This window comes from Sciurus carolinensis, chromosome 4 (assembly GCF_902686445.1).
Source record: "Sciurus carolinensis chromosome 4, mSciCar1.2, whole genome shotgun sequence".
Lineage (NCBI taxonomy): Eukaryota > Metazoa > Chordata > Mammalia > Rodentia > Sciuridae > Sciurus > Sciurus carolinensis.
The window spans coordinates 97115387-97259565 of NC_062216.1; the positions used below are offsets into that span (position 1 = coordinate 97115387).

The window sequence follows — 144179 nt, forward strand, 5'->3', positions numbered from 1 at the left end:
ATTTCTTTTACAGCTAATTAGCCTTAAAGCACCAACTGTTAGCATTATCAGGTGTGACTCTGCTCGGCTTAAAATTTTTGCTTGATAGGTGCATTGGTGTCCACCTGTAATCCCAGTGGTTCAGGATGCTGAGGCAAGAGGATCACAAGTTCAAAATCAGCCTTAGCTATTTATTGAGACCCTGAGCAACTTAGCAAAACCCTGTCTCAAAAGAAAAAATAAAAAGAGTTGGGGATGTGGCTCAGTGGTGAAGTGCCCCTGGGTTCAATCCCTAGTACAACAACAACAACAAAAATATGGATGGCAAATAAACATGTGAAAAGATGATTAAAAATATTGTTAGTTGAAGGAGTTAAGGATGATCCACCCCAGAATGTGCTGATTTGGTATATTTAATCTGGTGTCATGACTCAGATCAGTGACATCTTCTACAGGACAGATTTTCTTTTCTTTTCTTTTCTCTCTCTCCCTCCCTCCCTCCCTTCCTTCCTTCCTCCCTTCCTTCCTTCCTTCCTTCCTCCCTTCCTTCCTTCCTTCCTTCCTTCTTTCCTAACATTCTCTCTCTCTCTCTCTCTCTCTCTCTCTCTTGGATGTGGCTGAGGCTGGCCTCAAACTTGAGATCCTCCTTCTTCAGCCTCCTGAGTCACTGGGATTACAGGGTGCACCACCATGCCTGGCCAGGACAGGTATTTAAACTTCACCTTGTTCATCTCTCAGCTTTGGTTGAGGTGACATCTAATTTTGCTTCTGGTATCTTGCCTTTTGCATTGGACTTCTCTGTGTACTCTTTTCTCTGCCAGAAGCTCCTCCATATGTCACGTGTTCTATCTGCCTTATGTCATCTTGTTGTATTTGTTCAGCTTTTTATGCAGTCAGTGACAACATTGGCACCTTGTCTTTTCTGGCTGATGAACTTATACTGTTGGTTTTTTTGTGGCATCTTTTTTAGCAAGGTCACTACGGTGGCAATGAGACCATCTCCACCACTATAGATACTGTTTTACAGTATACACCTGACTCACTTTTCCAATGAGCATACTACGATTTCTGTTCAGAGTCTGTATTCAGAATCTGGAGGGACATAAGTCACTATCTTTGTCTATTATGATCCTTGTTCTTTTTAAATGACATTTATTCTGTTATTATTTTTGGACTTGCTATGTTTCTGAAATAGCGACACATAAACCTCTGCTCCCTGCCACTTTTCAACATCAGGCCTACACTAACTCTTAAAATTCTACAAAAAAGGATTAAGGGTTACTGCTCCAAGTTATATCAATTGGCTGGCATAAAGTTATTAAAGATGTTTCTTCTGAGAGGAAAAGCAGAATATCAAAACTGTATGGGTCATAAAATGATAGTGAATTAGTCTTTTAAAAGATTTTTTTAAAATTTAAATTACAAGGGCTGCGGAGATAGCTCAGTTGGTAGAGTGCTTGCCTTGCAAGCACAAGGCCCTGAGTTCAATCCCCAGCACCACAAAAAAAAAAAAAAAAAAAAAAAAAAAAAAAATTAAATTACAAGACTGAGCAACAAAAAGTTCAACAAATAAGCCACCAGTTGCAGAACTTGGACAGGCATGCTATGCCAAATTCTTGGGAACCATGCAAGGACACCTCCTGGTTCTGGAGTTCCAAATGGAATGTATGAGAGAGATACTTTCATACCATCATTTCTCTTGGACGTCTGTACTGCTGAGGGTATGGGCAGGCTTTATTTGTTTTATAGATGGGAAATGAACCATCATTATCTGTATGACCACACCATTAGGGTGCATCTTGAGAAACTGGGACTGTTTTGACCCAGAGATCCTTAAAAAGAAGGATAGATTAATTTTCTTTCGTAATGTCATGTGGCATCAGTATGAGGTAGGGATAAAGAAAATGCCCCATTAATGGAAGTCTAAACTATAATACTATTTCCCAGTTAGACTCATTTTGCAGAAAGGAAGGAAAATGATCAGAAGTCCTTTATGTACAGTTTTTTTTTTTTCTTTTCTTTTTTAGATATTAAAAAGATTATGTGCTAAGTGTGGCCTTGAAGGCACCCTTCCAGCAATGATGAGTTGATCTTGCTGGCCTAGGGGAACCACCCCCCCCAACAATATACTTCACACTAGGATCTATCAGCCCCTAATTCTCTCACTCCTCCTCTGTGTCCACTGTTATCTGCTGCTCCCACTCCCCTACACCGGTTTGCCTCATCATATGCCTATCTCTGCTGGGTCCAGGTCACACCTATTGCAAGAGACAGATGGAGAGTTTGGACCAATCAGAATACAGGGGACTTTTTCGACGCAAGATCTAAAACAAACAAGATTTGGGAGTTTTCTGATGATCCTGATAAATATATAAAGGAATTTCAACATTTAATCCAGGCTTTTAATCTAACTTGGAGAAATGTAACAGGAATTTTGAGTTAAATTCTAACAAAGAGACACACTGGGTGACAGAAGATGCTAGGGTTTTGGGGAACGAGTCACACATTACTAACACTTTATGTCTGTGAGTCCTGCTGTCCCAACTGAAGACCCTCAGTGGAATTGCAATGATTCAACTGGCAGGTGGCATAGGGATCACATGATCATTTGTCCTATGGCAAGACTTAAAAACAGTAGGTTGAAATTATTAACTATATGAAATTGGTGACTATTGATCAGGGATTAGAGGAAAATCTTATGGCTTTTCTAGAAGGATTGAAGTAAGCCTTAGTAAAATATACACTGTTAGAGCCTATATCTCTTGAAGGGCAATTTATTTTAAAAGATAAATTCATTATCTAATGCACTTCAGATATAAGGAAGAAATTACAAAAATTGTCAGTAGGCCCTGGCACTTCCCTTGATGACCCACTCTGGGTAGCCTCCCAGGTCTTTTATAACTGAGACTGAGAGAAAACTATTCTTCTTCTTCTTCTCCTTCTTCTTCTTCTTCTTCTTCTTTTTTTTTTTTTTTTGTTTATTTATTCATTTTGGGTACTGGAGACTTAACCCAAGGGTGCTTAATCACTGAGCCACATCCCTAGCCCTTTTTATTTTTTATTTTGAGACAGGGTCTTGCTAAATTGCTTAGAACCTTGCTAAGTTGCTAAGGTTGGTCTTGAACTTGTGATCCTTCTGTCTCAGCCTCCAAGTTGCTGGGATTACAAACGTGCACCACCTTGCTCTGCTGAGAGGAAACTTTAAGGGACCAGAGAAGGGCAAAAAACGGGGTTAAGAGACAGGCACATTTATTGGCAGTAGCTCTTAGGGACCACCCTTTTCCTCCCCCATAGGGCCCTCCAGCCCTTGAAGACATCAGTCACCATTGCAGAAAACCAAAACACTGGAAGAAAGATTGCTCAGTTAAGGGCAGGCTTCCAAGGACTCCTTGTGTTAGGTCGGAATTTGAGCGACTATAGGAGAGGGAGCGGAGCAACTGAGACAAAGGGCAGCTTACCAAATGGTGACCAATCAAGTGGACAGGAAAACCCCACTGACCCTTAACTCCACTGGTCACTCAGCAGGATCCCAGCCCATTCCAGCCTATATAGACCCTGGGCAGCCAGGCCATGCGCGGATTTTCTCCGGGTCCCTACCCTGACTGTACCCCTGGGGTCTGGGAATTTCACCTGAGAGCCAAATTCCAATAAAGTTTGCTTTGGCTGCTTTCTGTCTGATTTTATTTTGCAGCTAACTGTGCCCCCGAGCTTACACCTTGTTCTATACTTGGCAAGGAGAGACCACTGGAAAGTTGACTGCCCGAAGAGCCAAGGGGCCTTGGTTCAGACATTCTCCACATGATGGCCCAAGAATGAGAAGGACTTCAGAATCAGCTGGCACCCCAAACAGTCACCATCACTGGACTGACCCGATGGCAACTTTGGAGGTAGGAAATAGGACCATTGGATTCCTCTTGGATACTGGCATCACCTATAGTGTTCTAACTTCATTCCCTGCTGATGTCTGCTTAGTAGTGGGAGTGGATGGAAACCCAAGGTAAGACATTTTACTCCTCTTTGTTGCATTTGAGGAGATAAAATATTCACTCTTTCTTTTTGGTACTGGATAAATGCCCAACTTTACTATTGGGTTGTGATATCATAACCAAGTTAGGAGCTTGTCAAAGTTTTCCACTCAAGGCAACTAGTTCTTTTGATGTTCATAGTTGAACAGTCAGAACAATTGATTAATATTACCTTGTCAGGTATCTCCCTACAAAGGAATGGCTGGATAAAATTACAATCTTTAATTCTAGAACAAAAGGAGGAGAGCAGCCTTGTTTCCTTGTCATTCTCTGGAGGAGACTACCCACTCTCCCTCTTGAGAGTGCTTTTTACTTCAATCTTTACTTTGCTTTCACTTATAATAAAGTTCTTGGCACGGCTTTGGTGTCTGACTCCATTTTTTCATCAGAACACAAGAACCAAGGTTTGGAGCTTCAGTTCCCCACTCTCCTGTGACACACTGATTATCTTAAACTGAGAGCACTTAAGATAATGTCGTTGCAGAAAGGCCTTTCTGAACTGTCATTTCCTATGTATAGCAAGCCACAAAAACTCCTGTGAGGAGAATGAGTCCCTAGAGACTGGCTGTTACTGTGCAATGGGACTATATAAACAAACTTACTAGAGTATCTTTCACTAGCTTTTTATACCATCCCCATATAACCCAGGGATGCTTTGGAGGTGGTTATGAATGAATCAGGGGATACTGGTCTTGGAAATCAGGATCAGGTCCTCTTTCCTCTGGTGTTGAAGATTAAACACCCCAGAAACTCCGAGGCAAGCATTGAAAGAAAGTTTTATTTAAGAGACAGAAGAGAGACCCAGAGCTGGTACCGGTGGGAGGGGCTGTGTCTTGCCCCTTCATAGATCTTTGATTTCCTTTCCTCCTTCCTACTTCCTCTTCCTATCCTGCATAGGTGCCCCAAAGGCAGGAAAAGAGCTGCCCAGGGGGTACTCATTAGCAACTCCTTGTGTTGGGAGGAACGACTTCCCCAGAGGTTTTAGTTGGTGGTGGTGGTAGGGTGCTCTGGAGGTGTTAGCATCCTATTTCCTTTTCTTTGATAATTAGCCCCCATCTTTCCGACCAGATCATTCACTATCTATGCTGACTACCTGTCCTTTACCCCTGTCTCACACAAGGAGTGTGTGGAAGTGAAAAGTTATTATGACTGAGAAAACAAAGGTTTACATCAGTAGCTCCCCTAACCCCTTTTTTCTTTTGTGGTACTAAGGATTGTACCCAGGAGCATTCTGCCTCTGAGCTACGCCTGGCCTTTTTAATTTTTATTTTGAGACAGAGTCTCACTTGAGTTGCTGAGGCTGGCCTTGAATGAGTGATCCTCTTGCCTCAGCAACCCCCTTCTTCCGAATTGCTGGGATCCCAGGTGTGTGCCAACTGCCTAGCTATTAGTAGCTTATTTTGAAAACAAATTTTTTTTGTAATTGTAGAAATTAGATATGGAAAAATGAAAAATCCCAAGATAATGTGGCCTGGGAAAGGAAAGTGAAAAAGAAGGCCATATGCTGACAGCTTTCATCTCCCAAGACAAAGGGTGTCCAGATGCCAACTGCAGACAGGAAATGTTTTATCACCCCTAAAGTGACAGTCCCTAGAGGGCATTAACTCCCTACAAAGATAGATACACGCAGACTCTCAACACAGAGGGTTGAAATCCTAAACCCTCAAACTGACACATTCCCTGACCCCAAACTTCTGAGTGCCTAAGAAAACAGATATGCTCACTAGACCACCCCTCAGAGAATAACCTATATAAGCCCAGTCCTGCTTTTTCTACCAGGAAAGTGGGTCCATGGACGCTATTTCATCCTTGCATCCCCTGTTCCTGTGTGAAACTTTGCTCCCGGTTCCTGAATAAACAGCTGAGATGATTTGTGAGGTTTGATTCCTGCTGTCTTTATATGCTAACAGTAGATGGACAGAATGCCTTTATTTTATTTATTTTATGTGGTACTAAGGATCAAACCCAGTGCCTCACACATGCTAGGTAAGTGCTCTGTCACTGAGCTACAGCCCCAGCCCTTAGTAGCTTATTTTTAAAAAAGCGACTGATAAGTTCATTAGGGCATGTCATAAAAACATCTTAAGGGCTATTGTAAAGAAAATCTAAGTGCTTAGCCTATAAGCAGGAATAAATAGGCCACTCATCTAAGAGACAGATAATAAGGAAGCATCTGGGCTGTTAATTGGAATAATAACGTGTCATTCCCCTGTAGAGGTTCCTAGAGATTCTAGTTAACATAGAAAGCTGGAAACCCATTAAACTGAGGGCAGAAGCAGAACACCCAGGCGACAAATTGATTTTAAACGGGTACCTGCCAGCACATTTCTGAAACTGCAGACTAAGATGCAGAAACATGGTTTGCTTATTTCTTAGTCTTGGACATCTCCGAACCTCCACCTCCCCGCTTCCCCCACTCGGCAACCCCCACAAAAGAGCAAGTTTTAATTTTTGTAAGGTGAGATGGTCAATTTTGGAATACTGAATTAAGTTTGCTGGAGTGCTGAGTCTAGCTGGAAGGTACACGATCCAGAACTTGAGTGATGCAGGCTGCAAATGATTTAGATTGATCATTTATGAAAAATTATTACAACAGGGAGGACATGAATTATGATTTAATCTCAGTTGAATGTTAAGTGTCTTGCAAGTGTCTGTTTTATTCACTACCCGATGTCCAGTTCCTTGAAGTGTGACTTGCACAAGGAGACGCTACATACATTGTTTCAGAATGAATTTTTTAAAAAATCAGATTTCGACAGACATTGCACACAGCCCATTTCCTAAGTGGGGGAAAGGGAGGGTGTCCTATGATTTCTCACTTGGTGCCCCTTTAAGAAAGTGGAGGAAAAACGAAAGCGCTGCTGGGAAGGAGGGCGGGGCCGCGTGGTCCCGGAAGCCTCGGCCCCGCCGCTTGCAGAGCTCCGGCGCCCGCCTCCGCCTCCGCGCGGGATCCCGGCCCCGCGCAGTTGTACTGCGAGGGCAGAGTCGGGAGGGCGGGTGACAGTCATGCGTTCTGCTTTCCTTCCGATCGCGGCGTTAGCAAAAGCTAGGTGAGGAGACCAGGAGGATGCGTCTGCTCCTTTAAGATCTACTCCTGGCCTCCCCTGGAGGACAGTTTCGTGCTTACAAAGCACCTTTTGGAACTTAACTGTTTTCGTCTCATCTTTCCTAACATATAACGTATGTATCAGGAGTTCACCATACAACCACTTCATAACCGAATACTCATTGGTGCTAGAGTGGGAGGGGGAAGCATTGGTCTAGATGACATGGTGTCCAAATAAAAAATAACCTCATATTTGCCCCGCTTTATTTTAAAACCTTGGGAGTATAATATGATTCAAGGGATAACCCAGTACTGCTAAACATAAGTAGTCTGTCTGGTGGATGTCAGGACATCAGGGATCCCCGGGCTCCCCAGGCTTAACGTGGGATAAGACCGCTTTAAAGTCTTTGGCCTGCTCTGTGTTTTGATATTTGAATGAATTGCCGGTTTTTCCGTGGGAGTTTATGCATAAATATCTGGATTATTTTGAGAAATCGGAATATTTTGCAACATTTTCCTGGCAGGAGTCTCCATTTAGCCCCACCCTTCTGATATCTTACAAACATCGTGTGTCACTCACTCAGTTATCACGTGTAGACACTTGTAAGCACTTGAGTTTTTGACCCCTACTCCAAATATTGGGTAGATACAAGACTATGTAAAACATTTATGCCCCGTGCAGGCCTGTAGGCTCAGTGATTTGACAGACTGAGGCAGGAGGATCACAAATTCAAGGCCAGCCTGGAAAACTTAGTGACATCCTGTCTCAAAAGTTTAAACTAAAAAGGGCTGGGGATGTATGTAGTTCAGTGGTAGAGTATCATTGAGTTCAATGCCTAGTACTGCAGAGGTCGGGAAAGTGTGTGTGTTGGGGGAAGGGGTAGGCAGGGGAGGTAGCTCAGGTAGTACCACAATCCCCAGTACCACAAACAACAGATTCTGAACAACTGGGGTGTCTGATTTCTGGTTAAGATGCTATTCCTCATTTCTACTTCTCAAGGTATTTTTCTGTAGGAAAAATCTGCAGTCCAGGCTTAGTAACAGCAAATTTTCAGAGATTTACAGAAAGAGATTTGGGAGTTGATGTCCTTTTAGTAAAATTTAATTTATAAGGTGTTTTTTTTTCCCCCAAGGGGGGGGTATGAATCTTGATTGCATTATTTTATGATATGACAGTCTTCTTTGTGTTTTGTTTTTGAGATAGGGTCTAGCTATGTTATCCAAGGTGGCCTTGAACTTCTGTGCTGAAGGAGTCCTCCTGTCTCAGCCTCCCCAGTAGCTGGGACTACAGGTTTGTGTCAGCACACCTGCTGGTATGATAATCTTTAACTCATTAAGTCCAAAGTTTCCAATTTTTCAGTTGTTTCAATAGTTCAATTAAATTTACATAGTAGGCACATTAAAATAGATTAAAAATCATAATCTAGAGTTTACATATATTAATATTATAATTATATTATTATATAATTACTAATATTATATATTACATACTATATGTTTTTGTAGGTGTTCCACATCCGGGACCATGACACAAAATTGGTTAACAAAATAATGTAGTCAATATGATTTATGCACACCTGCACGTAGTATAATTTGTTAACTCCCACAGCTCTTGGCTAGACTTCAAAAGGGCAAAAACTGTGTTTGTCTTGTTAACTGCTCTGTCCCACCAGTAGAATATAAGCTTCCTGAAGACAGGGGTCTTTGTCTGTTTTGGGCTTACTTTGTTCAATTGCCAATCATGCCTGCTTAAAGATAAGTTGTTTGTTAAGTGAATGAAAGAACTTTAAAGGTCTACTTTATTTTATGTAACAGGCATTTTTTCTGAGCATTCTCCCAAAATGAAATGCTTATATATTTAGTTCTAAATTATTAACACATTTTATAGTGAAAAAGCAACAGAGGATTGGATTTTTCTAAGTTGGTGCACCAAAGCTTTCCTGACGTAAACTTACACTTGTGAATTGTCAGATACAGAGCTTATACTAAAATATTTTATTTTGTAATAGGATCTGGAAATGCTGGCTAGCCTTGGAATTTTCAGTATTATGTTTGCTTTTAGAGATCCAGAGATTCCAGTTGTGATCAAGTTGGGACACAGACCCTTGTTCTTTCCCCATGAGGAGCAGCCTTTATGAACAGCAACACTGACAGAACTATTTTGGAAAAAGTTTCATGGCTTGGAGCCTAGGTTGGAAAGTTCCCAGGAACCATTGGGGTTTCCTTCTGAAGACTATAAGAAGCAGTGGATTCCCCCTGTTACCCTGGGACCACTGTCCCTGGAGAAGAGCAGGAAGCTTTTGGGACCCTAGAATGAAAGCTTTCCTAGAGGAGAACACTGAAGTCACCAGCAGTGGCAGCCTCACCCCTGAAATCCAGTTGCGGCTTTTGACTCCTAGATGCAAGTTCTGGTGGGAAAGAGCTGACCTGTGGCCCCACAGTGATCCTTATTGGGCAATCTACTGGCCAGGAGGCCAAGCCCTGTCTAGGTATTACTCTGTGGAAATGGGAGTCTTCTTTTTTATTTTTATTTTTTCAGTACTGGGGATTGAACCCAGGGGACCTTTACCACTGAACTACATTCCCAGCCCTTTTTATTTTGAGATGTGGTCTTGCTAAGTTGCTGAAGTTGGCCTTGAACTTGCTATCTTCCTATTTCAGTCTCTGGAGTAGCTAGAATTACAGGTGTGGGCCATCCTGCCTGGCTGTGCCTAGATTTGAAAAGGGACTCTTTAAGGCTGTCACAGATTCTTTCTTCTTTAAGTTCCCTCCAACTCTTCATTCTTTTGTCCACATGCAAAAAGGTATAAACCCAAAAGTCATTGAGACCTCCTCAAGCCCCAACCTGTCCATGGTTTGGGGTGCTGTTTGCCTCATTAAACAAAGTAGATCTGGCATGATGGTACCTGCCTGTAATTCCAGTGACTCAGGAGTCTGAGGCAGGAAGACTGCAAATTTGTGGCCAGCTTTAGCAATTTAGGAAGACTCTGTCTCAAAATAAATAAAAAGGACTGGGGATGTAGTTCAGTGACAGATTACCCTTGAGTTCATTCCCCAGTACCCAAGTAAATAAATAGCAAAGTGGAGGGTTTGTCTTGTGGAAAGATGAAATCATTTTCTTCCAAAAAGTTCTTACACAATTGGTTTGACATTTGCCAGGAAGAGGAGGGCAAAGTTCCTTGAGATATCAGTGAGCACTAAAGAAGAGGGAATCCTTGAGCAGCCACTCGTACCTCTTGTTCTATGGGAGAAGAGGGAGGGTGACATTGAGGCTTCCTTGATCTGGGTTTTCAGTGGAGGAGGACTGAGAAGACAGGAATTGTATTCAGAAAATTCAGAGTGGAGTATGGCTACCTTCAGAACTTATCACTGTTAACTCAGCCTGGGTTTTGTGACAGCCGTAGAAGTTGATTCCATAATAATAAAAAAGTTGCCCTTTCCCCAGACAATGCCACCAGAACCCTAAAGTCTTCTTGTTTTTGAGCAGTCCAGTCATGGTTTTGGTTGCTTTGTTGCAAATTTCGCCTTCTTATCCAACTATATCAGGGTATTTCCCTAAATATAGCACCTCCCCAAGAAAAATCATAGGGTCAGCTGTGAAAGATCCAGAAGTCTGATACTCTGCTCAGGTTCATGATGCATAGCTAGGTCAGTGCTCAGTTCCTACATAGAACTTAAAAGACCCCGTCCCCCAGCCCTCCTACTTTAATCCTGTGAATGTCACCCTCCTTCTTGTAGTTGCCCGTTCTTCCCCAGAACAAGAGGTATGAATGACTGCTCGAGGATTCCTTCTTCTTTAGTGACTCACTGACATCTCAGGGGAACTCTGGTATCGAATATGCATTTTTAAGTCCCACCTTCCAACTCTTTGTACTATAAAGGTCTTAGGGCATTTTTGCCCATAGCCACACTGTGCCTTTTTATTAAAAAATGACTGCTGAAACAAAGGCAAGAGCTTAGTTAGCATGTCCAACCTAATCTTGCTCTAGAATTGGTAATAATTTCATCTGGTTATGCCTTGAGGTGAGAGAGGTAAGAAACAAAAGGATAAGGACTTTGTTTTACAGGAATGGTTTGGCCTACATAATCCATGTTGTACATAGTTTTATTTTTTGTTGCTTTTTTTGGGTATTATGGATTGAACCCAGGGGTACTTAACCACTGAGCCACATCCCCAACCCTTGTTATTTTTTATTTTGACATAGGGTCTCACTAAGTTATTTAAGGCCTCACTAAGTTGCTGAAGCCAGCCTTGAACTTGTGATCCTCCTGTGTCAGCCTCCTGAGCCGCCGGGATTACAGGCAGGCATCACTGCACCTGGCTCCCTTTTAATTTTATTTAAAAAATTTGAGCCAGGGTCTTGTTAAGACTGGCATTGAACTTGTGATCTTCCTATCTTAGTCTCACTAGCAGCTGGGATTATAGAAGTGTGCCACCACACCCAGCTAAAAGAGGTTTTTTGTTTTTGTTTTTTTTTTGGGCAGAGGGGAGTGGGGAGTCCAAAGACTAGAAAGCTTTTCAGGTGGTACGAAACAATTCTAACTTTCTGTTGTTATATTACTAAAATAACTTTATTTAGTTACATCATTTTATTTATTCATTTATTTATTTATTTTTGGTACTGGGGATTGAACCCAGTAGTACTTTACCACTGAGCTACACCCTCAGTCCTTTTTATTTTGAGACAGGGTTTTGCTAAATTGCTTAGGGCCTTGCTAAGTTGCTGAGTGTAGCTTCAAACTTTCAGTCTTCCTACCTCACTCTCCTGAGTCAATGGGATTACAGGCATGCCCTAGGACACCCAACTGGTGACATATTTTTTAAATGCTTTTTTTTTTTTTTCCTTCAGGGTATTAGGGATTGAACCCAGGAGTGTTTTACCACTGAATTACATCCCCAACCCTTTTTATTTTGAGACAGTCTCACTAAATTGTTGAGGCTAGCGTCAAACACAATCCTGCTTCAGCCTCCTGAATCACTAAGATTACAGGTGTGTACCATGTGCCTAACCGAACTTGTAAACTTTAAAAAAAGAATTAGTTATTAATACTTAAAACATGAGAGATTTTATGTAAAATTTTACTTTGTTTTGAAAAATAGGAATATCTAGTGCACTAGAACTCAGCGTGGCAACAATTAGCTGAAGATGGGTATCACCTTTCTCATTCGGCACAAACACCCCTCCTTTGCAACAGTCCCTGCTCTTCCTTGTTATGCTAATCCTTGTATCAACTGTCAGTTGATAGTATTTCAGTGTTTCCTCATACATCTTTACTCCTTTGTTAACTACTTAGCCCAGACCAAATTCTTTGGTTGAACTGAACTTTGTGCCTTACCAAAGAGGTCATAGCACAATTCAAATACCAGGTAAAATCTCTCTATGATGCATAATCAAAAGGGGACAGTGAATTTTGGATCTAGTTCTTACTGTAGCAGTATTTTGTCAGTCTTAATTCCTAGTGCTTGTTAGTTCCTGGATCATAGTCAGTAAGCCTTATGTTTTTGGTTTTTAAAGTTGACTTGAAAAGCACGATTGGTTTCACACCTGCTGAATAGAAAGACCAAATGAACTAACTTCTTTTCCCTGCCACTTCTGCTCATTTCTGTAGGTCTACTATTTATCTCAATCTAGCCAGGACAGCTTGCAATTTGGACCAAGTTCTTCTAAGTTCTACTGTTTCTTTGCCCAATCAAACCCAAAGATGTTTTTGTTTTATGATATCTCTAACATTTTCCCATCTCTTCAAGACTCATGTTCTCCTTTTAAATTAAGGTATCTTTTGGATAATCCTGATGTTGTCAGAGGAAGATCTGTATTAGATATTGGAAGCGGATGTGGAGCTACAGCTATTGCTGCCAAGATGAGTGGAGCATCTAGAATCTTGGCCAATGACATAGACCCTAGTAAGGATTTCATACTTAAAAATATCTAAGCTCATCCTTTTCTTTTCTTCCAGAATAAATATGTACAGATGCTTCAACATGATATCTTACTGCCATTTGTATTTTATAATCTGATAGTGTGAGCTTATGTTTGGTGAGACGTTATTGGTGGGAGTCCTCTGAGGCCAGAATTGACAATAAAATTTTCCTAAGAGTATTTGTATTTATGTCTGCCAGATATCCCCAAGGGAAACCAACTGGGAGCACTTATGTTGGTTTCTGGACTAGGAATTTCCTGAAATTATAAGTAGTGTTTATTTGGCCCAAACAAGTGAGGCATGTTTCTTTGGGGGAGGTTTTTATTCCACTAGGACCCAAGCTGAAACAGGTAAATTTTAATTTTATCTGATTTTCTTCTGGTCTACACTTTAACTGAGGAAATAGCCTCTGAGGACCCTTTTCCTATATAGAAGTCTCAGTTATAACTCGCTGCCTTTACTCAAGTCCAGGGTTTATTTCCCTGTCTACAGTAAAACTAAAAACACCCCCCCAAAAAAAGACATCCTAGTTATCGAAATCAGTAAATGTTCCTTGAATTCCAACATTTCCAGGTGTTCTGTATTATTTGTTTTGCTTTCAGGATATCTAGTTATATATTTGGAAATTGCAGTAGATAGCATATTGGCATAAATTTTAGGCTTCTTTACTTAAAAAAAAGCCTTCCACAAAAAGGAAAAAATACTGTTAGAAGATTTTAAAAATTATTTCATTAGTAGGAAATTAAGACAGCCTATTGGCATATGCTAACATACCAATTCATTATGTGCTTTTTGTAAAGTTGCAGGACTAGCTATTACACTGAATTGTGAGTTGAACAAGCTGGATCCTGTTCCCATTTTAACCAGAAACATTTTGAATTTGGAACAAGACAAGTGGGAACTTGTTGTACTTGGAGATATGTTTTATGATGAAGACCTTGCAGACAGTCTTCATCAGTGGTTGAAGAACTGCTTTTGGACCTATGGAACTCGAGTACTGATTGGTGACCCTGGACGGCCCCAGTTCAGTGGACACAACATTCAGCATCAGTTGCACAAAGTGGTAGAATATTCACTTCCAGAGCCTACCAGGCAAGAAAACAATGGACTAACAACAAGCACAGTGTGGGATTTTCGGCCTTGAAGTTATCAAAGTGCTTTCAAATATGAATGTAGGTCTGTTTGGATTTAATCCTGAAAGTTTTGTCTACTGAAGATAACTTTATTTTAAAGAATGCAGTTCCCATTAAATGGAAAATCTTGTTTCCAAAACATGAAGGTTAAAAATGTTGTCAGCCTTTGTCATTAACTAATTCTGCATTTCTATGCATGTCAATTACAGAAATCTCTAACTGTAATTTTCATCTGGTTTTCTGGAATATGATTATAGAAAGTAAACTCAGTGGTGGTAATGTTTAATCCAAATAGTGGGGAAGAATTAAATATCGTAGCACAATCTGTTTCTATAAGATGAGGACCCTTGTGATATACCTTTGAATTAAACAGAATAGGAATATTTATTTGTTTAATTGGTACTGGGGATTGAATCCAGGGGTACTTAACCACTGAGCTATACATCTCCAGTCCTCTGCCCTTTTATTGTTTTGTTTTTTGCCCAAGTTAAAATGTTTGATTTTAATGACTAATAATTAGTATTACCTTCTTATTGTTGAGACAGTTTCACTAAGTTGCCAAGGATGACTGCAAACTTGTGATCCTCTGCCTTTGTTTTCTAAATCCCTGGGGTGAACCCAGCAAGAACACTGTACTTAAAGTCCAGCATAGTTGTATATGCCTATAACCCCAGTGACTGGGAGGCTGAGGCAGGAGGATGGTAAGTTCTAGGTCAGTCTGTGAAACACAGTGAGATTCTGTCTCAAAAATAAAAAACAAAAAGGGCTGGGGATATAGTTAAGTGGTAAGAGTGCTGTTGGGTTCAATCGCCAGTAGTGGGGGAAAAAATGCTACATTTAAAAAAAAAATCCAGCTGTGTGTGATGGCACACATCTGTAATCATAGTGACTCCTGAGGCTGGGGCAGGAGGATACAAGTTCCAGGCCAGCCTGGGCAACTTAGTGAGACCCTGTCTCAAAAATAAAAATAAAAAGGACTGGGAATGCAGCTCAGTGGTAAAATGCCCCTGGGTTCAATCCTCAGCGCCTCCTTCCGTCCCCTTGCAAAAATAAATAAATAAATAAATGAATAAAAAATAAACCTCCAACCTAAAATAATTTTTAAATTAACAAATTCTAGTTATACCTAACAGTGGGATCATTTTGACATATTCATAAATGCATATGACATTTGTCCCATTTAGCCCTCTTTTGATTCAGCTTTGGTTAATATAAATATAAATTACATACTACAATGGCATTGAATATTTGGGAAGAATTAATTTTGCTGATGTGTTCTTTGAAAATCAAAGATTCTATACTGGTTATTGTCCTCAGCAAAATAAGAAAATTATACCCTAGAGCACTGTTGAAAATCAATTTGATTAAGCAAAGAGTAAATTTAAGTTTAAACATCCACAAACCTTATCTGTTATCTGCTCAATGATTTATGAAGGGGCCATCAGGTTTTTGAGGTATTCACATGTTACTTAAAATATTTTTGTCTCCCAAGTACATATCAGTGAACACAGAAATGATTTAAAGAAACAGATTTTTCTGGATTATTCATGTTTAAAGTGATTATTGATACCCCTTTGGTAGATATTAATCTACCAAATTTGTAAATGAATCTTTCCTATTTTTTTTTCCATTCTTTTTCTGCTTTCTCTGGTTTTAATTGAGCATTTTTATAATTCCATTTTTTTCTCTTCCTTTAGGATATTAATCATACTTACTAAAAAAGGTTTTTTTAGTGGTTGCCCCAGAGTTTGCAGTTTACATTTACAACCAATTCAAATCCACTTACAAGTAAACTGTAGTTTCATGGGTAGTACAATTACTTAAACAGAGTATTCCCAGTCTCTCTCTCCTGTCTCTTATACCATTGCTGTCATTCATTTGTCCATAAGCTATAATTGCCAAATTACTATTATTATTATCATTATTATTATTATTATCTGCTATTACTATTTTAAACTATTCTCTGTGAGAGCAGCTACAAATAAGAAAAAAAAATTCTGATTTCATTTATTCTCTAATGTTCTTTCTTTTTTATGTAGACCTACATTTCTGGCTCATATAATTTTCCTTCTTTTAGTAGGACTTATTTTTGGATTGGGGAATGTGGCTCAGTGGTTAAGGATTCCTGGGTTCAATCCCTGGTCCCCCCCAAAAAAAAAAAAAAATGTTTGTACTGGAAGGACTTATTTTCATATTTCTTGCAAGGCAGGAAACAAATTCCCTCTTTTTTTTTTTTTTTTTTCCTAAGAAAGTCTTTATTTCCCATCCCTTTTGAAGGATAATTTCTTTGTATACAGAATATTATTGGTGTGTTTTTCTTTCCACATTTCAGGTACAGATGCTCCTTGACTTATGGTGTTATGTAATGATAAGACCGTCATAAGTTGAAAATGCTGCAAGTCAAAAATACATTTAATACACCTAACCTGTTACAGTTTGGTTCTGGAATATTGCCCAAAGGTTCATGTTTGAAGGTTTGGTCCCCAGCTGGTGGTGCTATTAGAAGGTGGTAGAAACTTTAGAAGTGGGGCATAGTCAGTCCCTAGGGGTGTATCCTTGAAAGCTATGTCCTGTTCCCAGCCCATTCCTCTCTCTGCTTCCTGGCCACTTTAGGGGAGCAAATTGTTCTACTCTCTCTACTTAATGTTTTCCTACACCACAGGCCTAGAAATAATGGAGCCAAGTGACCATGGATTGAAACCTCTGAACCATGAGCCAAAATAAATCAATCTTTCTGACCAGGAATTGAACCCAGGGGTGCTTTACCACTGAGCTATATCCCCAGTCCTTTTTAATTGTTTGAGATAGAATTTCACTAATTTGCTGAGCATTTCACTAAGTTGCTGAGGCCAGCCTTGAATTTGTAATCCTTTTGCCTCAGCCTCCCAAATTGCTGTAATTACAGATGTGCAGCACCATACCAGGCAAATTCCTCTTTCTTTAAGTTGATTTTCTCAGGTATTTTGTTACAACAAAGCTGAGTTAACATACCTACTGAACATCATAGGCTAGCAACACAGTATGCTTTAGATTACCCGTTGTTTACCCCTGTGTTTGGGTGGCTGATGGGAAGCTAAGGCTCAATGCCACTGCCCAGCATCTTGAGAGAGTATACTGTATATCATTAGAATGGGAAAAGAAAAATTCAAATTTGAAGTATATTTCTACTGAATGCATACTGATTTCGTACCAGTGCAAATTTGAAAAAAATTTTAAGTCAAACCAGATTAGGTCAGGGATTGTCTGTATTTTACTCTACTATCTTCTTTGCATGGTTTCTGAAGAGAAGTCCAATAATATGATTTTTTTTTCTTTTTTTTGCGGTACTGGGGACTGAACCCAGGGGCATGCTGCCACTGAACTACTATTTCTTATGTTCCTCCTTTCTGGTATTCTCATTATGTATATTTTATCTTTTGTAATTGTCCCATGGCTCTTGGATATTGTTTTTGTTTCATTCTCTTTCTGCTTTTTAGTTTGGGAACTTTTTTGGGGCATATCTTCAAGCACAGTGTGGCTGGCCTTGGCCTATCTATTCTACTGATGAGCCCATCAAAGGAATTTTTCAATTCTGTTATAGAGTTTTTTATTTCTAACATTTCCTTTCTATCTTTAAACCCAGGGCATTGTGCTTGCAAAGCAAGCACTCTACCAACTGAGCTATCTCCCCAGCCCCCCCATCTGTTCTTATATGTTGTCTTTTCTTTCCATCAGAGCCCCTAACATTCATCATGGTTATTTAAAATTTCCAATCTGATAAATCCAAAATCTCTCTCATGTCTGAATCTGGTTCTGATGCTTGCTTTGTCTCTGTAGACTCCATTTTTTTCTTTTCTTATACCTTGTAATTTTTTGTAAATAGCTGAACAAGTTGCATTGGGTAAAAGAAACAGGTGAACTAAGGCAGTATGGGGTTTTATGATTACCTGGTAGTGAAACCAGAGTTTAAAATGAAATTAGATTCTCCTCTTCTGCTGGTAAGTAGGGTTTGCACAAGATGCAGGCTTCTGTAGCTGAGAAAGCCCATTTTATGGTTATCAGCTAATCACAATGAGGGAAACCTGCTGGCATCAGCTCTGAGGGTCTTGGCTGACAAACCTGAATTCTCCACTACTGAGTGGTGTGTTTAAGCTCTTAATGGCAGGCTATGCCCTCCAGTGGCACAGCAGACCCCAAAAGTTTACCACCAATTTATTCTTTCTGGATTCTTGTCTCACAGATTCAAAGAATGAAATCCATAGATGAGGAAGACTGAGTGTAAAGGAGCAGGATTTATTCAAGTGGGAAGAAAAGAGAGAGCTCTTGCAGGGTAAGATAGGGTTGTTGCTTGAGTATGCTAGTCTAGGGGTTTATATAGCTCATGGGTCAACACTATTGGTTCAGATTTATGCTAATCAGGTCTTGATCATCAATGGTATTGGTTAGTCCTTAAGTAACTTTCCTGCAGTCTGCTCCCACTTCCATTTTCCTACTGCTCATGGGGACTGGCAGGGCCCATACACAGGGTGATAGTTCACAGGCCCTGGCTTGCTGTGCTTCAGGCCCACACTGGTATGATGGGATGCATGCTTGCCACTTATGCTCCAGTGTGCCTGAGCCAGTGCTTCTCCCAGGAGAAAGGCTTAGATTCAGTAGGGTTACTGTGTCCTTGTTTTTGTCTACCTTTGAGTTTTCCTAGAGATTCCTTTTTTTTTTTTTCTTTTGTGATGCTGGGGACAGAAAACCTAGGGCCTCACACATGTCATGTAAGCATTCTGCCACTAAGTCACATGCCCAACAGCAAGGTTCCTTCTTAGGATCTAAGGCTTGCAGTAACATGTGAGATGTGATATATAGAGGTGGATGATACCTTACTCCTACTGATATGGTTGGTGATAAGGTGTGGAAGAAAGGGATGTGTTCTGTAGTTCTATAATTAGTTCTGTCTTTGAGTCACCCTGTGCCCCATGACCTTCACAGGTGCGTCCCAGCTTTTCTTTTTTTTTCTTTTTTTTTTTTTTAATTGTAGACAGACACAATGCCTTTATTTTACTTATTATTATTATTTTTTAATGTGGTGCTGAAGATTGAACCCAGTGCCTCACACGTGCTAGATAAGCGCTCTACCACTGAGCTACAGCCCCAGTCCCCCATCTCAGCTTTTCTTTTTCCCCCTTTGGTGAGACAGAATGTTTGGATGGACTGGAGTTGGGCATTTCCTTTCTCCCATGTGGATGGGTTGAGGGGGTTGGAGTTGGGCACTTGCTTTTTCCCAGGTCAGTTAGACTCTGGTAAAAAGTTCCCTTGAGTTCTGGCTTTTACAAAGGAGAATAGAATGCTTGGGGATTTTTTTTGTTTTGTTTCTTTCTTTTCTTTCCTTCTCTTCTCTTCTCTTCTCTTCTCTTCTCTCCCTTCCTCCTCTTCCCTCCCCTCCCTTCATTTTCCTTCCCTTCATTTCTTTTCTTCCCTTACTTCCCTTCTTTCTTTCTTTCCTTCCTCCCTCCCTTCCCCTCCCCTTCCCCTTCCCCTTCTGCTTCTGCTTTCCTTTTCCCTTTCCTTCCTCATACTGGGGATTGAACCCAGGGGCACTCTACCACTGAGCTGCATCCTCAGCCTTCATTAAAAATTTTAAATTTTAACACAAACAATAATAGATGTTGGCGTGGATGTGGGGAAAAAGGCACACTCATACATTGCTGGCGGAGTTGCAAATTGGTGCAGCCACTCTAGAAAGCAGTATGGAGATTCCTCAGAAAACTTGGAATGGACCCATTTGACCCAGCTATCCCAGTCCTTGGTTTATACCCAAAGGACTTAAAATCAGCATACTACAGTGATGCAGCCACATCAATGTTCATAGCAGCTCAATTCACAATAGCCAGATTGTGGAACCAACCTAGATGCACTTCAATTGATGAATGGATAAAGAAACTGTGGTATAGATACACAGTGGAATATTATTCAGTCATAAAGAATAATAATATTATGTCATTTGCAGATAAATGGATGGAATTGGAGAATATCATGCCAAGTGAAATAGGCCAATTCCCCAAAACCAAAGGCCGAATGTTTTCCCTGATAAGTGGATGATGATATATAATGGGGGTGGGGGTCAGGGGTGAGAGAAGAATGGAGAAACTTCAGATTACATAGAGGGAAATGGGGGGGTATGAAAAATAGTGGAATGAGACAGACATTATTATCCTATGTACATGTATGATTACATGAATGGTATAAATCTACATCGTGCACAACCATAGCAATGAAATGATGTATCCCATTTGTGTACAATGAATCAAAATGCAGTCTGTAAAAAATAAAAATAAATTCTGGAAAAAATATTTTTAAATTTTGAGAAAGGTCTTGCTTAGTTGCCAAGGCTGTTCTCAAAAGTGCAATTCTCCTGCCTTAGCCTTCCAAGTCACTGGGATTACAAGTGTGCGTCATTACACCCAGCTTAAGTTTTAAAATTGTAAAATAATATTGTTAAATACATAAAGTATATGCTAGATAGCATAATCCACAATATAACCCTATAAATCTTATATTCATCATGGCCCTTATTATGTTTTGTTTTTTTCTGTCTTCAAAAGGAATTGAATTAGAAAAGTAAAATAAATGTTTTAATATTTGTAGCATATTCTCTAGAATCATTTCTAAAATAATTATGTAAAACCTTTATAAAATTATTCTTATATACATTTCCAACTTTAATTAATTGTTGAAATCTAAAATGATATCAGGCAGACACAGTGGTGCATGCCTGTAATCCCAGTGGCTTGGGAGACTGAGGCAAGAGGATTGAAAGTTCAAAGCCAGCCTCAGCAAGTTAGCGAGACCCTGTCTCTAAAAAAAACATAAAAGTGGCTTAGTGGTTAAAAACCCTGGGTTCAATCCCCAGTACCAAAAGAAAAAAAAAATGCTATCAAACACAGAAAACTGACAACAATTAAACTATGACATTCCATGGACTATAAGATGCATTATAATGTAACATATGATGGAGTAGGATATGAAGAAATGAATCCACATAACACATAAAATACAGTTTACCTCTTGTTTAAAAAAAAAAAAAAAAAAGAAAGAAAAGAAAAGAAATAAGCTGGTCCACACTGTAATCCCAATGGCTCCAGAGGCTGAGGTAGGAGGATCAGGAGTTAAAAGTGAGCCTCAGCAAAAGTGAGGTGCTAAGCAACTCAGTGAAACCCTGTGTCTAAATAAAATACAAAATAGGGCTGGGGATGTGGCTCAGTGGTCCAGTACCCCTGAGTTCAATCCCTGGTAAATGCCCCCCCCCCCAAAAAAAAAGAAATATATAAATTCTGTGAAGAATTACCAGACCTAATATTCAGCTTTGCTTTTGGCAAATGGTCATTTAAATAGTTGAGGAAAGTAAGAGACAGAGCTAGGAAGGTAATTATACTTTTAGAAATATCTTTATTTAGAATTCTCCTAAAGTTTATATCAGTAAATTTCTCTTACAACAGCTCAAATACCTACATAGGAGAAGAGAAGGAAGTCTTGAGGGAAAACAGATCATTTAAACTTTGTTGTTTAAGAAACAAATCCAGCCCCCCACCCACACAGAGTTCATGCTAGAATACCATTTCAAAGACAATGACTCATCCAACAAATAATAATAACAGAATGTTTAAGTCTAGTTAACTTCAAAGCACAAATGTGTATACTTAGATTTAGCTGATTCTCTGAGAGTTATAGCTTAAATAAGATGACAACAACAACGAAATGTTAAATTAAGTGGAAAGCAAATATCTACAGACCATTTCCTGGGAAAGTAGTTTTGACAAGCTTTCATAGCTTTCGTAAACTTCAATAAGCATCAATACACAGTCCACATTACTTGCTTTAGTTTGTTTGGCCCAACTAATTGATCCAAGACTTCTCGTGAAAGATCTGTAAAAGAAAATAATAATAGTATATTAATTCATATAGTCGAAGATATTTAATGTTTTCTCATGTATAAATTGGGGATGATGATAATTATTATACCTCTTAGGATTATTTAAAGATTAAATAAGATGATATGTAGAGCAGAGTATACAACTGAATAACTCAATAATTAATGTTAACCCTCACTATTTTGAGATGAAGTATACCTATTACTATAACACTTTTAAGACACAGGCATTTGTTTTCTCTGTAGTTTTATTTTAGTTGTACTAACAAGAAAATGAAAGTATAATTACATCATTAATCTGTATTTAAGCTTCTTCAAAATCTTAGCAGGAAATAGACGAAGCATTAAAGTAGTGTGACTGAACAGGGTTTAATGAAGGGAGTATTTACAAAGACGTTAACAGGATTAAAGAAAGCCAGCAGGTATGTTAAGTCACCTTGAAAGCTACAGCATGCCCAAAGGTTAGAGGAGGGAACAGTTATCAGAATGTGACAAGATGACCTGTAATTGAACATTTTCCATATCTGTGTAATACCGTTACAAAGCATGGTTTTTAGTGGACAACTATTATATGAATGTATTATTATTTTAACCAATATCATCCAACATTTGGATGGTTTTCAATTTTTTACAATATATAGCAGTGATTCTGATATAGCTTCTATCTCTTTTGCAGTCAGTTTTGGGTTTTTAGAAAATCTGATTTGAAACAAGTGATAATATTTTATTACTTAAAAAATGAGGGCTGGAGTTGTGGCCAAGTGGTAGAGTGCTTGCCTAGCCTGTATGAGGCACTGGGTTCGATCTTTAGCACCACATAAAAATCAATAAATAAAATAAAGGTATTGTGTGTACCTTACAACTAAAAACATTAAAAAAAAAAGGGGGGCAAACAACCCTAAGATTTCATCTAACTCCAATTAGAATGGCTATTATCAAGAACACAAGCAATAATAAGTGTTGGCATGGATATGGGGGAAAAGGCACACTTATACATTGCTGGCGGAGTTGCAAATTGGTGCAGCCACTCTGGAAAGCAGTGTGGAGATTCCTCAGAAAACTTGGAATGGACCCACCATTTGACTCAGCTATCCCAGTCCTTGGTTTATACCCAAAGGACTTAAAATCAGCATACTACAGTGATGCAGCCACATCAATGTTCATAGTAGCTCAATTCACAATAGCTAGATTGTGGAACCAACCTAGATGCCCTTCAATTGACCAATGGATAAAGAAACTGTGATATATATATATATATATATATATATATATATATATATATATACACACACGCGCAATGGAAAATTACTCAGCCATAAAGAAGAATAAAATTATGGCATTTGCTGGTAAATGGATGAAGTTGGAAAATATCATGCTAAGTAAAATAGGCCAAGACCAAAAAACCAAAGGCCGAATGTTTTCTCTGTTAAGTGCATGGCAATATATAATGAGGGGGGCTGATGGGGGGAAAGAGAAGAATGAAGGAACTTTGGATGGTGTAGAGGAAAAAGGGGTGGGAGGGGGTGGGAATGGAGAAAGAGTAGACTGAAACAGTATTACCCTATATATATGTATGATTACATGAATTGTGTGAATATACATTGTGTACAACCATAGAAATGAAAAGTTGTACCCCATTTATATACAATGAATCAAAATGTGTCTGTAAAAATAAAATATTTTAATAAAGATTAAAAAAGAATATTTACATCAATTGAATATTTAAAAATTGCACTTGGGAGGTTGAGGAAGGAGGATCAAAAATTCAAGGCCAGCCTAAGCAACTAAGACCCTGTCTCAAAATAAAGAAAAGAACTGGGGATGTAACTCAGTGGTAGAGGGATTGCCTAGCCTGTGTGGTTCCCTGGGTTTGATCCCTAGCACTGCACAAAAAGGAAGTTTAAAAATTAAAACTTCCTGGGTTGGGAATATAGCTAAAATAGTAGGGTGCTTGCCTTGCAAGCACAAGGCCCTGGGTTCAATCCCCAGCACCACCAAAAAAAAAAAATAAATAAATAAATAAATAAATAAAATAAAAAAAAATAATAAAAAACCCCCAAACTTCCTAAGTATAAGATTATAGGCTCTTTTTAAAATTTATGTTTTTGAAAAACTTTTTGAGTCAGGGTCTCACTAAGTTGCTGAGGCTGGCATTGAACTTGTTACCTTCCTGACTAGTTCACTTAGTCACTGGAATTATAGGCATGGCAACTATACCTGGCCCATAAGCCTATAGGCTGCAGGAATTAGAATACTTTTCTTCTTCATTGGCTTCTTATTAAAGTTACTGTTGGCACACAATTGACCCAAATATCATACATATGTCACAAATTCCAATAGATATTAAATTAACAAGCCAGGAGCTATATCATCCTTAAAGAAAGGGGAGACTGTAAAATACCATGTCCTTGAAATCCCCCCTTTTGTCCCCCAAATCTAGCAAAAAAAAAAAAAAAAAAAAGAAAAGAAAGTTGACCAAAAAGGAAAAAGGCTATAAGCAACAATAAATATTGACAAGGATGTGAGGAAAAAGGTATACTCTCATATAGTGAGACTGCAAATTGGTACAAACACTATGAAAAGCAGTATGGAGATTCCTCAGAAAACTTGGAGTGGAACCACCATTTGACCCACTATCCCACTCCTAGGTTTAATCTTCCTATTTTAAAGTCAATTGAGGGGAGGGAGTAGCTCAGTGGTAGAGTGCTAGCCTAGCATGCATGAGGTTCTGGGTTTGATCCCCAGCACAGGGGTAGGGTGTTGGGGGGTGGAGGATTCAACTGATTATCAACTTTAATTCTATCTACAACCTTATATAGAGTAATATCCTCAGTTTCTGGGCATTAGAATATGAATCTTTGGGTAAGAAAATTACTCTGTCTGCCACACATACCATAACAATAGAATAAAAGATAAAAGCTATGCAATATCTCAACAGACACAGAAAAACCATTTGATAAAACCCAACATACGCAATAAAAATATTCAGCAAACTCCTCAACCTGAGAAAGGGTATCTATGAAAAATCCATAAGTAAAATCATACTTAATGGTGCTCCAAAGTTCAAGGCAAAAACAGGATATTCATTCACTCTTGCCAGTTCTACTCAACCTTGTACCAGAAGTTCTAGCATGGAAATTAAGCAAGAAAAGGAAATAAAAGGCATTCAGGTTGGAAGGAAGAAGTAAAATTATCCTTATTTATAGATGATTATAATCTTATATACAGAATATTCCAAGGAATTCACTAAAAAATTAGTGGTAAACATGTTACCAAACTTACATATAAATATTTGTCTTCTGATGACATTTGTCACTCTTCTGTAGGAATTTACTATTGTACATAATGGGAAGATATTTTTTTCTTCTGGTAGTAACAAACATACAGTATTTTTTATGTAACTTAAAATGTTTGATGCTAGATGGCAGTATTACACTACATCCTCTTTAAACACCTTCTTCCCATGATTTAGGACTATGAGTTTAAATAGTAGGTACACTCTCCGAGTTTATAATGCTATAGGGAAAAATTGGGGTCCCAAAGTATTTCATGATCCCATAGCAGAATACATGACAGAAATTCAAACTCTGGATGGAAAAAGCCAAAAGATTCCTTAATATGCTACTGATGTTTAATGTCACCTCCTATTTCCTTCCCTTTCCTAGCAACAAGACACTTCACATCAAAAGCTCAGGAAATTTCTTTTGAGAAAAGAATTACAGATTGACGATCAGGTGATTTAGGTTTTACTTCCAGTTCTATCAACTTTTTTCTTTTTTACCTTTAGTTTACTACAGAGTTACATTCCCATTCCCAGTCTTTTTTTTTTTTTTTTTTTTTTAATTTTGAGACAGGGTCTGGCTAAATTGCTGAGGGTCTTGCTAAACTGCCAGTCTGAGAACTTAGTGAGATCTTGTCTCAAAATAAAAAATAAAAAGGGATGTGGGTGTAGCTCAGAAGTGGAACACTTGCTAGGCCCTGGATTCAATCATAGGTATTTGGGGTGGGGAATTGTCCTTTAAGCAAGGAATCAACTTTAAAAGGAACCTGAAATGCAGTGGCGCATTCCAGTAATCCCAGTAATTCGGGAGGCTGAGACAGGAAGATGGCAACTTCTAGGCCAGCCTTAGCAACTTAGGGAGCTATTGAGCAACTGGCCAAAACCCTGTCTCAAAATAAAGTCTGGCATTGTGGCATATGACTGTAATCCCAGCGACTCAGGAGGCTGAAGCAGGAAGATCACAAGTTCAAAGCCAGCCTCAGCACTTTAGGAAGTACCTAAGCAATTTAGCAAGACCCTGTATCAAAATAAAAAAAGTTTTTAAAAGGGCTGAGGATGTGGTTCAATAGTTAAGCACTCCTGGGTTGAATCCCAGTACCTCACCCATACAAAAGGAAACTGAAGCAAGCCATTTCTGTCTTAAAATACTTTTGTTTTGGGTAGTGTATGTTAAATCTGGACATACGAATTTTCCAGGAATCTCAAGTAAAGAATTTAACTGTAAAACAAATCCTCAACTGGCCACATTGGCACATGCCTATAATCCCAGTGACTCAGGAGGCTGAGGTAGGAGGATTATAAATTCAAAGTCAGTCGCAGCAATTTAGTGAAGTCCTAAGCAATTTGGTTAAACACTGTCTCAAAACAAAAAATTTTAAAAAGGGCTGGGTTTTATGTAACTCAGTGACAGAGAGCCCCTGGGATCAACTCCCAGTACCACAAAGATGATTAAAAAATACTAAAAAATAAGGTGAATATATTATACCATTTATTTTCCCTCGGTGATGGTAACCAAAATATGTAATGGTAACAGATTCAGGAACACCGACAGCAAAGGGAGAAAGGGTAGTTTAGAAGCACATTTTTTCCTCATTAGAGAATCTTTTTTTTTTCCAATTTTCTTTTTTTTAAAAAATCACTTGTTTCATTAAAGAACTTTTATTAAGATGGTCACAATGGTGCACACCTGTAATTCCCATGACTCAGAAGGCTGAGACAGGTGAATTGCAAGTTCAAGATCAGCCTCAGCAACTTATCAAGGCCCTAAGCAATTTAGACTCTGCCTCAAAATAAAATATAAAAAAAAAAATGGGGGTGTGATTCACTGGTTAAGTGCCTCTGGGTTCAGTCCCCAGTACCAAAAAAACAAACAAACCAAAACCAAACAAACAAAACAAACAACAAACAAAATTAATAAAACCATTATACATGAACTTTTGCATTACTATCAGATCTCCCAATTTTATGTTTAAACATTATAGACAAGGTCAAGTTGAGATCCACAGAAGCTAAGTGCTTTATTCTAAGTTTTGGAGAAATAGCAGGAGACTGGGGATAATTACTCATTTCACCCATATTATTAAAAACTGTCATACTGGGAAAGTGACATTCCAATATCTTACTTTCCTATTCTGTGATATTTAGGATCAGAAAAATAAAATAATATATAATGAAGGAATTAGCTAGGTCAATCAAAAAAAAATGCTGCTGGGTTTGGTGATGCATGGTGCTGATTAGGAGGCTAAGGAAGGAGGATCATGACTTCAAAGCCAGCCTCAGCAAAAGTGAGGCACTAGGGGCTGGGGTTGTGGTTCAGGGGTAGAGTGCTTGCCTAGCATGTGTGAGGCACTGGGTTCAATTCTCAGCACATGTAAATTAATGAATAAAATAAAGGTCTGCCAACATCTAAAAAAAAAACATTAAAAAAAAAAAAGTGAGGTGCTAAGCAACTCAGTGAGACCCTGCCTCTAAATAAAATATAAAATAGGGCTGGGGGTGTGGTTCAATGGTCGAGTGCCCCTGAGTTCCATCCCTGGTAATCACCTGCCCTTGGCTAAAAAATAAAAGTGCTAAAAACTGGGAAATGCTGTAGTAAACAAGGTTAAACAAGTTTCTTAGCTATTGTTTTTCTTGCAGACTTTGATAAATTAACATTCATTATAATGGCATGTTAAACTTTGCAAACTTTTTGAACACATAACCTTTTTTTGTCATATGCTACACCTGCAAATATCTAGTAGAGTGCCATACCATGCATGTAACTAGTGCATTTGATGAATATCAAGGCACTTGAAGGGAAAAATATGACCACAAGGGGGCAGAAAGACACTATGAGTTTTATTTGGGCAACACTTTGACAGGTTTGCATGCAGAAAGTCCCTTTTGGGAATTCACCATTCCGGAAGAGTAAGGTAAGGGAATTCCAGAAGGTCTGGAGAGAGGGTTAATATGGTATGTTATGCAGCAGCAGCAGAGAGTGTTTAGTTTAGAGCATTCCAAACAGCAACAGTGGCTTGGGGTCTTTTGTAACCTTGGGTTTTATCTTCCCTATAGTTTGTAGATATCGAGTGTACTTTACAGGGTCTACAAAGGAGGCAGATTGTAAATGTCTAAATATATGTTCATTTAGTTATTTTTAAAACAACTGGGTATGTCAAAATTTAAGTTTGATACTGGCACCTTTGTGTTCTATTTTTATTTTTGTGCTGGCAATTTATCCAGGGCCTTGTATGTGCTAGGCAAGTGTTCTACCACTGAGTAATATCTCCAGTCTTTTTTATTTTCATTTTGAGATAAGATCTCACTAAGTTGCCAATGCTGGCCTTGAACTTGAGAATCTACTGCCTCAGTCTTCCTCCTTGCTGGTTTTACAGGTATGTATGATGCGGTGCTGGGGATTGAACCCAGGGCCTTGTGCTTGCAAGGCAAGCACTCTACCAACTGAGCTATATCCTCAGCCCCAATAGTTCCATTTTTAATATTTTGTTATAATATTGGATATAAACTGAGGAGTGGGATAACTGGGTCAAATGTTGGTTCCATTCCAAGTTTTCTGAGGAATCTCCATATTGCTTTCCAAAGTGGTTGCACCAATCTACAGTTCCACCAACAATGTATGAGTATACCTCACTAACACTTATTATTGCTTGTATTCTTGATAATTGTCATTCTGACTGGTGTGAGATGAAATCTTAGAGTTTCAAATTTGAATTTTTCTAATTGCAAGAGCTGATGAACATTTTTACATGTTTGTTGAAGGATTGTATTTCTTCTTCTGTGAAGTGTCTCTTCAGTTATTTGTTTTTTTGTGTTAAGTTTTTTGAGCTCTTTATATATCCTGGAGATTAGAGCTCTATCTGAGATGCACATGGTAAAGATTTCTTCCAATCTGTAGGCTCTCTCTTTACATTATTGATTCCTTTGCTTTTCAGTTTGAATCCATCACATCCATTGATTCTTAATTTTATTTCTTGCTTTAGGAGGGGTACATTTAGTTGTTGACTCTTTAATTCTTCTTTTGAATGCACTCTATGCAATGAATTTTCCTCTTAGTACTGCTTTCATTGTGTCCCAGAGATTTTGATATGTTGTTTCATCGTTCTCATGGACCTCTAAGATTTTTTTATTTCCTCCCTGATGTTTTCTGTTATCCATGTTTCATTCAATAGCATATTATTTAGTCTCCAGGTGTTGGAGTAATTTCTGTTTTTTATTGTCATTGATTTCTAATTTCATTCCATTATGATGATAGAACACAAGGCAGTATCTTTATTTTTTTGCATTTCCTAAGGGCTGCTTTGTGGCATAATATATGGTCTATTTTCAAGAAGGTTCCATGTGTTGCTGAGAAGAAAATGAATTTGCTCATTGATGGATGGAATAGTCTATATGTCTTAAGTCTAGGTTATTGATTGTGTTATTGAGTTCTATGGTTTCTTTGTTTAGTTTTTGTTTGGAAGATCTATCCGGTGGTGACAGCAGTGTGTTAAAGTCACCCAGAATTATTGTGTTGTGGTCTATTTGATTCCTGGAATCGAGGAGGATTTGTTTGATGTACATGGATGCACCGTTGTTTGGGGCATAAATATTTATGATTGTTATGTCTTGCTGATTTATGGTTCCCTTAAGCAGTATGAAATGTCCTTCGTTATCCCTTCTACCTTTGGCTTGATGTTCACTTTATCTGACATGAGGATGGAAACCTCCACTTTTTTACTGAGTCCACGTGTGTGTAGAATGTTTTTTCCATCCTTTCACCTTTAGTCTGTGGATTTTTTTTTCTATGAGTCTCTTGAAAGCAGCATATTGTTAGGTCTTTCTTTTTAATCCAATCTGCAAGTTTGTGTCTTTTTTTTTTTTTATTTTTTTTTGGCGGTACTGGGGATTGAACTCAGGGCCTTGTGCTTGCGAGGCAAGCACTCTACCAGCTGAGCTATCTCCCCAGCCCCCAAGTTTGTGTCTTTTGATTAATGAGTTTACACTATTAACATTCAGGTATATTATTGAGATATAATTTGTATTCCTGGTCATTTGGGCTTATTTTTGGTTTTTAACTTGACTTGATTTTTTCTTTAGGGTAGTTCCTCCCGTTGCTGACCTACGTTGTTGTTTTTCATTTCTTCCTCATGGAATATTTTGCTGACAATGTTCTGTAGTGCAGTCTTTCTAGTTGTGAATTCTTTTAACTTTTGTTTCTCATGGAAGGATTTCATTTCATCTTCAAATCTGAAGCTTAATTTTGCTGGATATAAAATTCTCAGTTGGCATCCATTTTCTTTCAGGGCTTGATATATGTTAATCCAGGACCTCCAGGGTTGAGAAATCAGTTGAAATCTGAACCTGTTTTCCTCCTATATGTAATTTCATTTTTTTCTCTTGCAGACTCTAAAATTCCATCCTTATTCTGTATGTTAGTCATTCTCATTATATTGTGCCTCGGTGTGGGTCTGCTGTAATTTTGTACATTTGGGGTCCTGTAAGGCTCTTGTAGTTGATTTTCCATTTCATTCTTTAGCTTTGGGAAGTTTTCTGATATTATGTCATTGAAAATATTGTGCATTTCTTTGGTTTGTATCTCCACTCCTTCATCTATTCTGATTAAATCTCAAATTTGGTCTTTTCTTGCCATCCCATATTTCTTGGAAGTTCTGTTCATGATATCTTAACATCTTCTCTGTGCAGTTGACTTTATTTTAAAGAGTATATATTTTATCTTCATTGTCTGAGGTTCTGCCTTTCAATTGGTCTAGTCTGTTGGTGATACTTTTCATTGAATTTCATTTTGAATTTCTGTTTCATTCCTTTTTATAATCTGCCTCTTTAATGAAGAAATTTTTCATTTCCTGTATTTTCTCTCTGCTCTCATCCTTTACTTTGAAGATCAATCTATGTATGTATTTTCTAAACTCCTCTGACATTTCTTCTACTGTGTTGTCTATGGAGTCTATTGTTGGAACATCTTGGTTTGTTTGGGGTGCTTTGTTCCATTGTTTTTTCATGTTGTTTATGTGTCTTCTCATTTAGTTGTATGGTTCTGAGGCCAGATTCTACCCTGTAGTCTTATAGTGTCCCTGAAAGCTTCCAGTATCTCACCTTTAAGGGGGAGACCAATATTAACAGCACCCAATGCAAACAATATACCACCTTATGGCTCCTATTACAATGTTTACAGTTTTGTTGCAATAAACAGAAATGGATTGTTCAATTATAGTCTACAATATAAACAGTAAGTTTGCCAAAAGGGTTTGTCATTTCAAATTATGGACAATGAAGGAACAGAAATAGTGTAAGATGTGATGTTTATAAGAGAGGAGAGAAGACAGAGGTAAAAATTTATAGTAAGAGTGAGGGAGGACTTAATAGAGGTTGGTTGTTAGTATGACAGAAGTGAGAAAGAGAATCCAGGGAGAGAGATAGGTGAGAGAAAAATATATAGAGATTTAAAGAAAAAAAAAATAAGAAATACAGAACTATAGATACCTATCCATCACCCAATGCACAAGGTTCACCTCCCGATCATCCGACAACAGTCAGCAAACTGATCGCCAACTGCCAGTGGAGCACCAGCTGCCTGCTGTTGCCTGGAAGTTCACTGTTACAGTACCTGCAGGTTTGAGTATATGTGGCTGCCGCCATTTTGAGACAACAGCCAGGCCCCATAGGACCCCTGGCCGGACTGACTGAGCCCCGTCTCCAGGATCCCTCAGCCCGACTGGTCACTCCCTCCTCTGGGGAACTCACATCAACTGACTGCTCCCTGCTGCCAGGACCCCCAGACTAACTGACTGTGCCATATCACCGGGACCCCAGACTGACTGATTGCACCTGGCCTCCAGGATCCCACAACCACACCAAACACACCGGACCTCCAAGACCTCTGCCGGACCAACTGCATCCCGTCTCCAGGATCTCCTGCTGACCATGTCCACCCGTGAGCTGCAGCTCCCCATTTGCCAACACATTTTGAAGCCAGAGTGGCCATCTTGGATAATCCTGGAAGCCTTAGCTCTGATCTTTGGGTGGGGCAAATCCCATTTTGTGACACCTGCCGGAGGCTTGAAGCTCATTGTTAGGTACCTCTCATGCATCAGGCTACTGAACACTGGGAGGTTTCATTACTATATGACTGTTATACAGTAGATTTTCTTTTTTCTCCTTTTTAAAAAAATTTAAGTTTTTATTTCTTTACTTTTCTTGCTTTATTTTCCTTTTGTTTACCTATTCCCTCAGAGTCTCTTTCTCCCTTTTTTGCATGCTAACATTCGATTTCTTTTGATTACACTCTCACCCTTTCTATTTTCTCGAACTTCTGTATATTCTTTTCTTATCCCATTAACAGCTACATTCTACATCCCACTGCATCCTCTTTGTCCTCCATTTGAAACTGCAGACCTTATTGCAAACCTGTTTGTTTTATCGAAGATAATATTTGAACTCATTTTGTTTATTATGACAATTTTGTTGTTGTCCCCATAGGGACTATTTGGTCTAGGATTGCATACTGTCTCATTTGGGCACTGCTAATATTGATCTCCCCTTAAAGAAAGGGTTTTGGAAACCTGTAGGGCCACTATAAGCTTATAGGGGGAAATCTGCAATACCCCAGATCTGCACTGCTACAGGGGAAGATACATGAACAACACGAAAAAACAAGGGAAGAAAATGATCCAAACAAATCTAGATTCTATAGTAATAGAATCCAATGACAGTATGTTAGAAGAAATGTCAGAAAAGAACTTCAGATTATACAGGATTAAGATGATTCGCGAAGCAAAGGATAAGAGAGCAAATGCAGGCAATGAATGATAATACCAATAAGCTGAAAGAGCACCAGCAGGAAGCAAAAGATCATTTCAACAAAGAGATAGAGATTCTCAAAAAAAACCAAATAGAAATCCTTGAAATGAAGGAAACAATAAACCAAATAAAAAACTCAATGGAAAGCATCACCAACAGACTAGACCACTTGGAAGACAGAACCTCAGACAATGAAGATAAAATATTTAATCTTGAAAATAAAGTTGCCCAAACAGAGAAGATAGTAAGAAATCATGAACAGAAGCCCCAAGAACTATGGGACATCATGAAAAGACCAAATTTAAGAATTATTGGGATTGAGGAAGGCACAGAGATACAAACCAAAGGAATGAACAACCTATTCAATGAAATAATATCAGAAAATTTCCCAAGTCTGAAGAATGAAATGAAAAATCAAATACGAGAGGCTTACAGAACACCAAATGCACAAAATCACAACAGATCCACACCAAGGCACAGTATAATGAAAATGCCTAACATCCAAAACAAAGATAGGATTTTGAAGGCCGTGAGAGAAAAGCATCGGATTACATATAGGGGGAAACCAATATGGATAGCAGCAGACTTCTCAACCCAGACTCTAAAAGCTAGAAGGGCCTGGAACAACATATTTCAAGTTCTGAAAGAAGATGGTTGCCAACCAAGAATCCTATACCCAGCAAAACTAACCTTCAGATTTGAAGATGAAATAAAATCCTTCCATGATAAACAAAAGTTAAAAGAATTTACAAATAGAAAGCCTGCGCTACAGAATGTTCTCAACAAAATATTCCATGAGGAGGAAATGAAAAACAACAATGGAGGTCAGCAAAGGGAGGAACTACCTTAGAGAAAAAGCACTCAAAGGAGAAACCAAGCCAAGTTAAAAACCAAAAATAAGCCCAAATGACTGGGAATACAAAACATATCTCAATAATAACCCTGAACGTTAATGGCCTGAACTCATCAATCACAAGACATAGACTGGCAGAATGGATTAACAAGAAAGACCCAGCAATATGCTGCCTGCAAGAGACTCATCTCATAGAAAAAGACATCCACAGACTAAAGGTGAAAGGATGGGACAAAACCTACCATGCACATGGACTCAGTAAAAAAGCAGGGGTTTCCATCTTTACTTCAGATAATTGGACTTCAAGCCAAAGTTACTCAGAAGGGATAAAGAAGGACATTTCATATTGCTAAAGGGAACCATAAATCAGTAAGACATAACGATAGTAAATATTTATGCCCCAAACATTGGTGCATCCCTGTATATCAAACAAATCCTTCTCAATTTCAGGAATCAAATAGACCACAACACAATAATTCTGGGTGACTTTAATGCACCGCTGTCACCACTAGATAGACCTTCCAAACAAAAACTGACCAACAAAACCATAGAACTCAATAACACAATCAATAACCTAGACTTAATAGACATATATAGAATATTCCATCCATTAACGAGTGGATTCACTTTCTTCTCAGCAGCATATGGAACCTTCTCGAAAATAGACCATATGTTATACCACAAAGCAGCCCTTAGGAAATGCAAAAAAACAGAGATACTGCCTTGTGTTCTATCAGATCATAATGGACTGAGAGTAGAAATCAATGACAAAATAAAAAAGGGAAATTACTCCAACACGTGGAGACTAAATAATATGCTACTGAATGAAACATGGATAACAGAAAACATCAGGGAGGAGATAAAAAAATTCTTAGAGGTCAATGAGAACGACGATACAACATATCAAAATCTCTGGGACACTATGAAAGCGGTACTAAGAGGAAAATTCATTGCATGGAGCGCATTCAGAAAAGCATGAAAAGTCAACAATTAAATGACCTATCATTACAGCTCAAAGTCCTAGAAAAAAAAGAACAGAATAACAGCAAAAGTAGTAGAAGACAGGAAATAATTAAAATCAGAGCTGAAATCAATGAAATTGAAACAAAAGAAACAATTCAACAAATTGACAAAACAAAAAGTTGGTTCTTTGAAACACTAAACAAAATAGACAAACTCTTAGCCACACTAACAAAGAGAAGGAAAGAGAAAACTCAAATTACTAAAATTCGTGATGAAAAAGGAAATATCATGACAGACACCACTGAGATACATAACATAATGAGAAGCTACTTTGAAAATCTATACTCCAACAAAATAGAAAATACTGAAGACACTGACAAATTTCTAGAGACATATGCTCCTCCCAAACTGAACCAGGGGGACATACACAATTTAAACAGATCAATATCAAGCAATGAAATAGAAGGCATCAGAAGCCTACCATCCAAGAAAAGCCCAGGACCAGATGGATTCTCAGCAGGGTGCTACAAGACATTCAAGATGAACTCATTCCTATACTTCTTAAAGTATTCCAGGAAATACAAAAGGAGGGTACCCTACCAAACTCATTCTATGAAGCTAATATCACCCTCATACCCAAACCAGGCAAAGACACATCAAGGAAAGAAAATTTTAGACCAATATCCTTGATGAATATAGATGCAAGATCCTTAACAAAATATTGGCAAACCGTATCCAAAAACATATTAAGAAAATCGTGCACCATGATCATGTGGGGTTCATCCCTGGAATGCAATGATGGTTTAACATCCATAAATCAATAAACGTAATTCATCATGTCAATAGACTTAAGGATAAGAATCATATGGTTATTTCAATTGATGCAGAAAAAGTGTTCGACCAAATACAACATCCCTTCATACTCAAAACACTAGAAAAGATAAGGATAGTAGGAACATACCTGAACATTGTAAAGGCTATTTATGCTAAGCCCATGGCCAACATCATTCTTAATGGAGAAAAAGTGAAAGCATTCCCTTTAAAAACGAGAACAAGGCAGGGATGTCCTCTTTCACCACTTCTATTCAACATTGTCCTTGAAACTCTAGGCAGACCAAAGAAATTAAAGGGACACAAATAGGAAAAGAGGAATTTAAGCTGTCACTATTTGCTGATGACATGATTCTATATTTACAGGATCCAAAAACCTCCTCCAGAAAACTTCTAGACCTCATCAATGAATTCAGCAAAATAGCAGGCTATAAAATTAACACGCATAAATCTAAAGCATTTTTATACACAAGCGACAAAACAGCTGAAAGGGAAATGAGGAAAACAACTCCATTTGCAATAGCCTCAAAAAAAAAAAAAAAAAAAAAATACTTGGGAATCAATCTAACCAAAGAGGTAAAAGATCTCTACAATGAAAACTACAAAACACTGAAGAAAGAAATTGAGGAAGACCTTAGAAAATGGAAAGATCTCCCAAGTTCTTGGATAGGAAGAATTAATATTGTCAAAATGGCCATATTGGGGCTGGAGAGATAGCTCAGCTGGTAGAGTACTTGCCTCCCAAGCACAAGGCACTGAGTTCAATCCCCAGTACCGCAAAAAAAAAAAAAAAAAAAAAAAAAAAAAAGGCCATATTACCAAAAGTGCTATTCAGATTCAATGCAATTCCAATTAAAATCCCAATGACGTACCTTACAGAAATAGAGCAAGCAATCATGAAATTCATCTGGAAGAATAAGAAACCCAGAATAGCTAAAGCAATCCTTAGCAGGAAGAATGAAACAGGGGGTATCGCAATACCAGAACTTCAACTATACTACAAAGCAATAGTAACAAAAACAGCATGGTATTGGCACCAAAATAGACAGGTAGATCAATGGTACAGAGTAGAGGACACGAACACAAACCCAAATAAATACAGTTTTCTAATACTAGACAAAGGGGCCAAAAATATGCAATGGAGAAAAGATAGCTTCTCTTCAACAAATGGTGCTGGGAAAACTGGAAATTCATATGCAGCAGATTGAAACTAAACCCCTATCTCTCACCCTGCACAAAACTAAACTCAAAATGGATCATGGACCTCAGAATCAGACCAGTGACCCTGCATCTTATACAAGAAAAAGTAGGTCCAAATCTTCAACATGTTGGCTTAGGATCAGACTTCCTTAACAGGACTCCCACAGCACAAGAAATAAAAGCAAGAATCAATAACTGGGATAGATTCAAACTAAATAGCTTTCTCTCAGCAAAAGAAACTAACAGCAATGTGAAAAGAGAACCTACAGAGTGGGAGAAAATCTTTGCCACTCATACCTCAGATAGAGCATATATAAAGAACTCAAAAAACTCTACACCAAGAATACAAATAACCCAATCAACAAATGGGCTAAGGATATGAACAGACACTTCACAGAAGAAGATCTACAAGCAATCAACAAACATATGAAAAAATGTTCACCATCTTTAGTAATAAGAGAAATGCAAATCAAAACTACACTAAGATTCCATCTCACCCCAATTAGAATGGCGATTGTCAAGAATACAAGCACAACAGGTGTTGGAGAGGATGTGGGGAAAAAGGTACACTCATACATTGCTGGTGGGGTTACAAATTAGTGCAGCCACTCTGGAAAGCAGTGTGGAGATTCCTTAGAAAACTTGGAATGGATCCACCATTTGACCCAGCTATCCCACTCCTAGGCCTATACCCAAAGGACTTAAATTCAGCATACTACAGAGATACAGCCACATCAATGTTCATAGCTGCTCAATTCACAATAGCCAGATTGTGGAACCAACCTAGATGTCCTTCAATTGATGAATGGATAAAGAAAATGTGGTATATATATACAATGGAATATTACTCAGCTATAAAGAATAATAAAATTATGGCATTTGCAGGCAAATGGATGAAACTGGAGAATATCATGCTAAGTGAGATAAGCCAATCTCAAAAAACCAAAGGACGAATGATCTCACTGATAAGCAGATGATGACACACAATGAGGGGTATGAGGGGCAAGAATGGAGGAAGGAGGGACTGTATAGAGGGAAAAGAGGGGTGGGAGAGTTGGGGGAAAGGAAAAAATAACAGAATGAATCAAACATCATTACCCTATGTAAATGTATGATTACGCAAATGGTATGCTGTTACTCCATGTACAAACAGAAACAACATATATCTTATTTGTTTACAATAAAAATAAATTAAAAAAAAGAATACAGAACTGTAACATACAATTCAGATATCCTACTCCTCAATAAATTGATGCATGAATAATATTTGGATTCAAAGATGGTAGAGGTGTGAGAGAAGGGGGGAAAAGAAATAAAGTCTCAATGGAAAATCAAATGATTGCTTCCGCTGGCTTCAAAAAGTTTCTCAGCTTCCTTTTGCCAACAGGTGGGGTTGTCTGAAGTTTGATGTTAGCTCCAGTTCAGTGTGTGCTGGGTGCTGGTGAGCTGATAGTAAGATGCCCTCACACCCTTTTCCAGTCTTCCCACCTGTCATTGCCGGCCCCTTCCATCCCCGCGCACTTTAGGACTCACTGAGCTGGAGAGAACCCAGTTTCTTCAACCTATGCTTCCCACAGGGAACTGCTCCTAGTCTTCAGCTTTCCACAGGCTTCCCAGACCCAGACTGGCCCACGCAAACCCAGCTGCAATCTGATGGACCTGGGTTTCTGTTTCCCCAGGCCCTGCCTTGCTGCAGTCCCAAGATCTCACTGCTCTTTCGACTTGCAGACAGACCACTAGGGAATATATCTGCATTCCTTTTGTCTAAGTTGCAACCCTGCAAAGAGGCACCTGGATGGCAGTCTCTACCACACTAAGCAGAAAGACCTCAGGTGCCACCAGACCTGTAGGTGCCCCAGTATATCTCCAGGCCCTGGACTGTGTCCCCAGAGCAAGGTTGCTGCATCCCAAGATGGACGTGGTGGCAGTGGCAAACATGCAGGTCCTAGGGGCTGGGGAGATAGCTCAGTTGGTAGAGTGCTTGCCTTGTAAGCACAAGGCCCTGGGTTCGATCCCCAGCACCCAAAAAAAAAAAAAAAAAAAAAAAAAAAAAAAAAAAGAGAAAACATGCAGGTCCTGACTGGTGTCCCAAGATAGTGGTAGCAGTGGCAGTGTGTAATCAAACCTGTGGATACTGTGACAATAGACTTCCAGGCAATGGTGGGCAGCAGATGATCTGATGGTGGTCTGCATATGGTCTTCAGGCTAATAGTGGATGATCGGTGGGCGGACGTTGGGCTGTGGGCGATGGGGAGGTGATATGTGGGCAATGGGCAGGCAGGCAAGAGGCAGGCAAACAGGCAAATGGTGGATGATAGGTGGTGGTCAGTGAGTGATTTGCACTCAAAAGGCAGGCAATATGCTGGCAGAGGGCTGACAAGTGGGGAGTAAATCGCAGGGGATTGGTGGGTAGCAATGACTACTGTGCAGAGAAACAGTATTTTCTCTGCTTGAATCCTGAGTCATGGAGTGACAAGGTTGTAGCCTCCCTCTAGTTCACCTTCTTGGATCTCTCCTGTCTCAAAATTTTAAAAGGGGCTGGAAACAGCTCAGTGGTTGAGTACCCTAGGTTCAATGTCAATCCCTCTCTCTAGTGCTCTCTCTCTCACACACATACACACATAAACGTATTAAAGAAGGAGAGTGTGAAGAGTTCTAAACTGAAGAAAATATTTCTTTGAAGACAGATGTGAATGTAGTATTAGTGTTGAGGGTTCTTTCTCTTCCCTGCAAGTAAAATGAACAGAACTCTAAGGAGATCAGTTGGAGAATGTGAATTGTCCTTGGAGCTTGACAGACACAGTATACTAATATCAGAGCCATAATTAAGAAATATAAAAGGGCAAAAAGCTCTGGTGATAGTCCAGGCAGTTAAACAGGACTGAGGTTGGAATATATCTGCATCTGTTTTGTCTAAAGCACGTGTTTCCTACAGACAGGTGTGGGCAGGCATGGAGTTGCCTTATATTTTGCCTTTGAAAACAACTTGGATGGCTAGGAAACCTCAAAAGAAAGATAGTGAAGGTATACTGCCAGGTGCCCGGAGGCAAAAGAAAACACTAGCTCCTAGTCAGAACAGATACATTTGTTTAAATCAAGAGAACTGCAAATAGGAGATACCTGTAGTAATGAGGGGAGTGGGGCTGGGGAGATAGCTCAGCTGGTAGAGTGCTTGCCTTACAAGCACAAGGCCCTGGGTTCAATCCCCAGTACCACAAAAAAAAAAAAAAAAAAAAAAAAAGTAATGAGGGGAGTGGTAGGAAGTGGGATCTGGTGAACTTTACAAGTGCCCGTAGATCCAGTTCAGTTCTCCCATAGAACCTGGAGTGCTGACCTGAGATCATAGCAGTAATGGCATAGGAAGACTTTTATTCCTTTATCTCCTCTCCTGCCCATCCCAGTCCCATCTTGTACTGACATTGATGGGGCCAGAAACCATGGCTGATAAGGCAGAGAAGAAAGGGGAGAATCATGAGATGGTAAAACTAAGAAACTAGTGACGTCCCCTTTCCTACTACTGTCTTTATATCTACAGCAAACCAGAGCTGGGAAGCAAGAAGGTATAACTTGAACTTATTTGGAGTTCCATATGCAATAGTATTAAAACCTAAGAGTTGGGCTGGGGATATGGCTCAGTTGGTAGAGTGCTTGCCTCACAAGCACTAAGGGTCTGGGTTCAACCCCCAGCACCGTAAAAACAAACAAACAAACAAAAAAACAACCCTGAGACTTTAAAATTATTGAAAAAGAGGGTTTTAGTGATATAAAATGACAAAATATTAACTATAAAACAGTGATAAGAAAACTCAATGGCACTGGTTTGTGATTTCATCTGGCAGGAAGGAAAAATTGGCCCCTTAAGAGCAGGTGTGTGATTAAAATAGCACAAAAGTAAGAATCAACTTATAAGTATCCCTTGCTTGTTCAGTGTATTGATTAATACATACACAGCTCAATGGGTATATTTATATGTTTTTAGTTGGTATTCTGAAAGAGTCCATTGTTAAAGTTGACACTTCACATACTGTGGTCTCATCTATCTTAAAAAAATAGCCTACCTATTGGAATACAATTTTCTGACCTCTTTAATTACCAGAGATCCCCTATTTGCCTTTTCAAAATCCCTACAACAGTGTAATGTACCAAGTCTCAGTTCTATGAGTCTTTCTGGTTCTAAATTATTTCCTTAAAGTGATTCTAAATTTTTTTTTTTTTTTTTTGTGGCACTGGGGATTTGAACCCAGGGCCTTGTGCTTGCAAGGCAAGCACTCAACCAACTGAGCTATATCCCCAGCCCTAAATTTTTAATAAATTAAAATTCTTCACATTATACAAAATTCAAAAGGTACAAAAGGGTATATAGTGGCTGGGGGTGTAGCTCAGCAGTAGAGTGCTTGCCTAGCACAAGTGAGGCACTGGATTCAATCCTTAGCACCTCATAAAAAGAAATAAATAAAATAAAGGTACTGTGTTCATCTGCAACTAAATTTTTTTTAAAAAGGGTATAGAGTGAGGTCCTTTTCCTATTCTTTTCTGTCTATAACTTTCCCTAGAGATAACTACTATTATTATTATTATTATTATTATTATTATTATTATAATCAGCTACTGGGGATTGAACCCAAGGGGGCTTAACCACTGAGCCACATCTCAGTCCTTTTTTATATTTCATTTTAGAGACAGAGTCTCACTGAGTTGCTTAAGGTCTTGCTACATTGCTCAGATTGACTTTTAACTTGAAATCCTCCTGCCTCAGCCTCCCAAGCCACTGGGATAACAGGTGTGCACCACCAAGTCCAACGAGATAATCATTACTGACAGTTCTTATGTGTCTCTTTTGGCTTTTGAAAAATGAGGCTATAGTCTTCACTAAGACTGGCTGTCCAGCCAGGCACAGTGACATACACTTGCAATCCCAGCAGCTTGGAAGGCTGAGGCAGGAGGATTTTAAGTTTGAAGCACCTTAGCAAGACTATTTGAAAATAAAAAAGATAAATAAAATGGCTGGGGATGTGCCTCAGTGGTAAAGCTCCCCTAGGTTATAAAAAAAAAAAAAAGACTGGCTGTCCAAACGTAAGACAATATAATCAGGGTCTGGGATTATGGCTTAGTGGTAGAGTGCTTGCCTAGCATGTGTGAGGCACTGGGTTTCATTCTGAGTCCTGCATAAAATAAATAAATAAAGGCTCATCACCAACTAATAAAAATGTTTTTTAAAAAAGAAAATATGATCAAAGTTATAAAAGAAATTTCCAGGATAGTAACTTGACCTGGGGAAAAATTGTTTCCACTGTAATTAGAGAAATAAGCTAAAAGAACTAGGCATAACTACTGATTTACATGAAGATCCAGGTTATGTTATAGTATGAGACCCACTAGAGGGATAATGTGAAAGGGTTGAGGTACCATGGATTCTGGGGTAGGGTGAAACTTAATCTCATGGCTCTTATATAGGCCAAATGGCCTATGGCTACTTTGTTCTTCAGTGAAGAGCCACATTAGTGTAAGTTCAAATTATACTGAATATCAATGTCTACAACTTGATGAAATAACGCTTAAGAGGTCATTTAGCATATATCACAGATACAGTATTATAAAATTGAAATTTTATGGTCTACATAAAGCATCATATTTAATATCATGACCACAACCATTGCTGCTGTCATCATCCTCATACAGTTGATATTTATTGAGTACTTACCAAACCATCACCACCACCACCACCATCACCATTATCATTATGACTAACATTTATTTATTCTTTCAATGTGTGAGGTACCACATAAAGAGGTATCAGGCAGAGCCAGGCATGGTGGCCCACACCTGTAATTCTAGCTACTTGGAATGCACAGGCAGGAGGATGGCAAGTTTGAGGCCAGCTTTGGCAATTCAGTGAGATCCTGTCTCAAAATAAATAAAAATTTAAAGGGACAGGGATGTAGGCCAGAGAGTGCCCCTGGGCTCAATTCCCAATACTTGGGGGAAAAAAAAAAGAGGTATTAGGTAACCATCACAAGTAATGAAGTAGTGTCATTAAGCCCATTTCATAGATAAGAAAAGTTGGGGTTGTGGATCAGTGGTAGAGTGCTTGCCTGGCACGTGTGAGGCCCTGGTTCAATTCTCAGCACCACATATAAATGAGCAAATAAATGAAACCTTATGTTATAAAAAAAATGAGAAAAATGCATTAAGTATTTTTTTTAAGGTCACACAGTTAATAAAAAATACAGCCAGGATTTAAATATAAGCAGTCTATCAGACTAACCTGTTATTAGGGGGCATCCATGGAAGAGTAATATATGTATCTGAGGACAGTAAGTAAGAACAGCTTTTACAGCCTCATCAGTTAGATTCACGCAATCTGCCATATGAATTTCCTAATTAAAAAAAGAAAAGAAAGTCAAAAGAAAAAAGTAGATTTATACCAATACAAAACAGTTTGGGAAATACTCTGATGCAAAAAGAAGCACATATCTACTTGCAAAAACAAAAACAAAAACTATATAGAAAGGATCATTGTAAGTCTTAAGTAGTTTGGAAAGTAAAGCAGCATTAAAAGTTAAATGTCCAACCATTTTATTAAGCAATCTGGCAATATCTATTAAAACCGAAGATGTGTACACTCCAGAACACAGCAATACCAATTATAAATGTCCAATACAAAGAAACTCTTCTACATATGCATAAGGAAGCAATTTATAAACATGCCCATTGCAATATTATTTACAGTAGTAGAGAAGTGGAGAATTATTTTTAAAATGATTTATTAATATAATAGAATAAGATGAAACAGTTAAAATTAAGATCTAGGTGCAATGTGTACACTTGTAATCACTGCTACTACCGAGGCTGAGGCAGGAGGATTGTAAGTTTGAGGCCACTATGAACAACTTAGTGAAACCCTGTCTCAAAAAGGGGATGTGGTTCGCTGGTAGAATGCCTGCCTTGGATGCGTGAAAGCCCTGGGTTCAATCCCCAGCACTGAAAAGCACAAAACAAAAAAGAGGTAAAGGAGGGGATGAAAAAAGGTCTATGAAATACCTAATTTAAAAGGTGTGGTCTTCTATTGTTTAAAAAATAATTTCTCAGCAGGATCTGCTGGTAAACACCTGTAATACCTGTGACTTAGGAGGTTGAAATAAGAGGATCACAAGTTTGAGGCACGCCTCCACAACTTAGCAAGACCCTATGTCAAGATAAGAAATAAAAGGGGCTAGGTATGTAGCTCAGTGGTAGAGCAACCCTGGGTTCAATCCCTAGTACTACAAAAAAATAAAAATAAAAACAAAAAATTAATAAAATATGGGGATAATATAAAATTCAGTTACCATCATATCTATAGATATTTAAAATTTACCTCTAATTTCTTGGCACATAATCCACTCACAAGTGCAACCACACCATTGTCAGATACCTAAGCAAAGGGAAAAAGAAACAGTCCATAAATGGAGATGATGAAAGTAAAATTTTGTAAAATTTATTAATCATTTAGATAGTTTGCCTCCCATTCAGTAAATGTATCTTTTAGTCATACATACCGCTCACATTTGTTGCTTAAAATAATTAAGGAGAATACACTAAATTACAATTCTTTAATCAACAAAAGCATGAAATGGTCAATAATTTCAAGAATAATCAAATGAATTATGTTTTTCTGATTAGTTATGAAAATACATTGGGCCTAAAATAGCCTTCAAAAGACCCATACCACAACCTTCTCCAGTGACCCTCCACCATAATTAAGTTTTTTGTCAGTAAGATTTTACAAAGAGTGTCAACAGGATTTCTGCAGAGAGCTCAATGTGGTTTAAAGCTTCCTCTTTCTTGTAAATGCCAGGTTTGCAGGCAAAATGTGTGATAGACTCTGTCTCAAGAGAGCTCACTGTACAAAAGTTACTATTTCTGTTTTCTGTGGTAAAAACCTGTGAAACTCTGTCTAGCCTAAGAATATGGGACAAAGAGTAACTGTTATATACCCACCCACTGTCATGTAACCACTCCAATGGGTATAAATCTAAACAAATTTCCAGATCCAGATTTTTAGGCATGAGTCCCTCTGGACCAATGGCTTAAATAACTCTGCTTCCTAAAAATTCCTCAGGTGCTACCCACATCTGTCCTACATCAGGCCAACACATAATCTGTTATGTTTCAAGTCCATATTTCATTTACCTGAGTGGCTGAAAAGTCAATGCTCTGCAAAAATGGGCAGTTTTTCCCCAATGCGTGTAAGGACACATCAGTAATACTTAAGCATCCACCTAGATCAATAATCTTTAGCAGCCGGCAATTGAGTGCAAGAGCAAGGACTCCTTCATCAGTGAGATTGCAGCATCTTTTCAAAATAGCTTCATGGAGATACGAACAAGATGAAGCCACAGCTTTTATTCCTGGGGGACAACATAATTATCAATGAACTATATATATGTGTATACATTGTGAATTTTAAACATTCCCAAAGAAACAATAGTGATAGAATTTCCTCAAGCAAGCACCAGAAGGACAACTTCTACAAGGAGTTAGCAACACAGGCAGCTATGGGAACCCATCCTTATTTAGCAGAATCAGACTAGGTAGAACCATGGGACTCAGATGCCTGGCTTTTAGGAACTGCTGGGAAGCATGTGGCACTGTGTGGGAGTGGTTCCCTGTCTCCTTCTGGAATATTCCCCCTTAAGAGAATGGCTCCCCTAACTCCACCCTATCCTGTCCATCACAGAAGAAACTCCTCCCTGTCCTGGCCCCCTATACCTATTTATTATAAATAAAAGAGAGCTGGACGACTTGTTAAGAGGACAGAGCTGGTATGGCCAGACCCGTCATGCCCCCTCTCATTTAAAGAGTATTGGCTCTTGTTGTGTTTATTTAGTAGATAAATTTTTTGGGTAATAGATAGAAAAACTTCCAACATCATCCTCTAGCAGTTAATCCTTTTCTTATCCACGTGGGATGTGGCAGAGAGGATCCCCACAGTCAGGCTCATGGGAGCCTGTAAGGTAAGATATCAGAGGCTTATTTTATAATGGTTGTTTTGGCCCTTTAGAAATCAAGCCATTACTCCTGACTTTTGTATCTGATCTAATATTCTCATGACTTTTAGGTAAATCTTCCAAGATGTATATTAAGTTTAACTGACTATAGCTTGACAAAGAAGATAGACCCTGATTCCTTCAATCTCCTAAGATGTGGTAAGATCATCTCATTCCAGTAGTCAAAATTTCCCTGCTTTTTACTTCAACATGCCTAAGTAATGCCCCACCAATGTATGTGTTGAGTATAATGATTTACAGTTACCTTTATTCTCTGTATAAATGTTGTTACAGCTCCTTTTATTTGGAATACTTTTTCAGGGCAATTTGAATCAGTACTCCTGGCCTAGGCCACTTATATTTGTCTTAGAATAAACACTTTTCTTATTTCCTTCAAAAGTGAATCCTTATTTTGCATCAATAATATATATGTGCATGTGTGTTGGATATGAATGTTTGGTTAAATACTAGTTGGTGCCTAGGAAAGCTTGCAGTGAGATAAGGACTTCAAAAAAATGTGATAATGAAGGAAATGTAGAGAGGAAGCTGGTCATTTTCCTTATCTCCAGTCATTAGGTGAGAATCTAAGCAAAGTGACCTTGGTTAAAGGAAAGGAATGTAGTCATAAAACACCTAAGCACTCCACCTGACGTGTAACCTATCCTATACATATTCCCCCTGCTCGTAGGTGTAGGGTGGCCCTCATTGTATCCTGGCTTGCTGCTGCCTAGGAGTGTGTGAATAATGAAATGTCCAAAATCTTGCTGTTGAGTCCTCCAGTGATGGTACCATTATTCAAAGCCTTTTTGAAATGTTTCAAGAATTCTCTAGGCTGTAGTATATTCTTCAGAATATATCTGCAATTAATGGCAAGGCTTTTTTGTTCAGAAGTAGATTTGCTTTTAGGAAGCAGCAGACCAAATTTGATAGTTAAATAGTAAATGATTTCTCTTTTGGTTAAAGCAAAAATTTCAAAGTAGTAAAGTGAAATCAAATTTAAATTTCCCAAAAATTTTAGGTAATTATCTTCTTGCTTATCCTTAGGAATCATAGCTATGTTTCCAAAAGCTCGGTCCTGTCCCAGATGCCAATTCAATAATAAGAATGGTTTTGAAAAAAAGGAAAAAGAAGGTTTATTGCTTTGCTAGCAAAGGAGAAACAGGGGACACCTTTACCAAAGGCTGTGATTTTGCCCATCAGCAGTGTAACTGAAAGTTTGGTCCTTGTCCCCCATGCCAATTCAATAATGAGGACATGGTTTTGAGAAAAATGAAAAAGAAGGAAGATTTATTGCTTTGCTAGCAAATGAGAAACACAGGGGACTCCTGTCCCAAAGGCTGTGATTCTGCCCATTAGCACGAACAGGAGTTTTTTAAAGAGGTGATTCAGAGAAAAGATTAGGGAGGAGAAGGTCAGGGAAAAGGTTGGGAAAAAGAAAAAAAATGTACGTTTCAAAGCATCAGGTGAACTCCTGTTACAGCAGGAACAGGGAGCTTTTAAAGAGGTGATTCAAAGGCTACATTCCACCTGTTCTCTGTGTGGAGTTTAATTGACTTGTTGATTTGGGAGATGGTCATTTCTGATATCTGGTACCATCCCCAAAGTTTGGATTACTTTGTTCTTATGGTGGGTGTGTACTCAAGGACAGATAACTCTGCCTAGGATGGGGAAGAAAGGTAATCCTGTTTCCCCTGAGATTAGGGAGGGGAGAGATGGGGGTGGGCAGGAAGAGAGGAAGAGAAAGAAACATGTCCATTTAAAATATAAGTTGCAGTGGCCGAGCAGCAAGGGTTACATTCCAAGCATAAAGTGAACCACTGTTACAGTTATACCTATATATTCTCTCTGGTCCCACTTTTAGAGTTTTTTTTTTTTTTTTCCTCCTTTTTTTCTTTTTGTAGTACAGGGGAATTGAACCCAGGGGCAGTCTACCACTGAGTTACTTTTCCAGCCTTTTTAATTTTTTAAGACAGGGTCTCACTAAGTTGCTGAGTCTGGCCTTGCAATCCTCCTACCTCAGCTTCCTGGGTTGCTGGGATTATAAGTGTGTACCACCAAGTTGGGCTAAATTTGGATTTCTTTTCTACCACTATGTTCCTTCCTTGTCAGCGTGAACCAATTTTATGTTTTACTGAGGGTCAGAAAAACAGAATTCCTTAAATCCAATTATATAGATGTAAATGCACCCTGGAGACTTATACATGATGCTATACCACATAAATAAGAGGAGTACTTTTCAGATCCTGGGATCTTCAGTCACCACAAATATTATAGCACTGTGTCAAGATACCTTTATGGGCAAAATACACACACAAAAAGGGAAGATGTTAAATTTACGAATAGATAATTTTTATTGTTTTCCATAATTTTGGGGGGTATTGGGAATCTAACCCAGGAGCATTTTACCACTGAGCTACATCTCCCACTCCTCTTTTGAGACAAGCTCTCACTAACTTGCTGAGGTTCTTGCTAAATTGCTGAGGCTGGCCTCCAACTTTCAATCTTTCTGTCTTAGCCTCCTGAGTCGCTGGGATTATAGGTGTGCTCCACCGTACTGGGCTTGTTTTCCATATCTTAAGAAAGAATGGTTATTTACTTGTGTCCAGAAAGGAAGTTGTAGTATAATAAGAAACATAATTGGTCTTTGTCTCTAGTTCCCACACAGACTACCTAAAACCTTGAAATTTCCTGCATGATATGAGTGTCTTTTATTAGTCATAATGAGAACTTTTGATTATATTTGGTTTAATGCTAATGAGGTAACAATGTGGGGCCTCTAGATAAGTCTCAGGATGGGGACTGTCTCCAGAAAGACCAAGTGATTAAAAGATAAGAGCTTTCCAATCCAATCACTGACCTTTGAGAAAAGGCGTGGGGCAGGTAAACTCTGTAAGAACTTTTGACTACTTAGGAGGCTGAGGCAGGAGGATCACAAGTTTAAAGCCAGAGCCCCAACAACTTAGTGAGGCCCTAAGCAACTCAGTGAGAACTTGTCTCATATAAATATAAATATAAATATAAAAATAAATATAAATATAAATATAAATATAAATATAAATATAAAAAAGGGCTGGGATGTGGCTTGGTGGTTAAACACCTCTAGGTTCAATCCCTGGTACCAAAAAAAAAAAAAAAAAAAGATGCTCAGAGTCTTGCTAAATTGGTGAGTCTGGCCTTCAACTTGTGATTCTCCTGCTTCAGTCTACCAAGTTGCTGGGATTATAGGTATGTGCCATCACATATACTTTATAAAAGATACAGATGAGAACCACATGCAGAAAAGCATGGGGGAAGGGTCATGGTGTTCCCACCCCTCATAGGGGTGCCACCACCCTCCAGGGACAGTCATATGTTTAGCTATCCAGAATTTCCCTGGGTTTAGTCTACACATTTATTCAGTGATAATAAACATACCTTCTGATGTTATAGAAACTCTGTCTCCTTCTGAGGAATTTATATTTAATTTTTTCAGTTTTCTGCATTTACACAGGTGTAGGAGAGCAGCATCTGAGATATCACAGCTCCGTAGATCTAGAGCTTGGACATCAGGATGTAAAATCTGTAACAAGTACACGATGTTGAGAAATTAACTTTTTTATAAATATAAACATTTATTCTATAGCCAGGGTTTTGATGATCTTGGCAGACAAGTGGTTAATGGAAAATACAGCAAAGAAGGCAGAAATATATACATGTGGAGACAGATATGTAAAGCAGGAAAAAACAGGTCAGTTTCCAGTTAGAGGTACAGACTCAAAGCCTCCAAAGTCCTAATCAGGATGCAAACCACTGTTGAGATTGTCAGAGGAGAGTGGGGAACTGAAGCTCTAAACTTTGGTTCTTGTGTTCCCCACAAAAGAAAATTCAAAGTCAGATACTGAAAGTCAAGCAAGAGAACTTTATTATAAATGAAAGTAAAGTTGATGCAAAATGAGAGTAGGGTGAAAACAGAGTAAAGTGGAGGTGAAGTTAGAGTAGGGTGAAAATAGAGTAAGGCTCAAGTAGAGAGTGGGCTGGCTTTGAGTAGAGAATGGCAAAGGAAACAGCTGTTACCAAATTTATTACTGCTTGATGTTTGCTTTGAAAACTGGGAATACCTTTTGTATTCTTTGCCAATCAGGTTTTCAAGTCCTCCTTCACATCAGGTGGGTGGTGGAGTTTTTGACCCTAGTTGACCCTCTCTGGAACAGTCAAAGTGGCCATCCTACACAGAGGGGCTTCATCTACAAGTACATCCTATGTTAATGTAGGCACTGGGGTCAATGGTTGGTCAGAAATTGCCGTAGTGCACCTGCATTATTAAAGAAACCTCTCTTCTGAGACATATGGTGGTGGAGTTTTTGACCCTAATTAGTCCTCTCTGGAACTATCATGGTGGCCATCCTATTCAGGGGGGCTTCATCTACAAGTCACTCCTATGTTAATGTGGGTACTGGGGCCAGCAACCAGGTCAAAGGCATACTGAGCCTGCACTACTAAAGGAATCTTCCTTCCCAGACATGGACACCTATAGCTTTAATTCAACCTCAATGGACCCAGTTAAGAGTCAGTCCCATTAATCCTTTTCTTTTGATGTATTTCCTCAATTAGCTCCTTTTGCTTATGTTTAATTTCTACAAATTACCTGCCACCATTTGCTTTCTCATCCACTTTGAAAGAAGTTTAAAGAAGGCTCTAAAAGTAATTTGAAGAACACTTCTGACCTTGCCATGCATTCCACTGCTGATTACTAGCTACTACCCAACAGAGATGACTGTTGCATAGACCCCTAGATCTGAGAGGCAAAACCTGAGGGATTACCTTCTTCTGGCAGCTCTGACAGTCATTAATAACTCTCCCTATGTGACTCTTTGCTAGCATGTGTATGTTGAGAGAATCCAAAGTGACTTGCTTTAAATATATGCTGTACATAACTATTTTTATAAATGATAGGATGAATGTTCCTTTGTGTTTTTCTGACTATGATTTTCTGAGATTTACACTAGTAGCAAATTTGTTGTGTCAATGATAAGCAAATTTTTGGACTATTTTTCTTTTTAATCCAGTACTGGGGATTGAACTCAAGTGCACTCCAGCACTGAGCTACATCCCAGCCTGTTTTTATTGAGACAAGATCTCACTACGTTGCCTAGCCTAGACTTGTACTTAAAATTCTTCCTCAGTCCCCAAGTAGCTAAGATTACAGATAGGTACACCAAAGTGCCGGGCATAAATTTTCGGACTTTTGATAGTTGACAACTTGTCCTCCTATAAGAATTTTTTAAACTTATACTGTCATCAGCATAAGTTAAAAGTGACAATTTCCCTACACTATTGCCAGTGCTGGGTATCATTGTTTTTAAATCTCTGCTGAACTGAAAGGCAAACTGTCACTTAATGAGGTTAAATATCCTTTTATGTTGTTGGCAATTTGTATTTTTTCCTTTGAATATTTCCTGATTCTTGTTTTCATTTGATATTTCAATTGGTTTGTAGTATTGTCAACATTTTAAAAATGTAGATTTTCATACATATTGCAAATATTTTTCCAATTTTGACTTAATTTTTCTTTTTATTTTGGTACAGGAAACTTAACCCAGGCATGTTTAACCTCTCAGCCACATCCCAGTCAACTTTTTAAAATTATTTTTATTTTGAGACAGAGTCTTGCTAAGCTGCCTAGGGCCTTGCTAAATTGCTGAGGCTAGCTTTGAACTTGCAGTCCTCCTGCCTCAGCCTCCCAAACTGCTGGGATTACACGTATGTACCACCACTCCTAGCTTAATTTCTTTGGGTCATAAAGAAGCTTACTCTTTCTTTTTTTTTCTTTTTCTTTTTTTTTTTTTTTGGTGTAGTGGGGCAGTTTACCACTGAGATACATCTCCAGTCCTTTTAATTTTTTTTTCTTTTTTTTTTGAGATACAGTCTCACTAAATTGTCCAGGCTGGTCTGGAATTTATGATCCTCCTGTCTCAACCTCCTGAATAGCTGGGATTACAGGCATGCAACACATTGCCCAGATTTCCTCTGAATGCCTAAACTTGGTATTGTGTTTCAAAATGCCTTTTCCATCTATAGACTGTTATTGGAGTCCTAGGCTAGATAGCTGACTCTGGGGATCCAACAAATCTGTTCCAGCCATACACCCCAACACTGAATATATAGGTAATGATGAAATGCATGAAAGGAATTTTAATCAGTAAAGTTACACTAGTGAAAAAACAGGGGAGACCCATGTCCATAGCCCTGTCCAAGAGGGGCTGATAATAATGACTTTGAAATTTTATAGAAAGGGGAATGAAGGCAATGGGAGGCGTGTGTGGCAGGGGGCCCACACAGCTGGAAGGACTGCACATCTACTAAAGCAGGTAATCTTGATTGGGTATGGTCTATTCATAATTATCTCAGGATTGGTCAGGTGGGGACTTTCCCTTAAGAAAGTTGCCATTGCCTGGAGGGTAGCTTCCACTCATTACATGTTTATCAGATCAGAACTTGTTCCTGGAATCCAGGGTGACTGAGTGAAGGAGACAGATGCAAAATGGAGGCATGTCTTTAATCTTGCCCTTAGCCACCCACTGGATGTTTGCAGCAAAAGCGAAGAGTCTTGAAGTTTTTGTTATAGACTACAGAAACATTTAGGAAATATTTCAAAAAAATTCAAACAAAGATGCGTGTAACTTTGCAACATATGTCATATCTCACTTCTGGAATAATTCTACACAGAACGCTTGTAAGCGTGAGGATTAGAGAAAGAGCACCAACGAAAATCGATCTTTGCTTTTTCATTCATTCCCTTTACTCCTTTTTGTTTAGATAAATTTAGGTTTAAATAAATGTTAAAGATTTCAATAAAAGAAAAAATTTATGGGCTGGGGTTTTGGCTCAGTGGTAGAGCACTTGCCTAGCATGCGTGAGGCACTGGGTTTGATTTTCAGCACCACATACAAATAAAATAAAACAACTAGTTTTCTGTAGCATCATAATGAGTCACACATAACATTTTATCCATCAACAATAGGAACGTGGGAATATTATTCTTCCTTCATAGATCCAAGCAGACTGCCACTAAAAAAATTCATGTTCAAATACAGGCTAATAAGAAAACAAAGGTATCTCAGGTTAATGCAGAAGAAACAATGATACACTGAAGCACAATGACAATATAAAGACAGCACTTGTCATGTGGTGGAATGCCATCATCAAAGTTTACTTTCTTCTGATCATAGGCTTTGGGCAAATGTAAAATCAGAGCAATTAGCAGTTCTCTGTAGTCAGTGGTGATGGTGATGGTTGCAAACCCAAATCTTTACAAGTAAGAAGTGTAGAAACTATTAACTAGTATTTTCAGTTTTTGAAACACAAAGAACAAAAATGCAAAAGGTAACACAGGAGGCAGGGCAAAGTGATGCACACCTGTAATCCCAGTGGCTCAGGAGGCTGAGGCAGGAGGATCACAAGTTCAAAGTCAGCCTCAGCAACAGCAAGGTATAGCAACTCAGTGAACCCTGCCTTTAAATAAAGTACAAAATAGGGTTGTGGTTCAGTGGTCAAGTGCCCCCGAGTTCAATCCCGGGTACTCCCCCTACACCTACCTCCCCAAAAAAAGATAACACAGGAGTAATATTAAGGGGAATCATTTACTACAGTATCTAACAAACTTAAAAAATGAGGAGCTCAAGGTGAAGCCCTAATTTGAGGATCTGTTTGGCAGGAGAGATTATCATTTTTTGGTGCCTGGGGCTCTCTGACTTAGAGACTTAGAGCTCATCACTCTAGTCCCTTTCCAGGTCTCCTTCATCAGCTCTACCAGGTAGGTACAGTCTCAGAGCTCCTTTACTCTTGTACTGTTAGGGGTAAAAAGCAAACTACAAATAATAATTATGAAAAATAAAATAGTTGGAAAAAAATAATAGTTTACACGAGATAAACGAACAGGAACAAATCAGCAAGTTAGAAGGAAGTGCAAAGGATAAATAGAAAATATAAAAGTTATTGAGACATGGGAGATTATAGAGGTACTAACATATGGATAATAACAGACTCAAAAGTGAAATTAGAAACGGAGGGGTGGAAACATTTGAAGAAACAATGGAAAAAAATTCTTGGCATTAGAGATGGAAAATATCATTGAAAGAACCAACTGGATTCAAAAAGTTTGATTCTTTTTTTAGAAAAGTATGAATTTTAAAATTTCTTATATGAGGATGTGTTGTATGTATGTGTGTGCATTTTGCTCTTTTTAGAAGGAAACTTTTTTAAAAATTTATTTTTATTGTAAACAAATGGGATACATGTTGTTTCTGTTTGTACATGGAGTAACAGCATACCATTTGTGTAATCATACATTTACATAAGGAAATGGTGTTTGATTCATTCTGTTATTTTTTCCTCCCCCCACCCCTCCCACCTCTCTTTTCCCTCTATACAGTTCGTCCTTTCTCCATTCTTGCACCCCTCCCACACCCCACTATGTGTCATCATCTGCTTATCAGTGAGATCATTCGTCCTTTGGGTTTTTGAGATTGGCTTATCTCACTTAGCATGATATTCTCCAATTTCATCCATTTGCCTGCAAATGCCATAATTTTATTATTCTTTATAGCTGAGTAATATTCCATTGTGTGTATATATATATATATATATATATATATATATATATATATACATATACCATAGTTTCTTTATCCATTGGTCAATTGAAGGGCATCTAGGTTGGTTCCACAATCTGGCTATTGTGAATTGAGCAGCTATGAACATTGATGTGGCTGTATCTCTGTAGTATGCTGATTTTAAGTCCTTTGGGTATAGGCCTAGGAGTGGGATAGCTGGGTCAAATGGTGGATCCATTCCAAGTTTTCTAAGGAAAGTCCACACTGCTTTCCAGAGTGGCTGCACTAATTTGTAACCCCACCAGCAATGTATGAGTGTACCTTTTTCCCTCCATCCTATCCAACATCTATTGTTGCCTTGTATTCTTGACAATCGCCATTCTAATTGGGGTGAGATAGAATCTTGGTGTAGTTTTGATTTGCATTTCTCTTATTACTAAAGGTGGTGAATATTTTTTCATATGTTTGTTGATTGCTTGTAGATCTTCTTCTGTGAAGTGTCTGTTCATATCCTTAGCCCATTTGTTGATTGGGTTATTTGTATTCTTGGTGTAGAGTTTTTTGAGTTCTTTATATATGCTCTATCTGAGGTATGAGTGGCAAAGATTTTCTCCCACTCTGTAGGTTCTCTTTTCACATTGCTGTTAGTTTCTTTTGCTGAGAGAAAGCTATTTAGTTTGAATCTATCCCAGTTATTGATTCTTGCTTTTATTTCTTGTGCTGTGGGAGTCCTGTTAAGGAAGTCTGATCCTAAGCCAACATGTTGAAGATTTGGACCTACTTTTTCTTGTATAAGATGCAGGGTCACTGGTCTGATTCTGAGGTCCACGATCCATTTTGAGATGAGTTTTGTGCAGGGTGAGATAGGGGTTTAGTTTCAATCTGCTGCATATGGATTTCCAGTTTTCCCAGCACCATTTGTTGAAGAGGCTATCTTTTCTTCATTGCATATTTTTGGCACCTTTGTCTAGTATTAGAAAACTGTATTTATTTGGGTTTGTGTCCATGTCCTCTATTCTGTACCATTGATCTACCTGTCTATTTTGGTGCCAATACCATGCTGTTTTTGTTACTATTGCTTTGTAGTATAGCTGAAGTTCTGGTATTGCGATATCCCCTGTTTCATTCTTCCTGCTAAGGATTGCTTTAGCTATTCTGGGTTTCTTATTCTTTCAGATGAATTTCATGATTGCTTGGCTCTATTAAAAGGAAATTTTTTTTTTTTTTTTTTTTTTTTTTGTGGTGCTGGGGATTGAACCCAGGGCCTTGTGCTTGCAAGGCAAGCACTATACCAACTGAGCTATATCCCCAGCCCAGAAGGAAACTTTTAATAGAGCAATTTTGTACAGAATTTTTGCTTTCATAGACCAGTTATTTTATTGGCCTATCATAATTTTTGAACATCACCATCAACAAAAGAACTCACCATTTTTATTTTTTCCTCCTTTCTCTATCTCATACTGGAGATTGAACCCAGGGTCTCTCACATGCTAGGGAAGCATTCCACCACTGAGTTATATCCCTAGCCCACCCTCACTTTTAAATTTAAGACAGGTCACCCTAAACTGCTGAGCTGGCCTTGAATTTGTGATCCTCCTACCTCAGCCTCCTGAGTAGCTGGGATTACAGGCATGCATCACCATATGCAGCTATTATTTTTTAATATCAAGAAATGTGCTAATTTCTTATACCATCTATTCCTGTTTTTGCTATTTTAACACACGTAAGTTAGCTCATATATTGAAAATTTGTGATTAACGGTTGAAAAATACATTCTTTATTCTAAACAGTTGTTAAGAAAAATCACATAGCCAGGTGCAATGGAGTACACCTATAATCCCAGTGACTTGGGAGGCTAAAGTAGGAGGAATGAAAGTTGAAGGCCAGCCTCAGCAACTTAGTGAGGCCCTAAGCAACTTAGCAAGACCTTGTCTCAACAACAAAAAATTATAAGAAAAATCATAACTTGGAAAAAGTTTTATTTTACTAATTTATTTAGTAGTGGGGATTGAACTCAGAAGCACTTTATCACTGAACTATATCCTTTGTCCTTTTTATTTTGAGACAGGGTCTCACTAAATTGCTGAGGGCCTCATTAATTTGCTGAGGTTGGCCTTGAACATGAATCCTTCTGCTGCAGCCTCCTGAGTCACTGGGATGATAGGTGTGTGCCACTGTGCCCAGCTTACACCACCTTTAATATCAAGCAAAAACACTGATAAGCTAACCTAGGTTTATTTGCTAGGGATGTCACAACAAAGTAGCACTAACTGGGTGGCTTAAAACAAAAGAACTTTATTTTCTTCCAGTAGTGAAGGCTAGACATCTGAAAACAAGGTATTGGCAAGGAAGATCTGAGAGCTCTGAGGGAGAGGCTGTTCCATGCTTTTCTCATAGCTTCTCTAAGGCCTAACAATCCTTGCCATTCTTGACTCCCAGGTATATTACTCCAGTTCTGCCTCCATCTTCTTATGGTGTTCTCCCAGTGTCTTGTGGTTACTTTCTTATAAGGATACAAGTCATACTGGATTTGGGGCCCACTGTACTCCAGTATGATCTTAATGTAACTGGAAAGACCCTATTCTGCAAAGACCCTGTTTCAAAATAAGATCATGTTCTGATGTACTGGATGTTATTCCAACTTTTGTGTGTGTGTGGGGGTTTGCTACTGAACCCGTAATACCACCTAATGGTCATCTGACTATCTAGGAAAATGTAACATTGATCAATCTCCTATTTACTGTTAATTGAAGCAAATATTCTAATTATTTTATAATTCTATACAGCAAGATAATAACTTGTAGAAAATTTATAAAAAGGAATCTTCTTCTTCCTAGAGAGAAAGCTCACCAAAGATTTCTGTACAGGGCTGAGGTTGTGGCTCAGTGGTAGAGCACCTGCCTAGCATGTGTGAGGCACTGGGTTCAATTCTCAGCACCACATGAAAATGAATAGATAAAATAAAGGTATTATATCCATCTACAACTAAGAAAAAAAAAAAAAAGATTTCTGTTCAGTCAGGTTTGGTGGCACATGCTTCTAATTCCAGAAACAAGGAAGGCAGAGGCAGGTTGAGTACAAGTTTGAGGCCAGTCTCAGAAACTCAGGGAGATCTTGTCTCAAAATAAAAAGGATTGGGTAAGGCTCCTGGGCCAAATCCCCAGTGCCAAAAAGGGAAACAAAAAAAGATTTCTGTTCAGCCAGGTGTGGTGGTGCAGGCCTCTAATCCCAGGGACAAGGCAAGCAGAGGTAGGAGGATCACAGTCTGAAGTTGGCCTCAGAAATTTAGGGAGACCTTGTCGCTAAATAAGAAAAAGAGAACTGGGGTAAAGTAAGTGAATCTGGGTTCAATCACTAGTACCACCACTAAAAAAAAAAAAAAAAAAAAAAAAAAAAAGGAAAAAAGATTTCTGTTTTCTGTTCAGTAGAAAAGATAGCCTTAGTGGTTGATTTTATTTATCCATAAGACATTTTTCTTTCTTTCAACGTTTTAATTTTTATTTTGAAGGGTGCTGGGGATCAAATCCAGGGTCTTGCACATGCTAGCCAAGTACTCCACCATTGAGCTATACCCTTCAGTCCTAACTTTTTCTAATTTTATATCTAACAGTAAATTTACTTCAGCTTGTGTATGTTTGTTTATGTGTAGATAAGTGGATATCAGTTTCTTGAATACTCTTGAACTAATTTTGCATTTCTATTAGTTCTTTTACAAATAAGGTATTTAAAATGTCATTGGCACATGTTTACTACTTGTGTAAGAATTAGATTTTTAACTTTTTTTGGGGGGCAGGGGGGTACCAGGGATGCTTTACCACTGAGCCACATCCCCAGCCCTTTTTATTTTTTATTTTGGGATAGAGTCTTGCTAAATTGCTTAGGGCCTCACTAAATTGCTGAGGTGGGCTTTAAACTTTCAATCGTCCTGCCTCAGCCTCTGGAGCTGCTAGTTACATACAGGTCTATTCCATTGCACACAGCAATTTTAAATATTTTTGAATTATACTTGACACATGGAAAGAACAGAATAGAAGATCATTTTCATATAACCTGACTTTCATGAAGTTAATGTAAGAAAGTATGAACCTGACAACCATAAAAATGAAAAGCTGTACCCCATTTATGTACAATGAATCAAAATGCAGTCTGTAAAAATAAAAATTTTTTTTAAATGTAAAAAAAAAAGTATGAACCCTCTCCTCTCTTTTGACAAAAGAAAGCAACCTACCTTCCATCACTTCTGATAATAATCTCTCAACATTAGGCCATTTCCCTCCATTAGTCCAACTTTCTGTTCTTGCACTAAGGATCCAGATTCTTTTTTTTTTTTTTTTTTTTTTTTTGCGGTGCTGGGGATTGAACCCAGGGCCTCAGGGCCTCGTGCTTGCAAGGCAAGTACTCTACCAACTGAGCTCTATCCCCAGCCCAGGACCCAGGTTCCTAATACTGACCTAGCTGTGTTCTCGTTTCAAATTCATTTTCCACCCAATACATTTTCAGCTGTGAAATGCTGTAATCCTACAAAACCACTGCAGGTGGTTACTTTTACCTCCCATTTTACAGTTCAGAGAACCAAGGGACCGTATCAGAAAAAGTGGCAAAGCTGGAATATTAATTCAGGTTGGAGGCCCTTGATATACTTACTATCTTATAAAAAAGCCAATGGAAAAAGGCATATTATGTCCAGAAAGTAACCTGGGTTTCAGAGTCAATAGAAATTAGTAGGAAGGAGTGAGGTATCAAGAAAAATGGGACTGGTTTAGAAAAGTGATTTTTAGTTGTTGATCGCCATCTATGAGTAGATTATAAAATCAATTTAGTAGGTTGTGATGCAAATATTTTTAAAAATGAAATAAGATAAAAGTAGAATAAAATAGAAAATACCAAAATGTACTATATACCATATTGTATATATAGGTGTGATTTATGTACTGGAGTTATAATGAAACATGTATTTCTTATTGCAAATCTTGATCATAAATTTTAAACTTTTTGAAATCATAGATTGGTGCTATACAGAGTACTAGCACCATGAAGATAAAGGAATTAACGGAAAGAATAGTGAGGGACATATGGGCATTTCTGTTATATGGAAGGGAAAAAAATCCCAATGCTTTATTATTATTATTCATTTATAGTGGGGATGTAAATCCAGGGATGCTTTGCCACTGAGCTACATCCCCAGCCCTTTTTATTTTTTTTGGTACTAAGGTTTGAACCCAGGGTTGCTTTACTGTTGAGTTATATCCCCAGTCCTTTTAATTTTTTTGAGACAGGATCCCACTAAACTGCCCACATAGGCCTTGAATTTGCAATCCTCCTGCTTTAGCCTATCAAGTAGCTGGGATTATAGGTGTGTGCCACCATGTCCAACTTTATTATATTTTAAAATTATTACTAATCCTACCATATACCATCGCTCCAAGAATCTGAAACCATATTTTAACAGTAAAATATGATTGCTTTACAGTCATGAATACTCTTACCTCACTTATATTTGAATCTGTTATCTGTCCCTGCAAGCTCATTATTTTAATCAGTCTATCTTTTATGCTGGGAGGTAAAGGCTTAAGGTCTGTGATATATCTGGAAATATTCTCCATGAAGCACCAAAGGCATCTGAAATACAAATACAAAATAATAAGTTACACTATGACTGTACTAGTTCCCACACTTGTCAATATTTCTGTTAGTACTTAGCTCTTTCATAAAACTGTGTGTACTTTTGGCAGAGATGGAAGATATTGGGGGTTGAATCTAGGTGCACTTTACCACTGAGCTACATTCCAGTCTTTTTTTTTTTTTTTCTTCTTTTGTTGAGACAAGGTCTTGCTAAATTGCTGAGGCTGGGTCTCAAACTTGAGATCCTCCTGCCTCACGCTCCTGAGCAGCTGGGATTACAGGTGTGCACTGACATACCTGGTTAGCCATTCTCTTCCTAATGAACATTACTATTGTTTCTAGGATATGTTATCATATATTGTCAGATTGTTTTCCAAAAAGTCTATAACATTTCTTTTCTTTTCAGTACTGGGGAGGAACTCAGGGCAAGTGCTCTACCACTGACCACTAAGCTACATCCCTAAGTCATTTTAATTTTGAGACAAGGTTTTGCAAAATTGTCCAGGCTGGCCTCTAACTTTGTGATCCTCCTGCCTCAGTCTTCTGAGTAGCTGGAATCACAGGCATATGTCACTGTACCAAGTCCTCTAGTGAGTTTTATTTGTTAGTATACTTTTTAACTCCAGAATGTGAACTTGGTTCTTAAAAAAAAAAATCTTTATTGATTTCAGCTATTTGATAAAGACTTTTTATCATACCTTCTTTTGCTTCTTTCTTTTCTTTCTAAAACTTGAAGTAAAAGTCACATAATACTCAATTATTTTAAACCATACTATTCAGTGGCATTCTGTTTGTTCATAATGTTGTCCAATCACCATCTCTATCTAGTTCCAAAATATTTTCATCACCCCAAAAGAAAACTCCTGGGCTGGGGATATAGCTCAATTGGCAGAGTGCTTGCCATGCAAGCAAAAGGCCCTGGGTTCAATCCCCAGCAAAAAAAAAAAAAAAAAAAAAAAAAAAAAAAAAAAAAAAAGAAAAGAAAAGAAAAAGAAAACTCTGACCTAGTAAGGAATCAATCCACATTTCTCTTTTCTCCAAGTATCTAACTGTGGGAAGCCATCCTTATCTAGCAGAATCAGAGGTTCCCTGTCTAGTTCCCCTAAGAGAATAGCTCCCCCAACTCTACCCTATCCTGTCCATCACAGAAGAAGTTTCTCCCGGTCTTGGACCCCTTTACCTGTGTGTCTATAAATAAAAGAGAAATGGGCTATTCCATGTTGTTAGAGGCCAGAGCTGGTATTGCCAGACCAATCACAACCCCTCTTATTTAAAAAGAATATTGGCTCTTATGTGTTTATTGAGGAGATATAGCTAACATAATCCTCCAGCAGTTAACCCTTTTCTCATCCACACGGGACGTGGCTGAGAGACCCCCCACACCCAACAACTACCTATTTGCTTTTGGTCAAAAGCTTCTACTCAGCCTAATATGGATTTTTTTTTTTTAGCATAGAGGTTCATCCATATTATACATGTTATCAATATTCCACTCCTTTTTATGACTGAATAATATTCCATTTAATGAATATACCACATATTATTTTTTATCTTTTGGCTATGTAATATTTTATGAATATTCACATAGAAGTATTTGAGTACTCACTTTCCATTGTGTTGGGAATACCTAAGAGTGTGATTCTATGCTTAACTTTTGGAGAAACTACTGAACTGTTTCTCCCTTTACTTCCTTTATCATGTTTCTTTTGTTTTTGTTGTTGTGATTGGGGATTAAACCCAGGTGCACTTCATGACTGAGCTATATCCCCAGTCCTTTCCATGTTTTATTTTGAGACAGGGCTTTGCTAAATTGCTAAGGTTCCCATTAAGTTGATGAGGCTGGTCTTGAACTTGCCATCCTCCTACTCAGTCACCAGAATTGCTGGGATTACAGGCGTGCGTCACCACATCCAACACTCACTCTCTTTCTCTCTCTCTCTCTCTCTCATATATTAATACACACACACACACATATATTAATACACACATATATTAATACACACATACACACACACATATATATATACTTTTTTTTTTTTTTTTTTAATTCCTATGGTACTGGGGGTGGAACCCAAGGGCACTCTACCACTGAGCTACATCACCAGCCTTTTAACTTGCTGAATTAGAGTCTTGCTAAGCTGCGCAGGCTGGGTTCAAACTTATGATCCTCCTGCCTCAGTCTCCTGAGTCTCTGGTATTACAAGTATGTGCCACCACATTTGGTTGGATCCTTTTGTTCTTTGAATACATTCATAACAGCTTCTTTAAAGTAGCAAACAATTTTGAAAGATGAGATAATGCTTGTTATAAAATAGGGTATTCCCCAACCAAGGTCAGTTCTCCTCTTCTGTAATGCACCCCTAACATGTGCAGACATCCATCTGAGTCCTTGGTGTCATTACCCATGCAGAATTCGGGGTAAAAGGAGAACTGAAACAAACATGCTAATAATACTCACAGTGCTTGCTGTTCTGAGTAAAAATTTTTGTTGTCTAACCTAGGAATCTTGTTTCTTCTGCCAGCCTCCATCTAACAAAGTAACACCCTAATCTATTTATTATTTAATATAAAATCAAATCCCAGATCTGACAATTTGACAATGAAAAATGGATGCTGACAGAAACATTGCTTTATTGAAAAGGAAAGGCAGGGATCTTGTCAGCCAGCTTGGGGATTTGAGAAGATGCCCTGAGATTTGGTGTCAAATGCTGTCACCTAGTGTTAGGTAAAGGCAGAAGGAGAAAGGGTACCCTGGTGTTCTACTTGCTAATGAAACAAGCTGCCTTGCTGTTGTGTTGGTTATTGCTCACTCTCCTTCATACAGAAGGAAAAGGGATGTTATTATAATTGGATAGCAAGCCATGTGGCTCCAATTAAAGGCAATATGAGCATGGGTTTTAAAACAATTAAATCCTAATGCTGAAATAAATGATGTCAGTAGTGACGCCCTAGTATCTGACAGACCAAAAACATTAGCAATTCATGTGAATGAGCCACAATGCCTCAAAACAGACAGTGAAAGCAAAGCTTTACCTAATGGTGTAAAGCTAGCTGCTTAAGTACCTGGCTTCTGCCACAACTTGATGTGACCAGTGAGGATCACCAGGATGCTGGTTGTAGGGGTGGTCAAAATTACCAAGACTATGGGTAAAATGCAGCAGTGTTTGCTGAGGTAGTGAGAAAGGGACAGCTGGGTCCATATGCTTGCTTGCTGAGAGATGTCCAGGGGAGAATATGTCTGTATTCAGGCGAAAACCCTGGAGTGGGGGCTGGGGAAAGAAAAGTATCCTTATCACCCTTACCACACTCTGTGACCTAGCTTTCCCCACCACTGCATTTCCCACACTCCAGTTGGGTAAGAGTAGTCTCCTTTTGGCTGCTGCTTTAATTTATAACTTGTGCACACATTAAGTTTCTTGGTTTCTCATCCCTTAGCCGAAAAAGGCACCCAAATTCAACTGATGGGGTCTGGGTAATGTTCTCAGTGGGGAAGAAAAGCTAAAGTGTCTTTGTGAGTAGAGTCCTTTGGCTCTATCAGTGTGTTACCAAAAGCTTGTCCTTGACCTTAATGCCATCCCTATAGTCTGAATTATATTCTTTCTGTTCTTATGGTGGGTGTGTGCTCAAGGACAGAGAGTTCTGCCTAGGTTGGGGAAGAAAGGTAGTCCTATTTCCCGAGGCTGGGAGTAGGAGAAGGAGAAGAGAAAAAAACAAGTTCATTTTAAAATAAGCCTTAGTGGCAGAGCAGCATTCAAAGCATGAAGTGGTCCACTGTTATAAATGTACTGTTGTAGTTTTCATTGATGACTGTGTAACTGGTGTTCATATTAATACTTCCCTGGTCCATGAGTGTCAGAGTGGATTCTCCTGTTCCAGGACTGCCACCTGCACAGAAGTAATATAAGGACCATGGAGCTCACCCTCCAACTTAACTCCCAGTCTTCTGAGAAGTTCAGGAAAAAGGGAAATCACTACTTTAAAGACTTAACAGCTGCACTCAAAGAGGCCCTTTTCAAATACTAGATTACTACCTGTACTAGGGATCAAACCCAGAGGCACTCTTTGAGCCACATCCCCAGTCCTTTTATATTCTACCTTGAGACAGGGACTCACTAAGTTTCCCAGGTTGGCCTTGAACTTGTGATCCTCCTGCCTCAGGCTCCTGAGTCATAGGAATTACAGGTATGTACCACCATGCTGGGATATAATCTTTATTTTTTTAAGATAGCATTAACCTGCTTATAAGCTTCTTTTGTAATTGAATGTCTGTGCATGAGAGCTTGTGGTTATTTAGTATGGTATCTATATCATGGGGTAGATCAACTAGGACTCTGCACCTAACAAGGGAAGAACCCAATAGGTCTTGCTGATCAGTAGCCTCCACAACTGAAAATATTTACTGTACTATTTGAACCTTTACAGAAAAGGTATATTCAAGAAAGCAATTAACCTGGCCTTAGTGGAATCCTGCTTTAATATAAAAAAGTGACTGATTCAGGGACTGCTCTGACACTCCTATCACCTGAAGCAAAGTCACTAGCTCACTGGGGTCCTTGACTCAAAAGGAGTTTCCTCTGTATGTCTGGGTCTAGTTTATTGGTGGTTTGGCTCCACTGAAAGTAGAAGGTATTTATTAGATATCAATCAGTAGTTATCCAGTCTGAATAACAGCTTTGGAAGACAGACTGCAGTATGGGCTAGTTGGGGTAATGAGTAAATAGTGAACTGTTAATCTTGGCTTACACCAGGATAATGATCTCTGGGCCAAATCTGGCCCATTGCCTGCTTTCATAAACAAACTTTTCTTGGGACACAGTCATGTTCATTCATTTACACAATGTCTAAAGCTATTTTCACACTATAATGGCAAAACTGAGTAGCCTCCACAACTGAAAATATTTACTGTACTATTTGGACCTTTATAGATAAAGTTTGCCAATATCTGCCTTAGATTAGACAATATTCCCAAAGTCAACAGACTATATTTTTACTGATTCTTGGACTGTTACCAGTGATTTAATCACCTTGTCTGTCACTTGGAAGAAGACTGGCAGATTAAAGATAACCCTCTTTAGGACTGTGAATTATGGAAACAAATTGCAGCAGACAGGTATACATGATTGATGCAGCTACCAGATAACTCCCTTCCTCTCAAGAGCCATAATTAAGCTTATTGTCAGTAAGATTTTACACAGTGTCAACAGGATTTCACAAGATTTCTGCAGAGAGTTCAATCTGGTTTGAGGCCTTCACTTTGTTGTAAAGGCCAGGTTTCTCTTTCTTGTAAAATCTAGGTCTATAATCAAACTTGTTGCTATGCTAAAGATACTGTTTTCTTGGTAAAAACTTGTGAAACCTATGTCTAGTCTAAAATATGAGACAAAGAGTAACTGTTATATGCCCACCCACTGTCATGTAACCATCCCACTGAGTGTAAATCTAAGAGAATTTCCAGACCTGGGGCCTGGGGGCCACAGATTTTTAGGTATTAGCCCCTCTGGGCCACTGTAGCTTAAATAAACCTGCTTCCTGAAAATTTCTCGGGTGTCTAGCCTCATCTGTCCCGCATCATGATAATTCATACTTTAATGGAAGGACTGAATCATACCGCTAATTAAGTATACACCCCTGCTGCCAGGATCCATCCTCATATTGAACAAAGCATATATCCACCACCATGGCCTGGGAAGAAAGTAAAGATTACATGTATCTGGCATCAAAGATACCACTGCATGCCAGTCTTGTGCCTCCCTTCAAAAGTCAGCCTGTCTTGTAGTGAAACAGGTCAGTCTGCATGTGGTATTATTTCCTCTTGCTCCTGACAATCTAACTATATCAACTTTAATACCTGCACTCCCCACATACACCTTGAGGCTATCACTGATGCTTTTTCTGTTGGCATTTTTTCAAGTTGTTTCATTGTTCCAGTTTTATCAGTCAACTCCATCTACCCTGGCCATAACATAAAATGAATGATGTTTTTGGTTTTCCAGACCATTTGCAGTCTGACAAATGGTATGCCTTTTATTACAACAGTCACGGTATCCAAAGGATATTTCACACTTTTATTGTCCCAGGGTTGCTGGCTCCTACAAGAAGTAAAATGGACTTTGAAGTAAATCAGTTAAACATTCTTCACAGAACTAGTAAAAACAATCCTAAAAATTCATGTGGAAGAAGAAAAGACACTGAATAGTCAAAGCAATCCTGAGCAAAAGGAGCAATGCTGGAGGCATCACAATGCCTGAATTAAAATTATACTACAGAGCCAGAGTAACAAAAACAGCATGGTACTGGCATAAAGTTAAGGAATTGTGGATACCAGGAAACAAAACACTTGATTCTAATTGCTGGGATTCAGAGGATCATTTGTCTAGAACCCTCAGGGATGCTATAGGAAATAGGAATTAAGTTGAGTCTTAGAAGAAAGGTCAGGATTAGGTAACATATCCCTGGTTACACAGTTTTCTATAGTAGACAGGAAATAACAACTAACATAAATAAACATTTAACTATGTGCCAAGCACTGTTCTATGGGCTTTACCAATATTGGCTTTTAATCTTCATATCAATTTAAAAGGATATAATAATAATAATAATAATAATAAGTGTTATCCATTTACAGATGAGAAAACTGAAATCCAGACAGTTTATATCATTTGTTCATGACTATAAAACGAGTAAATGATGTCTGAATAAAACTGAGGTAGTCTGTCTTCAAAGCTTGCACTTTTTGTGTTTGTGGATTGAACCCAGGGGAGCTCTACTACTGAGCTACACACCTACTCCTTTTGACAACTTTTTTCATGGCTTCCCTGGGCTGGCCTTGCACTTGGAATCCTGCCTTTGCCTAGAGGCCCCTGGGATTACAGGAAAAGCCTGTTCTCTTTTCTTTCCTTTTTTTTTTTTTTTTTTTTTTTTTTTTGCATTACTGGGGTTTAAACTCAGGAGCACTTTGCCACCAAGCTACAAGCCTACCCCTTGTTTCTTTATTTTTTTATTCTGAGATCCTGCCTTAGCCTCCCAGGGTCCCTGGGTTTACAGGCCTGCACCTCCAGCCTGGTTCTAAGTTTGCACTCTACCATTACCCTAAATTGCCTTTACTGATGGAAATTAAATCTCAATTTTATTAGAGATAAAATTTATACCAAGAACTAAAGCAAGGTCTTTTTCTCAGGACTCTCTACAGGTGTAAGGCTACACAAGGGAAAACCATCTAATTTCTCTTTTCTGAAACGTGACACAATTGAGGGTTGAGTTTCTGGAATATAATGTAAAATGTCAAATTTTATTGTTTTTACACCACCAGTGAAACTCCACATCATTTACAACTACAAGGATGGGATCCTGCTGGGCATGGTGGCACTCACCTCTAATTCCAGCAACTGGGGAGGCTGAAACAGGAGGACTGGAAGTTTGGGACCAGCCTCAGCAACTTAGCAAGACCCTAAGCAACTTAGGGATACCCTATCTCAAAATAAAAAATAAAATGGGCTGGGGATGTGGCTCAGTGGTTGAACGCCCCTAGGTTAAGTCTCCAGTATCCCCCTCAAAAAATCTTAATTAGAATAAATTATACCCCATGTGTGTATAGTGTCAAAATACACTCTGTCATATACATCTAAAAAGAACAAATTTTAAAAAACACCCACTGTTTTAGAAGGTCTTCAGTACATTAAAGAGACTGTTCTTAGCATTAAGAATTTTTACACGGCAATATAAATAGAGTGAAAGCTCCTGGAGACACAATTGCCATGGTAACCGCAACTTCCAGCACAATTTCCGGTGTAAAGTAATAACAACAATGACTAACAATGGCATCCTCCCGAAGGCTTTACAGGTGCTACATTTATTCAATAAGACTTCATGAGATAGGTACTGGCATTATACTAATTTTGTACATAAGAAACTCGGGCAGGAGAAGGCTCAGTTACTATCCATGGTCACACGGCTGGTGAGGGACAGGGCGGGGAGCTGAACCCAGAAATCCCTGTCGAGGGTCCCTCTTTTTATCGCTTTCTACATACTGCCTCAAGGAGTCAACGCCAATCTCGTCTCGGTAACCGGGTGGGACTGTGCCGAAGGCTCATCAGTGTTTTGTTCTATCAAGGGTTTAGCTCTGGTCGGAGGCAGGCCTCTGCCAGGGACCACGATGGCGCTAAGCGGTCCAGGCTGACCGAGGGGCTGGGACCCTCATCCGGGAGCGTCAGGCAGAGGACCCGGGAGGGAGGACAAGCCGGCTCAGCAGGCTACTCTGCTCAACTGTCCTCAGCGAGGCGACAAACCAGCCATCCGGGAACAGAAAAAACCGGGGCCTCCTCTGAGGACCGGACCCGGAAAGGGGCGGGGAGGGAGAGCGGCGCAGGGCCCGGCCGGATGAAGGAGGTGCCCGCGCTGCGCGAAGGGGAGGCGGGACGGGGTGGACTCACAGATCCAGGAGCTGACTGACCGGCCCCAGGCGAGGCATCGCGGCGGCCCTCAGAAGCCTCTTAGCGGCCTCAGGACCTCCAGAACCCAGCCGGGGCCGTCCGACAACTCTCCCGCCCCGCGGCGCGTAGGTCCTGGTGACGTCACACGGTGCTGGGCGTGGCCACGCTCGGGGCTTCAGAAGCAAAGAGGAGAGCGCCCTGGGGCGGGGCTAGTGAGCGCTGCGCGGGCGGGGCCGGGCGTGATAGCTGGTAGAGAATAGCTAAGCTCCACAGCGCTACTGTGGGTGAAGTCCCTCCACCCCGCGGGCCGCGTTCCCGCAACGCTCTGAGCCGTTGGTCTTGGGTTCCAGCCTTGCGCGCCTCCGGACTTTCAGCCTTGGCCGCGACGCCTTGAGTCAAGAACTCTCTCTGGCAAAGCGAATCCTGAGGTTGCTGCTCTCACTAAAGGGATGCGTTGGATGCTGGGCAATGCCCTTGGTGATGCACTGGGGTGGGGGGGACACACCGCCCCCACCCCGGTCTTGGATGCAGACTCCACTGCCTTCAACATTTTAGAAGATCCGAAAGTGACTTTACTGAGTAAGTCATGCGAAACACGCACTGAGCTATGTGCCTTCCGTGCTTTTATTTCAACAAACCATTCTCATAGTTCCTGTGAGATCGGAATTATTTAGCCTTGTTCTGCAGAGGAGGACACTCCATCAACAAACCCAATAAAAATTTCATCGTGGAGGAGGAGATGACTTTAAATCAGAAAGTATTCAAAAGAAGGGGCATCTTTCTTTAGGTGGAATTCTTTCTGCCTTTCCTTTGTAGAGCACTTGGTAGTTTTTATTGCTTTTTCATTCTTCTTTGTAGATTAATTTGTTGATGTAATGATTTGGATTTGTGGCATCCCCCAAAAGCTCACATGTGAGACAATGCAAGAAAGTTTGGAGGAGAAATGATTGGGCAAAAGCCCTAACCTAATCAGTGAATTAGTCCCTGATGGGATTAATTGAGTGGTAACTGAAGGCAGGTAGGGTGTGGCTGGAGGAAATGATTCATTGAGGGCATGGCTTTGGAGTATGTATTTGTCTGGGAAGTGGAGACTTTCTGTTTCCTGATCACCACGTGAGCTGCTTCCCTCTACCACACTCTTCCACCATGATGTTCTGCCTCATCTGGATCCCTGGGGAATGGAGCCAGCCTTCTATGGACTCTGAAAGTGTGAGCCATCGAATGAACTTTTCCTCTACAATTGTTCTGGTTGTGTCTTTAAGTCAGCAATGAAAAAGCGAACTGAAAGTTGATTACATGTCAAACTCCCCTTTGAAAGCTACTTCAAAGTTGAGATCTTGTGTTGACTTTTCAGGATGCTGCTTATCTACTCAACTTGGATTCATTAAGCACTGCATGATGGCCAGGGATTGCGATGGGCACTGAGGATTCAGTGGTGCACACTTGCTCCAGACAAGTAAAAGGACACAATAATGTTAGGATAGGGTTAGTTCTATGGGAGAACCAGTGGTGTAGGTATAGGTATAGGTGAGAAAGAAGGATGGTCAGTTTTTAAAGCTTTTGCTATAAAGGACCAAATGGTAATATTTTAGGTTTGATGGCCCAATGCTTGGTCACCACTCCTCAACTTATAACTCAAAAGCATCCATACACAGCCCTAATGGACAGGACTGTGTTTCAAAAACTTTAATAGACACTGAAATTTGAATTTCATGTACAGTAATACCCCTTTTCTATGGGGGATATGTTTCAAGACTTGTACTGGGTGTGGATTAGTCAGTGAATAGTACCAAACCATATATGTACTATTCCCCCCCCCATACATACATATATTTGGCAAAGTTTAATGATAATTAGGCACAATAAGACTAACAACCAGATGGCAGTGGTGGCCCACTCCTGTAATCTCTGACTCAGGAGGCTGAGGCAGAAGCATCACCAATTCAAGGCCAGCCTGGGCAACTTAATGAGACCCTGCCTCAAAATTAAAAAAAACAAAAAAATTGTAATGAAAACTATCACATACTCGAAAGTTATGTGAATGTGATCTCTCATACAGAATATTCTACAGTACTTACCCCATTTCTTGTGATGATGAGGTGATACAGAGCTTAGGTGATGAAGTGAGGTGAGTCAAGGAGGTGTTGACAGACCATTGCTGGTTGACAACTTATTCCAGAACTTTGTGTATGTGTGTGGTGGGGCGGGGACCTCAGAGACAAATATGAACACAGGGAAACATATTTTACTAGTAGTTCGAGAAACTCAGATTTGGAGTAGTAGTGACTCATTAAAATAAAAAGAGGACTTTAATAGCTGAGTTATGTCCGCTAACAATTTAAAGCAGATAAGAGGGCGTCGGGTTAGGGCAAGGGGAAGGAGGAAAAGCGCTTATAGTGTTGGGAGAGGTGCGGGAGATGGGGTTGGACCCAGGGCTGAGGCTGGCCCCTCCCACCTCGGGGGGATCACGCCCAGGACCGCAGCGACAGTGGGAGACGTCTCCGTTTCCAGTTACAACGCAGGGATCACCACAAATACAGCCGCTACCGAAGCATTACGGCATTACCTCTCTTATCAGCTTAGCGGCTCCCAAGGAGACTGCATACTTACATAGAAACTAATTGAGACTCTGAAGCCCTTGGGGTTTTTGAAGAGGAAGAGGAGCTGCAGCGCAGGAGTTTAATTTGAGGAAAATTAACTTGGTCAAAGTGGATACGAGAAATCAGTGAAAGCAAGAATCTTCCACAATCTGAAATTGGAAATGTTGGAGGAAAAATTTTACATTTGGATCTTACAGATTAGGAGTACATAAAAGGTGCCGATATTGATACGTTGTGTGTTGCACCAAGACATGTTGATCGAAGTGACTTTTTCACCTCATTTTATGATAAACTGAAATTACAAGAAGTTAAAGTTTTAAGAGCTGTTGAACCATTTGTACCAGTTATCAAATTCTGTTTGATGGGATGGAGATTGATATTTTCATTTGTCTTTTTTTTTTTTTTTTCTTTTTTCTTTGCTGTGCTGGGGATTGAACCCAGGGCCTTATGCTTGCAAGGCAAGCACTCTACCCACTGAGCCATATCCCCAGTCAGAGATTGATATTTTGTTTGCAAGATGAGCACTGCAGACTATTCCAGACGCTTTGGACCTATGGGATGACAGTCTACTTAAAAATTTAGATATCAGATGCATAAGAAGTCTTAATGGTTGCGGAGGAATGGGTGAAATTTTACACCTCGTACCAAACATTGGCAAATTCAGGTTAACTCTGAGAGCTAACAAACTGTGGGCCAAACGCCACAACATCTATTCCAACATATTGGGTTTCTCCTGTAGTGTTTCCTGGGCTATGCTAGTAGCAGAAAGAACTTGCCAGCTTTATCCAAATGCAATAGCATCAACACTTGTACACAAAATTTTCTTGGTATTCTCTAAATGGTATGTGTTCAGATTATATTAAAATAAAATTGATTATAGACACCGACATTTAGTCTTATTTCTGTGACATTTCTGCAGCTGGTTTCAAATTCAAATTTTAGTTTGTGAAATAGTGATTTAGGTAGCCTGTGTGATCACAATGAATGTTATGGCAAACTTGAACTCCATTTCTTTTCCTTAGCTTTGCGACGATAGTAAGTCAGATTCTACTTGTACTTGCATAATCCTACCCTTCAAATAAACTGAATTTTAGCTACAGCTGTTGCTAAAATCCAGTTTATTAATAGGTTGACATAATTGTTACTTTTGGATAAAACGTCTCCATACCACTTCTTTCACTTTTTGAATATTTTAAAATTCATACGCCATTAATTTTTGTGATTTTTTTTTTAAAGTTCCCTCCTTTTAAGATGTCCACATTTGTCAGCCATGGTTTCATTTAAGAAAAGAAAGATTATTGCCTTTTCAGAATAATAGCTTTGGCCCCAAAGGTGAGAGTTGTGAGTTTTAATCAGATATTCCTCAGAGAACTAAATCTTCCCAATTTCTGCCAACTCGTAACCATCCTATATCTGCAAGAGACATAATTGTTTTCCAGTAATTTTATAAAAATCAAAGTTTTGGAGATGATTTATAATTTAGAACCATGCCACACTTTCTAATACACATTCTGCTATTCTAGGATTTGATAACAATTTTAATTACGTATAATAAGGTGTGATAAGATTAAAGAATGTCAGTGTCTTTTAAGGCTACACATATATAAATGTTTTCTAGAAGCTAACCTTGATATTAAGGAAGGGGGCAAATGTTTTCCATTTTTCAATTTCTTTAATAAGGACTGATATGCTAATTTTACTAAAGATTGTGTCTTGGAAACACTGTGTTCACATCACAGACTTTTACTACACTTATTCATGTTATAACTTTTAAGTCATGGGATGGAGAAAATTTGCCTTAATTTTTATAATTATTCATACCCCATTGTATATAACCAGAAGTAACTTTTTCTCATTTTTCTTTGGATGGAACTAGTATGAAGACAGGATTTTTGTCTTTCAGGAGGGTTTATCCTGTTCAATGTTTAGGTGAAAGCATGGAATATCTTGGTGGTGCTTTTTTATTTACATGGTGCTTTGTTAGTTCTTTTAAGAGAGAAGATATTTAACTTCAATTTGAAAAAGCTATCAAATGGTTTAATTTTATAGTTACAGAACTATTTCAAGTAGCCTTACCATCAACAGAAAGGAATGAAAAGTTATCTATACCAAAATGAATGAAGAAGGAGCACATTCACAAATGCTGTATGTTTAACAAAATATGTTTGAATAATATCTAATAGCCTTATCAAGTGCTACAGGGAATAGCCAAATCCAGTGCTATTCAAACAGCCTGAAGAATGCAATCTTAATTTGCCTGAATGGGACCCAAGGGTATTATATTGTTTTCCCCTACAAATTCACACTGTGCAAAAACAAGAAAAAGTCATCTGCATAAACTTCAGGGAGAACTCCTAGCATTTTAAATATGAGTGGTCATGTTCATTTTGCACTTTCTTCTAGAGAACCTCGTCTATAATTGTCCTCTGATAGGAGAAGCATAGTTATGTACCCTGTAAACTATATACATAGTTTTTAATACAAATTTCACTAACATTTTAATTTATTCTGTATAGATATACCTTGTACGCAAAATTGTGTGGGCATTTGTGCTTAAAGAAATAGTAAAAGGATACTAAAAATCCCTGTATTTTTTTTATTTGATCTAAATATTTTGTTAAAATGGGGTTATTGTAGGAAAACTGTTGCTTACTGTTTACATGTGGTAGATAACTTCTAAGCAATATAATTCTAATTACAATAATGTAATTGTAAAATATGTTTTTGATATTTCAGATTATAAAAACAGGTTGGGCTGAAGAAAGCTTCCATTTTGTTTGGGAAGTTATGACATTACTGCTTACACATTGTAAATGTTAATAATGTAAACTTTATTGATAAGAAATTTAGGTTTGAATATGACTCTAGGTTTATGAAATTCTATTTTTCTGAATTAATTTGCTATCTTACTATTATACCAAAAATTTGTGTCGGGGTTTCCAGGACCCCCAGCCTTGGGCATGGTCAAGATGGCGCCTGACGCTGAGCCAAAAGCGGCCAGCTATACAGTAAACAACCAGCGAATTCCAATGATTGGCTAGTTAACGATGTGACTAGAGCATGCCCGCCTCGTGTACCTATCCTATGCTTGCAGCTGTCCTCGTTTACCTCGTGTACTCTCCCCTGATTGGTTGAAGTGTATATAAGCCTGGTGGGTGGGAGAGTGGAGAGGCAGAAGCGGAAGAAGCGGCGGAGGCGGAGGCGGAGGCGGAGGCGGAGGCGGAGGCGGAGGCGGAGGCGGAGGCGGAGGCGGAGGCGGAGGCGGAGGCGGAGGCGGAGGCGGAGGCGGAGGCGGAGGCGGAGGCTGAGCTGGAAGCTGAGAGTGAGCGGAAGCTGGGAGAAGCTGAGAGAAGCTGGGAGTGCGCGGAAGCTAGGAGTAAGGGAAGTGTAGGAGAGGGACTGTACATAATAAACTTCCAAAGCTTCAGACGTTTGTCGTGTCTCTCTCTGCGGGCAGATAAATTTGTTTTTAATAAGTTCTGTTGAATTGCTTAAAGTTATGTATTTTCAAGTTTTCCAAACCTCAAGAAATTTAATTTTAGAGGATGGGAATTTATAGTTTCCTTTGTAGAAATATGCCACTTACCATTATGTAGATTAGCAGTTATTAAATCATCCCAGTATCTTTTAAAATGATATCAACAAGGACATTGTAGTTCTACTGTGTTAACTAGCTTTAAAATCCTTCTAACTTAAGGGTAAATTACAAACTTAAGTTTCCATCTTATTAAAAATTAGTTTTATACCGACATTTCATGAAAAGTGTAATTGCGTGCACATCCCCATTTCTGTTGTTGAATAAAGAAACACCATATATATATATATATATATACAACAAATCGGATAAGAACAATATTTTCCTGTCTTTTGGTAGGGAAAACAGGATGTTCCTGTTTTTGTAGCTTATCTCTGGAGGCAAAGCTTTTAGGATTTCCTGTTAGTCAAGGCCTTTAGCAGGTTCCTATTATTCATGCTTTATCTTGGAATGCAAGATTATTGGAAATGGAAGTCTTTCTGGATGTCATTTTTTTTTTCTCCTCTCTTTGCTTGCTGAGCCTGCTTTACTATAGTTTTCCTCTAGCTCAGAACCTCTTCCATTTTCTACTATTCACATCACATCAGGAAGCCTTTATTAGAACTTGTTGCTCTGGGTAAGTTATGTAAGAACAATGAGATTACTTTTCTTACATCATGGTATTAACTCATAGAATAATATATATGGACGCCTAAAATGTATAATAAATGCAAGCATATAAATGATGAACTATGTCTTCTATGTATGTACTTATGATTCACATAAACAGAATGGTGATAAGCCAGATGAATATCCTAACATGCACAGGCTATTTCCAAATAAGAGAGCCCTTAACTCATCCCTGTGAGAAAATACACATGATCTTTTTACTTAGTTTCTTTTAATATCTCATGTGATGTCATACTCCAAATTGAAAACAATAATGCCCATGCTTGTGGATTCTTAATATTGTTAAAATTTTCCATTGGCTTGAAATGCTTGATTCAATTTATTTCTAGGATATAGACTTGAGTCTTAAATTTTCAGGAGTTTGAGGCATACAATGTATGACTCAGGATCCAAGCAGGAAACAGATGGACAAATGCAAACAGGATAAGCAGAAAGATATTAATAAAGTACCTGTTTACAAAGGTATAAGCAGGGTCTAGCACTGTAGCTCAGTGATAAAGCATTTGCCTAGCATGTGGGATGCCCTGGGTTTGAATCCCAGCACTGGGGAGGGGGGAAAGAGTTGGAAGAGTAAGAGTGAATTAGTACCCGAAGGCCAGCAAGAACAGGAAACCCTTACCTTTTCTTGTCCTGAGAGGGCAAAGAGAGGGAACAGTTACCAAAACGTGAGAGAGCAGCCATAGGTGTAGCCACTTAAAGGGAATTGTGGCCTTTGGGTTGGTGAAGGAACCTGGTCAGCCTGTGCCAACCCAACAGAGAACAGCTGGAAGAATACTCTAACCCCATTCTCTATCCCCGTTTCTATCTCTTGGAGATGCTTCTCATTACTTCAACCCAGCCAGAAGTTAAGATTGAAGGATCCCAGTTTGTTCAATCCCTAGAGGTCAGCTTCTCAGTGCCCAGCATAGAGTTGAGGCAGGAAGTGGAAAATATTCAACTCATAACGGATCTCTGACTTTTTTTTTACTTTAGTGCTGGGGATTGGACCCTGGCCCTTGCACATGCTAAGCATATGCTCTACCACTGAGCTATACCTCTAGGCCCCAAATCACTGATTTTTTAAAAGTAATTAAATATCAGAAACATTTTGAAAATTAGAAAGAATGACAGTATGAGCCAAAATAAAAATTATTTTAAATTTTTAAAAGTGGAAGAGGTGACAATTTTTGTCCATCAGGATGCTGAGAGCTTAAGCCATCATCTTTTCTAGTTAGCTTCACTTGTTAGTTCTATTTTTTTTTCTTTGGAGGTGCTGGGGATTGAACCCAAGGCCTTGTGCATGCGAGGCAAGCACTCTACCAACTGAGCTATATCCCAAGCCCCATATTTTTTATAAGTTATATAATCTCCACTCATAATTATTAGTAATTTGCAATGGAATCCAATGCCCAATATTTCTATCACATAGTTAGACTCAAACCCCATTAATTACATTCATTCAAACAAATATTTAATGCCTACTATGTGCCAGACAGGATCTATGAAGAAACAAATATGTCCTCTAGAAACTTACATTCTAGTATGAGAGCTAGAGGAGCACACAAACAAAACAGTAAGTGGACACAGGACTTTCAAGAATGAGGAAATTGCCAGGCATGGTGGCACATGCCTGTAATCCCAGCTGATGAGGAGGATCACAAGTTCAAAGACAGCCTTAGCAACTTACGAAGCCCTACCCAACTTAGTGAGATTCTGTCTCAAAATAAAAAATAAAATGGGCTGGGGATGTGATTCAGTAGTTAAGTATCTCTGAGTTCAGTTATTGGTACAAAAAAAAAAAAAAAAAAGAATGAGGCGATTGATACTATTTGGGCTGCAATGTGAAAATGGAGCAGACTGTGAGAGATGAATCATAGCTGTTGAGCAGGGCTGAGTCTAGTGGTAGCATCCTCACTAGCAATGCTTCTCTCTAGCCCCTCCTAGAATCTTTTTTTTTTTTTTTTTCGTACTGGGAATTGAACCCAGAGGTACTTTACCACTGAGTCACATTCGCAGCCCTTTGCATTTTTTAAATTTTGAAACAGGGTCTTGCTAAGTTGCTTAGGGCCTCACTAAATTGCTGAGACTGGCTTTGAACTTGCAATCCTCCTGCCTTAGCCTCCAGAGTCTCTGGGATCCCTCTGAGAATCTTTAGTCTGCTCATGAGGTGGAAGGTACCCTCCAGGAATAGAGAAGGATGGTGATGGCGGTGATAAGCAGCATGTGCATCTGTAAGACCTTGGTGCCCAGACTCTGGTGACTTCAATCCTGCATTGCTGTCATAGCAGTGATGGCACTTGGAACACTGTAATCTCAGCTACTGGGGAGACTGAGGCAGGATGGCAAACTCAAAGCCAGTCTGGATAATTTAGTCACGCGGTATCTCAAAATAAACAGGTCTGTGGGTGGGGATGAGAGAGAGAGAGAAAGGGGGGCGGGGAAGAGGGAGGAAGAAGGGGAGAGGGAGGGGGAAAGGAGTGGGAGAGGGAAAGGGAGAGAGGAAGAGGAAAGGAAAAAACATGATTGGGTGTTGAGGATGTAGCTCAGTGGTAGAGCACGTGCCTAGCATGTGTGAGGTTCTAGGTTCAACCCCCAGTAATCAGAGTGTTGGCGGGGAAAGGCAGGTTCTGAAACAGAATCCCTCTGAAATTAAGGACACTTCCTCTGAAAGGAAAGTGAGATGCAGATGAACTCAGAAACCAAGCAAGGAGATTCACGCGTAGAAAGTTTTGTCAGAGTCTCAGAAAAGGTGAGAGAGGACAGGGAAAATCTTACTCTGGGGTATTTTATAGGACTGCTTGCTTAAGCTTGCACGAGCTGTGTGAGCCTTGCGGTGGGCTACTAGGAGAACAAGGAGATATTTCAGTGAGGTTGGTTAACAGATGGTGAGGGGGACGGAGAGCTGTCTGCTAACTTTTGGTTCTTCTGCAAGCACCTATTGAAAGCTCTCAGACACCACTCTGGAGCAGGGAACTCACGCAAGAGATTTTATTAAGCGGACAGGCAGAGTGCCTGCCTGCAGGATGAGAGAAAGAGAGAGAGAGCAAGTGTGAGGAGGAGAGAGAGAGAGAGAGAAAGAATGGAGGTGGAGTCATTCTAAGTAGTGCAATTTCGTGAGCTAACAATCTGGCTTGTAAAATGGTATTGGGAGCGGAGAATAACGGAGGCAGCAAAATGGTAGATCTGATGATAATACCTATCTAGGACAGGAAAGCGAAACTTATTTTATAAAATGGAGGTAAGGATTTAAAATGGCTGTGCAAATGTTAAGCTTTGGACCTAATACTCTCAATCTGAGAATTAAAATTTGTAATTATTTTAACTAATAAATTTCTTCATGCTGCGAATAGAAGCTACCTGCCCTGCCCAAGTTGGGCACACGTTCTCTAACGCTGCCTAACTGAAGCGACATGTGTGTTTCCTGCATTTTGTCCCACTCTGCCCTCTCTTCCCGAAGCTTTCCTCACCATCCTTGAGTTTTCTGAAGATGGTGATTTGTTTTATTTTGTTTTTTGAAGATGGTGATTTGAAACAACAACAAAAAAAATTTCCTTTGTCTTCTTTCAAAGCTTACTTTGAATAAAACCTGTTTTTCTGAGTGTTTGTGGTAGAGACTAGCTTCCTGCCTTGGTGCATAAGGGTTCTAGCAGAGAGGTTGAGAAGGAGCAGTTGGAGGGGAAGGAGGGAAACAGAATGTGGTTTCAGGAAGGTTTGGACAAGAAAGTCTTTGAAAAACAAAGGATGGTCAAATGCTACTAGGGGATTAACTATGATTTGGGCAGAGAACTAATCATTAGCACTGGCAAGATGAAAATGATTGGCAACTATGATAGGAAATGGTTTGTAAAAGAAGCAGGTAAACATCTGATTGAATGAGAAGACCAGAGTCGTCTTTATACTGTATACTGGTAAGTTGGTAAGTTGAACATGCAGTAGCCACTGTTTACCTTATTCACTTTTTTTTTTTTCAGTTTCCCTCAAATAAGATAGGAAGCATGTTATTGACCATCCACTAGTCTTTATGAATAGAAGGATGCACACATTGATGTTAAAAACATGCACCCTTCATTGGGTGCTTAGGTAGCTGGTATACCACCAATATTGAATCCTGCATAGTTCCTCTTTCACAATGAATGCTATTGGTTGTATACAATGTCAAACAAGTCACCTGACAATGTAATTTTACCAGCAGCTTGTTTTGCTTTCTGAACATCTTTCTGATAATTTCACCATTATTTTCTTTACAAAACTATTGATAGAGCTGGGCACAGTGGCTCGGGCCTGTAATCCCAGTGGCTCAGGAGGTTGAGGTTGGAGGATCACAAGTTCAAAGCCAGCCTCAGCAACTTAGCAAGGCCCTAAGTAACTCAGTGAGACCCTGTCTCTAGTAAAATATAAAAAGGGATGGGGATGTGGCTCAGTGGTTAAGAGCCCCTGGGTTCAATCCCTAGTACCAAAAACAAACAAACAAACAAACAAAAAACCAAACTTTTGATAACAAAGAAGAACTACCTATTTTTGTAAATAAGGTATTTGTTTGGGTCTCTATTGACTTTAATTTTATGCTAAAATGTTTTGTTCTAGTAATGAAAATCTTAATCAGTTTACCAGAGGTCAAAGATTTTTATTAGAAATCAAAATGAAAGAAATCAGGAGTGGGAGGTTGGGGAAGGGTATAATCCCAGCAACTTTGGGAGGCTGAGGTAGGAGCAACCCCAGTAGAAGACGAGAAGGCCAGCCTGGGCCACAAAAAGAAATGAAAGTCTTACTAACTTAATGCCCAAACTTGACAAGTTTCTTAGAAGGTAGCACAATGTGAAAAAAAAAAAGAATAGTGGGTTTGCTCATTTTTGGTTACCTACTTTCACACTTCTTTTTATATTTTTCTTTTTACTTGTTTGTACAAAACTATCATTTGCCTATTTATATATATAAAAATAGAGTTCCCAATGTGTGGAAGCTAGAAAGAAAAAATGAAAAAAAGAGGGGAATCTTATGAAATTAGTAGGAAAACCAGTAGAATACAAGAAGGGGACCGAGAGGAGGGAGAAGGGGAGGGAAAGGGGAATACTGGGGAATGAAATGGACCAAATTATGTCATGTGCATGTATGGATATGTAACAATGAAGTCCACTATTATTGTATGATTATAATGTACCACCATAAAATAAAAATGATGGTCTTGTTTGTTTTTTATATTTATGACATTCTGAATCTGAATAATCACATTACTATTTTCATCTTTATATTTTGCTTTAGTGAAACATTTTAAAAGTCCTTCCTAGCATTTTTTGAAAAACTCTGTAGATAGAAAGTTATATGATGTGAAACACATGAAAACATAAGTAGGCATTGTGAATGTAGTTCAAACCAAGAAGAGCTGCACTTGGTAACTGAAAGTTAGTGGAGACACAGTGCCAAAAAGAGTTTTTCTTTCTCTCTCTGTCTTTCTTCCTTTCTTTCTTTTTTTTTTTTTTTTTTTCTTTTTTTTCTTTTTCAGTATTGGGGACTGAAATCAGGGCCTGACAAATGCTGTGCAAGTGCTCTACCACTGAGCTATGTTCCCAGCCCCAGCAGTTTTCCAAGCACCTGAGGTATCTTCAAAAGTGAGATTACCTCTAAGAATATAGCAGGATTTAATATTGGAACATGGACGTGTAGAGTTAGCACTTTTCATTTTTGAGGTGAAATCACACAAAAGTAATAAGCAGAATGAGAAAAAGAAGCTATGAGACAAATTCTTAAATTAAAGAATAAATGGAAACCAGATGTGGTGGCAATCCCAGAGACTTGGGAGGCTGAGGCAGGAGGATCAAAGTTGGAGGCTGGCAATTTAGCAAGACACTGTCTCAACATAAAAAACACAGAGGACTAGAGATGTAGCTCAGTGGTAATCAGCTGGGTTCAACCTTCAATTAAAAAAAAAAAAAAGAGTAAGTAGAGGGGATGAAAATGTGATTTTTTTTTTTTTTTTTTTTTTTTTTTTTTTTTGGTGGTGCTGGGGATTGAACCCAGGGCCTTGTGCTTGTAAGGCAAGCACTCTACCAACTGAGCTATATCCCCAGCCCTGAAAATGTGATTTTTAGAAAGTATTTTATTTAGTGATTGGAGTTGGATTTGGGTCAAGGTTAGTGTTATGCAGCATTTTTTTTTTTTTTTTTTTTCTAGTAATGAGCATTGAACCCGGGGACACTCTACCACTGAGCTACATCCCCAACCCTTTTTACTTTTTATTTTGAGACAAGGTCTTGCTAAGTTGCTGAGGCAGGCCTTGAATTTGTGATCCTCCTACCTCAGCCTCTTAAATGGCTGGAGTTCCAGGCATGTGCCACCATACCCAGCAAAATATACATCTTGAAGGTTAAAAACTTAAGTTTTGCCATAGAACCTAAATTTCTTGTTTCAAAGGCAAGAATGAGATTCTTGGTCTGGTTTCAGGACTTTCCCTGAACCATATGGTTCTAAGAAGCAGAGAAAGTACAGTAACATGTATGGCACAGACAAGTTGTATGAGAGAAGTTTGCATCCATGATGGTAGAGAAGAAGAGAGATATCACATTGGGAACTTCCCTATACCAGCCCATCTCCACTACATGGAAAAGTAGAGTCCAAACTCACTCACTAAATGCTAGGTCATAAGCAAAATTCCCACTGGCTTGTACAGCAGTAGAGAGCCAGCAGTGTTGGCCTGAGGAAGTAGTCCTACACTAACACACTTGTAGAAACTAAACCTCAGAATGGCAAGCACATGGACAAGCTGTGAGTCAAAACCTTATGGAGGGTTGGAGTATTCCTGGTTAATGACAGGAATCAAAACAAACTTTGGGTCTGAGGTTGTGGCTCAGTGGTAGAGCACTTGCCTAGCACACGTGAGGCCCTGGCTTCGATCCTCAACACCACATAAAAATAAATAAAATAAAGGAATTGTGTCCATCTACAACTAAAAAAAAAAAATTAATACAAAAGCTTGTTTGGAGGACAACTAAGTTTCGTCCACAGAATTCCACAGATTACCATCAAACAACAACACACAAACAAGATTACTGAACATATAAGAAGGAAATCATCATAATCATCGTGAGTGAGGGTCAGCAGAACAAACAACAGATTTAGACTTCTCAAAGTTTTTAAGTATAGACACACACTGCGTGAGGATTTTTTTTTTTTTTTTTTTTTTTGGAGTTGTAGATGGACAAAATGCCTTTATTTTATTTATTTTATATTATTTTTTATTTTCTAGGCCAGAAATTACCTAATATTTATTAAATGCTCAATATATGTCAGTCATTATATTAGCTGTCTTATGCAGAGTTTTAAAGAAAGAAAAATTCTGGTATCAGTTATGTAAAACATTCTGTATGGTTTGGCATAAGTTATGTGTGAAAAAGCTTAATATAAACATTACATTGTAACAACGGTTAGCATTTCTACTCAATTTAGCATCACCTCAGAAAAAACATATTTATACTGCATTTGTTACGTTAAGAAATATACATTATTTGCCATTATTAGTGGGCTTAGTTAACTGTCACTGTTATTGAAGGCTTTTTTTTATTAAAATGTTTTTTATTTATACAGACACATTTTGATTCATTGTATACAAATGGGATACAACTTTTCATTTCTATGGTTGTACACAATGTATATTCACACCATTCATGTAATCATACATATATATAGGGTAATACTATCTGTTTCATTCTACTGTTTTTCTATCCCCACCCGCTCCCAACACTTTTTCCTCTACACCATCTAAAGTTCCTTCATTCTTCTCTTCCCCCTACCACCCTGCATTGTTATATATTGTCATGCACTTATCAGAGAAAACATTGGGCCTGTGGTTTGTTGGGCTTGACCTATTTCACTTAGCATGATATTTTCCAACCTCATCCATTTACCAGCAAATGCCATAATTTTACTCTTTATGGATGAGTAATATTCCATTGTGTATATATACCACAGTTTCTTTATCCATTTGCCAATTGAAGGGCATCCAGGTTGGTTCCACAATCTAGCTATTGTGAATTGAGCTGCTATGAACATTGATGTGACTGCATCACTGTAGTATGCAGATTTTAAGTCCTTTGGGTATAAACCGAGGAGTGGGATAGCTGGGTCAAATGGTGGGTCCATTCCAAGCTTTTTGAGGAATCTCCATACTGCTTTCTAGAGTGGCTATACCAATTTGCAAACCACCAGCAATGTACTAATGTACCTTTTCCCCCACATCCATGCCAACACTTATTATGCTTGTGTTCTTGATAATAGCCATTCTAATTGGAGTTAGATGAAATCATAGGGTGGTTTTAATTTGCATTTCTCTAATTACCAGGAATGATGAGCACTTTTTCATATATTTGTTGATCACCTATATATCTTCTTCTGTGAAGTGTCTGTCCATATCTTTAGCCCATTTATTGATTGGGTTCTTTGTATTTTGGGTGTAAAGTTTTTTAAGTTCTTTATAAACTTTGGAGATGAGTGCTCTGTCTGAAGTGTGTGTGGAAAAGATTTTCTCCCACTCTGTAGGCTCTCTTCACATTATTGATTGTTTCCTGTGCTGAGAAAAAAATGTTTAGTTTGAATGTATCCCATGTATTGATTCTTGCTTTTATTTCTTATGCTAATGGGGTCTTATTAAGGAAGTCTGGTCCTAAGCCAACATGATGGAGATTCAGGCCTACTTTTTCTTCTATTTGGTGAAGGGTCTCAGGTCTAATTCCTAGATCCTTGATCCATTTTGAGTTGAGTTTTGTACAGGGTGAGAGATAGGGGTTTAATTTCATTTTACTGCATGTGGATTTCCAGTTTTCCCAGCACCATTTGTTGAAGAGGCTATCTTTTCTCCATTGTAAGTTTTTGTCATCCTTGTCTAGTATGAGGTTACTGTACATATGGGGGTATGTCCCCGTGTCTTCTCTCCTGTAACATTGGTCTACCTGTCTGTTTTGGTGCCAGTACCATGCTGTTTTTGTTACTATTGCTCTATAGTAGAGTTTAAGGTCTGGTAGAGTGATACCTCCTGCATCACTTTTCCTGCTCAGGATTGCTTTATCTATTCTGGGTCTTTTGTTCTTCCAGATGAATTTCATCATTGCCTTTTCTGTTTCTATGAGAAATGTCACAGGGATTTTAATTGGAATTGTGTTAAATCCGTATAGTGCCTTTGGAAGTATGGCCATTTTGATAACATTAATTCTGCCTATCCAAGTACATGGGAGATCTTTCCATCTTCTAAGGTCTTCCTCAATTTCTTTCTTCAATGTTTTGTAGTTTTCACTGTAGAGATCTTTTACCTCTTTGGTTAGATTGATTCCCAAGTTTTTTTTTTTTTTTTTTTTTTTTTTTTTGAGGCTATTGTGAATGGAGTTTTCCTCATTTCCATTTCAGATGTTTCATTGCTTATGTATAAAAATGCTTTAGATTTATACACATTGATTTTATAACTGCTATTTTGCTGAATTCATTGCTGAGGTCTAGAAGTTTTCTGGAGGAGTTTTTTTGGATCCTCTAAATAGAGATTCATGTCATCAGCAAATAGTGACAGATTAAGTTCCTCTTTTCCTATTCGTATTCCGTTAATTTCTTTAGTGTGTTTAATTGCCTTGGCTATTATTTCCAGGACGATGTTGAATAGAAGTGGTGAAAGAGGACATCCCTGTCTTGTTCCTGTTTGTAAAGGGAATGCTTTCAGTTCTTCTTCATTAAGAATGATGCTGGTCATGGGCTTAGCATAAATAGCCTTTACAATGTTCAGGTATGTTCCTACTATCCCTATTTTTTCCAGTGATTTGAGCATGAAGGGGTGTTGTATTTTGTTGAATGTTTTCTCTGTGTCAATTGAAATAACCATATGATTCTTATCCTTAAGTCTACTGACATAATGGATTACATTTATTGATTTAAGGATGTTAAAACATCCTTCCATTCCAGGGATGAACTCCACTTGATCATGGTGCACAATTTTCTTAATATGTTTTTGGATACAGTTTGCCAGTATTTTGTTAAGGATCTTTGCATCTATATTCATCAAGGATATTGGTCTAAAATTTTCTTTCCTTGATGTGTCTTTTCCTGTTTGGGGTATGAGAGTGATATTAGCTTCATAGAATGAGTTTGGTAGGGTTCCCTCCTTTTCTATTTCCTGGAATAATTTGAGAAGTATTGGAATGAGTTCATTTTTGAAGGTCTTGTAGACCTCGGTTGAGAATACATCTGGTCATGGGCTTTTCTTGGATGGTAGACTTTCGATGGCTTCTTCTATTTCATTGCTTGATATTAATCTGTTTAAATTGTGTATGTTCCCCTGGTTCAGTTTGGGAGGAGTGTATGTCTCTAGAAATTTGTCGATGTCTTTGGTATTTTCTATTTTGTTGGTATGTAGATTTTCAATGTACCTTCTCATTATGCTGCGTATTTCAGTGGTGTCTGACATGGAATTTCCTTTTTCATTACGAATTTTAGTAATTTGAGTTTTCTCTCTCCTTCTCTTTGTTAGTGTGGCTAAGGGTTTGTCTATTTTGTTTAGTGTTTCAAAGAACCAACTTTTTGTTTTGTCAATTTTTTGAAGTTTCTTTTGTTTCAATTTCATTGATTTCAGCTCTGATTTTAATTATTTCCTGTCTTCTACTACTTTTGGTGTTGTTCTGTTCTTCTTTTTCTAGGACTTTGAGCTGTAATTTTAGGTCATTTAGTTGTTGACTTTTCATGCTTTTCTGGAATGTGCTCCATGCAATGATTTTCCTCTTAGTACCGCTTTCATAGTGTCCCAGAGATTTACGTTTTATCGTCATTCTCATTGACCTCTAAGAATTTTTTTATTTCCTCCCTGATATTTTCTGTTATCCATGTTTCATTCAATAGCATATTGTTTAGTCTCCAGGTGTTGGAGTAATTTCTATTTTTTATTTTGTCATTGATTTCTAATTTCATTCCATTATGATCTGATAGAACACAAGGCAATATCTCTATTTTTTTGCATTTCCTAAGGACTGCTTTGAGCATAACGTATGGTCTATTTTCGAGAAGGTTCCATGTGTTGCTGAGAAGAAAGTGAATTTGCTTGTTGATGGATGGAATAGTCTATATATGTCTTAAGTCTAGGTTATTAATTATGTTATTGAGTTCTATGGTTTCTTTGTTTAGTTTTTGTTTGGAAGATCTATCCAGTGGTGACAGCAGTGTGTTAAAGTCACCCAGAATTATTATGTTGTGGTCTATTTGATTCCTGGAATTGAGAAGGATTTGTTTGATGTACATGGATGCACTGTTGTTTGGGGCATAAATATTTATGATTGTTATGTCTTGCTGATTTATGGTTCCCTTAAGCAGTATGAAATGTCCTTCTTTATCCCTTCTGAGTAACTTTGACTTGAAGTCCACTTTATCTGAAATAAAGATGGAAACCCCTGCTTTTTTACTGAGTCCATGTGCATGGTAGGTTTTGTCCCATCCTTTCACCTTTAGTCTGTGGATGTCTTTTTCTATGAGATGAGTCTCTTGAAGGCAGCATATTGTTGGGTCTTTCTTGTTAATCAATTCTGCCAGACTATGTCTTTCGATTGATAAGTTTAGGCCATTAACGTTCAGAGTTATTATTGAGATATGATTTGTATTCCCAGTCATTTGGGCTTATTTTGGTTTTTAACTTGGCTTGGTTTCTCCTTTGAATGGATTTTTCTTTAAGGTAGTTCTTCCCTTTGCTGACCTACATTGTTGTTTTTCTTTTCCTCCTCATGGAATATTTTGTTGAGAATATTCTGTAGTGCAGGCTTTCTATTTGTAAATTCTTTTAACTTTTGTTTATCGTGGAAGGATTTTATTTCATCTTCAAATCTGAAGGTTAGTTTTGCTGGGTATAGGATTCTTGGTTGGCAACCATCTTCTTTCAGAGCTTGAAATATGTTGTTCCAGGCCCTTCTAGCTTTTAGAGTCTGGGCTGAGAAATCTGCTGATATCTGTATCGGTTTCCCCCTATGTGTAATTTGATGCTTTTCCCTCACGGCCTTCAAAATCCTATCTTTGTTTTGGATGTTGGGCATTTTATTATAATGTGCCTTGGTGTAGACCTGTTGTGATTTTTGTGCATTTGGTGTTATTTTTGGTTTTTAACTTGGCTTTGTTTCTCCTTTCAATGGAATTTTCTTTAAGGTAGTTCCTTCCTTTGCCTCTTGTATTTGATTTTCCATTTCATTCTTCAGGCTTGGGAAATTTTCTGATATTATTACATTGAATAGGTTGTTCATTCCTTTGGTTTTTATCTCTGTGCCTTCCTCAATTCCAATAATTTTTAAATTTGGTCTTTTCATGATGTCCCATAGTTCTTGGGGCTTCTGTTCATGATTTCTTACTATCTTCTCTGTTTGGTCATTTTTATTTTCAAGATTAAATAAATACTTTGTCTTCAATTTCTGAGGTTCTGTCTTCCATGTGGTCTAGTCTTTTGGTGATGCTTTCCATTGAGTTTTTTATTTTGTTTATTGTTTCCTTCATTTCAAGGATTTCCATTTTTTTTTTTTTTTTGAGAATCTCTATCTCTTTGTTGAAATGATCTTTTGCTTCCTGCAGTTGTTCTTTCAACTCATTCATTGCCTGCATTTGCACTCTTATCTCATCCTTTGCTTCATGAATCACCTTAATCATGTATAATCTGAAGTCCTTTTCTGACATTTCTTCTACCATACTGTCACTGATTCTATTAATATAGAATCTGGGTTTGTTTAGATCATTTTCTTCCCTTGTTTTTTCATGTTGTTCATGTATCTTCCCCTCTAGCAGTGCAGATCTGGGGTATTGCAGATTCCCCCCTATAGGCTTTTAGTGGCACTATAGGTTTCCAAAACCTTTTCTTTAAGGGGAGATCAATATTAGCAGTGCCCAATTCAGACACTATGCAATCCTAGACCAAATAGTCCCTATGAGGACATTAACAGTATTTTCATAATAAACAGAATGAGATCTATTATTATCTTCAGTAAAACAAACAAATTTGCAATAAGGTCTGCAGTTTCTAATGGAGGACAAAGAGGATGCTGAGGGGCGTACGAGGTAGCTGTTAACGGGATAAGAAAAGAATATATAGAAGTTCTAGATAATCAAAAGAAATTGGTTGTTAGCATGCAAAAAGGGACAGACTCTGAGGGAACAGGTAAACGAAAGGAAAAAAGAGCAAGAAATGTAAAGAAATAAAAAGTTAAAATTTTTCAATAAGGAGAAAAAAGAAAATCTACACTATAACAATCATACAGTATTCAAACCTCCCAGTCTTCAGTATGAAAGGATCTGACAATGAGCTTCTACTCTCCAGCAGGCGTCTCAGGATTGGATTTGCCTCACCATGAGATCAGAGCTATGGCTTCCAGGATTATTAAAGATGGCTTTTCTGGCTTCCAAATGTGTTGGCAAATGGGGGGCTGCAACTTGGGATGTGGGCGTGGTCAGCTGTAGGTCCTGGAGGTGGGGTGCGGTTGGTCAGGCAGGAGTCCTGGAGGTGGGGTGTGCTTGGTGTGGTTGCAGGATCCTGGAGGCGCCGTGAATCAGTCAGTCTGGGGTCCTGGTGATAGGTCTCACTCAGTCCTTGACTGACTGGCAAGTAATAGTCAGTCGATGTGAGGGCCCCAGAGGCAGGGAGTGATTAGTCAGGCTGAGGGATCCTGGAGATGGGGCTAAGTCAGTATGGCCAGGTGTCCTACGGGGCCTGTCTGTTGTCTCAAAATGGCGGCAGCCAAACCTACAGGTATTGTGACAGTGAACTTCCAGGCAACAGCAGGCAGTTGGTCCTTCACTGGTGGTCGGTGTTCAGTTTGCTGACCGCTATTCGACGATCAGGAGGTGAACCTCGGGTGGTGGATGATGGATAGGTGAAAGGTTGGCAATGGACAGGCAAGAGGCAGGCAAATGGCAGATGATAGGCGCCTTACAGTAAGCAATCTACACTCAAAATTCGTTGATATGCTGGCTGACTGCAGGTGATTGCAGTAGACAAATGGGGTAAACAGCAGGGGATCGATAAGCAGTAAATCTGCCTCACCAAGAGATGGATATCCTCTGCTTGAAAACCAAGTTAGGGAGTGACAAGGAACGTAGCCTCCCTCTAGTCCGCCATCTTGGATCCCCCCAGGAATTTTTTTAAAAAAAGAGGAAAAAGTCCCAATGATAGGATCAATCTAAGATGATGTGAAATAACCTATAAATATTGTGAGAAACTGTGGATCAGGGCTCAGAATTTTGTAGTGCTAATCTCCTCTGGGCCTGCTGGTGTAAAATAAGGTTTGGTTTCTCCTACTTTCCGAGTGCCAACTTGTCATTTCCACAAGATTATTATGTTTTATTTTTGGTACCAGGAGCTCTTACCACTGAACCATATTCCCAGACCTTTTGCTTATTTTTAATTTATAGACAGTGTCTCCTTCCAGTTGAGGCTGGCCTGAAACTTGATTCTCCTGCCTCAGCCTCCTGAGTCACTGGGATTAGAGGTATGGGACACTGTGCCCTGAAGGGACTCAATTGAACCAAACTGACTCCATCTTAGGGAAGAGCCTCCATCTCAGCCCGGCCCTCAACTCCCCAAAGAACAAACTGTTATAGGAAAAACTGCAAGAACAAAACAGCCCACTCCTAGACCAATCATAGTGCAAGAGGAAAGTCCCTATGAGCTCAGAAGTTCCTGTTCTGAGACCATGCCCACCCCCTGACTTATCCTCCACAAAGTCAGTTATACCCCACATACCCTTACCCAACCCCGAAACACTAAGGCATGAAACCCCCTGCCTATGGTCCCCAACTCCCTGCTTGTCGTTTTTTTTCCTATAAAAAAGGAATCCTTGTAACGGTTGGGGCTGCTCCTCCTCTGCCCGCTGAGTCGCTGCATTGGATGATGGTCTGGAATTGAGTCTGCTAATAAATGGTCCTTTTGCGCTTGCATCAGACTCTGGCTCCCTGGTGGTCTTTGGGGGACTCGTCAACCTGGGCATTTCAGCCCAACTAAAGATTGTAATTTTAAAAGTGAACATTCAACTAGAAACACTCAGGTATGAACAAAAATATTTTGGAAATAATCCAAAGGAACTAAAAATAAAAATATATAATTAGGGGGTAGAGAAGAACTCAGTAGAAGGATTAACTAGTAGATTAAATAACTCACGTGAGAATTTGTTACCAAAGATAGTATAGATGAACAGGTCCAGAATGCCGAGAAGAGAAACAAGAAGATGGAAAGTATAAATTAAAAAATAAGGTTAAATGATGTGGAAGCATATAGTGGACTTAAACAACGTAACTAATAAGATTGAGTTAATTGATACATGTCAAGTTCTGTGATTCTTTAAAAAAAAAAAACAAAAGATAAAACAGTAATGGCAATTTTCTCTAGTAGTAGTGCAATAAAAGTAGAAGGCAATAATGTTTTGGACATGGGCAGAGGCAGGAGACACCAGGGCTATCAGCAGGAAGCAGTGTTTATTAGTGCCAGCACTGGCTCAGTGGATTCTTATCCCAACACCACCTTTCGTGCAAGGGTGGCTTAGCCTTTTATACTTTTATTAGTTTCCTTTTACATACTAGTTCTTTGTCTGCTATATAAGGTACTACGCATTCCTGGTTGGGCTTTCTATTTCTGTACTATAGCAACAATGTTACAACTGAGTTGTGGAAGTCTCACTTTGATACTGGTAGTACCATGTTATCTTTTTCTTTGCTCTGAGAAAATCTCTACCACATAACAAAGAAACAAACTCCTACCCACTTAGAAATAAAAATAAAATATCCCAGGTTAAACAGCTCTTGGGTTCAAAAGAAAAATCCAAATGGAACTTGCAGACTATTGAGAAAAGAAAGACAATGAAAGCATTACATATCAGAACCTATGTGATATTGCTAAAGCAGTGTTCAGAGGAAATATTTAAAATACTTTCATTACAAACTCTGAATGATGAAAAATTTTCTGAAATTCTCTTCAACATTTACTTCTAAGATTATGTCAAATTACAAATAGACAACAAAAGTTATATTAAGAAACAAAGCAAAAAATAAAATACTTTCACAGTATGTCACAGTAGCAAGAGTGTTTGTCACTGGTTGGATCCAAAAAGGTCCCCAGAAGGAAAAAGGGGACCTCAACTTAGTCCTGTCAGGTTCTTTTTTTTTTTTTTTTTTTGCAGTGCTGGGGATTGAACTCAGGGCCTTAGTGCTTGTGAGGCGAGCACTCTACCAACTGGGCTATCTCCCCAGCCCCCTATCAGTTTCTTGACTTACTCCACAGAAAGTAATTTCAGGAGGTGTCAAGAGGCACAAGCAGAGATTTATTCAGGAAAGCAAACAATAGTGCACTATGGCCCTAAAGAGAAGGGGTGTGCCCCTTGAGAGTGAGATGCACTTTGCTGGGCCAGGCTTCTTTAAAGGGTGAACATGAGAAGCACAAGGGGCAGCCTAAGTTCAATGAATGTGATTCTTTCCATGTGGAGCAGAGTGGGTCATGGTGGTCTGCTTCTTTTAATCTTTAGGTTGAAATAACCTAGTTAAAAGACAGTACTTGGACTGTTCCTGTGTCATGGGTTTCTAACAATCTCTCTCTCTCTCGACTTCTTTTAATTAGTCTAAAAATACATTCTATAAACTAACAAGGTATATAAGCATTAATTAACAGGATTTACAGTACTTTAAGATTTATTGAATGTGTTAAGAATTTAGGCCTGGAGGAAATCAGGCCTTAGGAGGGAGACCAGGAAGTGAGGGAGACCAGGAAGGTCTTAGAGTTAATGCTACAGTTCTTTTCTTTCCTGCTTGTCTCCTTTCCAACTATCTTTAATTCTTCTATCCAACCTCATGTTGACCTGGATTTGTTCAGAGTAGCTAGGGATTGTATTACACAATTCCAAAAACCTACTCTATGTATACAACATACATACTATTTAATAAGAAAAAGTCACTAGCCTCAAAATTATAATACAAAAAGTAACGGCACTCCAGGAATCAAAGTGTCTTCCAACTCTTGTTTTTGAAGCAAAAGCCTAAGTTGGGATTTACCCAGACAAAACTTATGTAAGGGAGACTACTGCAATGGGAAGAGATACTAAACATAGCCAGAAACATGTAAGGGAAGAGGTAGGCAAGCAAAACTTTTATGTACAGAGGCCTGAAACAGGTGACTGTGGAAAGAGGAAGGGGCTGAACTGAAATCACAAAGGACAGTCTTGAACTTCACCAACTGTGTCAAATATTGCAATAGGAAGATTGAGGCAGCATATTTGAATTTTTGGTTAGGCACGTTGGGCAGGCATGTTAGGCAGGCAGGGTTTGGGTCTGAGATGGAGCAAGCAAGTTACAGGGCAGAGAGTTTGTTTAACATCCAGAGCCTAGCTACCCTTGTTAGAGCAGACAGAAGTTATGCCAAGTTTGACCACTTCTGTCATTGGGCATCAGTGCCTGCTTGAGTGCTTTTGTTTTTTAAGTAGATCTAGTTTGCACATATTCTGGGATATTGAAAGGAGCAGACTTGGATGTCTGATGAGTAAATGACAAGCCCCTAGTAGACGGCAAGCCAAAAAGACATAAGTGTCACCAGAGCGCTGCACCAAGGAGATAAGACACCATCTGGACCTGAATTGGAAACAAGCCAAGAAGAAGGGTATATAAACAGCTCATTGGCTCAGCCCAGATCTGACGAATCCACGTCAGCCAGGTTCGCGAGCCCCACCGATCATCCATCCATCAAGACTGCCCAGACTCCGCTGCTCTGACAGCTTCACGACCAGCGGAGCCTGCCTGTCCTCGATTCCCAGACCAGCGGCCCGAGGAAGTTCCGAGACCAGCCATGTCTTCTCTCCGACTAAGATACGTCGCATTCGGGGTCGTTGGAACCGACAAGGCAGAGGGGACTTTGGACTATTTGATTGAGGTGTGTTTATTTGCCATATGATTTGATGGATGTGTGATATTAGGAATATTAAAGTTTGTGTTATCCTGAGTGTGTCAAATAAAGCCAACTTGTTTGGAACCAAATTCTAGTCACTCGCCTCTCTGCTGCTCCCGACAATTATGTTTGACACAAATTTATCTTAGAAGCTGATGAAACCTCCAAGCGAGGTTTTATCCACAGATGAACAAATCATAAAGGAGCTGGAAAATTTTGTTAGCTAATATGAATGAAAACGTGTGTGTTGGGACTAATGACACGTTAACTAACTCAGACTGACTCCTTACTCCCTGGCGAGTGAGCAAGATCACGGCCTCAAAGGTGGTTTCAAAAGTTAATGATGATAAATCAGACCACCGTCAGGGATTGGTTAACAACAGAACGTGATCAGCTGGTGTCAGGGACCAAGAAGTTCTCATTCTGAGAACATTCTGACCTTTACAATAAGCAGCAGCGCCCCTCCACCCTCCTGGCTGATAATTCTGACAGTATGGCGCCTATGGTGCCGTCCCTGCTTCTCTTCCGGGACTTCACCTTCCCGCCGTTGCGAACCTCACCTTCCCGCCGGCGCGAACTTGCAACCTATCAGGAGCCCAATAGAAGAACACAGCCAACCAGGCTGCACCTCGTCATACCCCTCATTCCCTGAGCATATAAATACCCCTGTGTGAACAATAAAAATTTGCAGCTTGATCAGAATTCCTGTCTTGCTGCCTCTCCCTGCGTCTCTTGTCCCTTCATTCCTTCTCTCTTAGGTTTGCCGTTCCGCGTTGATGTCCCGCGGGTCGGGACAGTTGGCGCCCAACGTGGTTGGCTCGAGCCTTTGTTTGAGAAGCGAACGCTGCCCTCTGGGGAAGACTTGGCCAAGCAGGATTCGAGATCTCCTCGGTGGACGCGACCGGGAGTCAGATCCAGGAGGAAATTGAGGCCAGCGCAAGGTGAGTGACGCACCATGGGACAAGCAGTTTCGTCACATGATTTGTTTCTGACGGGTCTCGAGGAGGCCCTCAAGACTCGGGGAGCGCGTGTTAAGAAAAAGGATTTAAGATCATTCTTTTCATACATAGAGGATTTGTGTCCTTGGTTTCCCCTCGAGGGGTCAATTGATGGTAAAAGGTGGCTCAGAGTAGGAGACTGCCTCAAAGATTATTATGAGACTTTTGGTCCTCAAAAGGTGCCTGTCACTGCCTTTTCTTATTGGAATTTAATTAATGAGATTCTTAAAAGCTCACCCTTTGACAGTGGTACTTTAAAACTTGTAAAGATTGGGGAGCAGGCAATGCAATCCACCTCTCGCCCCCCATCGGCATGCCCTTTGGTTAGTATTCAAATGCCCCCTACTCAGCCTTCTCAGGACCCTGGGACCCTCCCAGACCCCGGGAACCTCCCAGACCCCACCTTACCAAAAAAGTCCCCTAAAAGTCCCCCTAAGATTTATCCGGTTTTAAATCCCTATGATGAGTTGACCCCAGAGGATGAGGCTACCCTGGAGGAGGCAGCGGCTCGATACCATTCTCCAGACCTGCCACCTCTTAAAAATCCACTTCCCACTTATACACCCCCTGCCTTTCGTGCTCCGGCCCCTCAGGGACCTACTGCCCCCCCAGACATTTTTTCCCCACTTCCCTTGCCTAATCTAACCCCTTTACGCGAGTCTCTCCAACATAGGCGGGAACAAATCCAACTTTTAAAAGAACTAAAAGCCCTTGATGCCGAGCTTCGCTCACTGGCCTTGGGCACGGAGTTAACACAAACTGGCCCAAGACCCCTCAATACTCGTAAGGTGAAGCCACGTGGTCAGCCTGTTCTTGCCTTTCCAGTCACTCGCAGTCAAGCAGATCAGCCCGCACAAACTGAAGCAGAGAATTTAAAAGGAAGTCAGGAAGAGGAATCAGGGGAGGAACAAGAGGTAGAACCAGAGAGGGAACAAGAGGAGGACCAGGAATCAGGGGATGAGGAGGAGCCCACCTCTGGACAGAGTGGAGCCCTTGGTTCTTATAAAAGGCTGAGCCTCCGCTTTCTTGAAAGACTTAAAAAGGCTTGTACACAGTATGGCCCCACTGCACCTTATACACTGGCCTTGCTAGAGAACCATAGTACACAGTGGCTCACCCCTAATGATTGGAAATTTTTGGCCCGAGCCACCCTCAGTGCGGGTGACTTCCTGTTGTGGAACGCAGACTTTAGGGAATACTGTCGGGAAACTGCCCAAAAAAATTCAACCAAGGCTTCCTCTAAATCCTGGACCTATGTTAAACTAGTGGGTAATGCGCCATTTGATACTAACCCTAAACAGGCACGCTTTCCTACTGGGCTCCTAGCACAGGTTCAAACTGCTGGTTTGCATGCTTGGAGACGGCTCCCTCAAAAGGGCTCGGCCACCACCTCCCTAGCAAAAATTCGTCAGGGTCCTGACGAGCCTTACAGTGACTTTGTTGCCCAGCTTAATCTAACTGCGGAGCGCTTACTTGGACCAAGTGAAAGTGAGAGCTCCTTTGTAAAATATCTTGCCTTTGAAAATGCCAACCCAATATGTCAAGATGTTCTTCGGCCCCACAAAGATAAAGGGGACCTTTCTGACTTCATTAGGCTGTGTGCCGGGGTAGGAACAGCCCATGCCATGGGTCTCGCCATTGGTGCCGCCTTCACCAAGGCCCTTCACCACCCTGGCCCACGTACTTGCTTTACTTGCAAACAACCTGGCCATTTTGCGCGAGACTGCCCAACAGGGAGACTGGGTCAAGGACCCATATCTCCTCAAACAGGGACTAAACCACCTCCGCTCACCCTTTGCCCTAAATGTGGTAAAGGTCGCCACTGGGCCAAGGAGTGTAGATCGAAGACCAATGCCCTTGGACAGCCTATTCCCTCTAACTTCTCGGGAAACTCCTCTCGGGGCCAGCCCCTGGCCCCGACCACCCCCAGAGCAAACCCAGGGGCAATAAGGTTTGTTCCCTCTCAGACTCCCAACCCAATCCAGGCCCCCTGTCCTTCTCCACAATCACCTCCCTCCAATGCGCTACCCCAGGCAGCGCAGGATTGGACCTCTGTGCCTCCACCGATACAATATTAGACTCTATGCAAGGACCTCAAATAATACCCACTGGGGTTGTAGGCCCCCCTCCACCTCATATGTGTGCTCTTATTCTTGGGAGAGCTCCTACCACCTTACAAGGTGTTCAGGTCTTCCCTGGCATCATTGATGATGATTACACTGGAGAAATTAAAATACTGGCCACAGCTGTTAACGGAGTAGCTGCCATCCCTGCAGGAACAAAAATTGTACAATTAATACTCCTTCCCCTCAATTCAGGAAATTCACCAGGAAACACAGCCTCTTTAGGTTCCTCTGATGTGTATTGGGTCCAACCTATCTCCCACAAAAGACCCACTCTTACCTTATTTATTGAAGGAAAGAAATTCCAAGGGATCCTAGATACTGGTGCGGACGCCACAGTTATTTCTCAAAAATATTGGCCATCAGAATGGCCCCTCACCTCATCACTAACTGACCTTAAAGGAATAGGGCAGTCAAGAAACCCCTTAGTTAGCTCCAGGGTGCTTAATTGGACTGACACAAAAGATAACACAGGGAATAAAGGAACCGTTACCCCCTTCGTTGTTCCTGATCTCCCTGTCAACCTTTGGGGACGAGACATTCTAAGCCAAATGAAAGTTATTCTTGCTAGTCCTGACTCTTTAGTCACTCATCAAATGCTTCGTATGGGCTTTATCCCTGGTACAGGCCTTGGAAGGCTAGGACAAGGACAGGTTGAGCCTGTACAGCCCATACAAAAAACAGACAAATTTGGACTTGGGTATGTGGATTTTTAGTGTCGGTCCCTGACCCTCCTGTACCCCATGCAGACAAAATTATTTGGGAAACTCAAACTCCTGTGTGGGTGGATCAGTGGCCCCTTACCCAAGAAAAATTAGAGGCTGCCTCCATGTTAGTACAGGAACAGTTGACAGCCGGCCATGTGGAACCCTCAACCTCACCCTGGAACACTCCTATTTTTGTTATTAAGAAGAAATCAGGCAAATGGCGCCTTTTACAGGATTTGCGCGCTATCAATAAGGTTATGCGCCCGATGGGGGCATTACAGCCAGGCATCCCTACACCGGTAGCTATTCCTAGGGACTATTATAAAATGGTCATCGACTTAAAAGATTGCTTTTTTACTATTCCTTTACATCCTGATGACAGACCCTATTTTGCTTTCAGCCTCCCCCGCATCAATTTTCAGGGCCCTATGCAAAGATTTCAATGGAAGGTCCTTCCCCAGGGTATGGCTAACAGCCCTAGTCTTTGCCAAAAATATGTTGCTCAAGCAGTAGACCCTGTGAGAGAGCGGTGGCCACAAGTTTATATATTACATTATATGGATGATTTGTTAATTGCTGCACCTAATACCTATGATCTTAACAATTGTTATTTGGATCTCTATAAAGTCCTTACTGCCTTGGGACTTCAGATAGCCCCTGATAAGGTTCAAACACAGGACCCCTACACCTACTTGGGCCTCAAACTTCAAACTAATCAAATTCAAATCCCTAATATACAATTGCGTGTGGACCATCTCCACACTCTTTACAATTTCCAAAAATTACTAGGGGATATCCAATGGCTAAGACCATATTTAAAACTACCCACCTATGTGCTTTTGCCTCTTAATGATATTTTAAGGGGAGATTCTGACCCTTCTTCTCCTCGAGAGCTTACTCCCGAGGCACGGCAAGCATTAATTCAAGTCACAGAAGCCATCGCTCAACAATTTGTTACACAAATATCTTATAACCTTCCTTTGGTTTTGGTTATATTACACACCCCTCATACACCCACGGGACTATTCTGGCAGCGGGATCCACATTTTAAAAATAAGGGTTGCCCCTTGCTCTGGGTTCATCTGCCCGCCACATCCTCTAAAGTTATTGCTGTCTATCCTGCTCAGGTAGCTTCTATCATTATTAAAGGTCGCTTGCTTTCTCGACAACATTTTGGCAAAGACCCTGATAACATTCTGATTCCATACACTAAGGATCAAACCCAATTTTTGCTACAGACGAGGGATGAATGGGGTATTGCTCTATCAGGCTTTTTGGGAATAATCGATAACCACCTTCCCAATGACCCCCTTTTGCATTTTGCTCAGTTACATCCATTTATTTTTCCTCGGGTTACTCGGAAGGCTCCTATTCCACAAGCCCTTACTGTTTTTACAGATGGCTCCAGCAATGGCCGTGCAGCCTTTGTTGTTGATAATCAGCCTACCACCTTTGACACTGCTTATCCATCAGCACAGCTTGTAGAATTGTTTGCTATAACACAAGTCTTTATGACATTTTTTGATAAACCTATTAATATTTATACAGACAGTGCTTACATTGCTCATTCTGTGCCCCTATTGGAGATTTCACCCGCCATTAAGGCTTCCTCCAACGCAGCCTTTTTGTTTAACCAGCTTCAACAACTAATTCAGGCTAGAAAACATCCATTTTTCTTAGGACACATTAGAGCACATTCTGATCTTCCCGGTCCCCTATCACGGGGTAATGCTCAGGTTGATGCAGCCACTCGGTCCCTTTTCCCAGTTCTTATTGGATCCATCCAAGAGGCCACAGATTTACACAAACTTCACCACTTAAATTCTCAGAGCCTTCGGTTACTCTGTAAAATTACCAGGCAACAAGCAAGGGAAATTGTAAAAGCGTGTCCTGCTTGCGTTGTCTCCCTTCCTATTCAACATCTGGGTGTTAACCCTCGAGGATTACTGCCCAATCAGATTTGGCAGATGGATGTTACTCACTTTCCTGAATTTGGGAAAACAAAGTACATACATGTTTCCATAGATACCTTTAGTGGCTTTATTTTTGCATCACCGCATTTCGGAGAAGCTACCAAGGATGTCATTTCTCATCTTGTTTCAGCCTTTTCCATAATGGGAAAGCCAGCACATATTAAGACAGATAATGGCCCTGCATATACCAGTACCAAGTTCAAACAGTTTTGTGCCACTCTTTAAATCTCTCATACTACTGGAATTCCATATAACCCTCAAGGTCAAGGCATTGTGGAACGTGCACACCTCACCTTAAAAACCTGGCTTACCCACCTTAAGGCCTCTTCCCTTGCATTTACCACTCCCAGGGATCGCCTTAATCATGCATTATTTGCTCTTAACTTTCTTACCCTAGACAATGAAGGACATTCGACCGCAGACAGACATTGGCATCCCTCTTCTAATTCTGCTCGCCCATCTGTTATGTGGCGCGATCCTTTAACAAATAAATGGAAAGGCCCAGATCCCGTCCTCATTTGGGGACGAGGCTCAGCTTGTATTTTAGATCAAGAACAAGCAGCCCCAAGATGGTTACCAGACGCCTGGTCAAACAGGTCAATGATTTACCACAACCCAGGGACGGAAACCTTCCCCCTGAGGATGAATCTTCCTCTCTTATAGATGCAGCCGACAATCTATGCGAAAAATCCCCTGAATGACAGACCCTGTGACTGCACACCATTGCTTCTCTGGATAATGGCTGCCTGTTCACTGCTCTCCCACAGCCATGCAGGACTTGAGGACCCTGCTAAGGTCCCCTCCTTTGCTTGCTGCTTATTGTATCTATAGGTCCTTTGATATTCAACAAGATCATGGCTTTTCTTAAAGCTCAAATTGAGGCTATACAGGCGAAACCTATTCAGGTTCATTACCATCGACTGGAGATGATGGATCGTGATGGTGATCTTAAAAGACCATCACCCCTGTGAGCTGAACTGGACAGCCAATGACGGGTAAGATTCGTAAGAGCTCATACCAACCTAAGACAGGAAATGAGGGCTAGAGCCTCATTATCCAATGACGGGTAAGGATGTTGCTCTCTCACGGACAACCTAAGACAGGCGCAGTTCCCGAGGGATTGTCACTCCAGCCCTATACCTGTTCAGGCAAGCTGTGCCCCCGTCTCGCCACATAACCTCTATCACCCCCTTAAAATATGGCTATCGAAAAATGGTCAATAATTTTATATAAGAAAGGGGGAAATGTCAGGGACCAAGAAGTTCTCATTCTGAGAACATTCTGACCTTTACAATAAGCAGCAGCGCCCCTCCCCCTTCCTGGCTGATAATTCTGACAGTATGGCGCCTATGGTGCTGTCCCTGCTTCTCTTCTGGGACTTCACCTTCCCGCCGTTGCGAACCTCACCTTCCCGCCGGCGCGAACTTGCAGCCTATCAGGAGCCCAATAGAAGAACACAGCCAACCAGGCTGCACCTCGTCATACCCCTCATTCCCTGAGCATATAAATACCCCTGTGTGAACAATAAAAATTTGCAGCTTGATCAGAATTCCTGTCTTGCTGCCTCTCCCTGCGTCTCTTGTCCCTTCATTCCTTCTCTCTTAGGTTTGCCGTTCCGCGTTGATGTCCCGTGGGTCGGGACAAGCTGGTGCTTGCCATATAGTCCTATGGGACTCTCACCTGCGTGAACCCCCCATGCCTTGCTGACCTTTTAGCTGATTGGTTCCCGCCTAGCCTCCACCCTACATAAAAGCTGTGTGACTTCCTCAATAAACGAGATTCCTGCTGTGCCTTGTGCGCTGACAGACCTTCTGGCTCTGGCGTGGTTCCTTTGCCACCTACATTCATCATCCTTCTCGGCCCCGTATTCTCCTCAGGCGGGCCCTGAGGAGGAACATCAGACCTTGTTGCCCGACAGGGAGCAACACATGTGGAATGAGCATCTAAATAATGTTAAAGATCAGAAAAATAAATTTAAGAAAATAGAGATAGACATTAAAAAGATAAAAATAGAAATGACATAATTAGAAAACAACAAATGGTAGCATTTGACAAATAATCCAAAAGTTGGTTACATGAAAAAAACAAGAAAGATAAGCTTTTAGCTGAATTAAGGGAAACTTTTTTGGGGGTGGGTAGTGTGGATTGAACCAAGGGGAACTTAACTACTGAACCACATCCCAACCCATTTCATTTTTTATTTTGAGATAGAGTCTTGCTAAATAGCTTAGGACCACACTAACTTGCTGAGGTTGGCCTCGAACTTGGGATCCTCCTGTCTCAGACTCCTGAGCCACAGGGATTACAGGCATGTGCCATCATACCCTGTGCAAGGGAGACTTTTCACAAAAAAGTAAAAATATAATTGAAGCAATAATTCAGAAATTCTAATTGTGACGGGTTGACATATTTGACTCCATGGAAATGGAGTCAAGCTATACGGGCAATGACTAAACAGACTCCATTTTACCTTGACACTCCATGTTACGTAGAAAGTGCTTTTCCCATGGGAATGCCCCACCTCTGTATCCATCAACAGTTACTTAGCATGACTTTTTTGGAAATACAAAGTGATGAAAAGACAATTTTTTTTTTTTTTTTTTTTTTTTTTTTGGTACTGGGGATCAAACTCAGGGCCTTGTGCTTACGAGGCAAGCACTCTACCAACTGAGCTATCTCCCCAGCCTGACAATTTTTGTATAATGAAAAATTGTTCTCTTTTTGATTCGTAGCTTCCTAAACAATGTACCATGTTAACAATGATGTCAACAGTGATGGTTTAGATGTTAGTAATCATTCTTTAGTTTGTACCTAAATAAGTTCATTATGACCCACTTCCCCCTCTGCTAATGATTTCAGATCCTGTGATGTTAGTTTGTAAATTTGAATCATAGCAACAGACACTTATGATTGGTGTATTGATTTATGGTATAAAAACTCCTGCAACCCTATGATTGGGGCTGTTCTCCCAGTAGCCATTTTGGGGGCATTGTGTGAGACAGTCAGCCGGCTGGCTTAATAAAGACTCTCAAATTTGGACTTCTTAGTGGTGATCCGTCTGTTCTTAAGTTGCACTCCATGACATTTGTAGGCCCCAGGGAGATCCTCTCTGCCTGCTGGATAATCACTGCTCATCACTGATCTGGAAACTCCTGTGGAGAGAAGAGGCCACATCATTGCTCCTAGGGGAGGCCCTCTGAGAGACATTCCTCAGTCCCAGGCTGCATGGTCTGTGGAGTCCCACCCCAGGACTGAATTAAATTCTCTAAGAGTCACCTGTTTCTGTGCTCCCAGGGGACCAATAAATCTGTTTCCAGCAGATCTGTATCTGAGGACTCTGAGGAAGACTGGATGCAGCATTACTTCCCGAGTCCAGGACTGGCAAGACATTGCCCAGACCCTCAGGTCAGGAATCAGGAGTGGCCACTTGTCTTTGTCTTTGGCTTCTTACCTGTTCTGTGTTTGTTCATCTTTTTCTGTTTTTTTGTTGTCCTTCAGTGTGAACACGGGTCAATCTCCCTTGTTTGTCATGTACCCCCTTTAATGCATATTGACCAATTTCCAGGAATTCCAGAGAAGGGCTGCTAACATCGGGACCTGCTGTGACATCTTTTCTTTCTCTAAATTCTGTGAGAGAGAATGGACAACTTTTGAGGTTGGATGGCCCCCTCAGGGAACCACCAAATTATCTTTGGGCAGTCTGGATATCCTGATCAAATGTTTTATATTCAAATTTGGGGAAAAATGGTTAAAAAGGTTTTTAACCATGTTCACTAAAGCTTACATTAAAATGTAAACTGCTGCCAACAGGAACTCCCAACTATTGGAGTTGTTCCACCAAAATGCCAGGCTAAAATTTTGATGGCTACTATCCAAGAGACCAGAAAAACCGATTTAGAAAAAGATCCCAATGTAGCTATCAGTGGGCAAACTCGGGTCCAGTGAGGGGCAAAGGGGGATTGAAAAATAAAGATTGACAAGTACAGATCTTGAAGATAAGGCTGGGATCACGTGGAGCCTGCCCTCTGATGGAGATGCAGGTCTGAAGAATTATGCCAGAAATCTTTATTTATGTCTTGTTATCAGTTTAAAGACTATGCAAGCATTAGTCTTTGTATTCAGGAAAGTTACAGAAACTAGGACATCTATGTAGCTTTTCCACAGTAGCAATCCATGGTTGCAAAGTGTAATGTTAGGAGCTTTGTGTAGCTCTCGAGAAAATCCATTGTTAAAAGTTGCTGTAAGGCAGCCAAGAACCGAAGAAGCAGAGTTGGTGAAACATTGTGGTTGTCTAGCGTAAGAATTCCTTCCTCCTTCCCGGGAGCTGTGTGCCTGAGATCAAAGTTAGAATGGATAGGGCTCTTGCACAGAGCCTCCTCATGCAGGGCATTGCTATAGCAGCTAGGCATCCTGTGCCCTTGCACATAAACATTCCCAGGTACCAGGCATGCCACAGCCATGAGGGCATTAAAGACCCCAGTCTCAGTCACTGCTCTCCCATCCTTCATCACCACTCCCAACACCCCAAACTCAGGGGGCTCTCCCGGGAGACTAATGGAAGCAGGCTTCCTTGCTATCTCTGTGAGAAACTCCTTCAGGGAGGAATAAGGCATAACATTTGTCTATATTCTCTTAATTCTTTTCATCTCTAATGAGTTGGACCACATCAGGATGGAGGCCAATAAAACTTTTAAAATTCCATTGTTTAAGTTCATCATTTTGATCTGGTGCACCTAAGTTAATTTTTTATCAGACCTATTTTATCCAACTATAAAGTCTTTCTAATGCTCTGTTTCATTCAGAGACCAATGTACAAGGGTTAACTCTCAATCTAGTGGGTTTTTAAAAATAAGCTACAAGGCCTTTGTCTGTCTGTTTTATGTATCTGTACACCAGTGTATTGTCATGCCTACAAATGTTTGGTACCAAAATTGACACATGAGTTCATAAATTAAGATTTTTTAAAAAATGGGTCCAAATGACTTTGATTCACACAATTTAAAAGGTTTTTAAATTAGATAAACAAAAGTATGGCTTTTAAATTACTAACAGACTTTTGTTCCTACGTGGTCAAAAATAATAAAATATTAATTTTATAAAATGTCTAATATCCATTTTTCTAGATTTTTCATCTACAGAGCAGCAATGACTAATCCTGCCCAATACACTTCTCTGATATCTTGGTTTTTTAAAAATAACTAAATTAAATTTGACTTATATGGGATTAATCATGGATGTGTTTATTAGAGACATCTGATTGATTTAAAAAGTTAATATTCTAACTGTCAAATATAACATCAAGTACTCTTAGCTCCTTAAATTCCATAGGGTAACATACTTAAAACATTATTGGTGTTTTCATAAATTGGTAAATTTAAAAGAGGCTTTAAAATTACTGTGTCATCACTGAAAACAAGGTCACTAAAAGTCTCAACAGGTATAATTCTATATAAAGGGTTTGAAAGTTTCAGCTACATTTCAAATAAAGTTCTATAAATAGCAAAGTATTTCATCTTATTAAAATGAAGTAATTTATCTAAATTCAGAAATTTATGAGTTGTTTCAGAATATAAGTTTTAAAAAAAGGGAATCAACAGATTAAAAAATTATAAGGTTCTAGATATAAAAATATATTTAGTAAAAGAAAAAATATTTCTAGGTTAAAGACAGTATTTATATGATAAAATAAAGCTGTAATACATCTAAGTAAATAGCAAGAGGGTCTAATTAAAAGATTTTAAAAAGTGTAAATTAAGGGTAAAATTTAAAAGGTTTATGTGTATATATAAGTAACACAACAGTTAAAACTACTCAAGGTTTTTTCCTAAGGTCAAATGTTAATGTACTGATATAAAACAAAGTTCAGTCTATATGCTAAAATGACCAATAATTCTTTTTTTTAAAAAAATCTTTATTTATTTATTTTTATATGGTGCTAAGGATCAAACCCAGTACCTCGCACTTGCAAGGCAAGCACTCTACCACTGAGCCACAATCCCAGCCATGACCAATAATTCTTAAAACATTAATTTACTCTTAACATTGTGTCCATTAAGTTTTATTTTATAAAGCAACTAGTCTTAAAAATTAGGTGTTTATACAACTCTGGTTAAACAGCAACTGTTATTTTAGAGTATCATACTATATTACAAAGTCTGAATTTTCTTTGAAAGCTAAACTTGGTTAATACAAAAACATCAATATAATTATGATTCTATTACTCTTCTTTATATATTAAATGTGTTCATATCTTCCTGGTATACAAATCTTTAAAATAAAAGGTTTAAAAGAACATTTTATCAAGCTGGTGTTCTCCAACCTAAAGTTATAATGGTAATTTTAAATGTATCAGAATAACAAATTTTATTGAGGATTTATTTATATCATTTAATGTTCTGTAACTAGACCTGAACCTTATGTTACCTTTACACTGGGATAAAAGTGTAAATGTATTTCTAAAAGATAATGAGAGCCTGATCTGTTTAAAGATTAATAGCATGAAACAGGAAAACACTTTACTACACAAAAGGAAAGTTAAAAACTCTCACAGCTTTCTTTGATTCATGTTTTAGGTGTAATATCATATTGTGTTAACTAACATTCATATAGACTTAGGAAACAATATATGTAAACTTTATAAAATGATATTTTAAAAGAAGACAAAGGTAAGTTTCACAACTATACCACTTTACCTAAGATTTATGAAGAGCCCCACCTTACCTGAGATAAGGCTCTGTCTCCCACCTTGCTGCATGTTACAATGGCTCCAAAATAAGCCAGACTTCAGCTCATTTAAAGTTATATCAAAAAGACTGTTTTTTTGTTGTAAAATTACTGTGATCTCAAACAGGGGATGTAACATTTAGCTCAGTCAAAATTTAAGATAGTTATTACACAACTAAATATGTTTTTACTGTTGTTAATTCCATTTTGTATTTTTCTTGTGAACTCTAAGACTGTTGTCTGATTAATGTTTTGCAGAGGTACTGCTTCAAGAACAAACAATCTGAATTAATTTGAGATAATAAGCCATCATCTATAGGACAGATAATATAGATCCCAATTAAATAAAAGTGGGTAAATAACTGTAAAGTCATAAACATTAAAGTTAAAGCCCAATACTCTTACTGTATGACTGGTGAAACTGACTTGGTGGATGTTTAAGATCAAGCCTTAAAGATTGTGATTAAAATAAAGGGGCCAAGATAATCAATATTTGGCTCTTGCCCTCAGAGTCAGCCTGAACCCAGGGAAAAAAAGAACTTCTCTAAGGAGCTTTGCAACTCTGGGCCACATGACCTCCTGATCAGGGAGATTAATGAGATCACTAGGGGATGAGAAGCCAATCAGTGCACCTGCTGCAGAGGAGGGTCATTGGAAAAGGGAGACATCCCTAATGCTTCCAAAGGAAGCCACCTCATCAAGGAGACCCTACCTAGAGAATAGAACTAAAGGAGCTAAGAAGCTGCTCTCAAGTTCACCATGAGTGACCCCTATGGAAACTCAGCTTACTCTTAACAACAGATAGAAACAAGGTCAATTTGACCAACTTGATCTTAAACACCTAGCAAAAACAGTTAAAACCAAAACACAGTCATTCCTGGACATTAAAAAAAATAATAAAACAATAGTTATTTTAATGTAACTTGACATGTATACTTCTGTTAGTCCCCCAAAATAAGTAAAACTAGAGGTGACAAAAAGATTCTTAGACAAAAATACCTGATAACTATCAAGAGAAACTGCCAGAGTTATAAGTTTTTAGTCAGTTTAAGACCTACAGATCTTCCTAACCTCTGATACAGGTAGACTTAATCAATGTTTGCTAGTATGATTCTCTAGCCCCAAGTAACAAAAATAAAGAGATTTCTACAAAAAAAGAGATCATGCCAGTAAAAAGATATTTTACAAAAATCAGATGACATTAGATAACTACTAAATGTTGTGTTTACATTCCTGATAACTCCGACAATGTTAAAAATTTACAAATAAAGACCTTATCCTCTCCAGCCTTGTTAGACTTCATTAGGCCTTTTTATGGGAACAACCCACACCACCTCCCTCAGCTTGAAGCAACAAAAGTGGTCTTTGCCCTTTTGGCTTACAGTAGTATAGAGTCCCTAAAATTAGAGAGGTAACAATAAAAAATTAAAAGACAGTCAATTTAGATAGATAATTGGATTAAATCACAAAAATAAAGGTCAGTTTGGGTCCAGCAAGTTGGAGGCTAATGACCTCTGAGAGATGAAAATGTTAATGCTTCTAGAGCCCTTCCTCCACCCTTACCAAGATAACCTGCTCCTGTTCCCATCTGTTGTTAAGTCTCTCCAACAGGTTCAACTTACGAAAGAACCAGCCCCAAGAGACACTGATCTCCAACACCCATTTTAGCCAGAAGACTACATTTACATCAAACAGTTCCAGAAAGAAGGACTAACACCCACCTGAAATGGAGGGGACCTTACTCACAACATGGATTCATCACATCTGAGTCAAAACAAAAAATAGATACTCCTAAGAGACCCCAACCACCCTCTAAAGATAAGACTAAAAAAATGTTAATCATGTTTTTTTCTCTTGCTTATTCCTACTCTTCTACTGTAGTACTTGGGACTTCCTCAGGCCTATATGACAACCATCTTGTGGCCCCTGACGGAACACGGTTTACTTGTACTTCAGGATTAACTCCATGCCTGGCCCTTCAACTTTTCAAGATTACCAAATATGCTGAATTCTGTGTTACTGTTCACATCATTCCCCAGGTGTACTATTATGATGGGGAGGGAGGAAGGGAACAAATGGGGCTAATGCATTGATTCACTTGCTGAGTTAGTTTTATAAAACAAAAGAGGATTAAATTTACTGTTTTTAAAATAAGGAAGATTATGTATGACCTTAAGGGAAACCTATTGTTCCAATACTAACCATTCAGGTGTCATTCGTGATAGTTTATCTTTGATTAGGAAAAGGCTCATAAAAAAAGGTGGGGAGGAAAAGCTGAAAACCTGAGGGAAATTCATACCAAAATCTGTTCTCTTGGTCCACCTGGTTACCTACTCTAATAACTGATTATAATTATTATTATTATTATCCTAGTTATGTTGGGGCTTTTAATTGGGGCAAGTATGATAAACTGTTTAACTAAATATGTTAGAGATAGAATCCAATCTGTTAAACTAATAGTGTTATGCACCCACTACAATCACTACTATACTAAAAATAGATCAATGATTTGATTATGTACATAAAACCAATGAGAAAGGTGATGGATTGACATATTTGACTCCATGAAAATGTGACAGACCAAGCTATATGGGCAATAACTAAACAGATTCCATTTTACCTTGAGGCTCCATGTTATGTAGGAAATGCTTCTCCCATGGGAATGCCCAGCCTCTATACCCATCAACAGTTGTTTAGCTTGACTGTTTTGGCAATACAAAATGATGAAATGGCAATTTTTGTATAATGAAAAATTGTTCTCATCATTTTATATAACAGTCAAAAAAGGTAAATACAGTGAAATGAGATGAACATCATACACGTATGATTACACAAATGGTATAACTATACATTGTGTACAGAGAAATGAAAAGTTGTACTCCATTTGTGTACAAGGAATTGAAATGCATTCTGCTGTCATGTATAACTAAATAGAACAAATTTTAAAAAATGGAAACAACCCAAATGTCATCAAGTGAGTGAATAAATAAAATGTGGCATATCCATACATTGGAGTATGATTTAATCATAAAAAGGACAGTACAATAGAAGATTTATGGGAAGGGTTTGCTCTAGGAAATAGTGTTACTAAAGAAGGAGTATGTGGAAAGGCAAACTTAGAAGCACGGCTTACAGAAGCTCATTTTCTGTTACTGGGATGTGTTAACTGAAGCAAAGTGTCACTGATCAATTAAGTAGGGTTAAAACCAGCATCATTTGTTCCCAGGTGATAAAAATATCAGCCTATTCCTAGGTTTGTGGGGATTTTTAAAAATTCCATAAAGGAGTTATGCCTCTCTCTGTCTCTCTCTTTCTCATGAAACTGGGGTTTGAAGATAGCAGGTAAATGCTCTACAACTGACATACATTGCCTGCTAAAGTTAAGTCTCTTTTTGCTTGATCTCTATTTAAGAACTAGAGAGCTGGGGATATAGTTCAGTGGTAGAGTGCTTGCCTGGTATGCCCTAAGGCCCTGGGTTCAATCCCCAGCAATTCTCCACCAACAAAAAATAAAAATAAAAAAGGAAAGGAGTTAAAAAATAAAAACTAGATAACTCTTGCACTGAGAAGAAGTGATTTCATTTGACCCCCTCATAATTTTATGTTATGCTATATAAAAATTTTACATCACACTTAAAATAATAATTTTATATTGCTGCTATAACAAATAACTATAAATTTGAAACACCACCAATTTATTGTCTTTGATGTTGGTATATTAGAAAACTGACACAGTCACTAGGCTAAAATCAAGGGCTTGGGAGGGTTGCAATCCTTCTAGAGGCACTAGAGAGGAATATGTTTCCTTTCTTTTTCATAAATCAAAAATGGGTTTAACTTTAATAATCTACTATTTAATTTCATGGCAACCATTTTAATAGTGCTTAATGTTCTTTTCCCCCATTTTTTGTTCATTAGAGCTTTATAGTTATACACTGTGGTTGGATTCATGCAAAAAAAATTCATTCATGAATGGAATTTGATTTCAGTTCACAATTCCCCCTTTCCCTTCTTGTCCTCCCTCCCCTCCCCAATTCTTCTTCCTCTATTCTACTAGACTTCCTTTTGCTCATCTATTTATTTACATTTGATAGGTTCTCTTTACTTACACATGAAAGTGAAATTCCCTGGGGTGTATTTATATATGCACATAACACAATCTTTTAAGAATTCATTCTGCATTGCCTCACCTTTCCCTCCACGTTACCTTTAAGACTTTATGATCAGATTTTGGCAAAGTAGTGGAAGAAGAATGAAGGAGGAGATGCTTCCTCATACGGTATTCCTTTATAAGTAACTTCTTCCTGTAAAATGCCTTCTTTTCAAAAAAGCAAAACTTGAGAGTGCAAGGCATTTTGAGCCTGGGCTTTGGAGCTCAGATAACATTACTTCATACTCATTATATTGGTAAAACCAGGTCCCAAACTCCAGCTTAGACTCAAGATTGGTAGGAGTATATGCTTCATGCTTCATCTACTGCACCTGGCCTATAAGATCTCGGTCACTTTGTCATTTATTTTCTCCCACACTTTCCTTGCTCTGGCTACACAACTTGCCTCTTCCTTGTTTCCTGTGAAGACCTGGTGTATTCATTCACTCTAGTCAAAGACAATTTTCTTTTGTCTGGACCTTGTTTTAATTCCTTTCTTTCCTTTTTTTTTTTTTTTTTTTTTTTTTTTGGTGGGGGAGCTTTGCTGGGAATTGACCACTGAGCCACATGCCAGTCCTTTTATTTATTTATATTTAGGGACAGGGTCTTGCTGAGTTGCTTAGGACCTCAAAACATTGCTGAGGCTGGCTTTGAACTCACCATTCTCCTACCCAGCCTCCCCAGTGACTGGGATTACAGGCATGGGGCACCATGCCCAGCACCACTTTGCCTCTTGATCTACTTCTTTTACAATACATATCTTACCTTTATCTTTATGACATACTACTACCCTTGCCTTCTCCTTTCCTTTATTTTTCTCTAGCCTCCCCATATGAGTGAAAACATTCAACCTTTGAGTTTTTGGTTTGGCTTATTTCACTTAGCATGATACTCTCCATTTCCATTCACTTACCAGCTGATGCCATAATTTGTTCTTGTTTATGGTTGAGTAGAACTCCATTGTGTATATATGCCACACTTTCTTAGCTCATTCATCTATTGATGAACACCGGGGTTGATTCCATAATTCGACTATTGTGAATTGTGCTACTATAAATATTGAGGTGGTTATATTGCTGTAGTATACTGATTTCAGTTCTTTTAGAGAAATATCCAGGAGTGGGATAGCTGGGGCAATGGGTGGTTCCATTCCTAGTGTTTTGAGGAAACTCCATGCTGCCTTCCAGAGTGGTTGTATTTTTCTGTATTCCCACTAGGAATTACAAGTGTACCTTTGTCCCCACATTCTTACCAGCATTTATTATTGTTTGTATTCTTGATTATTGGCCTTCTGAATGGAGTAAGATAGAAATCTTGGTGGCTAGGGTTGTAGCTCAGTGGTAGAGCACTTGCCTAGCATATGTGAGACACTGGTTTCAATCCTCCATGAAAAAAATAAAATAAAATACATCTACAACTAAAATAGAAAAAAAATAGAAATCTTGGTGGAGTTTTGATTTGTGTTCCCTGGCTGGTAGAGATGTTGAACATTATTTCATATATTTGTTGGTCATTTGTATTTCTTCTTTTGAGAAGTGTCTGTTTAGTTCTTTTGCCCATTTATTGATTGGGTTATTTGGGGTGTGTGTGTGTGTGTGTATGTGTGTGGTGTGTGCGTGTGTCTTAAGTTTTTGAGTTCTTTATGTATTCTGAATGCTAACCCCCTATTGGAGTAGCTGGCAAATATTTTCTCTCATTCTGTAGGCTCTTTATTCATGCTCTTGTTTTCTTTTGCTGTGCACAAACTTTTTATTTTGATGACATCCCTCTTATTGATTCTTGGTTTTAATTCTTGCACTTTAGGTGTATTGTTAAGGAAGTCAGTATCAGCACCAATATGATGGAGTGTTGACCCTATATTGTCTTCTAGCAGTTGCAAGTTTTCCAATTTCTTAGTCTTTGATCCATTTCAATTTGAGTTTGGACAGGGTGAAAAATAGGGATCTAGTTTCATTTTCTACATTTAGTTATCCAGTTTTCTCAGTACCATTTGTTGAAATGGTTGTCTTTTCTCCAAAATATATTTTTGGTATCTTTGTCAAGTATCAGATGGCTGTAGGTATGTGGGATTGTCTCTGTGCCTTCTATTGTGTTCCATTGGTCTGTATGTCTGTTTTGATGCTAATACCATGTTGTTGTTGTTTTTTTTTTTACTACAGTTCTGTAGTATATTTCCAGATCAGGTATTGTGATGTCTTCTGCTTTGTTTTTCCTGTTCAGTATTGCATTTGCTATTCTGTGTCTCTTATACTTCAAATGAATTTAAGAATTTTATTTCTAGTTCTATGAAAAGTATCATTGATATTTTGATGGAGATTGCATGGATCTATAGATTGCTTTTGGTATTATGGCTGTTTGACCATATTAATTCTGCCTATCCAAGAATGTGGGACATTTTTCCATCTTCTAATCTCTTCTTCAATCTCTTTGGTGTCCTATAATTTTCATTATAGAGCTCCTTGGTTAGATTAATTCCCTTTTTTTTTGAGGTTATTGTGATTAGAATGGTTTTCCCGATTTTGTCCTTGGCTGAATCACTGTTGGAGTATAGGAAAGCTATTGATTTATGGGTATTGATCTTGTATCCTGCTACCTTGCTAAACTCATTTATAAACTCTAGAAGTCTCCTGGTGCAGTTTTTTGGTTCTTCTTGATATAAGATCAGGTCATCAGCAAACAGAGATAGTTTGACTTCTTCTTTTCCTATCAGAATCCCTTTGATTTCCATCTCTTGCCTGATTGTTCTGCTAAAGTTTCAAGAACTATATTGAATAGGAGTGGTGAGAGCCTTGTCTTGTTCCTGGCTTTAGTAGAAATTCTTTTAGTTTTTCTCCATTCAGTATGATGTTAGCTTTGGCTTTGTCATAAATACTCTGTAGATGTCTGTTAGGTCCAGACAGAAATAACCTTTATGTTGTTGAGCTATTCTCCTTCCATTCCTATCTTGTGCAGCATTTTAAACATGAATGGGTGCTGGATTTTATTGAAGACCTTTTCTGCAGCTATCGAGATGATCATGTGATTCTTGTCCTTAATTGTTTAAGTGGTGAATTACATTTATTGATTTGCATATGTTAAACCAAACTTGGATCCATGGAATAAAATGCACATGATCATGGTGTAGCATCTTCTTGATGTGTTTCCGAATGCAGTCAGCTAATATTTAATAAGGATCTTGGCATTTATGTTCATCAGGGATATTGTTCTGTAGTTTTCTTTCCTCAATGCATCTTTTATTGATTTTGGCATCAGGGTTATCCTGCCTTCACAAAATGTTTTTGGGAGTGTTCCCTCCCTTTCAATTTCATAAAATAATTTGAGAATTTATTATTTTTTCTTTAATAGTTTGGTAGAACTCAGCTGAGAATCCATTCCATTCCATCCTGGGGTTTTTTGTTTTTTTGGTTTTTTTTTTTTTTACATTTTTTAGTTGTTGACAGACCTTTATTTTATCTATTTATTTATATGCAGTGCTGAGAATCAAACCCAGTGCCTCACACATGCTTCAAACAGTGCCTCACACATGCTAGGCAAGCACTCTACTTCTGAGCTACAACTCAAGCCCCTGCAAGGCTTTTAATTGCTGTTTCAATTTTGTTACTGGATATTGGTCTGTTCAGGTTCTCTATATCTTCTTGGTTTAATTTGGGCAGGTCATATGTGTCTAGAAATTTGTCAATGTCTTCTAGATTTTCCATTGTTTTGGAGTATCAGTTTTCAAAATGGGTTCAGATGATCCTCTTGATTTTGGAAGGGTCCATGGTGATATCTCCTTTTTCATCTCTATTTTTATTGATTTGGGGCTTATCTTTCTTTTAGTTAGTTTGGCTAAGTGTTTATCCATCATATTTATCTCTTTGAAGAACCAATTCTTCATTGCATTGATTCTGTGTATTTTTTTTTATTTTCAATTTCATTAATTTTGATTCTGATCTTAATTTTTTCCTGTCTTCTACTTATTTTGGAATTAGTTTATTCTACTTTTTCTAAGGCCTTGAGGTGAAGCATAAACTTATTTATTTATTTGGGATCTCTCTTTTTTTTTTATTTTTATTTTAATGTTGGCACTCAGTGCTGTAAGTTTTCCTCCTACAACTCATTTCATACTGTCCCAGAGATTTTTGTTTTTAATTACAAAGCTACTTTTAATACTTTGGGTTGTGTCCCACAGAATGAAAACACTGGGAAGGGGTAATCCCTTACCCCCAGAAGAGAGAGGCTACCTGAGGATAAGAAAGCACAAAAGGGACCCACTGCAAACTCAGGGCAAAGGGAATGTCATCGGTGCTGGGACCTGTGAGCACTACAGGAGGAAACGCCAGCATGGTAGGACTAGCTTCAGGCACACAGGCAAAGGACAAGGGAGTTGGACATGAAGCCACAAAGCTACTTGGTTTCTTCCTTCTTGTTTGTGTTTTTCTCCTTCTACTGCATGATCTCCAAGTCCCTCTGCTTGCAGGTGGAAGTCAAAAGCCTATCATCTTGGTGCTTTCCTTTAACTGAGTCACTCTGCTTTTTCATACTATTGTGGCAGGTGAACTCACACTGGTTCCCATGGGTCATGGCAATGGCAGCGACTTGGCCCACCTCTGTTGCATTCCCTTGTTCTGTCTATTGTTCTGTCTCAGAGGTTTTGATATGTTGTATCTTTTCTTGTTCACTTCAAAAAATTTCTTAATTTCTATTCTCATTTATTCTTTGATCCATTCTTCATTTAAGAAAATATTGTTCAACCTCTACATGTTTATGTGGGTTCTATTATTTTTTCTTGTTGTTGAGTTCTAGTTTCATTCCTTTATGATCTGATAGAATGTATGGAATTGTATCTTTTTTTTATTTGCTAAGATTTATCTTTGACTTAGAATATGGTCTATTTCAGAAAAAGTTCTATGAGCTCCTGGAGAAGGTACTCTGGATGTCTGTTAGGTCCATTTGATTTACAGTGTTATTTAAGTTGGAGATACCTTTATTGATTTTATGTTTTGAGGACCTATCTATTAATGATGAGGGTGTGTTGAAACCACCCAGTATCCTTGTGCTGGGTGGGGTCTATTTGGGATTTAATGTGGAGTTTGTTTTCTTTTTTTTTTTTTTTTTTAAATAATTGGGTGTGCTGACAATTGGGGCATACATGTTTACTATTATTATATCTTCTTGCTGGATTGTTCCCTTTACCAGAATGTAGTGCCTTTCTTTGTCTTTTCTGACTAATTCTTATTTGAAACCAGCTTTGTCAGATATGAGAATAGCTACTCCTACTTGTCTTCAGAGTCCATATGCATGGAAGTTTTTCCCTCATCCTTTCAACTTCAGCCCATGCAAGTCTTTACTTATGAAGCTTTTGCAAAAAGAAAATAGTTGTTTTTGTTTTTTGATTCATCATGCTAATCTATGTCTTTTAATTGGGGAGTCAAGACCATTAACATTCAGTGTTAGTATGGATATGTTTTTGTGGTTTCCAGTCATTTTGATTTTTTACTACATTCAATTCTCTCAATTATCATATAGTGGCTTACTCTTCTATTGATCTTTCTCTATTTGAGAGTTTGGGATTTGTTTTTTTAGTTCCTCTGTGTACAGTTTATCTTTGAGTGCTAGCTTAGTGGTAATGAATTCTTTTAGTTTTCTTGGCATGGAAAGTTTTTATTTCCCCCTTGAACTGAGTTTTGCTTGGTATAGTAATCTTGGCTGGCAGTTGTTTTCTTTTAGAGCCAGAAATATCTCATTCTAGGCCCTCCTTGATTTTAAGATCTGAATTGAGAAATCAGAAGTGAGCCTTGTTGGTTTGCCTCTGAATGTGACTTGATGTTTCTCTCTTGCAGCTTTTAGTAGTCTTTCCTTATTTTCTATGTTAGGGGTCTTAATTATAATGTGTCTTGTAAAGTCCTGTAAGCCTCCTGTATGTGGATGTCTACCTCATTTCTCATATGGGAAAGATTTTCTGTAACTATCTAATTGAAAATATTCTTAATGCCTTAGTTTGTAACTCCACATTCTCTTATATCCCAGTGATTCTAGGTTTGATCTTTTGATGTTGTCCCAGAGTTCTTCTATATTCTAATCATGTTACATAGCTTTTTTTTTCTGTTTATTGAATTTTGTGCCTGAGTTCATGTACCCTGTCTTCAATACCTGAAGTTCTGTCTTTAAGGGCTAACATTCTATTTTCTACACAATCTAATCTGTTAGTGATGCTGTCAAGTAAATTTTTAATTTGATTGGTTGTGTCTTTCATATTTAGGAGTTCTGATTGACTTACTTTCTCTATTTCTATTTCTTTATTGATGTGATCTTTCATCTCCTGAATTTGCTCTCTTAATTCATTATTTTGATCTTCCTTTAGTTCATTGAACATTTTAATAATTGGGGTTTTTTGGTTTTTGATTTTTTTTTTTTTTTTTTTTTGTACCAGGGATTGAACCCAGAGATGCTTAAGCAGTGAGCTATATCCCCAGGTATTTTTTATATTTAGAGAAAGGGTCTTGTTAAGTTGCTTAGGTCCTTGCTAAGTTGCTGAGACTGGCTTTAAATTTGCAATGCTCCTGCCTCAGCCTTCCAAGCACGAGATTACAGGCATGAGCCATGGTGCCTGGCAATAATGAGTTTTTTATAATCTTTCTTCAGGATTTTATCCACATCAATATCAGTAGGATCCTTTGTTGAGGGATTGTGATTTTGGAGGGAGAAATTTATTTGCTTGTTTCTTCATGTTTTCAGAGGTCTTAGACTTGCACATCAATTGAGATGGATTCCCCTTCCCCTTTTACACATGTCCTTTTGTGTGCAATTCTATTAACTGTTCTGGGAATTTTATTTTTGATTTGTGAGTAGATGTCAAAGGGTGGGACCTGAGGTCCCTCTCTGATTGCTCCTGCTTGGGTCCTTTTTGTTGGTTTAGGACTTTTCTGTCCCTGCCCCTTCTGAGGATCCACGGATTTGAACCGTGGTCCTTCTTCATGCTAGCTGAGTGCTCTCCAAGAGGAGCTATCTCTTAAGCTTTTGGTTTAGGACTTTTGTCTCCTCATTTCTTTGAGTTGGAATAATGTCAGGGTTCAGATGGGATTAGACTGTGTGCAGAGTGAGATTCACTGTCACTTGATCAAGATGTATTTCTTAGCTGCTTATATCCTACTCTGTGATCTTCAAGTGGTCCAATCTCTTTCCAGGCCCTATTAGAGGGAGGGTGGCCTGGAATGGCACTAATGTTAGCAACAGATGTACAGCCTTAAGATAAATGTCTGGTGTTGACTTTGACATCTGTAACACTAATTGCCACCTATTTAGGAATGGTGGAATTAGCATTTAACCATAGTACCAATAATGAAAAACTGTGAAGGCATTTGATAGCAGGTGTCTACTATTTTGTCCATATATTAATAATCACAATTTGAATGGGGTAGGAATTACATAGTCCATATAATTTCTATTATTTAGTGGGAGTACAGTTCATAAGTAAGAGAAAATAAGGTAGGAAGGCAAGAAAAAATTTGAAGTCTTTGAAAAAGTGATCAAAGGAAAGGCAAGAGATAGGGAGCAGGAGTCAGCTCCTGAAAGGAGTAAAGTCAGTAAAGAAGGACTAATAAATTAACTGGAAGTAATGAAAAAAAAAAAACCAGAGGAAGAGGGAATACAAAATTTTGACTATTAGTTGAGGAAGAGAGTGAAGAAGGCAGATTGGAGGGCCCAGAACCTAGGTATAAATGAACCAAAAAATGTAAAATTGAAACAATTAGAACTCTTGTGTAATTGTACCTGCCTAAGTCTAATCTAAGATAAATAACGAACACTGGGTGGGAAGAGTTAGTGTTAGGGTTAGAGTTAGGTTTAGGGAGGGGGGCAAGAATGGAGGAAGGAAGGACTGTATAGAGGGAAAAGAGGGGTGGGAGGGGTGGGGGGAAGGAAAAAAAATAACAGAATGAATCAAACATTACCCTATGTAAATTTATGATTACACAAATGGTATGCCTTGACTCCATGTACAAATAGAGAAACAACATGTATCCCATTTGTGTACAATAATAATAATAAAAAAATAACGAACACTTACAGGAGAGAGTAATTAATGTGCACACTCACATACACAAAAATTATTCATAATGAAAAAAGAAGTATAGAATAATGCAATATGATAAAATGATATTTAAAGAATGTTAAAGTTTTAAAAATATTTTAAAAAGGCATATGGAGGCCATTTGCCTGCCTCTCGCCTGTCCATCGCCTGCCTTACTCCTGTCCATCACCCAACGCTCGAGGTTCACCTCCCGATCATCCAAAAACAGTCAGCAAACTAATCGCCAACTGCCAGTGGAGCACCAGCTGCCTGCTGCTGCCTGGAAGTTCACTGTTACAGTACCTGCAGGTTTGATTACACGTGGCTGCTGCCATTTTGAGACAACAGCCAGGCCCCATAGGACACCTGGCCAGACTGACTGAGCCCCATCTCCAGGATCCCTCAGCCCGACCGATCACTCCCTGCCTCTGGGGTCCTCACATCGACTGACTGTTCCCTGCCGCCAGGACCACCAGACCAACTGACTGCGCCCTATCACGGGAACCCCAGACCGACTGATTGCACCCGGCCTCCAGGATCCCACAACCACACCAAACACACCGGACCTCCAGGACCCCTGCCTGACCAACCGCATCCCCCCTCCAGGACCTCCAGCTGACACGTCCACCCGTGAGCTGCAGCTACCCATTTGCCAACACATTTTGAAGCCAGAGTGGCCATCTTGGATAATCCTGGAAGCTGTAGTTCCGATTTCGGGTGGGGCAAATCCCATCCTGTGATGCCTGCTGGAGACTTGAAGCTCATTGTCAGGTACCTCTCATGCATCAGGCTACTGAACACTGGGAGGTATCATTAGTATATGACTGTTATACAGTAGATTTTATTTTTTCTCCTTTTTAAAAAAAATTAAGTTTTTATTTCTTTACTTTTCTTGCTTTCTTTTACTTTTGTTTACCTATTCCCTCAGAGTCTCTTTCTCCCTTTTTTTCATGCTAACATCCAATTTCTTTTGATTACACTCTCACCCTTTCTATTTCTAGAACTTCTGTATATTCTTTTCTTATCCCATTAACAGCCACATTCTACATCCCTCTGCATCCTCTTTGTCCTCCATTAGAAACTGCAGACCTTATTGCAAACCTGTTTGTTTTACCGAAGATAATATTTGAACTCATTTTGTTTATTATGACGATTTTGTTATTGTCCTCATAGGGGCTATTTGGTCTAGGATTGCATAGTGTCTGATTTGGGCACTACTAATATTGATCTCCCCTTAGGGGGAAATCTGCAATACCCCAGATCTGCACTGCTAGAGGGGAAGATACATGAACAACATGAAAAAACAAGGGAAGAAAATGATCCAAACAAATCTAGATTCTATAGTAATAGAATCCAATGACAGTATGTTAGAAGAAATGTCAGAAAAGGACTTCAGATTATACATGATTTAGATGATTCGCGAAGCAAAGAATGAGATAAGAGAGCAAATGCAGGCAATGAATGATAATACCAATAAGCTGAAAGAGCACCAGCAGGAAGCAAAAGACCATTTCAACAAAGAGATAGAGATTCTCAAAAAAAGCCAAACACAAATCCTTGAAATGAAGGAGACAATAAACCAAATAAAAAACTCAATGGAAAGCATCACCAACAGACTAGACCACTTGGGAGACAGAACCTCAGACAAAGAAGACAAAATATTTAATCTTGAAAATAAAGTTGCCCAAACAGAGAAGATGGTAAGAAATTATGAACAGATGCCCCAAGAACTATGGGACATCATGAAAAGACCAAATTTAAGAATTATTGGGATTGAGGAAGGCACAGAGATACAAACCAAAGGAATGAACAACCTATTCAATAAAATAATATCAGAAAATTTCCCAAACCTGAAATGAAATGGAAAATCAATTGCAAAAGGCTTACAGAACACCAAATGCACAAAATCACAACAGATTCACACCAAGGTACATTATAATGAAAATGCCAAACATTCAAAATAAAGATAGGATTTTTTTTTTAATTGTAAACAAATGGGATACATGTTGTTTCTCTGTCTGTACATGGCGTAAAGGCATACCATTTGTGTAATCATAAATTTACATAGGGTAATGTTGTTTGATTCATTCTGCCATTTTTTCCCCTCCCCCCCACCCCTCCCACCCCTCCCCTCCATCTATACAGTCCTTCCTTCCTCCATTCCTGCCCCCCTCCCTAAATCCAACTCCAACCCCAACACTAAACCTTCCCACCCCCCATTATGTGTCATCATCCACTTATTAGCGATATCATTCTTCCTTTGGTTTTTTGAGATTGGCTTATCTCACTTAGCATGATATTCTCCAGTTTCATCCATTTGCCTGCAAATGCCATAATTTTATCATTCTTTATGGCTGAGTAATATTCCATTGTATATATATACCACAGTTTCTTTATCCATTCATCAATTGAAGGACATCTAGGTTGGTTCCACAATCTGGCTATTGTGAACTGAGCAGCTATGAACATTGATGTGGCTGTATCTCTGTAATATGCTGATTTTAAGTCCTTTGGGTATAGGCCAAGGAGTGGGATAGCTGGGTCAAATGGTGTTTCCATTCCAAGTTTTCTAAGGAGTCTCCATACTGCTTTCCAGAGTGGCTGCACTAATTTGCAGCCCCACCAGCAATGTATGAGTGTACCTTTCTCCCCACATCCTCGCCAACACCTGTTGTTGCTTGTATTCTTGATAATCGCCATTCTAATTGGGGTGAGATGGAATCTTAGGGTGGTTTTGATTTGCATTTCTCTTATTACTAGAGATGTTGAACATTTTTCCATATGTTTGTTGATTGCTTGTATATCTTCTTCTGTGAAGTGTCTATTCATTTCCTTAGCCCATTTGTCGATTGGATTATTTGCATTCTTGGTGTAGAGTTTTTTGAGTTCTTTATAGATTCTGGAGATTAGTGCTCTATCTGAAGTATGATTGGCAAAGATTTTCTCCCACTCTGTAGGCTCTTTCTTCGCATTGCTGATAGTTTCCTTTGCTGAGAGAAAGCTTTTTAGTTTGACTCTATCCCAGTTATTAATTCTTGCTTTTATTCCTTGTGCTATGGGAGTCCTGTTGAGGAAGTCTGGTCCTAAGCCGACATGTTGAAGCTTTGGACCTACTTTTTCTTCTATAAGATGCAAGGTCTCTGGTCTGATTCCGAGATCCTTAATCCATTTTGAGTTTAGTTTCGTGCATGGTGAGAGATATGGGTTTAGTTTCATTCTGTTGCATATGGATTTCCAATTCTCCCAGCACCATTTGTTGAAGAGGCTATCTTTTCTCCATTGCATATTTTTGGCCCCTTTGTCTAGTATGAGAAAATTGTATTGATTTGGGTTTGTGTCCGTGTCCTCTATTCTGTACCATTGATCCACCTTTCTATTTTGGTACCAATACCATGCCGTTTTTGTTACTATTGCTTTGTAGTAGAGTTGAAGATCTGGTATTGCGAGACCCCCTGCTTCACTCTTTCTGCCAAGGATTGCTTTAGCTATTCTAGGTTTTTTATTCTTCCAGATGAATTTCATAATTGCTTGCTCTATTTCTGTAAGGTACATCATTGGGATTTTAATTGGAATTGCATTGAATCTGTATAGCACTTTTGGTAGTATGGCCATTTTGACAATATTAATTCTTCCTATCCAAGAACATGGGAGATCTTTCCATCTTCTAAGGTTTTCTTGAATTTCTTTCTTTAGTGTTCTGTAGTTCTCATTGTAGAGGTCTTTCACCTCTTTTGTGAGATTGATTCCCAAGTATCTTATTTTTTTCTAAGCTATTGTGAATGGGGTAGTTTTCCTGATTTCTCTTTCTGAAGATTCATCGCTTATGTATAAAAATGCCTTACATTTATGTGCATTGATCTTATATCCTGCTACTTTACTAAATTCACCTATGAGTTCTAAAAGTTTTCTGGTGGAATTTCCTGGTTCCTCTAAGTATACAATCATATCATCAGCAAATAGGGATAGTTTGAGTTCTTCTTTTCCTATTCGTATCCCTTTAATTTCTTTGGTCTGTCTAATTACTCTGGCTAGAATTTCAAGGACGATATTGAATAGAAGTGGTGAAAGAGGGCATCCCTGCCTTGTTGCAGTTTTTAGAGGGAATGCTTTCAGTTTTTCACCATTAAGAATGATATTAGCCATGGGCTATCGGGCTGGGGCTATAGCTCAGTTGGTTGAGTGCTTGCCTGGCAAGCACAAGGCCCTGGGTTCAAATCCCCAGTACCGGAAAAAAAAAAAAAAAAAAAAAAACCAAAAAACCAAAAGCCATGGGCTTAGTGTAGATGGACTTTACAATGTTAAGGAATGTTTCCACTATCCCTATTTTTTCTAATGTTTTGAGCATGAAGGGGTGCTGTATTTTATCAAATGCTTTTCCTGCATCTATTGAAATAATCATGTGATTCTTGACTTTAAATCTATTGATATGGTGAATTACATTTATTGATTTCCTGATGTTGAACCAACCTTGCTTCCCTGGGATGAAACCCACTTGATCATGGTGCACTATCTTTTTAATATGTTTTTGTATGCGATTTGCTAAAATTTTGTTGAGAATTTTTGTGTCGATGTTCATTAAGGATATTGGTCTGAAATTTTCTTTCCTTGATGTGTCTCTGTCTGGTTTAGGAATCAGGGTAATATTGGCTTCATAGAATGAGTTTGGGAAGGTTCCCTCCTCTTCTATTTTCTGGAATACTTTGAGAAGTATTGGAATGAGCTCTTCTTTAAAGGTTTTGTAGAACTCGGCTGAGAACCCATCTGGTCCTGGACTTTTCTTTGTTGGTAGGCTATTGATGACTTCTTCTATTTCATTACTTGAAATTGGTCTAATTAAATTGTGTATGTCCTCCTCGTTCAGTTTAGGCAATTCATATGTCTCTAGAAACCTGTTGATGTCTTCGAAATTTTCTATTTTGTTGGAGTATAGGTTTTCAAAAGAGCTTCTAATTATGTTTTGTATTTCGGTCGTGTCTGTTGTGATATTTCCTTGTTCATTCCGAATTTTAGTGATTTGGGTTTTCTCTCGTCTTCTCTTTGTTAGTGTGGCTAAAGGTTTATCAATTTTGTTTATTTTTTCGAAGAGCCAACTATTTATTGTGTCAATTTTTTGTATTGTTTCTTTTGTTTCAATTTCGTTGATTTCAGCTCTGAGTTTGACTATTTCCTGTCTTCTACTACTTTTGGTGTTGCTCTGTTCTTCTTTTTCTGGGGCTTTTAGCTGTAGTGTTAGGTCATTTATTTTTTGAGTTTTACTTCTTTTATTAAATGCGCTCCATGAAATAAATCTTCCTCTAAGTATTGCTTTCATAGTGTCCCAGAGATTTTGATATGATGTTTCTTTGTTCTCATTTACCTCTAAGAATTTTTCAATTTCCTTCCTAATATCTTCTGTTATCCATTCATCATATAATAGCATATTGTTTAATCTCCAGGTGTTGGAGTAATTTCTGTTTTTTACTCTTTCATTAATTTCTAACTTCAATCCATTATGATCGATAGAATACAAGGTAATGTCTCTATCTTCTTGTATTTGCTAACATTAGCTTTGTGGCATAATATATGGTCTATTTTAGAGAAGGATCCATGTGCTGCTGAGAAGAAAGTGTATTCGCTCTTGGTTGGATGGTATATTCTATAAATGTCTGTTAAGTCTAAATTATTGATTGTGTTATTGAGATCTATGGTTTCTTTGTTCAAGTTTTGTTTGGAAGATCTGTCTAGTGGTGAGAGAGGCGTGTTAAAATCACCTAGTATTATTGTGTTATGGTCTATTTGGTTTCTAAAATTGAGAAGGATTTGTTTAACATACATGGATGAGCCACTGTTTGGGGCATAGATGTTTATGATTGTTATATCTTGCTGATTTATGCTTCCCTTAAGCAGTATGAAATGTCCTTCTTTATCCCTTCTGACTAACATTGGCTTGAAGTCCACATTATCTGAAATGAGGATGGATACTCCAGCTTTTTTGCTGAGTCCTTGTGCATGGTATGTTTTTCCCCATCCTTTCACCTTTATTCTATGGGTATCTCTTTCTATGAGGTGAGTCTCTTGCAGGCAACATATTGTTGGATCTTTCCTTTTAATCCAATCTGCCAGTCTATGTCTTTTGATTGATGAATTCAGGCCATTAACATTCAGGGTTATTATTGAGATATGATTTGTATTCCCGATCATTTGGTTCATATTCAAAATTTTGACACATCTTGGTTCCTCCTTTATTTGACAGTTCCTTTAGGATAATTCCTCCCTTTTCTGATTTGCTTCTTTCTTTTTCATCTCTTCCTCATGGAATATTTTGCTGAGAATGTTCTGTAATGCTGGCTTTCTTTTTGTAAATTCTTTTAGCTTTTGTTTATCATGGAATGATTTTATTTCATCGTCAAATTTGAAGGTAAGTTTTGCTGGGTATAAGATTCTTGGTTGGCATCCATTTTCTTTCAGAGCTTGAAAAATGTTGTTCCAGGCCCTTGTAGCTTTTAGGGTCTGGATTGAAAAATCTGCTGATATCCGTATTGGTTTCCCCCTGAATGTAATTTGGTTCTTTTCTCTCACAACCTTTAAAATTCTGTCTTTATTTTGTATGTTAGGTATTTTCATTATAATGTGCCTTGGTGCGGGTCTGTTGTAATTTTGTGTATTTGGAGTCCTATAAGCCTCTTGGACTTGATTTTCCATTTCATTCTTCAGATTTGGGAAATTTTCTGATATTATTTCATCGAATAGATTGTTCATTCCTTTGGTTTGTTTCTCTAAGCCTTCCTCAATCCCAATAATTCTCAAATTTGGCCTTTTCATGATATCCCATAGTTCTTGGAGATTCTGTTCATGATTTCTTGCCATCTTCTCTGTTCGTTCAACTTTGTTTTCGAGGTTAAATATTTTGTCTTCAATATCTGAAGTTCTGTCTTCCAGCTGTTCTATCCTATTGGTTATGCTTTCTATGGAGTTCTTAATTTGGTTTATTGTTTCCTTCATTTCAAGGTTTTCTGTTTGGTTTTTTTCCAATATCTCTAACTCTTTATTGAAATGATCTTTTGCTTCCTGAATTTGCTGTGTTAACTGTCGATTGGTGCAATCATTCAATGCCTGCATTTGCTCTTTCATCTCATCATTTGCTTCCCTAATCATTTTAATTATGTACATTCTGAACTCTCTTTCTGTCATTTCTTCTGCCATGCTGTCATTGGATTTTATTGATGTAACATCTAGATTTGTTTGGGGCATTTTCCTCCCTTGTTTTCTCATATTGTTCAGGAATCAGTAGCTCATTAAGATATTGCAGATTTCCTGTATTGACTTATAATGTCCCTGAAGATTGCTAGTATATCCCCTCTTATCCTTAAGTAGCCTAAAGTCTTGGAGGAAGTTGATAATGCGGAGCTCCATGAAGAAGCTGCCTCTCTAGGGGTGGTGACCCTCAGGTGGTGTATATTCCCTACTAGTGGGCAGAGGTGCCTCCACTTGTTGACCAATGGTCATCCAATGGGGAACTAGGCTGCAGGCTGAGGCAAGGCCTGTTTGTGTCTGTGTCTCTGGTTTTACCATCTCTGTGGGAAAACCTCCCCCGGCAGGGAAGACTCACTTGGTGGGGACGTCTCGCTGGTCAGTTGCCCTCCTAGAGGTTCCCCTCAATCTACAACTACCACCTGGGCTGGGCTGTCTTCCTCTGCAACGTTCCCAGGGGCCCGGACCTACCTCCTGGGCTTGGGAGCCTCACCCTTCGCAGGCGAGTCTCCTTAGGATGCCTCTCCAGAGAATCTGCCCGCAGTCCTGGGAACTTCGCTCCGCCCCTACGCGTGTCTCGGTGTGGCTCTTCCAGCAAGAAGCCACCTAGCTCCTGGGACCCTGCTCTGCACCTAATCGCCTGGCTATGCGGCCCCACCTCTGAGCCACCACCTGGAGCCCCGTACAATAGCTCCGAGACCCAGAGACCCGCCACACACCTCCTCCTCCGGACAGCCGCCCGGTTTCCGACACAGTCACTAGGAGTCCAAGCAACTCACTTCGCGTCTCCTCCTCTCGCCAACCGCCCGTAGCCCTAGGCAGTCACTCCAAGTCCAAGTGACCTGCCCTGTTCCTCCTCCTCCTCCTTGGGGTAGCCCCCCGGGTGTTCAGGGGCGGTGGCTCCGAGACCAAGTGACTCACCACGCTCCTCCTCCAGGCAGGCCACCGGTGTTCAGGAGCGGTCACTTTTAGTCCAATCAACTCACCACTCGAATCCTCCTCTGGCAACTGCCTGTGGCTCTGATGCAGTCACTCCTAGGTCAAGCGACCCACCGTGCTCCTCCTCTTCCTCCATGCAACCCCCCGGTGTTCAGAAGTGCTCGTTCTGAGTCCAAACAGCTTGCCACGCAGCTCCTTCTCAGGCAGCCGCCCGGAGCCCCAGTGGTTGCTCCGAGTCCAAGCGCTGTGCTGAGCCGCCTCCTCTACGATGATCCCAGTGGTCCGTGTTTACCACTCCAGTGGGGGGAGGGGCGTCTCACCGAGCAACTCTACTTCACAAAGTTCCCTGCGTTCCGGGGCTACCGCCCCATCCGGGACGCCTCCCCAATGGGAGAGACTCACCCAGCGGCTTTGAGTTGGTCCCAAGTCTCTCACTATCTCCTCTTTTGAATCTTGCATCCTGGAGCAACGTGAAATGCAGCCGCCCTCTAGTCCGCCATCTTGAAAACTCCCCCAACATCATTTTTTTTTTGATTCTTTTATTTTATTTTATTTTTATTTTTTTCAAAGATGAATATTTTTTTTTATTATAAAATTGTAAACAAATGGGATACATGTTGTTTCTCTGTCTGTACATGGCGTAAAGGCATACCATTTGTGTAATCATAAATCTACATAGGGTAATGTTGTTTGATTCATTCTGCCATTTTTTCCCTTCCCCCCTCCCCTCCCACCCTTCCCCTCCATCTATACAGTCCTTCCTTCCTCCATTCCTGCCCCCCTCCCTAAACCCAACTCCAACCCCAACACTAACCCTTCCCACCCCCCATTATGTGTCATCATCCACTTATTAGCGATATCATTCTTCCTTTGGTTTTTTGAGATTGGCTTATCTCACTTAGCATGATATTCTCCAGTTTCATCCATTTGCCTGCAAATGCCATAATTTTATCGTTCTTTATGGCTGAGTAATATTCCATTGTATATATATACCACAGTTTCTTTATCCATTCATCAATTGAAGGACATCTAGGTTGGTTCCACAATCTGGCTATTGTGAACTGAGCAGCTATGAACATTGATGTGGCTGTATCTCTGTAGTATGCTGATTTTAAGTCCTTTGGGTATAGGCCAAGGAGTGGGATAGCTGGGTCAAATGGTGTTTCCATTCCAAGTTTTCTAAGGAATCTCCACATTGCTTTCCAGAGTGGCTGCACTAATTTGCAGCCCCACCAGCAATGTAAGAGTGTACCTTTCTCCCCACATCCTCGCCAACACCTGTTGTTGGTTGTATTCTTGATAATTGCCATTCTAATTGGGGTGAGATGGAATCTTAGGGTGGTTTTGATTTGCATTTCTCTTATTACTAGAGAAGTTGAACATTTTTCCATATGTTTGTTGATTGCTTGTATATCTTCTTCTGTGAAGTGTCTATTCATTTCCTTAGCCCATTTGTCGATTGGATTATTTACATTCTTGGTGTAGAGTTTTTTGAGTTCTTTATAGATTCTGGAGATTAGCGCTCTATCTGAAGTATGATTGGCAAAGATTTTCTCCCACTCTGTAGGCTCTTTCTTTGCATTGCTGATAGTTTCCTTTGCTGAGAGAAAGCTTTTTAGTTTGAATCTATCCCAGTTATTAATTCTTGCTTTTATTTCTTGTGCTATGGGAGTCCTGTTGAGGAAGTCTGGTCCTAAGCCGACATGTTGAAGCTCTGGACCTACTTTTTCTTCTATAAGATGCAAGGTCTCTGGTCTGATTCCGAGATGCTTAATCCATTTTGAGTTTAGTTTCGTGCATGGTGAGAGATATGGGTTTAGTTTCATTCTGTTGCATATGGATTTCCAATTCTCCCAACACCATTTGTTGAAGAGGCTATCTTTTCTCCATTGCATATTTTTGGCCCCTTTGTCTAGTATGAGAAAATTGTATTGATTTGGGTTTGTGTCCGTGTCCTCTATTCTGTACCATTGATCCACCTTTCTATTTTGGTACCAATACCATGCCGTTTTTGTTACTATTGCTTTGTAGTAGAGTTGAAGATCTGGTATTGCGAGACCCCTGCTTCACTCTTTCTGCCAAGGATTGCTTTAGCTATTCTGGGTTTTTTATTCTTCCAGATGAATTTCATAATTGCTTGCTCTATTTCTGTAAGGTACATCATTGGGATTTTAATTGGAATTGCATTGAATCTGTATAGCACTTTTGGTAGTATGGCCATTTTGACAATATTAATTCTTCCTATCCAAGAACATGGGAGATCTTTCCATCTTCTAAGGTTTTCTTGAATTTCTTTCTTTAGTGTTCTGTAGTTCTCATTGTAGAGGTCTTTCACCTCTTTTGTGAGATTGATTCCCAAATACTTTATTTTTTTCGAAGCTATTGTGAATGGGGTAGTTTTCCTAATTTCTCTTTCTGAAGATTCATCGCTTATATATAAAAATGCCTTTGATTTATGTGCATTGATCTTATATCCTGCTACTTTACTGAATTCACTTATGAGATCTAAAAGTTTTCTGGTGGAATTTCCTGGTTCCTCTAAGTATACCATCATATCATCAGCAAATAGGGATAGTTTGAGTTCTTCTTTTCCTATTCGTATCCCTTTAATTTCTTTGGTCTGTCTAATTGCTCTGGCTAGAGTTTCAAGGATGATATTGAATAAAAGTGGTGAAAGAGGGCATCCCTGCCTTGTTCCAGTTTTTAGAGGGAATGCTTTCAGTTTTTCACCATTTAGAATGATATTAGCAATGGGTTTAGCGTAGATGGCCTTTACAATGTTAAGGAATGTTCCCACTATCCCTATTTTTTCTAGTGTTTTGAGCATGAAGGGGTGCTGTATTTTATCAAATGCTTTTTCTGCATCTATCGAAATAATCATGTGATTCTTGACTTTAAGTCTATTGATATGGTGAATGACATTTATTGATTTTCTGATGTTGAACCAACCTTGCATCCCTGGGATGAAACCCACTTGATCATGGTGCACTATCTTTTTAATATGTTTTTGTATGCGATTTGCTAAAATTTTGTTGAGAATTTTTGCGTCGATGTTCATTAAGGATATTGGTCTGAAATTTTCTTTCCTCGATGTGTCTCTGTCTGGTTTAGGAATCAGGGTAATATTGGCTTCGTAGAATGAGTTTGGGAAGGTTCCCTCCTCTTCTATTTTCTGGAATACTTTGAGAAGTATTGGAATGAGTTCTTCTTTAAAAGTTTTGTAGAACTCGGCTGAGAACCCATCTGGTCCTGGACTTTTCTTTGTTGGTAGGCTTTTGATGACTTCTTCTATTTCATTACTTGAAATTGGTCTATTTAAATTGTGTATGTCCTCCTCGTTCAGTTTAGGCAATTCATATGTCTCTAGAAACCTGTTGATGTCTTCGAAATTTTCTATTTTGTTGGAGTATAGATTTTCAAAAGAGCTTCTAATTATGTTTTGTATTTCGGTCGTGTCTGTTGTGATATTTCCTTGTTCATTCCGAATTTTAGTGATTTGGGTTTTCTCTCGTCTTCTCTTTGTTAGTGTGGCTAAAGGTTTATCAATTTTGTTTATTTTTTCGAAGAGCCAACTATTTATTTTGTCAATTTTTTGTATTGTTTCTTTCGTTTCAATTTCGTTGATTTCAGCTCTCAGTTTAACTATTTCCTGTCTTCTACTACTTTTGGTGTTGGTCTGTTCTTCTTTTTCTAGGGCTTGGAGCTGTAGTGTTAGGTCATTTATTTTTTGAGTTTTACTTCTTTTATTAAATGCGCTCCATGAAATAAATCTTCCTCTAAGTACCGCTTTCATAGTGTCCCAGAGATTTTGATATGTTGTTTCTTTGTTCTCGTTTACCTCTAAGAATTTTTTAATTTCCTTCCTAATATCTTCTGTTATCCATTCATCATATAGTAGCATATTGTGTAATCTCCAGGTGTTGGAGTAATTTCTGTTTTTTACTCTTTCATTAATTTCTAACTTCAATCCATTATGATCTGATAGAATACAAGGTAGTGTCTCTATCTTCTTGTATTTGCTGACATTAGCTTTGTGGCATAATATATGGTCTATTTTAGAGAAGGATCCATGTGCTGCTGAGAAGAAAGTGTATTCGCTCTTGGTTGGATGGTATATTCTATAAATGTCTGTTAAGTCTAAATTATTGATTGTGTTATTGAGATCTATGGTTTCTTTGTTCAAGTTTTGTTTGGAAGATCTGTCCAGTGGTGAAAGAGGCGTGTTAAAATCACCTAGTATTATTGTGTTATGGTCTATTTGGTTTCTAAAATTGAGAAGGATTTGTTTAACATACATGGATGAGCCACTGTTTGGGGCATAGATGTTTATGATTGTTATATCTTGCTGATTTATGCTTCCCTTAAGCAGTATGAAATGTCCTTCTTTATCCCTTCTGACTAACATTGGCTTGAAGTCCACATTATCTGAAATGAGGATGGATACTCCAGCTTTTTTGCTGAGCCCATGTGCATGGTATGTTTTTCCCCATCCTTTCACCTTTATTCTATGGGTATCTCTTTCTATGAGGTGAGTCTCTTGCAGGCAACATATTGTTGGATCTTTCTTTTTAATCCAATCTGCCAGTCTATGTCTTTTGATTGATGAATTCAGGCCATTAACATTCAGGGTTATTATTGAGATATGATTTGTATTCCCAGTCATTTGGTTCATATTTAAAATTTTTGACACATCTTGGTTCCTCCTTTATTTGACAGTTCCTTTAGGATAATTCCTCCCTTTGCTGATTTGCTTCTTTGTTTTTTATCTCTTCCTCATGAAATATTTTGCTGAGAATGTTCTGTAATGCTGGCTTTCTTTTTGTAAATTCTTTTAGCTTTTGTTTATTGTGGAATGATCTTATTTCATCGTCAAATTTGAAGGTAAGTTTTGCTGGGTATAAGATTCTTGGTTGGCATCCATTTTCTTTCAGAGCTTGAAAAATGTTGTTCCAGGCCCTTGTAGCTTTTAGGGTCTGGATTGAAAAATCTGCTGATATCCGTATTGGCTTCCCCCTGAATGTAATTTGGTTCTTTTCTCTCACAGCCTTTAAAATTCTGTCTTTATTTTGTATGTTAGGTATTTTCATTATAATGTGCCTTGGTGTGGGTCTGTTGTAATTTTGTGTATTTGGAGTCCTATAAGCCTCTTGGACTTGATTTTCCATTTCATTCTTCAGATTTGGGAAATTTTCTGATATTATTTCTTCAAATAGATTGTTCATTCCTTTGGTTTGTTTCTCTAAGCCTTCCTCAATCCCAATAATTCTCAAATTTGGCCTTTTCATGATATCCCATAGTTCTTGGAGATTCTGTTCATGATTTCTCACCATCTTCTCTGTTTGTTCAACTTTGTTTTCGAGGTTAAATATTTTGTCTTCAATATCTGAAGTTCTGTCTTCCAGCTGTTCTATCCTATTGGTTATGCTTTCTATGGAGTTCTTAATTTGGTTTATTGTTTCCTTCATTTCAAGGATTTCTGTTTGGTTTTTTTTCAATATCTCTAACTCTTTATTGAAATGATCTTTTGCTTCCTGAATTTGTTCTGTTAACTGTCGATTGGTGCGATCGTTCAATGCCTGCATTTGCTCTTTCATCTCATCGTTTGCTTCCCTAATCATTTTAATTATGTACATTCTGAACTCCCTTTCTGTCATTTCTTCTGCCATGCTGTTGTTGGATTTTATTGATATAACATCTAGATTTGTTTGGGGCATTTTCTTCCCTTGTTTTCTCATATTGTTCAGGGATCAGTGGGTCATTAAGATATTGCAGATTTCCTCTATCAACTTATAATGTCCCTGAAGATTGCTAGTATATCCCCTCTTATCCTTCAGTAGCCTGAAGTCTTGGAGGAGGTTGATAACGCAGAGCTCCACGAAGAAGCTGCCTCTCTAGGTGTGGTAACCCTCAGGTGGCGTATATTCTCTGCTAGTGGGCGGAGGTGCCTCCACTTGTTGACCAATGATCATCCAATGGGGAAGTAGACTGTGGGCTGAGGCAAGGCCTGTTTGTGCCTATGTCTCTGGCTTTACCGTCCCTGTGGGAAAACCTCCCCCGGCCGGGAAGAGTCACTCGGTGGGGACCTCTCGCTAGTCAGTTGCCCTCCTAGAGGTTCCCCTCAATCTACAACTACCGCCTGGGCTGGGCTGTCTTCTTCTGCAACGATCCCAGGGGCCCGGACCTATGTCCTGGGCCTGGGAGCCTCACCCTTCGCAGGCGAGTCTCCTTAGGCTGCCTCTCCCAGAGAATCTGCCCGCAGCCCTGGAAACTTCGCTCCGCCCCTAGGCGTGTCTCTGTGCGGCTCTTCCAGCAAGGAGCCACCTAGCTCCTGGGACCCTGCTCTGCACCAATCGCCTGGCTATGCAGCCCCTCCCCTGAGCCACCACCTGGAGCCCCGTACAATAGCTCCGAGACACAGAGACCCGCCACACACCTCCTCCTCCGGACAGCCGCCCGGTTTCCGACACAGTCACTAGGAATCCAAACAACTCACTTCGGGTCTCCTCCTCCCGCCAACCACCCGTAGCCCTAGGCAGTCACTCCAAGTCCAAGTGACCGGCCCTGTTCCTCCTCCTCCTCCTTGGGGTAGCCCCCCAGGTGTTCAGGAACGGTGGCTCCGAGACCAGGTGACTCACCACGCTCCTCCTCCAGGCAGGCCACCGGTGTTCAGGAGCGGTTGCTTTTAGTCCAATCAGCTCACCACTCACCTCCTCCTCTGGCAACTGCCTGTGGTTCTGATGCAGTCACTCCCAGGCTAAGCGTCCCACCGCTCTCCTCCTCCAGGCAGGCCACCAGTGTTCTGGAGCAGCTGCTCCGAGTTCAAATAGCTCGTCATGCAGCTCCTCCTTTGGCAACCGCCCGCAGCTCTGATGCAGTCACTCCCAGGTCAAGCAACACGCCGCGCTCCTCCTCCTCCTCCGGGCAACCTCCCGGCACTCAGGAGCGCTCGCTCTGGGTTCAAACAGTTTACCACGCAGCTCCTCTTCTGGCAACCGCCTGTGGTTCTGATGCAGTCACTCCCAGACCAAGCGTCCCACCGCGCTCCTCCTCTTCCTCCGGGGAGTCCCCCGGCGCTCAGGAGCGCCCACTCTGAGTTCAAACAGCTCACCACGCAGCTCCTCCTCTGGCAACCGCCCGTGGCTCTGATGCAGTCACTCCTAGACCCAAGCGACCCGCCGGGCCTCTCCTCCTCCTCCGGGCAACCCCCCAGTGTTCGGAAGCGGTCACTCTGGGTCCAAACAGCTCGCCACGCAGCTCCTCCCCAGGCAGCCACCCGGAGCCCCAGCGGCTGTTCGAGTCCAAGCGCTATGCTGAGCCGCCTCCTCTACGATGATCCCAGTTGTCCGTGTTTACCGCTCCAGCGGGGGGAGGGGCGTCTCGTCGAGCAACTCCACTTCACAAATTCCCTGCGTTCCGGGGCTACCGCCCCATTCGGGATGCCTCCCCAACAGGAGAGACTCACCCGGCAGCTTTGAGTTGGTCCCAAGTCTCTCACTATCTCCTCTTTTGAATCTTGCGTCCTGGAGCAACGTGAAATGCAGCCGCCCTCTAGTCCGCCATCTTGAAAACTCCCCCAACATCATTCTTAATGGAGAAAAACTGAAACCATTCCCTTTATAAACGGGAACAAGACAGGGATGTCCTCTTTCACCATTTCTATTCAACATTGTCCTCGAAACTCTAGCCAGAGCATTAGGCACACTAAAGAAATTAAAGGGATACGAATAGGAAAAGAGGAACTTAAGCTGTCTCTGTTTGCTGATGACATGATTCTATATTTAGAGGATCCAAAAACTTCCTCCAGAAAACTTCTAGACCTATTCAATGAATTCAGCAAAATAGCAGGCTATAAAATCAACACGCATAAATCTAAAGCATTTTTATACACAAGTGACGAAACAGCTGAAAGGGAAATGAGGAAAACAACTCCATTTGCAATAGCCGCAAAAAAAAATAACAAAATACTTGGGAATCAATCTAACCATAGAGGCAAAAGATCTCTACAATGAAACCTACAAAACATTGAAGAAAGAAATTAAGGAAGACCTTAGAAGATGGAAAGATCTCCCATGTTCTTGGATAGGAAGAATTAATATTGTCAAAATGGCCATACTACCAAAAGTGCTATACAGATTCAATGCAATTCCAATTAAAATCCCAATGATGTACCTTACAGAAATAGAGCAAGCAATCATGAAATTCATCTGGAATATAAGAAACCCAGAATAGCTAAAGCAATCCTTAGCAGGAAGAATGAAACAGGGGGTATCGCAATACCAGAACTTCAACTATATTACAAAGCAATAGTAACAAAAACAGCATGGTATTGGCACCAAAATAGACAGGTAGATCAATAGTACAGAATAGAGGACACGGACACAAACCCAAATAAATACAATTTTCTCATACTAGACAAATTTGCCAAAAATATGCAATGGAGAAAAGATAGCCTCTTCAACAAATGGTGCTGGGAAAACTGGAAAACCGTATGCAACAGAATGAAACTAAACCCCTATCTCTCACCCTGCACAAAAATCAAATCACAATGGATCAAGGACCTTGAAATCAGACTAGAGACCCTGCATCTTATAGAAGAAAAAGTAGGTCCAAATCTTCACCTTGTTGGCTTAGGATCAGACTTCCTTAACAGGACTCCCATAGCACAAGAAATAAAAGCAAGACTCAATAACTGGGATAGATTCAAACTAAATAGCTTTCTCTCAGCAACGGAAACTATCAGCAATGGGAAGAGAGAGCCTACAGAGTGGGAGAAAATCTTTGCCAGTCATACTTCAGATAGAGCACTAATTTCCAGAATCTATAAAGAACTCAAAAAACTCTACACCAAGAATACAAATAACCCAATCAACAAATGGTCTAAGGATATGAACAAACACTTCACAGAAGAAGATCTACAAGCAATCAACAAACATATGAAAAAATGTTCACCACCTTTAGTAATATGAGAAATGCAAATCAAAACTACACTAAGATTCCATCTCACTCCAATTAGAATGGCGATTATCAAGAATACAAGCAACAATAGGTGTTGGAGAGGATGTGGAGAAAAAGGTACACTCATACATTGCTGGTAGGGTTGCAAATTAGTGCAGCCACTCTGGAAAGCAGTGTGGAGATTCCTTAGAAAACTTGGAATGGACCTACCATTTGACCCAGCTATCCTACTCCTTGGCCTATACCCAAAGGACTTAAAATCAACATACTACAGAGATACAGCCACATCAATGTTCATAGCTGCTCAATTCACAATAGCCAGACTATGGAACCAACCTAGATTCCCTTCAATTGATGAATGGTTAAAGAAACTGTGATATATATATATATATATATATATATATATATATATGAATATTACTCAGCTATAAAGAATAATAAAATTGTGGCATTTGCAGGCAAATGGATGAAATTGGAGAATATCATGTTAAGTGAGATAAGCCAATCTCAAAAATCCAAAGGACAAATGATCTCACTGATAAGCGGATGATGACACGTAATGGGGGGTCGGAGGGGGGCAAGAATGGAGGAAGGATGGACTGTATAGAGGGAAAAGGGAGGTGGGTGGGTGGGGGGGAAGGAAAAAAATAACGGAATGAATCAAACATCATTACTCTATGTAAATGTATGAATATGCAAATGGTATGCTGTTACTCCATGTACAAACAGAAACAACATGTATCCCATTTGTTTACAATAAAAATAAATTAAAAAAAAAGAAAAGAAATTATTTACTACAAGGATATTTAGCAACATATTTTATTACATCAACAAATCAAAGAAAAGCTATATAATCATATCAAAGGATGATACAAAACAAAACATTGCATTAAGCTATTTTTACTAATAAAAACTCCAAAGTTAAAAAAAAAAAGACATATGGAGAAAAAAATAATGAAAAAGGAAAAAGAAAAAATGTTTTAATGAAAGATAAAGTGTTTGGTTCCACTATGGTGGTCAAAGGTGCTGGAAGGGTTAGATTTTCAGTCTTTATTTTTGACTCCTTGTCCTGCCAGCTGGGTGTAGTAGCTCTCAGCTTCCAACCTCCCAATATTGGGCAGGATAGAGAGGGGAGTGCGGATGAATTGTGACATCCCAGTATTCACCCCAGAGTGCAGATGCATTTTCCTGGCTGCAATGAGCATCATCACAATAGCACAGGGGGTTCCAGCCATCATGGGATCTTTCTCCCTTTGGACCCACCGCTGAATGGCCCACGTAAAATGTTCTTTGTGCCTGTTTCAGTCTCTCTGGTTCAGGCACCCTCTTGGAATCTTTTTGTTGTCTGCTGGTAACTTTCTTTATGTTTCCTGGGTTCCCCATCTCTGTTAGGTGCTTGAGTGGTGCGAGCTACAGCCCCTGAGAATGTTTTCCTCATCTGCCAGCATGTTCTGCCTGGTGGGGGGCTGCATGTGGAGGGCTTGCAGCCCCCATGGAATGCTATCACCCCAGAGGACCACTTTGGATTTGTTTTTACTACCAACTCTATGTCCGTTGAAATCAGCCTTCCTCTGTAAACCACAGGTTTCCCTAAGTCAAATTTTCTTTTTCCCTCCCCCCTCCTCCCTCTTCTTTCTTTTTTTTTTTCCTGCGGTGCTGGGGATGGAACACAGGGCCTTGTGCTTGCAAGGCAAGCACTCTACCGACTGAGCTATCTCCCCAGCCCTCTTTCTTTTTTCTTTTTCTTTTTCTTTCTTTCTTTCTTTCCTTCTCTCTCTCTCTCTCCCTCCCTCTTTCTTTTTTCTTTTCTTTTCTTTCTTTCTTTCTTTCTTTCTTTCTTTCTTTCTTTCTTTCTTTCCTTCTCTCTCTCTCTCTCCCTCCCTCTTTCTTTTTTCTTTTCTTTTCTTTTCTTTCTTTCTTTCTTTCTTTCTTTCTTTCTTTCTTTCTTTCTTTCTTTCTTTCCTTCTCTCTCTCTCCCTCCCTCTTTCTTTTTTCTTTTCTTTCTTTCTTTCTTTCTTTCTTTCTTTCTTTCTTTCTTTCCTTCTCTCTCTCTCTCTCTCTCTCTCTCTCTCTCTCTCTCTCTCTCTCTCTCTTTCTTTCTTTCTTTCTTTCACCAGGTATTGAACCCAGGGGTGCTTAACCACTTAGCAACATCCCCAGCCATTTTTAATATTTTATTTAGAGACACAGTCTTGCTTAGTTGCTTAGGGCCTCACTAAGTTGCTGAGGCTGGTTTTGAACTTGCAGTCCTCCTGCCTCAGCCTCCTGAGCCACTGGTGGCATGCACCACCAGGCCTGACTAAATCAAATTTTCTTTATTTTTAAATTTCTTTATTCCCCGGCCACACATCTCTTTCGTCTGCACTTTCTGCTCTGCTCTGTTGGTAGTGGGAGGACACATCTCTAAGGTATTATTCCTTATGCTCAAGTTACCAACTTTCTGTACCTCTATGAATTTTTTTTTTAAAATTACAGTTCAGTATTATGTTTTAGTGAGGGTCATTTTACTCACCTCACTGAGGAGACTTCTTCCCATTTTATAAGTCTGGTGCTGAGGAACTGCTGGGCTTGCTTCCTTTCTCTACTCTGCCATATTCCCTCCTGTGCCCTTTCTTTTTCCAGCTTCTAGAGGTTGCCCACAGTCCTTACTTTATGGCTCCCTTCCTCCTCTTCCAAAGTCAGAAACAGCACTTCCCCAAACCTGCATATGTTGTCATATCACTTTCTCTGACTCCTCCACTCTTTCCCCCTCTTTAACTTATGAGAAACTTTGTGATGACATTGGCCACACCTGGATAATCCAGGCCACTTTTCCTATCTGGAAGTTCTTAAGTCAATCTCACTTGCAAAGTCCCATTTTATGTGCAATATATTCAGTGGTTCCAGGGATTAGGACATAGACATCTTTAAAGGACCAGTATTCAGTCTATCACAGAATAGAATTTGAATTTATAAATACATATATTAGGATAGTACTTGACTGCTAAAACTAAAAGTAAAACAAAACCAGTAAGGACCCTCATTATCTCATGTCCCAGTGTTATGGGCCAGGCTAAATGGGCAATAGCCAAACAGACTCCATTTTACCCTAAGACTCCATGTCATATAAGAAATGCTTCTCCCATGAGAAATCTCTGCCTCTGCCAAACAGATCTTGCTTAGCACACCTTGCTTAGAAGTGAAAATGTTTCTGTTCTTATACAATAAAAAATTGTTCTCTTTTTGGTTCCCATTTTTCTTGTATCCTGTCAGAGAATGATTGTCTAGATGTTAGTAACCATTCTTTAACTTTACTCAATCAGGGTCATTTTGATCCACTTCCCCTTCTGCTTATGATTCTAGATCTCACGATGTTTGTAGTTTTAAATCGTAGCAACAGTCACTTATGATTAATCTACTGACATGCTTTACTTATGGTATAAAAAGGGTACTCTAACCCTTTGGGGGGTGTTGAAGAGTGTAGACTTGCAGCCTGTCCCTCCATCCCACCAGCTGGTGAATCTGGACCACCAGTTGGTGAATAAAGATGGTTCTATCTCCTGCTTTAAGATCAACTAAGTGAGTTATTGCAATCCCACCATAACATCAGGAGTCAGAATGGCAAATCCAATGCTGATATAGTACCTCAACAATGCCATCGAGGAAGCAAACACCTTCTGTCTTGCCCTGTATTGTACTCTGAAATGATTGCTGGGCCTCAGACATAACACATGTGTTCCAGGCAGGAAAAAAGAAGTAGAAGAGGCAGTTTACATTCCATTACCCAGAATTGAATCATGAGACCATCCCTTCCTTCAATTCAATAGTAATTTTTTTTAGCTTTTCCTCTTTCTCTAAAAAAGGAAACGAAGCCTGTACTGTGAAACATGCCTGTAATCCCAGCTACTTGGGAGGCTAAGGCAGGAGGATTGCAAGATCCAGTTCAGTTTCAGCAATTTATTAAGACCCCGTCTCAAAATAAAAAGTAAAAAAGATTGGGGATGTAGTTCAGTGGTAAAATGCTCTGGGTTCAATTTCCAACATGTATGTATAAATAAATAAATGAGTAAATAGGAAGGGAAATTGAAATAAGAGTAGGAATGAATGATAGTGGTGTAGCACCAAAAGGATCCCTACCATAATTAAGCTTCTCTCTCTCTCTCTCTCTCTCCCTCTCCCTCTCTCTCTCTCTCTCTTTCTCTCTCTTCTTTTCTTTTCTTTTTGTACTAGGGCACTTGACCATTGAGCCACACACATTCCCAGTCCTATTTTATATTTTATTTAGAGACAGGGTCTCACTGAGTTGCTTAGTTCCTCACTTTTGCTGAGGCTGGCTTTGAATATGCAATCCTCCTGACTCAGCCTCCTGAGCCATTGGATAAGCTTCTCTTCTTGTGAGTAAAATCTTTACAAAGACTGTCAGCAGGATTTAAAATGTTTTTTCTTGCAGAAATCTCACTGTGGTTTGAAGTGTCCTCTTTCTCCTAAATGCCAGGGCTGCAGACAAATGATGTATAATAGACTCTGTCTCAAGAAAGTTTGTTGTGCTAAAGTTACTCTTTGTTTTCCTTGGTAAAAACTGGAAAACCTCTGTCTGACCTAAAAATTTGGGATAAAAAGTAACTGCTATGTAACCACTCACTGTTTTGTAAACACCCACTGAGTGTAAATCTCAAAGAATTTCCCAACCTGGAGTCCAGGGGGTTTTTGTTGTTAGCCCCTCCAGACAACTGCAGTTTAAATAAACCTGCTTCCCACAAATTCCTCTTGTGTCTGGCCTCATCTGTCCTACATCAATGGGTGAACTAATCTAATCTTCAGATCTAGATGATTTTAAAAGGAACTTTAATTATCCAATAGTGAAAAGCAGGTCCATGGTGTTGGAATTTATTGAATTACTTGCTGCATGCATAACTCAATATTGGTTTGTTCTAATAGTATATCATCCACCAACCAGTTGATTTAGCTTTTAAAAATACACAGTAGCTGGGCATGGTTGCATACTCCTGTAATCCCAGCATCTCGGGAGACCAAAGCAGGAGGATCACAAGTTTAAAGCCAACTTCAGCAACTTAGCGAGGCCCTAAGCAACTTAGTAAGATCCTGACTCAAAATAAAACATTAAAAAGACTGGGGATGTGACTTTGTGGTTAAACATGCTTGGGTTCAATTCCTGGTGCCCAGTAAATGAAAAATAAAATAAATATACATAGTAAAAAATGCTCATGACCAAACAGTAGAGGCCTTCTGTCTGGTAACGTATCAGGCACTGCTTCCCACTTCCTGGGGAAGGCTCAGTTGTAAGAAATGCAATTGAACCTGATACAGAAGATTTCACAGACAAGAGCCACTGTCAATACATCTGCTAGTGGAGAAATCTGTAGGACTTTCAAACTCTTCAGCAAAGAGTTGATTATAATAGTGTGGGGGCTGGGGATATGGCTCAGTTGGTAGAGTGTTTGCCTCACAAGCACAAAGCCCTGGGTTCAATCCCCAGTACTACAAAAAAAAAAAAAAGTGTGGAACTCAAGAAAGAGAACTAATTTAAGAATTTACATTTTGTAGTCATTAGCTTGCAGAAGGTAGGTTATGCCATTGGCATAGAAGTTGTTATAAAGTGAGAACATTTAGAATGAGAAAAAAGTGTTGGGACTAATGACACGTTAACTAACTCAGGCTGACTCCTTACTTCCTGGTGAGTGAGCAAATCAAGGCCTCAAATGCGGTTTCAAAAGTTAATGATGATAAATCGGACCACTGTCAGGGATTGGTTAACAACAGTTTCTGAACGTGATCAGTTCATGCTTGCCAAATAGTCCTATGGGACTCTCACCTGTGTGAACCCCACTGCCTTGCTGACCTTTAAGCTGATTGGTTCCCGCCTAGCCCCCCACCCTACATAAAAGCTGTGTGACTTCCTCAATAAACGAGTTCCTGCTGTGACGGGTCTCCCTGACTCGTCTGATTGTCCTCCGCCCAGAGGGCTGGTTGCGGGCAGTCAGTCGGCCCTACCTTTCCGGGTCTGGCCTTGTTGGGGAGTGCTCCCTTCCCTTGTCGCTGGTCGAGAAGAGCAAGGGGGCTAAAGACCCCTACAGAAAAGAGGGTAGGAATGGTAGAAAGTACTAATATTTATAGAGAGACAAGGAAGATCAGTGGAAAAGAGCCAGGGAAGAATGGTGTTTGCAGTATCCAAGAGAAAAGAGCCAAGAAAACAATGTCTACAGAGATTAAGTAAGGACTCAGAAATGCACTGGGATCACCAACCAAGAAGATAATGCAATATTCTTGTTATCTGGGGATCACCATTTTCAATTGAGAGGGAAGATCAAATTGCTGTGGCTAAAGAATAAACAGAAAAAGGGGAAGTGAAGTCATGTGAGAATTTCTATTTCAGGAAACAGTCTTGGAGATAGCATAGTAACTAGACAGAACCTATCATATAGGAGACGTGGGCCCCTTCTCCTGGAAGGAGGCCTATGTGGCATTCTGTCGGGAGACAGATACGACTTTCAGGCCACTTGAGGACTGGGCCCCACCCCCCTTTTTCTGTGTTCTGTGAACTGATGTTCTTTTGTGGTCTGTAGGTCAGTTCTTTGGTGTCTGTGAAACTGACACCTTCTATGTTCACATGACTGTTTTTACTTTCTGTTATAATCTGCCAAATAGGCTAGTAATTGCTTATGCAAATTTGACCTTGAAGATGCATGACTAGCTTAACTGCAAGCATATAAAAGACAGTGTTAAAGGCAGTAAAGACAGAAGCAGCTTCCTCTGTGACAAGTACTCCATCTCTCCTGAGTAAAGTTCTTCTCCTCAGATCTCCCTGCAGGGAGACTGAGTTCCTTTTCTATGCTTTGTCTCAGGGGTTGGCACTTGGGATAGTGTAACCACTGGTCCTACCTCATCATTGCAACCACACGCAACAAGGACAGGGTTTATTTTTCATTTTTCCCAAGATAGAAGTATGTGAAGTTTCAAAGTATAGTTTCAGAATATCTAGAACCAAAATGGGGGAAGAAATAGAATGAAGGAAGTAATCAGTGCTTTATGTGCAAGAGAGTAAGTGATGGATCAAGGTTCCTGAAAAGGTAAAGAAGAATCATAAAGGATACAAGTGAATTGTGGTAGCCAGCCTCCAAGATGGCCCCCAGTGATTCTTGCTTCTGGTTTCCACACCTTAGTGTCATTCCTCACAAGTTGTGTTAGGGATGGTCTGAGTGACTGATTGTGGCAGAAGTGATGTTCTGCTGTTTCTGAGATTAGGTTATTGAAGACACTGTGGCACTTCCCTGCCACCCATCATTGTTTTGTGGGAACAGTGTCATCATCAGCCCACTGAAGAAGCACAGGTGGTGAGGAACTGAGGCTTCTTGCCAACCACCTTGTGCATGAGTTTGGAAGTGGGCCTCCCTTTTCAGTGAGCCCAAGATAACTGCGACATTGACTTACCTTTTATCTGTAACCTTCATGAGATGCTCTGAGCTGAGCTGCTTCCCAATTCCTTACATCTCAAGCCTGTATGTGAGATGAAACGTGTTTGTTGTTTTAAGATTCTAAGGTAAAGATAAAAAGGTACTGGAGGAATTGGCTTTAGGGAAGAGGGTGGGCTCTGCTTCCTCTGAGAAGCTACTGTATATGGTGGTTTAGGTAAAATCTTCATACAAGTTCACCCTTTGTTGTTTGGCACAGTATCTTAAAATATTTAAAACTCTAAATTATTTTTTATTAAAATATTTTTTATTTTTACAAACACATTTTGATTCATTGAACGCAAATGGGTTATAGCTTTTCATTTCTATGGTGGTACACAATGTATAATCACACCATTCATGTAATCATACATATATATAGGGTAATACTGTCTGTTTCATTCTACTGTTTTTCCATTCCCACCCCCTCCCACCACTTTTTCCTCTACACCATTCAAAGTTCTTTCATTCTTCTCTTTCCCCCACCACACCCTATTGTTATATATTGTCATGCACTTATCAGAGAAAACATTCGGCTTTTGGTTTGTTGGGCTTGGCCTGTTTCACTTAGCATGGTATTTTCCAACTTCATCCATTTACCAGCAAATGCTATAATTTTATTCTTCTTTTTGACTGAGTAATTTTCCATTGTATATATATACCACAGTTTCTTTATCCATTTGTCAATTGAAGAGCATCTAGGTTGGTTCCACAATCTAGGTATTGTGAATTGAGCTGCTATGAACATTGTTGTGGCTGCATCACTGTAGTATGCTGATTTTAAGTCCTTTGGGTATAAATCGAGGAGTGGGATAGCTGGGTCAAATGGTGGGTCCATTCCAAGCTTTCTGAGGAATCTCCATACTGCTTTCTAGAGTGGCTGTACCAATTTGCAACTCCACCAGAAATGTACGAGTATACCTTTTTCCCCACATTCACGCCGACACTTATTCTTGCTTGTGTTCTTCATAATAGCCATTCTAATTGGAGTTAGATGAAATCTTAGGGTGGTTTTAATTTGCATTTCTCTAATTACCAGGGATGCTGGGCACTTTTTCATATATTTGTTGATCACCTATATATCTTCTTCTATGAAGTGTCTGCCTATTTCCTTAGCCCATTTATTGACTGGGTTCTTTGTATTTTGGGTGCAATTTTTTTAAGTTCTTTATAAACTTTGGAGATGAGTGCTCTGTCTGAAGTGTGTATGGAAAAGATTTTCTCCCACTCTGTAGTGGGAGAAATCACATTATTGATTGTTTTCTGTGCTGAGAAAAACCTTTTTAGTTTGAATCTATGCCACTTATTGATTCTTGCGTTTATTTCTTGCACTATGGGGGTCCTGTTAAGGAAGTCTGGTCCTAAGCCAACATGATGGAGATTCGGGCCTACTTTTTCTTCTATTTGGTGAAGGGTCTCAGGCCTAATTCCTAGATCCTTGATCCATTTTGAGTTGAGTTTTGTACAGGGTGAGAGATAGGGGCTTAATTTCATTTTACTGCATATGGATTTCCAGTTTTCCCAGCACCATTTGTTGAAGAGGCTATCTTTTCTCCATTGTAAGTTTTTGGCACCCTTGTCTAGTATGAGGTTAC

The 144179-nt window shown here is 39.4% G+C and overlaps 2 protein-coding genes, 2 non-coding genes and 2 pseudogenes across 7 annotated transcripts; 3 read left to right on the top strand and 3 right to left on the bottom strand.

Moving 5' to 3' along the window:
* Nucleotides 1-6905: 6905 nt before the first annotated feature.
* On the top strand, nucleotides 6906-14882 carry Etfbkmt (electron transfer flavoprotein subunit beta lysine methyltransferase). Of its 3 annotated transcripts, XM_047550592.1 has the most exons (5): nucleotides 6906-7184; nucleotides 8255-8341; nucleotides 9113-9539; nucleotides 12825-12955; nucleotides 13773-14882. In XM_047550592.1, exons 3-5 carry the CDS (start codon nucleotides 9226-9228, stop codon nucleotides 14114-14116), a joined length of 789 nt encoding a protein of 262 aa, XP_047406548.1. In that variant the 5' UTR covers nucleotides 6906-7184; nucleotides 8255-8341; nucleotides 9113-9225; the 3' UTR covers nucleotides 14117-14882. The 3 variants fall into 3 exon arrangements, with proteins under 3 accessions (XP_047406548.1, XP_047406547.1, XP_047406549.1); XM_047550591.1 differs by lacking the exon at nucleotides 8255-8341; XM_047550593.1 differs by lacking the exon at nucleotides 8255-8341 and having other exon boundaries at nucleotides 6906-7054.
* Nucleotides 14883-21498: 6616 nt separating this feature from the next.
* Amn1 (antagonist of mitotic exit network 1 homolog) lies at nucleotides 21499-68752 on the bottom strand. Of its 2 annotated transcripts, none has more exons than XM_047550491.1 (7): nucleotides 68598-68752; nucleotides 60033-60165; nucleotides 49370-49514; nucleotides 45099-45316; nucleotides 44284-44340; nucleotides 43192-43303; nucleotides 21499-21998 (listed from the first exon to the last, which is right to left on the bottom strand). In XM_047550491.1, exons 1-7 carry the CDS (start codon nucleotides 68633-68635, stop codon nucleotides 21925-21927), a joined length of 777 nt encoding a protein of 258 aa, XP_047406447.1. In that variant the 5' UTR covers nucleotides 68636-68752; the 3' UTR covers nucleotides 21499-21924. The 2 variants fall into 2 exon arrangements, with proteins under 2 accessions (XP_047406447.1, XP_047406448.1); XM_047550492.1 differs by having other exon boundaries at nucleotides 68618-68737.
* Nucleotides 68360-74240, top strand: LOC124983308 (poly(A) polymerase alpha-like; annotated as a pseudogene).
* Nucleotides 74241-81370: 7130 nt separating this feature from the next.
* Nucleotides 81371-81443, bottom strand: Trnav-uac (transfer RNA valine (anticodon UAC)). Its single transcript has one exon. It is a non-coding gene; the product is annotated as a tRNA-Val (tRNA).
* A 32905-nt stretch (nucleotides 81444-114348) lies between these two features.
* Nucleotides 114349-114525, bottom strand: LOC124983976 (small EDRK-rich factor 2-like; annotated as a pseudogene).
* A 26021-nt stretch (nucleotides 114526-140546) lies between these two features.
* Trnav-cac (transfer RNA valine (anticodon CAC)) lies at nucleotides 140547-140620 on the top strand. The gene has a single exon. It is a non-coding gene; the product is annotated as a tRNA-Val (tRNA).
* Nucleotides 140621-144179: the final 3559 nt, after the last annotated feature.

What these genes read in the sequence shown, in the direction of transcription:
- Etfbkmt (XM_047550592.1), top strand. Translation starts at nt 9,226, where the DNA reads ATGGCTTGGAGCCTAGGTTGGAAAGTTCCCAGGAACCATTGGGGTTTC. An exon ending in GGAGGCCAAGCCCTGTCTAG is followed by an intron (nt 9,540 to 12,824) that starts GTATTACTCTGT and finishes TTTTAAATTAAG; the next exon opens with GTATCTTTTGGATAATCCTG. An exon ending in GGCCAATGACATAGACCCTA is followed by an intron (nt 12,956 to 13,772) that starts GTAAGGATTTCA and finishes CTTTTTGTAAAG; the next exon opens with TTGCAGGACTAGCTATTACA.
- Amn1 (XM_047550491.1), bottom strand. Translation starts at nt 68,635, where the DNA reads ATGCCTCGCCTGGGGCCGGTCAGTCAGCTCCTGGATCT. An exon ending in GTCAGTCAGCTCCTGGATCT is followed by an intron (nt 60,166 to 68,597) that starts GTGAGTCCACCC and finishes TTTGTATTTCAG; the next exon opens with ATGCCTTTGGTGCTTCATGG. An exon ending in TGGATGCCCCCTAATAACAG is followed by an intron (nt 21,999 to 43,191) that starts GTTAGTCTGATA and finishes TTTCTTTTACAG; the next exon opens with ATCTTTCACGAGAAGTCTTG.